At 42.2% G+C, this 129651-nt stretch overlaps 2 protein-coding genes and 2 long non-coding RNA genes across 5 annotated transcripts; 2 read left to right on the plus strand and 2 right to left on the minus strand.

Moving 5' to 3' along the window:
* The first annotated feature begins 17746 nt into the window (after window positions 1–17746).
* Window positions 17747–76451, plus strand: adamtsl5 (ADAMTS like 5). The gene is made up of 13 exons (XM_045689423.2): window positions 17747–19010; window positions 44842–44917; window positions 50818–50978; window positions 51859–51919; window positions 53399–53504; window positions 54468–54595; window positions 59050–59170; window positions 65207–65293; window positions 66901–67064; window positions 69033–69231; window positions 72763–72903; window positions 73578–73649; window positions 74012–76451. The coding sequence occupies exons 1-13, from the start codon at window positions 18991–18993 to the stop codon at window positions 74353–74355; spliced, it is 1680 nt and encodes a 559-aa protein (XP_045545379.1). The 5' UTR covers window positions 17747–18990; the 3' UTR covers window positions 74356–76451.
* On the minus strand, window positions 42763–46473 carry LOC145859124 (uncharacterized). The gene is made up of 3 exons (XR_014379376.1): window positions 46141–46473; window positions 44464–44583; window positions 42763–43519 (listed from the first exon to the last, which is right to left on the minus strand). It is a non-coding gene; the product is annotated as an uncharacterized LOC145859124 (long non-coding RNA).
* A 2224-nt stretch (window positions 76452–78675) lies between the features above and the next one.
* On the minus strand, window positions 78676–121361 carry LOC106562556 (serine incorporator 4). The gene is made up of 12 exons (XM_045689424.2): window positions 120762–121361; window positions 104783–104950; window positions 102606–102784; window positions 98375–98454; window positions 96566–96659; window positions 93057–93268; window positions 92336–92431; window positions 83363–83489; window positions 82835–82907; window positions 82448–82487; window positions 81762–81912; window positions 78676–80814 (listed from the first exon to the last, which is right to left on the minus strand). The coding sequence occupies exons 1-12, from the start codon at window positions 120825–120827 to the stop codon at window positions 80601–80603; spliced, it is 1500 nt and encodes a 499-aa protein (XP_045545380.1). The 5' UTR covers window positions 120828–121361; the 3' UTR covers window positions 78676–80600.
* LOC106562557 (uncharacterized) lies at window positions 83891–90114 on the plus strand. 2 transcript variants are annotated; one of them, XR_001319064.3, is made up of 4 exons: window positions 83891–85018; window positions 86276–86362; window positions 86519–86613; window positions 87719–90114. It is a non-coding gene; the product is annotated as an uncharacterized LOC106562557 (long non-coding RNA). The 2 variants fall into 2 exon arrangements; XR_001319062.3 differs by having other exon boundaries at window positions 84316–86362.
* Window positions 121362–129651: the final 8290 nt, after the last annotated feature.

Consider the following 129651-nt stretch of genomic DNA (forward strand, 5'->3'; position numbering starts at 1 on the left):
AGCTCTGAAGCAAGCTTCCAGAAAATTGGAACGGAAATGGCGCCACACCAAACTGGAAGTCTTCCGACTAGCTTGGAAAGACAGTACCGTGCAGTATCGAAGAGCCCTTACTGCTGCTCGATCATCCTATTTTTCCAACTTAATTGAGGAAAATAAGAACAATCCGAAATTTCTTTTTGATACTGTCGCAAAGCTAACTAAAAAGCAGCCTTCGCAAATGGAGGATGGCTTTCACTTCAGCAGTAATAAATTTATGAACTTCTTTGAGGAAAAGATCATGATCATTAGAAAGCAAATTACAGACTCCTCTTTAAATCTGGGTATTCCTCCAAAGCTCCATTGTCCTGAGTCTGCACAACTCTGCCAGGACCTAGGATCAAGGGAGATACTAAAGTGTTTTAGTACTATATCTCTTGACGCAATGATGAAAATAATCATGGCCTCCAAACCCTCAAGCTGCATACTGGACCCTATTCCAACTAAACTACTGAAAGAGCTGCTTCCTGTGCTTGGCCCTCCTATGTTGAACATAATAAACGGCTCTCTATCCACCGGATGTGTACCAAGCTCACTAAAAGTGGCAGTAATAAAGCCTCTCTTGAAAAAGCCGAATCTTGATCCAGAAATTATAAAAAACTATCGGCCTATATCGAATCTTCCATTCCTCTCCAAAATTTTAGAAAAAGCTGTTGCACAGCAACTCACTGCCTTCCTGAAGACAAACAATGTATACGAAACGCTTCAGTCTGGTTTTAGACCCCATCATAGCACTGAGACTGCACTTGTGAAGGTGGTAAATGACCTTTTAATGACGTCAGACCGAGGCTCTGCATCTGTCCTCGTGCTCCTAGATCTTAGTGCCGCTTTTGATACCATCGATCACCACATTCTTTTGGAGAGATTGGAAACCCAAATTGGTCTACATGGACAAGTTCTGGCCTGGTTTAGATCTTATCTGTCGGAAAGATATCAGTTTGTCTCTGTGAATGGTTTGTCCTCTGACAAATCAATTGTAAATTTCGGTGTTCCTCAAGGTTCCGTTTTAGGACCACTATTGTTTTCACTATATATTTTACCTCTTGGGGATGTCATTCGAAAACATAATGTTAAATTTCACTGCTATGCGGACGACACACAGCTGTACATTTCAATGAAACATGGTGAAGCCCCAAAATTGCCCTCGCTAGAAGCCTGTGTTTCAGACATAAAGAAGTGGATGGCTGCAAACTTTCTACTTTTAAACTCGGACAAAACAGAGATGCTTGTTCTAGGTCCCAAGAAACAAAGAGATCTTCTGTTGAATCTGACAATTAATCTGGATGGTTGTACAGTCGTCTCAAATAAAACTGTGAAGGACCTCGGCGTTACTCTGGACCCTGATCTCTCTTTTGAAGAACATATCAAGACTGTTTCAAGGACAGCTTTTTTCCATCTACGTAACATTGCAAAAATCTGAAATTTTCTGTCCAAAAACGACGCAGAAAAATTAATCCATGCTTTTGTTACTTCTAGGCTGGACTACTGCAATGCTCTACTTTCCGGCTACCCGGATAAAGCACTAAATAAACTTCAGTTAGTGCTAAATACGGCTGCTAGAATCCTGACTAGAACCAAAAAATTTGATCATATTACTCCAGTGCTAGCCTCCCTACACTGGCTTCCTGTTAAGGCAAGGGCTGATTTCAAGGTTTTACTGCTAACCTACAAAGCATTACATGGGCTTGCTCCTACCTATCTTTCCGATTTGGTCCTGCCGTACATACCTACACGTACGCTACGGTCACAAGACGCAGGCCTCCTAATTGTCCCTAGAATTTCTAAGCAAACGGCTGGAGGTAGGGCTTTCTCCTATAGAGCTCCATTTTTATGGAATGGTCTGCCTACCAATGTGAGAGACGCAGACTCAGTCTCAACCTTTAAGTCTTTACTGAAGACTTATCTCTTCAGTAGGTCCTATGATTAAGTATAGTCTGGCCCAGGAGTGTGAAGGTGAACGGAAAGGCTGGAGCAACGAACCGCCCTTGCTGTCTCTGCCTTGCCGGTTCCCCTCTTTCCACTGGGATTCTCTGCCTCTAACCCTTTTACAGAGGCTGAGTCACTGGCCTACTGGTGTTCTTCCATGCCGTCCATGGGAGGGGTGCGTCACTTGAGTGGGTTGAGTCACTGACGTGGTCTTCCTGTCTGGGTTGGCGCCCCTCCCCCCCCCCCCCCCGTTGGGTTGTGCCATGGCGGATATCGTTGTGGGCTATACTCGGCCTTGTCTTAGGACGGTAAGTTGGTGGTTGGAGACATCCCTCTAGTGGTGTGGGGGCTGTGCTTTGGCAAAGTGGGTGGGGTTATATCCTGCCTGTTTGGCCCTGTCCGGGGGTATCATCGGATGGGGCCACAGTGTCTTCTGATCCCTCCTGTCTCAGCCTCCAGTATTTATGCTGCAGTAGTTTATGTGTCGGGGGGCTAGGGTCAGTCTGTTACATCTGGAGTATTTCTCTTGTCTTATCCGGTGTCCTGTGTGTATTTAAATATGCTCTCTCTAATTCTCTCTTTCTCTCTTTCTGTCTTTCTCTCGGAGGACCTGAGCCCTAGGACCATGCCTCAGGACTACCTGGTATGATGACTCCTTGCTGTCCCCAGTCCACCTGGCCGTGCTGCTGCTCCAGTTTCAACTGTTCTGCCTGCGGCTATGGAACCCTGACCTGTTCACCGGACGTGCTTGTTGCACCCTCGACAACTACTATGATTATTATTATTTGACCATGCTGGTCATTTATGAACATTTTAACATTTTGACCATGTTCTGTTATAATATCCACCCTGCACAGCCAGAAGAGGACTGGCCACCCCTCATAGCCTGGTTCCTCTCTAGGTTTCTTCCTAGGTTTTTGGGGACCTTCAATGCTACATACATTGTTTGGTACCCTTCCCCAGATCTGTGCCTCGACACAATCCTGTCTCTGAGCTCTATGAAAAATGTATTCGACCTCATGGCTTGGATTTTGCTCTGACATGCGCTGTCAACTGTGGGACCTTATATAGACAGGTGTGTCCCTTTCACAAACCCTGTCCTGCCTCCCCTACACAGCTGATTCAACTAATCAAGCTTTGATTATTTTAATCAGCTGTGCAGCGCTAGGGCAAAAACAAAGCATACATGCCTGGGAGGCCACCGGACCGAATTTAGGAAACCCTGGTCTAGTAGATAATAGTGGGCAGACTGGCACGAAAAGAGAGCAACCTGTCTGTCCCACAGAGGTAGTAAGAGGGCTCTGGATGGGTAGAACCCGTTTTCGCATGGACATTGCCATTAAGGGCTTCCAGCTCTTTAAAGTAGTAAACTGTCTGGGACTTTCTATGGGTTAAGGAAGGATCACATAATTCCATCCCGGTCATCGGGGGAATTGTGTGACCCCTTTTTTATTCCATAGGAAGTCTCACCCAGTTGACTACTTCAAAATGGTGAAAGTCCTCAATGCCGCTGCCCCGGCTTTGTAGAACTAGAGCTGTGTAAGTCTATGGATCAGCCATTACAGTTCTAACTTCGGTCACTAGGTGGAGGCAGTGCTTTATAACTTTAGAAGTGATTGCTGCTGGTTAGCCTTTTCAAATATTCTCCCCAGGTCTGTTTATCACTTGAAGACATAAACAGAAAAAATAAGTGAAGGTTTTGTGGACTTCTGTGGTTCGTGCAGAAAAACTATACACATACACTAATGTGCTTTTCCATCAGTTATAGCCATCTGAAAGAGCTTCTGTCTGTTACTGAATAAGTGCGTGGTCTGTTGAGAGACTGGAGATCCATCCATTTGCAGTAGTGCACACCCATATAATTAAATGGAACAGTATTGTATCTATGTGCATACCTTGATTTCAGGTCAACCTGATGCAGAGGAACACATGACTAGGTTGGCCTGTTATTACCTGTTGGATGCAGTGTGGATAATGGATGTGAAAAACAGCTAGGCCAACCCTGTCATTATATGTGAAGATTAAAACGGTGGGACGTGATACAGTACAGAGAGCTGTACACACAAACACACTTCTCATAAACCACAAAGGGAGAAAATCGTGCAACAAGCTATGAATTTTGCTGTGTAATTTTTGTTCACTTTCAACACCTCATACTTACCTATACAGTTGTATCCTATAGTACCCTCTTATTTAGTGAGACTGTATTTGATGATAATGTGCACTTTCATGGTTTCACTGACCTTGGAACTGCTACTGGTATTAATGTAAGGTATTTTTGTGTATTTGAATGTTCCCAGTCTTCTGAACTGGATCAGTCTAAGTGATTCTTCCCGTATATTGTAAGTGTTCTTGTTTCTCTCCAAACCCCTCCAGTAGTTTTTCCCTCGTAAGGAAGAGGTGATGGCAACAATACACTGTCAGATGGCAGTGATCATTACTTCCTCCAACTTGGAGAGAAAGTGGATCGTGGGCTCAGGGCCCGTATTCATAAAGCATCTGTGGAGGAGTGCTGACCTAGGATCAGATCCCTGCTCATGTCCATGTAATCTTATTCATTATGATCAAAGGGGTAAACTGATCGTAGATCAGCACTCCTATGTATGAATATGGGCCCAGTACTGGATTGAGAACCCTTCGCAACCTGATCTTCAGTTCCAACTTCCCAGTCATCTGTCTTGTCGTGATTGAAAGGGGTGCTTGAGTACCTGCACTACTTTGGTTATCATGACCTATCCCTTCCTCTATCTTTCTCTGTTTTTGTTTCTCTCACTCTCTTTCCCTCCCCTCCCTCCCACATATGTCTCATACACTTCTTCCATCACACTCCTCCCCCTTATACTCTCTCTCCTTCTCCCCCCATATCTCCCTCCCCCTTCTTCCCTAACTCTCCCTTCTTTCTTCCCTCTCTCTTTTCTCCCTCCTTGTCATTCCATTAAAGATGAAAGCTGTTATTTGCAGCAGTGTTTGACATCTCTGTCCTTGTTTAAGCCCATGCAGAATGAATGTCCACTCAGGCCTTTCCCTGTAATCCTTGAAGTCTCCATGGGTCATTAAAATGTGGTAGGGCTCTGATCAGACCTTGGTTTAAATATGATTTGAAATAATTTCAAATACTTTTGCCCAGCTTGACTGAGCTTGCCTGGCAGGCTATAGCCAACGCTAAAAGTTCAAATAGTATTTTAACCCAGGTCTGGCTCTGATGGCTCTCTGATGGCTGCTATATGACTCTATGGGTAATTACCCATCCAACACACAGGCCAAACCATCCATGATGACACGGAGAGAGGGAAGGGAAGGAAGGGGTCAAGGAGAGATCTGGAGTGTGATATTGGATAGATAATTATGACGAAGGGGACATTTCCTGCACTGTAGGGGGCATGGACAGAGACTACACACACACACACACCACAGTGCTGAGAGGATGGGCAGTGTAATGACCAGCCAGAGAAAGAGAACAGGAGAGTACAGCCTGTAGTAGTCAAGACCAAGATCAGGGCCCAGGCACCCTCTGACGTGTGCGTGTGTGTGTACAGGCCAGCTGGTGGGAACTTGGAGCCGGAGGAGTAAATTACCTTTTTGTTATTTTTACAAGCTCATTTAAATGATTTTGAGTAAAGGGGGCTGACTGTGGTTAGACCACGTCTTGATCTGCAGCAGCACAACACTGACCCTGAACTGGGGTGAGATTTCAGCCTCTGTTTGTATTTCTTGGCCAGATTTTCACTTAGAAGTTGGAACGGATTATGTGTCTCAATGGGACTTCCTGGTTTGAAATAGGTGAAATATATTCATGTTTTGTTGTTTTGATGCATTACAAGACCTAAAGATCTAAAGGCCTCAATTCTCTCTCTACACATCTCTCTACGGCTCTCTCTCTCTCTCTCTCTCTCTCTCTCTCTCTCTCTCTCTCTCTCTCTCTCTCTCTCTCTCTCTCTCTCTCTCTCTCTCTCTCTCTCTCTCTACATCTCTCTACATCTCTCTCTCTACATCTCTCAATTCAATTCAAGGGGCTTTATCGGCATGGGAAATGTGTTTACATTGCCAAAGCAAGTGAAATAGATAATAAACAGAAGTGAAATAAACAATATAAAATGAACAGTAAACATTACAATCACAAAAGTTCCAAAGGAATAGAGACATCTAGGTGGGCTGTTAAAGGCTGTTCAAATCCAGGGTGGAGTGGTGGGCAAGGTAAACATTTGGTTTTGAGGCACAGTCATAGGAAATACTTGCATTTACCCGCTGTATGGTAGCATGGTGGAGATAACGACTTGTGCGTTGAGAAAAGTAGAAGAAGCGTTTTCTAACACTCCCTTTCCTGCTGGGTGAACCTAGTTGGTCCTCAGACAGAAGGTCTAGGGCGCGTCTTGTGTATGTCCTCAGTGGGTGTGTCAGGAGGGCTATCAGAGTGGCTGACAGAAGGGGTGGGATCGCCTGGGCTCGGGGTTCTTCATTTGTCTGTCCCGCTGTGAATTCGATGCTATGATCAGGGTCTGTGGTGGACTGTTCTGCTGTGGTGTCGAGACTTTTGTCAAGAGCTAAGGTGGGCTGCTCTACATCTCTCTCTTTCCACATCTCTCTCTCTCCACATCTCTCTCTCTCTCTCTCTCTCGCTCTCTCTCTCGCTCTCTCTCTACATCTCTCTGTCTCTCCACATCTCTCTCTCTCTCTCTACATCTCTCTCTCTCCACATCTCTCTCTCTCTCTCTCTCCACATTTCTCTCTCTCTCTCCACATTTCTCTCTCTCTCTCCACATCTCTCTCTCCACATCTCTCTCTCCACACCTCTCTCTCTTTCCACACCTCTCTCTCTTTCCACATCTCTCTCTCTCCACATCTCTCTCTCTCTCTACATCTCTCTCTCTCTACATCTCTCTCTCCACATCTCTCTCTCTCTCCACATCTCTCTCTCTCTCTCTCTCCACATCTCTCTCTCTCCACACCTCTCTCTATACATCTCATTCTGTCTAGATCTCTCTATATATCTGTCTCTCTCTTAATCTCTTCATTTCTCTCCTCTTCTTTCTCACTTATAATTTCTGCCCTACAGTCTTCTTATCTCTGTCCTCCACTCTTATCTATGTCCTCCACTTATCTCTGCCCTACACTCTTCTCATCTCTGCCCTACGCTCTTTTCATCTCTGCCTTTTCCCCCAGGCGTTTCTATCTTGTTAACTGACTGTGAACCTCTGGCCCATGGACAATGGGGGGCTTAGCTCTGTGCTAATTTGATGTCTGTGGAGAGCTTCCCAGCCCTATGGCTACGACTGCTGTTACCACTGTCCACCTCTACAAAATGAATATAAATTATCTTCTATTCTATCCAGTCTTCACTCTTCCATGGTACTTTTAGTGTCCTTCTACTACTTACCTATTCAGTCGTAAACAATTGCGTTCCCTGCCCCGTCCGTCCGTCTGTCTGTCTGTCTGTCGTTTTCCTGGTGTTTATGTGGCTCAGTGTTTCCTGTTGTCCCTGTGCTGTTTGTCAGACCCCTCTACAGGGAGACCACAGAGAACACACCACATTACACAGGCCAGATGGAATGCTTGGTCTTGTTCATTAGGCACCAAATGAAAAAAAAACTGATTGAAACAGGGAGGGATTCTCTTGACTTGTCAAGTAGGAAATGTTCTTTTGTTTTCTGTTGCAAAATGTTTTAGAACATTTTTGTTGTGTGCCCTATTGAACACGGCTTTGATATTTACTCTGGCTCTATGTGGTTCTAGTCTAACTGGTACTAAATTAAACTCTTCAGGGGTGGTTGAAATGTTCTGAGTATTGCGGACAAAAATGTAAGGTAGCTGAGCAGATGATTCTCCTATCAAGTGGAGTTTAGTGAACAGTGTCTTGTCTAAGTGGTATATTTCAACCAGTAATGTTCTTAACATTTCATCTGTCTGAACAGAGCCCAGGGTTCCACCCAAGGGGGGTACAGTTCCAGCTGTAATGGAATGAATGATAACAATCCCACTTACTGTCTGATACACCCAACATTCCTCTTTAAAGAGAAGTAGTACTGAACATTGAGCTGTGTGTGTGTGCAGCATCTCTACATCTTTCTCTTTCTACCTGACCTCTGCTTTGATCATATCTGTTTATCTGACCTGCTGTGTCAGCCATGTTATAAACACAGCAGAACTGCAGTAAGAAAGGTAGGTTGTGTTCATAAGGCACCAAACGGACGAAAACAGACCTAAACATGGAGTGACTAGCTGGATTTGTCTAGAAAGATACACTACTGAACACTACCCCGGACATTACTGTGATTCATTCTCCTCTCTACTTCAGGCTTTAAACCAAGTAACAGTATTTCTGGTTAGTGTTTGAAAAAGAAAGATATCCTCCACTAATTGACTATGGGGTGTGTGGTGGCCCAGCAGTTTTGTTTGAAGTTGACACTTTACTTCAACTGTCTTGTCTGTTAGTGTACATGACTTCCTGTAGGCTGATACACACACAGACATGCACGCATGCGTCAGAGAAGTGCTTCGGTGAACTATGCCCAACTGATGAGCAACCTTGCCTGAGACCTGAAGACTTGTGTTAGCTCCCAGAGCTTTAGTTAATTGAGACCTGAAGACTTGTGTTAGCTCCCAGAGCTTTAGTTAATTGAGACCTGAAGACTTGTGTTAGCTCCCAGAGCTTTAGTTAATTGGGACCTGAGACCTGAAGACTTGTGTTAGCTCCCAGAGCTTTAGTTAATTGGGACCTGAAGACTTGTGTTAGCTCCCAGAGCTTTAGTTAATTGGGACCTGAGACCTGAAGACTTGTGTTAGCTCCCAGAGCTTTAGTTAATTGAGACCTGAAGACTTGTGTTAGCTCCCAGAGCTTTAGTTAATTGGGATCTGAGACCTGAAGACTTGTGTTAGCTCCCAGAGCTTTAGTTAATTGGGACCTGAGACCTGAAGACTTGTGTTAGCTCCCAGAGCTTTAGTTAATTGAGACCTGAAGACTTGTGTTAGCTCCCAGAGCTTTAGTTAATTGGGACCTGAGACCTGAAGACTTGTGTTAGCTCCCAGAGCTTTAGTTAATTGAGACCTGAAGACTTGTGTTAGCTCCCAGAGCTTTAGTTAATTGAGACCTGAAGACTTGTGTTAGCTCCCAGAGCTTTAGTTAATTGGGATCTGAGACCTGAAGACTTGTGTTAGCTCCCAGAGCTTTAGTTAATTGGGACCTGAGACCTGAAGACTTGTGTTAGCTCCCAGAGCTTTAGTTAATTGGGACCTGAGACCTGAAGACTTGTGTTAGCTCCCAGAGCTTTAGTTAATTGAGACCTGAAGACTTGTGTTAGCTCCCAGAGCTTTAGTTAATTGGGACCTGAGACCTGAAGACTTGTGTTAGCTCCCAGAGCTTTAGTTAATTGGGATAACACAGCCTTCTGGCTCAGTTGGACACACACACACATCCCCTGGTCCGCCCCTCATGTATCGCTCCTTAGATCTCTACCCGTCATCTCCCTAGTCAGCTGCTCTCTCTCTGTAACCTCTCTGGCACATTCAAAGGAAAACCGGATTTAAGAAATTACATTTTGCTGCACATCTGACGCAAAGCCGTCCACAAAACAGACTCCTTGGTTACCATTCTGTATCTAGGCCTGTGACCCCTATTAATAGAACACAGAGGATCTGTCCCAAATGGTACCCTATTCCCTATTTAGTGCACTCATTTTGTCCAGGGCTCTTAGGGCCCGAAGGGCTCTGGTCAAAAAAAGGGTGCCATTTGGGACACAGATATAGACTTAGATCACACTAAAGTCCCAGCTATGTTGTTGACTGCTGTAGTGCGCCTGAGACAGAAATAGCCTTATATCCTAACCACCACACTAGGATAAGCAGTTAAAGGAGAAGTTCACTTGTAATGGCCAAATCAAACTCAAATCAACCCAAGTATTTGATTTTGCATTACTTAAAGGTCATTTGCATGCATCTACCATTCCCATAGATGTTTAGCTAGCAGTGGATTATGTTATCTGAAGTTTGCAGTGGTTGGGTAAAGGAAACCGAACAATGGTTTACAGTATTTCCTGGCCCATAGACTACAGTTAGGTAGAGGAATCATTTTACATTAAGTTGTAAAATAGTGAACTTCCCCTTTAACTACTCCATTGTATTCCCTGAAATGAAGAACTATCAAACCTCTCATGTTCTAAATCTGTTTTGATCCTTGATATTGTGTGAACCAGTGGTTGTGTTTCTCAAGACCAGTGTGGTGTTCTGGTATTCTGTTTCATGCTATTATTTGGTGCCAAGGGGCTGGGGAATTCTTACTCTGGTATTACAGCAGTCACATCTGCTGGTATGACCAGAACAGCTAGTGTCCTTGTTTATCAAAGCCATTTTCCATTGCTTTTGATTGAATCAACGTTGAGTTAAGTACGGGGTGGCAGGTAGCCTAGCGGTTAGAGCGTTGGGCCAGAAACCGAAAGTTTGCTGGTTAAAATACCCGAGTCAACAAGGTGAAAAATCTGTCGGTGCCCTTGAGCAAGGGGGCGCCGTACTACTATGGCTAACCCTGTAAAACAGCACGTCACTGCACCTATCCGGTCGATGTGACAATAAAACATATTTATATACTGTTTATAGACCTGCTTATAGACAGTCTCCTGTGAAGGCATGTCCACTGCTGTAATTTCATATACTGTACAAACGTGTGTGTATATACACTGTACATTGAGTGTACAGAACATTAAGGACACCTGCTCTTTCCATGACACAGACTGACCAAGTGAATCCATGTGAAAGCTATGATCCCTTATTGATGTCACTTGTTAAATCCACTTCAATCAGTGTAGATGAATGGGAGGAGACAGGTTAAATAAGGATTTTTAAAGCCTTGAGACAATTGAGACATGAATTGTTTATCTGTGCCATTCAGAGAGAGGGTGATTGGACAAGAGAGAATTTAAGTGCCTTTGAACAAGGTATGGTAGTAGGTGCCAGGTGCACCGGTTTGAGTCAAGAACTGCCCTGCTGCTGGGTTTTTCACGCTCAACAGTTTCCTGTGTGTATCAATGGTCCACCACCCAAAGAACATCCAGCCAACTTGACACAACTGTAGGAAGCATTGGAGTCAACATGGGTCAGCATCCCTGTGGAACATTTTGGCAACTTGTAGAGTCCATGCCCCAACGAATTGAGGTTGTGCTGACGGCAAGTGGGGGAGTGCAACTCAATATTCGAAAGGTGTTCTTAATGTTTTGTCCGCTGTGCACACACACTGTACAGTACATATATCAATGCAGCCACATACACATTTTGAACTCTCACTCAAACGCAAGACAAGCACGCATTCACACACACACACACACACACACACACTGTGGCCCATGGTAATCAGTGGCATGCTCTGACACTGACTCCCCCTGCAGCTGTGTTTACTGGCCTATGGTGTTTGTGTTGAGATGTCCAGAGGTGGCCTACTCTTCACAAACACACACATACACACTGTAACTCTGACTACTGTGCATTCATGTAAACACAACTCAGCAGCATCTGAGTTATATCATCCGAGCAGCACTCTGGTTTATTTTACTTCCAGTAATATCCCTAAATCTCAACGTCAGACAGCTGTCTGGGGCGATGGGAGATGGACGGGGGTTAAATGTGTTGTTTGTTTGACGTCCCGTGCAAAATAAACACAATAAAGCAATGTTCCGCACAGCTCACCTAGATCAGAGGCAGACATCGTGCCCTACACACAGACACACAGAGAGAAGTACACACACATATTAGAGGGACTCTTAGCCAGATGTTGTGCAAAGACACCCCAACAGTTATTATTGTTGTGTGTTCTGTCCCTTTCATTTACTGTATAACAAATAGATTTGGGGGTGATTTCCTGGACACATGGCCTACTCTTAGGCTAAAAAGCAGACTCAATGGTGTTGAGTCTATAAGCTTAACCAGTGTCCTGGATAACAGCCCCGGAGCTTCCTCACTACATAACACAATGTTTTGGTTTGTTTTTATGGTAATGGGAGCGGTTGTAAATTGAAACAGATATTTTATTGATGCATGCTTGCTTGGTATTTACTGTGACCCTACAGGAGCATTCACCTTCTGCTTTCTCCCTGTGTTAAAAACTGACTGTGAACTTAACATGGGGGTTACGTTTGATTAATAACCTCTATTGTGATGTTGATGTTGCCCGTCACGTTGCCAGGGCTTGCTCGTGTGTCGCTAGATTAGAGAAACCCATTAGATTTATCCCCACGCACGCTTAAGGGTGGGAAATCATTTCAGTTTTGTCCTTTCCCATACCTTAGCATTATGAGCTGTATAATTCTCCAATACCTTCCACCTCCCTGCCAGCATAAATCACTGTTGTTATTCCATTTTTCCAGCTACTTTATTTGACGGACTTGATGAACCCCATCTGTCAAGCGTCCGCACGCAGCAGCAGCCCATTACCTGAGAGATCCATCAATCACGTGTGTTGCCCAGGCGACAGCATGGCGGCCATCTTGAGGAAGAAGCAGGAAGTGCCTCAGGGGCCATAATTTGTCCCTAATTGGCCTTGTAGTGGAGGCGTGTGTGTCAGCCAGGTCATGTGTCCAAGCCTTTTCTCATACTCACTCACACTCTCACTGTGGCTCACCCCACTGGGCACAGACGTCAACTCAATGTCCAAATTCATTGAAATGACGTGGAAACAAGGTTGATTCAACCAGTGTGTGCCCAGTGGGATGCTTGGAACACAGCAAGTGTCATCCACATGTCTCTATGTGGTAATAAATCAGTTTAGTGCTGCCCTTAGAAGCTGTCCGCCGATCGGTGCTTCAGACACACACGTACACACACACACTCTTATGTAACGCTGTGCACCCAAACTAATGATTACTGACCACACATGGCTGTCAGTAGAATGATAATCAGACAGTGCTATCCATCTCTCTGGTCTCTGTTAATATCTCAGACTATCCTAAACAAGGACATGAATATGGGACTGCCATGGAAAATCTCCCTGCGAGACAGGACAAGTCCATAGATGCCAGGGAGACTACTCAGCTAATCATTATTATTCAGCAGAATCCCTCCATGCTGTTGGAGCTGCAAGACCAAAGTTGTGTTCATTAGGCACCGAACTTAAAGAAAATGTACTGAAACGGGGAGGGACTACCTGGCCTTGTCTAGTAAGAAATGCTGGGTGTTGCTGTGTTCTTTTATCGTTGTCGTAAATTGTTATTGTAATCATCTGTTTCATAACGGCTACCATGGGTATAAAGTCGACATTCTGTGCATGGAGAGGCTGCACAGCTAATCTCACCTTTGGTACAAATTTGTAGCGAATGTCATGTTTATACACTGCTCAAAAAAATAGAGGGAACACTTAAACAACACATCCTAGATCTGAATGAAAGAAATAATCTTATTAAATACTTTTTTCTTTACATAGTTGAATGTGCTGACAACAAATTCACACAAAAATAATCAATGGAAATCCAAGGTCTGGATTTGGAGTCACACTCAGAATTAAAGTGGAAAACCACACTACAGGCTGATCCAACTTTGATGTAATGTCCTTAAAACAAGTCAAAATGAGGCTCAGTAGTGTGTGTGGCCTCCACGTGCCTGTATGACCTCCCTACAACGCCTGGGCATGCTCCTGATGAGGTGGAGGATGGTCTCCTGAGGGATCTCCTCCCAGACCTGGACTAAAGCATCCGCCAACTCCTGGACAGTCTGTGGTGCAACGTGGCGTTGGTGGATGGAGCGAGACATGATGTCCCAGATGTGCTCAATTGGATTCAGGTCTGGGGAACGGGCGGGCCAGTCCATAGCATCAATGCCTTCCTCTTGCAGGAACTGCTGACACACTCCAGCCACATGAGGTCTAGCATTGTCTTGCATTAGGAGGAACCCAGGGCCAACCGCACCAGCATATGGTCTCACAAGGGGTCTGAGGATCTCATCTCGGTACCTAATGGCAGTCAGGCTACCTCTGGCGAGCACATGGAGGGCTGTGCGGCCCCCCAAAGAAATGCCACCCCACACCATGACTGACCCACCGCCAAACCGGTCATGCTGGAGGATGTTGCAGGCAGCAGAACGTTCTCCACGGCGTCTCCAGACTCTGTCACGTCTGTCACGTGCTCAGTGTGAACCTGCTTTCATCTGTGAAGAGCACAGGGCGTCAGTGGCGAATTTGCCAATCTTGGTGTTCTCTGGCAAATGCCAAACGTCCTGCACGGTGTTGGGCTGTAAGCACAACCCCCACCTGTGGACGTCGGGCCCTCATACCACCCTCATGGAGTCTGTTTCTGACCGTTTGAGCAGACACATGCACATTTGTGGCATGCCGGAGGTCATTTTGCAGGGCTCTGGCAGTGCTCCTCCTGCTCCTCCTTGCACAAAGGCGGAGGTAGCGGTCCTGCTGCTGGGTTGTTGCCCTCCTACGGCCTCCTCCACATCTCCTGATGTACTGGCCTGTCTCCTGGTAGCGCCTCCATGCTCTGGACACTACGCTGACAGACACAGCAAACCTTCTTGCGACAGCTCGCATTGATGTGCCATCCTGGATGAGCTGCACTACCTGAGCCACTTGTGTGGGTTGTAGACTCCGTCTCATGCTACCACTAGAGTGAAAGCACAGCCAGCATTCAAAAGTGACCAAAACATCAGCCAGGAAGCATAGGAATTGAGAAGTGGTCTGTGGTTACCACCTGCAGAACCACTCCTTTATTGGGGGTGTCTTGCTAATTGCCTATAATTTCCACCTGTTGTCTATTTCATTTGCACAACAGCATGTGAAATGTATTGTCAATCAGTGTTGCTTCCTAAGTGGACAGTTTGATTTCACAGAAGTGTGATTGACTTGGAGTTACATTGTGTTGTTTAAGTGTTCCCTTTATTTTTTTTGAGCAGTATAGATTTCCCCCTCTTTGTTGTGATTTCCCATAGCTATTCTCTACAGTGCATGATTTACCCTGTCCTAGTAGATACAGGTTCTGTCTAGCAAGGCCATGCTAAACAAGATAGCAGTGGGATAGTTGACATTTCTCACCAGGGGTGCTTGGTTTCACTTGACTATAAAAGGAAATGGAAAGCAAATGAGGCATGCAGGTGAATGGTGTAGGTTAGGGTAAGGTTAAGGTTAGGCATGCTAGTGAGTGTAACACACACTAAGAGGATGTTGGCTCCACAGTCACACTCCTGTAGACTACTACACGGTCTACTGATCCAAGTTGTCTGTGTGATTCAAGACTGAGTTAGCCTGCTGAGCTAAAGTCTAAGAAGCATTGGGAGCTGAATCTTCAGGTCTCTGCATGGTTACTCATTGCAGGAGCCTATTTCGGCTTCGAGAACCACCTCTGTCACACTTGTAATTGGATCTGCAGAATCTTACTGGATTCCATTGATGACATGACAGCAATTAACTATAGGTGCATTCATGAATTAACTCTGGCTGTCTACTCCGATGTCAGAGCACTCTCGTCTAAGTGTGCCAGAGCACAGAATAATAACTGAGGAATTTATGAACGAGCAACACCCGTTGAATATGACCGGTGTCAGTAAACATCGGCAAAACAACTGAATTATATTGTTGCCAGCAACACAGTTAGTCACCAACGCTCTAGATAAAATGAACACTGCCTAACCAGCTCTGCTAGGGCGAGTAAAATGGTCAGAGTGGGGTGTTCTCTCATTTGTGTCTGGAAGTAGCTAGCAAGCTAGCCAACTTTAGCCAGTTAGCTTGGGTGCTGACAAAGCACTGAATTTACGAACGCCCAGAGCGCACACTGGCACCCCAGAGTGAATTTACGAACACACCCTATGTAATTGCAAAATGTATTTAAAAAAAAAAATGCATTTACAGTCAAGATCACACAGATAGGTCTGAGATAAGACTGCATTCCATTGGGATCATCTTTTGGCTTGGTTAGACTGTTTTGCTTTGTTATGGCTGCATAGCTACTGATGGTAGCTCAAGGTCACTGTCTGAAGGTTGTGTTCATTAGACACCAAACGGAAGAAAACAGATTGCAAAATGTGTTAAAACCCTTCCCGTTGTGTGCCCTAATGAACACACCCTTCATTTTTCAGCATTAGTAATAGATTAGAGCGCTGTGTGGTTCGTGCAGATAGCTCTCTGTAGGTTTGGATCAGGGTGAGGCCGTGTTGTTTCTTGATAACTCTGTCATGGAGATTGTTCATACTTCAGTCCTGGAAAGGACATGCGGGGGTGAAAGTGCTGTAGGAAATTACAGATTATCGTCCCTGCTTTGTCCTGACTTGTCAAATGTCACTGTGACATTGTGCTACATTTTCAAATCCTATGAGTGATAGGCTGTTTTCACAAAATGTTTTACTTTCAAAAGTACACATAGTAGTCACAGCAGCAGGAGATGCCTTAGGCCAGAAATAGGAGAGAAGCCCAGATGATTTCCCAGAGAGAGAGAGAGACATGAAGTGAATGAGCTATAGGTGTCTTGACTTGCAGATTAAGATAACGTTCAAGTCCCGGAGGTGTCAGACAGGCAGCACTGAGCTGCTGAGAGGAGAAAAGGGTTGAAGAGGGGAGACACTGGGTGTGTGATGAGGCCTATGGGGAGGAGGTGTGTGACGAGGCCTTTGGGGAGGAGGTGTGTGATGAGGCCTATGGGGAGGAGGTGTGTGATGAGGCCTATGGGGAGGAGGTGTGTGATGAGACCTATGGAGAGGAGGTGTGTGATGAGGCCTATGGGGAGGAGGTGTGTGATGAGGCCTTTGGGGAGGAGGTGTGTGACGAGGCCTATGGGGAGGAGGTGTGTGACGAGGCCTTTGGGGAGGAGGTGTGTGACGAGGCCTTTGGGGAGGAGGTGTGTGATGCGGCCTGTGATGAGGCCTTTGGGGAGGAGGTGTGTGATGAGGCCTTTGGGGAGGAGGTGTGTGTGATGAGGCCTTTGGGGAGAGACAGGCAGTCTGGGACTCATTGTCAGAGAGACGGATCACACATTTTACATTTTAGTCATTTAGCAGACGCTCTTATCCAGAGCGACTTACAGTAGTGAATGCATACATACATTTCATAGCATTTTTTTGTACTGGCCCCCCGTGGGAATTGACCCCACAACCCTGGCGTTGCACACACCATGCTCTACCAACTGAGCCACAGGGAAGACACATCACTCCCCATGTTCTTTTCTCCCATCACTTTTTTACTGGACATTGGTACAACCGCATGGCAAAAATAGGATACTTTCACTAATAGCCAAAGAGATCTCAACCCAACTGAACACTTATGGGACATTCTGGATCAGTGTCTGAGACAGCGTTTTACACCACCATCAACAAAACAACAAAATGAAGGAATTTTGGAAGAACCCTTTGAAGAAACCTTTTGGGTTCCAGGTAGAACCCTTTCCACAGAAGGTTCTACATGGAAGCCAAAAGGGTTATCCTATGGCGACAGCCGAAGAACCCTTTTGGAACTCTTTTTTTCTAAGAGTGCAGCCATGATCGGCAAGAAAATGGGCAACTGTGCATTTTTATACATGACCCTAAGCATGATGGGACGTTAATTGCTTAATTAACTCAGGAACCACATCTGTGTGAAAGCACCTGCTTTCAATATACTTTGTATCCCTCATTTACTCAAGTGTTTCCTTTATTTTGACAGATATGTACATAACCCAGTCCCCTAGTCTCTAATCATTTCAGACACACAGACTAAAATAGCAGATCATTCGATTCCTTATTTTTTTTATTTTTTTTGTGGGGCTACTGAGCGATAGCACTCTCGATTGGACGCGCTGAGTGAAAAGGGGAGTGTTTACTACATTTTCAATGGAATGCAGCATAGGGGAGCGGGCCTCAGGTGTAGGCAGCATGCTGAAGCGATAACTGGATACACTCAGATATGAGAGAAGCTTTTTTTCTTCTTCTTTTAGGCGAGTTTATTTTTTGACAAGCTGATCCCTATTGGAGAACTATAACTGAAGGGTGGTTGTCGCTTGCGGGGTTGACATTATTTATTGACAGCGTTCTATTCTATCTGAAAAGGCTTGCGTGTGTAGGATATTCACAAAAGGACTGGGCCCTAAACAACTTGTTTCAATTCAGAGAGAGAGGGACAGGGCTACCTACCTGTCCTGTTGGTTGCTGGTAACGGCGTATCAAAAGGATATTATTTTCCCGGCTGCAAGTGGAACAGACGTTGACCCATGAAGAATACAGAAGAGTAGCCTAGTCTTCATGACATTTTATTTGCTTAGCATATCTATTTGTTCGTAATGCTCCACCAACTTGTAAGAGCTCGTTCCAAAAAAGTTGCTTAAATGGGAAAAACAATATTGATTTTGTGCGCATGTGAAAATTGACAGCATTAGGCTTAATCGCACATTCATGCCATTTTAAGAGCATATGCCTACTGTTCTTATATTAGCCTACCATTGCTAAATTGCCTGAAATGTAAACCAAATTTGTCAGATTGCAATCTTATTCTTGCCAGTAGCTTAGCCTATGCTTTCTGTACACTAATCTAGCAATCAGGAGTGTGCGATCACCTGCGCTATTGGGACCATTCCAATGATAAACCATTGTGTTTTCCAATGTTCTCCTCAGAAAAGTTATCGCTGAGAATAGGACATAATACAAATGTCATTTAATCCTGGCACGGCCAAACGCAGAGCGCAGTGTGTGTCCTGTGACATTGCACCTGAATGTCTACTTGGCGAGAGAGATGAGTTTTGCGTCCTCTTCCGAAAGAGATTCGTCGCGCCTTTCGCTGGAAGAACATGGAATAGAACTGCAAAGGATATATTTGGAACTCTTTGGATAGCCAAACGTTCTAAGCTTGAATGAAAGAGATCACAAGTGAATTCTCTGGTTACGGTATTTCAACAAAGTACAGGTAGACATCTCTCAAAGTATGGATTTCAACTCATTTTGAATTTCAATTCGGGAACGTTCTCTTGGACTCCACTGACTCCGGGATGCCCAACAAACCCATTGACTGTCCTGAAACTGCTTGGATCATGATGCAAGCGTAAAATTGCACCTGACATCGAATGCAACACAGCTGATCACATTTGACAAGGACCTACTATGTCAACATTACTAACCAGGTAAGATGCAGGGGTATGGTTATAAACGCAGGGGTATGGTTATAAACGCAGGGGTATGGTTATAAACGCAGTTTAAAATTTGATATAGCCTACAAGTTTATGACTGTACAAGTGTAGCCAATATGCTGAAGTAGCCTATGTTTATGCTGAAGTATATGTTTATGACGTTGTACATTAACAAAATATGACGTTGTACATACCTCTAAAGTTAATCCACACAGCCTAATTGTTATAGTGAATGAAAGGGGAGTATTTAGTGGCCCATATCAAGTGATTTTAAGTTGATTTAGTAACTTGTCAAGCTCTCACCTAGTCGATTATTACTGTAATCCGAGAGAGGGTGTGTGTGTGTGTGTGTGTGTGTGTGTGTGTGTGTGTGTGTGTGTGTGTGTGGTCTACACCAGTTGTTCCCAAACTTTTTATAGTCCCATACCCCTTCAAACATTCAACCTCCAGCTGCGTACCCCCTCTAGCACCAGGGTCTGCGTTCTCTCAAATGTTGTTTTTTACCATCATTGTAAGCCTGCCACACACCACACACACACACACTATACGATACATTTATTAAACATAAGAATGAGTGTGAATTTGTCACAACCCGGCTTGTGGGAAGTGACAAAGAGCTCTTATAGGATCAGGGCACAAATAATCAATAATTTTGCTCATTATTTAACCATCTTACATATAAAACCTTATTTGTTCATCTGTGAATAACTCACCACAGGTTAATGAGAAGGGTGTGCTTTAAAGGATGCACATAACTCTGCACTGTTGGGTTGTATTGGAGAGAGTCTGTCTTAAATCATTTTCCACACACAGTCTGTGCCTGTATTTAGTTTTCATGCTAGTGCGGGCCGAGAATCCACTCTCACATAGGTACGTGGTTGCAAAGGGCATCAGTGTCTTAACAACGCGATTTGCCAAGGCAGGATACTCTGAGCGCAGCCCAATCCAGAAATCTGGCAGTGGCTTCTGATTTAAATACCATTTTCACAGAACCGCTTGTTGCAGTTTTTATGAGGCTCTCTTGTTCAGATATCGGTAAGTGGACTGGAGGCAGGGCAGGAAAGGGATAACGAATCCAGTTGTTTGTGTCATTCGTGTCGGGAAAGTACCTGCGTAATTGCTCACCCAACTCACTCAGCTGCTTCACTATATCACATTTAACATTGTCCGTAAGCTTGAGTTCATTTGCACACAAAAAATCATACAACGATGGAATGACCTGTGTGTTGTCCTTGTTAATGCAGACAGAGAAGAGCTCCAACTTCTTAATCATAGCCTCAATTTTGTCCCGCACATTGAATATAGTGGAGAGTCCCTGTAATCCTAGATTCAGATCATTTAGGCGAGAAAAAACATCACCCAGATAGGCCAGTCGTGTGAGAAACTCGTCATCATGCAACCTGTCAGACAAGTGAAACTTATGGTCAGTAGAAACTTTAAGCTTGTCTCTCAATTCCCCCAAAATGTGTCAATACTTTGCCCCTTGATAACCAGCGCACTTCTGTATGTTGTAAAAGCATTACATGGTCACTGCCCATATCATTGCATAGTGCAGAAAATACAAGAGAGTTCAGGGGCCTTGCTTTAACAAAGTTAACCATTTTCACTGTAGTGTCCAAAACGTCTTTCAAGCTGTCAGGCATTCCCTTGGCAGCAAGAGCCTCTTGGTGGATGCTGCAGTGTACCCAAGTGGCATCGGGAGCAAATGCTTGCACGCGCATTACTACTCCACTATGTCTCCCTGTCATGGCTTTTGCGCCATCAGTACAGACACCAACATGAGCAGCAGCTACGTTTGGCTACATTGTGGAATTCCCACGAGAGCGTAACGGTTAATGTGATTGGATGTTAATTATTTGACTAGGCTACCTGTATTTGACATTGTTGTTATTTTGCTGAACACTAGATGGTTTCATTTTATTTTTGCAGTGAAACGAGGCTACTCGGGTGAGAAAAAAACCTCACCCAAACGTATAGCCCAGATGGAAAATATAAATGGACTGTTTGAAAATGTGAATAACATTTTTATTTGGCGAACACATGACGGCATTGCGCGTACCCCAGTTTGGGAATACCTGGTCTACACCAAGGGATGGTCGGTGATAAATTCCAGTGGCAGTTTGTCTCCTGTGTGACTGTGTAGCCTACTATATATATATATATATAATGGCGTTAGGGTATTAAAGCATCCATATCTGATTTATCCAATTTAACTATGAAGGTGCTGTGTGATTTGTATATGAGTATATTAAGATTATTTCGAGAACACATGATCTTTTCAACGATAAACAACTGTAGGATTACCTGTGATGTACAGCCCACTGTACATGCTGTCCTTGAATGGCAGTTGGCTAACACTTCAAAAATGCTATTATTAGGTCTAGTGACTGTACACATTGTTATGGTAAACATGGGAAAGTTTGGTCTTGAACACCCTGACAAACACATATTCTGTGTGTACGTACTTTTGTTTGCTGTGTGTGTGGGTGTGTGTAACAGTCCCTATCAGAATATGATGCAGATACAAATTGGCATACTTATCAAGAGTGGAGTGAAGTAGCCTTACTAGTCTGAGGTAACCCCCATCCATGAGAGACTGCAGCAGCGTGGCTTGTATAGAAGCCCCTGGCTGTGCATTCCTCTCATCCGTCTCCATTTCCTTTATCTCCAAATGTCAGAGGCTATAAATATCCAGCTTCATACGTATCCCATCATGGCTGTTCTACAGAACCGCCCCACTAGAATAAGGGCAGTCTTATTTACATTTACATTTAAGTCATTTAGCAGACGCTCTTATCCAGAGCGACTTACAAAATGGTGCATTCACCTTATGATATCCAGTGGAACAACCACTTTACAATAGTGCATCTAAATCTTTTAAGGGGGGGGGGAGGGGGGGTTAGAAGGATTACTTTATCCTATCCTAGGTATTCCTTAAAGAGGTGGGGTTTCAGGTGTCTCCGGAAGGTGGTGATTGACTCCGCTGTCCTGGCGTCGTGAGGGAGCTTGTTCCACCATTGAGGTGCCAGAGCAGCGAACAGTTTTGACTGGGCTGAGCGGGAACTGTGCTTCCTCAGAGGTAGGGGGGCCAGCAGGCCAGTGGTGGATGAACGCAGTGCCCTTGTTTGGGTGTAGGGCCTGATCAGAGCCTGAAGGTATGGAGGTGCCGTTCCCTTCACAGCTCCGTAGGCAATCACCATGGTCTTGTAGCGGATGCGAGCTTTAACTGGAAGCCAGTGGAGAGAGCGGAGGAGCGGGGTGACGTGAGAGAACTTGGGAAGGTTGAACACCAGACGGGCTGCGGCGTTCTGGATGAGTTGTAGGGGTTTAATGGCACAGGCAGGGAGCCCAGCCAACAGCGAGTTGCAGTAATCCAGACGGGAGATGACAAGTGCCTGGATTAGGACCTGCGCCGCTTCCTGTGTGAGGCAGGGTCGTACTCTGTGAATGTTGTAGAGCATGAACCTACAGGATCGGGTCACCGCCTTGATGTTAGTGGAGAACGACAGGGTGTTGTCCAGGATCACGCCAAGGTTCTTAGCACTCTGGGAGGAGGACACAAGGGAGTTGTCAACCGTGATGGCGAGATCATGGAACGGGCAGTCCTTCCCCGGGAGGAAGAGCAGCTCCGTCTTGCCGAGGTTCAGCTTGAGCTGGTGATCCGTCATCCACACTGATATGTCTGACAGACATGCAGAGATGCGATTCACAGCCTGGTTATCAGAAGGGGGAAAGGAGAAGATTAATTGTGTGTCGTCTGCATAGCAATGCTAGGAGAGACCATGTGAGGATATGACAGAGCCAAGTGACTTGGTGTATAGCGAGAATAGGAGAGGGCCTAGAACAGAGCCCTGGGGGACACCAGTGGTGAGAGCGCATGGTGCGGAGACAGATTCTCGCCACGCCACCTGGTAGGAGCGACCTGTCAGGTAGGACACAATCCAAGCGTGGGCCGCGCCGGAGATGCCCAACTCGGAGAGGGTGGAGAGGAGGATCTGATGGTTCACAGTATCAAAGGCAGCAGATAGGTCTAGAAGGATGAGAGCAGAGGAGAGAGAGTTAGCTTTAGCAGTGCGGAGAGCCTCCGTGACACAGAGAAGAGCAGTCTCAGTTGAATGCCCAGTCTTGAAACCTGACTGATTAGGATCAAGAAGGTCATTCTGAGAGAGATAGCAGGAGAGCTGGCCAAGGACGGCACGTTCAAGAGTTTTGGAGAGAAAAGAAAGAAGGGATACTGGTCTGTAGTTGTTGACATCGGAGGGATCGAGTGTAGGTTTTTTCAGAAGGGGTGCAACTCTCGCTCTCTTGAAGACGGAAGGGACGTAGCCAGCGGTCAAGGATGAGTTGATGAGCGAGGTGAGGAAGGGGAGAAGGTCTCCGGAAATGGTCTGGAGAAGAGAGGAGGGGATAGGGTCAAGTGGGCAGGTTGTTGGGCGGCCGGCCGTCACAAGACGCGAGATTTCATCTGGAGAGAGAGGGGAGAAAGAGGTCAAAGCACAGGGTAGGGCAGTGTGAGCAGGACCAGCGGTGTCGTTTGACTTAGCAAACGAGGATCGGATATCGTCAACCTTCTTTTCAAAATGGTTGACGAAGTCATCCGCAGAGAGGGAGGAGGGGGGGGGGAGGGGAAGGAGGATTCAGGAGGGAGGAGAAGGTAGCAAAGAGCTTCCTAGGGTTAGAGGCAGATGCTTGGAATTTAGAGTGGTAGAAAGTGGCTTTAGCAGCAGAGACAGAAGAGGAGAATGTAGAGAGGAGTGAGTGAAAGGATGCCAGGTCCGCAGGGAGGCGAGTTTTCCTCCATTTCCGCTCGGCTGCCCGGAGCCTTGTTCTGTGAGCTCGTAGTGAGTCGTCGAGCCACGGAGCAGGAGGGGAGGACCGAGCCGGCCTGGAGGATAGGGGACAGAGAAAATCAAAGGATGCAGAAAGGGAGGAGAGGAGGGTTGAGGAGGCAGAATCAGGAGATAGGTTGGAGAAGGTTTGAGCAGAGGGAAGAGATGATAGGATGGAAGAGGAGAGAGTAGCGGGAGAGAGAGAGCGAAGGTTGGGACGGCGCAATACCATCCGAGTAGGGGCAGAGTGAGAAGTGTTGGATGAGAGCAAGAGGGAAAAGGATACAAGGTAGTGGTCGGAGATTTGGAGGGGAGTTGCAATGAGATTAGTGGAAGAACAGCATCTAGTAAAGATGAGGTCAAGCGTATTGCCTGCCTTGTGAGTAGGGGGGGAAGGTGAGAGGGTGAGGTCAAAAGAGGAGAGGAGTGGAAAGAAGGAGGCAGAGAGGAATGAGTCAAAGGTAGACGTGGGGAGGTTAAAGTCACCCAGAACTGTGAGAGGTGAGCCATCCTCAGGAAAGGAACTTATCAAGGCGTCAAGCTCATTGATGAACTCTCCAAGGGAACCTGGAGGGCGATAAATGATAAGGATGTTAAGCTTGAAAGGGCTGGTAACTGTGACAGCATGGAATTCAAATGAGGAGATAGACAGATGGGTCAGGGGAGAAAGAGAGAATGTCCACTTGGGAGAGATGAGGATTCCAGTGCCACCACCTCGCTGGCTCGATGCTCTAGGGGTATGCGAGAAAACGTGGGCAGACGAAGAGAGAGCAGTAGGAGTAGCAGTGTTATCTGTGGTAATCCATGTTTCCGTCAGCGCCAGGAAGTCTAGGGACTGGAGGGTAGCATAGGCTGAGATGAACTCAGCCTTGTTGGCTGCAGACCGGCAGTTCCAGAGGCTGCTGGAGACCTGGAACTCCACGTGGGTCGTGCGCGCTGGGACCACCAGGTTAGAGTGGCAGCGGCCACGCGGTGTGAAGCGTTTGTATGGCCTGTGCAGAGAGGAGAGAACAGGGATAGACAGACACATAGTTGACAAGCTACAGAAATGTTGTTTCTTGTATTATTGTCTCCTGTGTCTTTAGAGAACTGTTTCACTTTGATATCCTTTTTCTTCTGTCCTGATTTTCACTTTCTTTTCTTCTGTTAACTAGATATTCTTTGTTGTTCTTCGTTAGCTAGCTAGCTTCTTCCAAAAGAGTCCCTAGCAACTGCTTAGCAACTGGTAAACAATTCAGCTTGCTAAGATAACTACAATTTTATGAAAAATAGTTATTTTTCAAAAGCCTATCTTCTTTGTTTGTTGCTTGTTTTTTCTCCTATTCCGTCTTGCAGTTTTCTTTTGCTTTTTTCCGATGTACTTCACTCTAAAAACCATGTAAATTTCAATATTTGTAGGAGCTCATTTTTCAGCTGCTGCTGCTCAAATTGGAGTTCCGGAACTTATATTATCTTAATTATCTTAACTTATATTATCTTATTATATTAACTTATCTTATCATGGCTGTTCTACAGAACCGCCCCACTAGAATAAGGGCAGTCTTATCATGGCTGTTCTACAGAACCGCCCCACTAGAATAAGGGCAGTCTTATCATGGCTGTTCTACAGAACCGCCCCACTAGAATAAGGGCAGTCTTATCATGGCTGTTCTACAGAACCGCCCAACTAGAATAAGGGAAGTCTTATCATGGCTGTTCTACAGAACCGCCCCACTAGAATAAGGGCAGTCTTATCATGGCTGTTCTACAGAACCGCCCCACTAGAATAAGGGCAGTCTTATCATGGCTGTTCTACAGAACCGCCCCACTAGAATAAGGGCAGTCTTATCATGGCTGTTCTACAGAACCGCCCAACTAGAATAAGGGAAGTCTTATCATGGCTGTTCTACAAAACCGCCCCACTAGAATAAGGGCAGTCTTATCATGGCTGTGTCTACAGAACCGCCCCACTAGAATAAGGGCCAGTCTTATCATGGCTGTTCTACAGAACCGCCCCACTAGAATAAGGGCAGTCTTATCATGGCTGTTCTACAGAACCGCCCCACTAGAATAAGGGCAGTCTTATCATGGCTGTTCTACAGAACCGCCCCACTAGAATAAGGGCAGTCTTATCATGGCTGTTCTACAGAACCGCCCCACTAGAATAAGGGCAGTCTTATCATGGCTGTTCTACAGAACCGCCCCACTAGAATAAGGGCAGTATTATCATGGCTGTTCTACAGAACCGCCCCACTAGAATAAGGGCAGTCTTATCATGGCTGTTCTACAGAACCGCCCCACTAGAATAAGGGCAGTCTTATCATGGCTGTTCTACAGAACCGCCCCACTAGAATAAGGGCAGTCTTATCATGGCTGTTCTACAGAACCGCCCCACTAGAATAAGGGCAGTCTTATCATGGCTGTTCTACAGAACCGCCCCACTAGAATAAGGGCAGTCTTATCATGGCTGTTCTACTGAACCGCCCCACTAGAATAAGGGCAGTCTTATCATGGCTGTTCTACAGAACCGCCCCACTAGAATAAGGGCAGTCTTATCATGGCTGTTCTACAGAACCACCCCACTAGAATAAGGGGAGTCTCATGGCTGTTGGAATAAGGGGACTGGATTGTGCCTCAATACTCAATCCCTAATAGGAGATGAGGTGTTTTATTTTCCTGAAGAGTTGAAGTATCATCTACAGTTCCTAGATATTGTATGTCATTCACAATATATTCCTGGGGGGAAATGAGAATCAGAACATCTGGGTGGGCTTTGGGATTTTAGACCTGCTAATGAAGCACTTTTTGACTAATCAAATGCAGTTTTTATATTAGAAGCACAAATAAAATAGCGAGTCTTCTCGACTTAATGGACGACATGAGCTTCCTCAGGATCAACCTGTGATGTTTCATGTACTGGTCTGTAGTCTGTCAAATTGGCTAATGTGAGATTAGGTTGAATGTTCGGGACATGAGAGGGATAACAGAGTCTTTCTCTCAGATCCGTCTCTTGAGGAATGTATGTATGGGAGCGAGACAGCTCAATGTACTATGGCACGCTGCTCACATCCCTCCGGAATGAGTTCCCTAATTAAAGCGACAGCTTAAGAATGTCGATGTCGTCACTCAAGAGATCTCTTCCCCCGGGGGTGGAATTTCGATCGCTTGGCAATGGGCATGTATGTTTATGCATGAGGCAGTGTGTAATCGATAGTTTAATGAAGGTCATGGATAAGCAGGTCTGATCCTTTATGGTGTAAAGAAGGTTCGGATCAACGTTCGCGTGTTTGAAACCTGAAGACGTGGGTCTGCTCTCCAAGCTCAGGGGCTCCGCGCAGGAGACCCGGATAAAGCCATCGGCACACTGGGATTTTGTGTCAGAATTTCAGATGAATCAAACGTTCTTTCAATGGGAGTCATCCCGTGCCGGATCAATGAAACTGGATGATTGTCTAACAAAAAAACGCACAAACTTTCTGTCTTTTGGCTGATTAAACTCCTCCGAAAATATTTGACTCGTGTTGCACTTTTGACAGTTTCATCGTTGTTCATGAGTCTGTGTGGCTGTAGCCTTAGATCTCTGGTCGGTCACACTGTGATATAGCCTCTTCTGTTTTGAACTGTTCACACTAAGCAGAGCCATGCCGAGCTGTACTGTGCTGGCCTGGTTATGTACCCACCATAGTTGCTGGAAGTGAAACCTCGCTGGAAATAACAACAATGTGAAAAGAACATACGGTATCTGAGCCAGCACAGTGGACTGTCAGTTTGGGTCAGCACAACTACCGTAATTTCCGGACTATAAACCGCAACTTTTTTCCCACGCTTTGATCCTCGCGGCTTAAACAATGACGCGGCTAATATATGGATTTTTCCCCTTTTCAATTTTTTTTTCTCAAAAAAAACACATTCTGTGACGTGCTCAGTTTTTTGGCGGCATGAAGCTTTCATTAGACCAATGAAATTGCCGAACGGGTTAAGGTCAAACAACTTTTTTGTTTACTGTTTAGATTAAATCGAGCGCTCTCAAACTTCCCATCATTTTGATTACGGTAGTCATTTTGTCACCCTCATCATGGCAAAGACACAGAGAAATGCATATGATGCAGCTTTCAAGTTGAAGGCGATTGATCTGGCTGTTGGAAAAGGAAATAGAGCTGCTGCACGGGAGCTTGGTCTTAATGAGTCATAAGACGTTGGAAACAGCAGCGTGAGGAATTGACTCAGTGCAAAAAGACAACTAAAGCTTACTGCTAATTTTGTATTTTTTGTTACAAGCTGTGTTTCGTTAAAGCCTGTGTAAAGTTCATTTGTTTCAATGTACCGGTCTTATTTATGTTCAAAATAATATATATATTTTTTTAATTCAGTGGGTGCGGCTTATATTCAGGTGCGCTCAATAGTCCGGAAATTACGGTATACCTTGCGTGCGGTTGGGATATAGTAATGATTAAAATAATGTGGCTGGATCCTCATTGAGTGACATTGGAGTGTCGCAAAGTACACTGTCAGATAAGACTTTACAGGTCAATAGTCACGTCAAGAATGCTATGACTATGATAGTTCAGTTGTGTTTGTCTAATATTAATATCACCTTGCACTTTCTCCCCCCAATCGCATGTTTATGTGTTGGCTGGTATTCCACTGTACTCTGGTCCCAGATCTGTTTGTGCTGTCTCTCAACTTCTATCATCGTATGATTTGGCATGAATGACCACACAGATGTAGGATCTTCATTTTACCAATCTGTCGCAGGAGAACTTTCCTGCAAGGAAATGTAAAACTTGTGTATTTGAGGCTTAAAAAGACTACTGATGTTTCATCATTTCCTCTATGAAATGTCAGACTTGATTTTACATGATGAAAAATGTATCAGCCCCTACAAAAATGGCCATTAATTATAATTCACATTTCCTGTTGCTGCAGGATTATTTTCCTGCTGTAGCAGACTGGTTAAAATTAAGATCCTACAACATTAGGAGTTAGCTATACAGCACAAACAGACCTGGGACTCTCCAATGTCTCTAGCCACTTTAATAGTAAAACATTGGATGTAATAATTGTATCACTAGTCACTTTAAACAATGCCATTTATATAATGTTTACCCTACATTACTCATCTCATATGTATATACTGTACTCTACTATCTACTGCATCTTGCTGATGCTGCACGGCCATCACTCATCCATATATTATTATGTACATATTCGTATTCATTCCTTTACACTTGTGTGTACAAGGTAGTTGTTGTGGAATTGGTAGATTACTTGTTAGATATTACTGCATGGTCGGAACTAGAAGCACAAGCATTTCGCTACACTCGCATTAACATCTGATAACCATGTGTATGTGACAAATAAAATTTGATTTGACCAGACTAATTCCACAGTGAAAACCAAGTGTATAAAAATGTGTGTATTTTCAATTCTCAGTGGAGGAAGTATTGGTGGAAAAATGGAGGTGTTCTAATGTGTTTGGCAGTGACCTAAAAGGAGATCAGGTCAGGAGATCAGGTCATGTTCATTAGGCACCAAACGGAACAAAACAGACCGAAACAGGCAGGGGCTACCTGGACTTCACAAAGAAATGCACATTTTCATTTGGCATTGCAAAACATTTTATAAAATGTTCAGTTGCTTGCCCTACTGAACACGACCCAGGTGTTATTCACCATGTCAGTAGTTCCTAATGTTGGAGCTGGCTGAGGAAGAGCATGACCGTAGATGGCCAGCCAGACCGGATCAGACGGATGGTCTGTCTCAGTAAAAAAGATAAGCTCATAATCCAAGAGGTATGACAATGTCAAGAGATTTCGTCTGTTCGTCCTGAGAAGCAGAACGCTGGTGCAGCCAGTCAGGCAGTAGAGGAACAGAGGAGAATCTTTGAGTTCTAGGAGCAATGGTCAGAGACCCCAAGACACAACCAAGGTGTGGGATTAATTTAAACAGCAACCTCTGTCCTTAGAATAGCATCACATTAAACATAATGCATGTGGTCAATTTTCAGCACTGCTTTTCAAAGTGACGGTCTTAAACTCCTTATGTTGCTTAAAGGGGCATTACACAAAGTCAAAGTTTGTCAAAAGCCATGTCCCACGCCATCAGTTGTGTTGATCCAGTTTCCTGCCTCAACTGAAACAAATTCATTATATGGTGCTCATTTTTGTCATTCATTTTGGATTGATGTATACCCATGGATCGACCATTTCAGTGTTTCATACTCGTGCAATGATGAATTGTTGCCTCATTGATTGGAGTAATCCCTGACCAGGATCCTTGCCTGACCGTGAGTGTCTCATTGTTCCCGCCCATTAATAGTCTGTTCAGATTTGGGGTTCAAAGGTCATGTTTTTTAGTCTTTTCAACTCTATTTACTGAAGTACCTAATCTATATGCGTCCTCCAGGCCTTAAAGGCAAGCTCTGGAACACTGGCCACTAGTAAGTCTTTTTTTTAAACCTCCCGGTCTGCGCTGGATGTGTCTGTGTAGTTCATACATGCATAATATATTAGCAGAATTACTGTCTTAACTCAATTAGCTGCGAAACCCCTAGTTTGAAAGTGACTGTTTGCTGAAAGCTGTGGCACTATTTACCCTACATTTTCCCCCATGTGGGCCAGCCTCCTAGCAATTCAAGTTCCAGCCAATGAGCTTTAGCCCATTTGCCATTTGAGTGACAGCTAGCAAGATGTACACATAGCAAAGCATAAGAGAGCGCAATGATGTGGTGCACATATCTGTACATATGTGACTTAGTACGCAATTTTCGGGAACCACTTTTGGCTCGTGAGTGCTACTTTCAGAACTACTAGCTGAAAACTGCAAAAAGTACCAGAATCTCTTTTTAAACCAGTGTTCACCAAATAGTGGGTCACAGCTAAGTCCCTGTGGTCATGGGGGACTGGCTAGAAACACTGTCTTTTGTTCACTTGGTGGATCATTCAAAAGCTGCAGATGACTCTGACGTATTCAGTTAATTTCATGGTGCTCTTTTGTAAAAAAAACAACTTAAAAAGCTGATGCAAAATTAACTGAATATATCATTGTTGCAGTCATAGGGTGTAGCTGTAATTTTTGTTTTCTTTACCCAGTTTTATTGTTATGTTTACCCAGAAAAGCACCCCGTTCCAATAGAAACCTTTTGGTAGCTCCGGCACAGCTGCATACATTCAAGAGTATAGTTGGGTCATAGCACAAAATAGTTTAGGCCAGTATTCAATTTAATTGCGCTTGTAGGCAACGCGGCAATGTTAACGTGTTGGCGGAGATCAAATTAATGGTAAACACAGCAGATATCAGCTCAATTGGAAATTCCCTTTAAATGTCAAGTGTCATATAGGGAGGTTTCAGATTTAATCCCGGCCTTAGGAACCACCAGGCCTGACCAGTGTTTTACAGAAACCCGTTAGTTTAGGAACCCATGCCCTGCGCATTTTAGTTCTAGACCAGCAATAACACATCTGATTCAACTAGGGAATCTAATCACTAGGCCCTTGCCTTGATTAGTTGAATCAGGTGTGTTCGTTCTGGGCTGGAACAAAAATGTCCAGTCCTGGGGTCCCTGAAGATGTGTTGTTCAACTACACTGAACAGAAATATAAACGCAACATGTAAAGTGTTGGTCCCATGTTTCATGCACTGAAAAAAACATTCCCAGAAATGTTCCATACGCACAAAAAGCTTTTTTTCTCTTAAAATGTTTGCTGATTGAACAGAATGATCATTACACAGGTGCACGCTGTGCTGGGGAGGCCACTTTAACCTCCCTGGGCGAGGTGGGACGCTTGTGTTCCACCTAGTCAACAGCCAGTGGAATCGCGTGGCGCGAAATACAAATACCTCAAAAATGCTATAACTTCAATTTCTCAAACATATGACTATTTTACACCATTTTAAAGACAAGACTCTCGTTAATCTAACCACATTGTCCGATTTCAAAAAGGCTTTACAGCGAAAGCAAAACATTAGATTATGTCAGGAGAGTACCCTGCCAAAAATAATCACACAGCCATTTTCAAAGCAAGCATATATGTCACAAAAACCAAAACCACAGCTAAATGCAGCACTAACCTTTGATCTTCATCAGATGACACTCCTAGGACATTATGTTATACAATACATGCATGTTTTGTTCAATCAAGTTCATATTTATATCAAAAACCAGCTGTTCTTCGTCAGAATGCACTCCCAGGACTTCTACTTCAACAACAAATGTTGCTTTGGTTCCAAATAATCCATAGTTATATCCAAATACCTCCGTTTTGTTCGTGCGTTCAGGTCACTATCCGAAGGGTGACGCGCGAGCGCATTTCGTGACAAAAAAATTCTAAATATTCCATTACTGTACTTCGAAGCATGTCAAACGCTGTTTAAAATACATTTTTATGCTATTTTTCTCAAAAAATAGCGATAATATTCCAACCGGGCGACTTGTATTCATTCAAAGGCTGAAAGAAAAAAGAATTCTTGAGAATTCTCATGAACGCGCATCTCCAGTGTCACTGTCCCCAGGCTGACCACTCACAAATTCTCCTGCTGTTCTTCGCCCAGAGACAGCAGACACCCCATTACACTTTCTGGCGCCTTCTGAGAGCCAATGGAAGCCTTAGAAAATGTCACATTACAGCAGAGATGCTGTATTTTTGATAGAGATGCAACTGAAGGACAACAAATTGTCAGATAGGGCACTTCCTGTATGGAATCTTCTCAGGTTTTGGCCTGCCATATGAGTTCTGTTATACTCACAGACACCATTCAAACAGTTTTAGCAACTTTAGAGTGTTTTCTATCCAAATCTACTAATTATATGCATATTCTCGTTTCTGGGCAAGAGTAGTAACCAGTTTAAATTGGGTACGTTTTTTTTATCCGGCCGTGCAAATACTGCCCCCTAGCCCCAACAGGTCACTTTAAAATGTTCAGTTTTGTCTCGCAACACAATGCCACAGATGTTTTGAGGGAGTGTGCAATTGGCACGCTGACTGCAGGAATGTCCACCAGAGCTGTTGCCAGAGAATTGAATGTTAATTTCTCTACCATAAGCTGCCTCCAACATATATTTTTTGATAATTTGGCAGTACGTCCAACCGGCTTCACAATTGCAGACCACGTGTAACCACGGTGCTGAGGAGTATTTCTGTCTGTAAAAATTCTCTTGTGGGGAAAAAACTCATTCTGATTGGCTGGGTCTGGCTCCCCATTGGGCGGGCCTATCCCCTGCGAAGTTGTATGAAATCCATAGATTAGGGCCTAATGAATTTATTTAAATTGACTGATTTCCTTATATGAACTATAACTCAGTAAAATCTTTGAAATTGTTGCATGTTAGGTTTTATATTTTTGTTAAGTATTGATTCCGCTGCCGGACAATTTATTTTCTTCAGCAGATGGTCGGGGGGCCAGAACATACAGTAATTGCAAATAATTTGCCAAACAGATATAATATTTTGACGAAAACATAATTTCAAACCTTGCTTACATTTGTATACGATCACGTGTCTTTATATTATGCGTGGGAATACTTTCTAAATTAAATTCACTTGGAGTTGATATCCTGGTGTTTTTAGTCTTTCAAATCAAACTTTATTTGTCACATGCGCCAAATACAACAAGTGTAGACCTTACTGTGAAATGCTTACTTACAAGCCCTTAACCAACAGTGCAGTTCAAGAAGAGTTAAGAAAATATTACCAAATAAACTAAAGTAAAAAAGAATACAAAGTAACACAATAACGAGGCTATGTACTGGTACCAAGTCAGTGTGCAGGGGTACAGGTAAGTAAATTGTACATGTAGGTAGGGGTGAAGGGACTATGCATAGATAACAAACAGCGAGTAGCAGCAGTGTACAAAACAAATGGGGGGGGGGGGGTCAATGTAAATAGTCCAGTGGCCATTTGATTAATTGTTCAGTAGTCTTATAGCTTGGGGGTAGAAGCTGTTAATAAGGAGCCTTTTGGTCCTAGACTTGCCGCTCTGTTTCCGCTTGCCGTGCGGTAGCAGAGAAAACAGTCTGACTTTGGTGACTGGAGTCTCTCACAATTTCATGTCCAACAATGTAAATAAAAATATATTTTTAGTGTGAATCCATCTTACACAAAGTTGGGACCACTGGGAGCCAGAGGCAGGTGGCCCCCATAGCAGCCATGTCGTCTCTGTCCCTGTGACATGGTGCACACTGCGTTAGAGGGCCAAAGGGCACATTCTAACCTGCAATACACTCTAGTAATCAGTGCACAGTTATGGCAGTAATCTCACTTCAAGATAACAGCATAAAAATGACCAGAGAGCGAGAGCTGTGTTTTCTGGAGTGAATTAAAACAAGGCTGTGTGAGGTCAACCATATTACAGCTGAACCAAAATATGGGGAGAAATGTAGGGTGGTGGGTGGGGATGCCGGGTTTTTGGTCCTTTTTTAATGAGGGTTCTGAACTCTCTTCTCTCTTTGTACTCGTGCCAGACAGGTGGGTGGAACAGTTTCAGCCTATGTGTGAGATTAGCAAATGTAATTAAATAATGGCAATGGTGGCCTGGCTGGACTAGTGGCACTGCCACAGCCTCGGCATACAGATCTACGGTGTCAGGATGGGTTGGATTCCGGCCTACTGACCTTTCACACAACCTTTTTTCTATCTTTCCCTACTGTCATCCTCCCTCTCTCTCTTCAGTAAAATACCTTTAAAAATATATACATATATAAGAAAGAACAGTAATGTTGTGACGACGGGTTACATCCATTATATGTAGATGCTTGGTGAAAAGGTCTGCTTAAATAAACCCAAATGCCTGCACACTAACACTACAGATGCAGTGATGCACTGCTTCCACATCACCTCCAGTATTCATGGGTCGCTAACATCATAAAGTACTACGGTCCTATAGCAAATAAATAACCTTGGTTAAAAACAACATTTATAGGCCATTTAGTGTATTAAACTGAATAATGCAATATATATATTTCATGAAAAGAGACACATAGAAGATGCCGCCTGAATAGTTGGATACTTGACTATGGTTTCATATGAGTCACAGGTTTAATGGAGATAGTGTGGAATACCCATCACCATGAAGGCACCACCAACTGCTTTCTCACACTATCTTTGGCACTGACTTGTGTGTGTGTGTGTGTGTGTGTACACCCATGTGGATGGGTAATGGGTATGTTTTCCCAATGCCATAGAAAGGCTAATTCAGTCAAAATAAACAACTTGTCTCGTAATGATTAAAGCCATTTCCCCCTGCCTGCCCCTGAGCCCTGCTCTAATGTGCTACCATTGGCTTAATGAGACGCAGGAGGAGCTGTTGTTGACCTCCAGCAGGGCCTCTGTGATTAGGGGGCCAACAGTGGCCAGACAGGCTCCCTGCGACCTGGGGAAAATGGAGTAGGCATAAAAGGTCCAGCATGTAGTTTTGGGTACGGCTCAGTATATTCTGAATGATTTGCGGTACATTCGATCTTGTATCCGGCCTACTGCTACACTTCCCCTCCGTAAGTTTGGTTTTTGCTTCTTTTTCCTCTATCCCCAGCCCAGCTACCCCCAGTCTCTCCTAGACCCAGTCTCTCCTAACCCAGCTACCCCCAGTCTCTCCTAACCCAGCTATCCCCAGCCCAGCTACCCCCAGTCTCTCCTAGACCCAGTCTCTCCTAACCCAGCTACCCCCAGCCCAGCTACCCCCAGTCTCTCCTAGACCCAGTCTCTCCTAGACCCAGTCTCTCCTAGAACCAGTCTCTCCTAGCCCCAGCCCAGCTAACCCCAGTCTCTCCTAGCCCCAGCCCAGCTAACCCCAGTCTCTCCTTCCCCTAGTCCCAACTACCCCCAGTGTCCCCTAACCCAGCTATCCCCAGCCTCACCTAGCCCTAACCTAGTTTTCCCTTAGCCCTGGTCTAGTTTTCCCCCAACCTTCACCAGCCCTGACTCCCCAAGTCTTCCCCCGGTCTATCCTAGCCACAGCCCAGCATCCTGCAACCTCCCTAAGTCTCAACCCAGATTCCCCCACCTTTCCCCAGCCTTCCATTGCACCAACTCAGTGTCTCCCAGCCCAGATTCCCCCAAATTCCATCCCATGTTCCCTCAGCCTTCCTTAGCTCCAGGCCAGCACCAGCTTCCCCAGGCTGCACTAGCTCTAGGCCAGCACCAGCAACACCAGGCTGCACTAGCTCCAGCCCAGTGCCAGACTTCCCCAGGCTTCCTAGCTCCAGCCCAGTGCCAGATTCCCCCAGACTTCTCTAGCTCCAGCCAAGTGCCAGACTTCCCCCAGACTTCTCTAGCTCCAGCCAAGTGCCAGACTTCCCCTGGACGTCCCTAGCTCCAGCCAAGTGCCAGACTTCCCCTGGACGTCCCTAGCTCCAGCCAAGTGCCAGACTTCCCCTGGACGTCCCTAGCTCCAGCCAAGTGCCAGACTTCCCCTGGACGTCCCTAGCTCCAGCCAAGTGCCAGACTTCCCCTGGACGTCCCTAGCTCCAGCCCAGCACCAGACTCCCAAAGATTCTCCAGAATTCCCTAGCTCCAGCCCAGCACCAGACTCCCAAAGATTCTCCAGAATTCCCTAGCTCCAGCCCAGCACCAGACTCCCAAAGATTCTCCAGAATTCCCTAGCTCCAACCCAGCGCCAGCTTTCCCCAGATTACCCTAGCTCCAGCCCAGTGCGAGATTTCCCAGATTCCCCAGACTTCCCTAGCTTTAGCTCAGTGCCAGATTTCCCAGGCTTCCATAGCTCCAGCCCAGCGCCAGCTTCCCCCAGACTTCCCTAGTAGAAGGGCTGCTCAGTGGAATGTGAGGGAGATGTGTATCGTTTAATTGGACAGGGCGACTACTGACCGGGAACTCTGCCAAACAGAGCTTTTGGCCTAGATGTGTGTTTACAAACTTGTTACAGATAAGAAAGAGGGAGCGGGAGAAGACGGGGAGAATAAACGGAAAGGGAAAGGTGTGTGTGTGTGTGTGTGTGTGTGTGTGTGAGTGAGTGAGAGCGTGTGTGTGTGTGTGTGTGTGTGTGTGGTGTGTGTGTGTGTGTGTGTGTGTGTGTGTGTGTGTGTGTGTGTGTGTGTGTGTGTGTGTGTGTGTGTGTGTGTGTGTGTGTGTGTGTGTGTGTGTGTGTGTGTGTGTGTGTGTGGCTCAGTTGGTAGAGCATGGCACTTGCAATGCCAGGATTGTGGGTTTGATTCCCGCTGTGTTTTTTCCACCCATACAAAATGTATCAATGCAGTACGTTTAGTTGCTTTTGATAAAAGTGTGTGCTAAATGGCATATCATTACATGGGAAGAACCAAATACACTGAAGGGAGACCTAGGAAAAAACATGGTTCCTAGTCCGGTGCATTGGCATTGCCAGAAATTCATTGGTGGGTGGGCTGCAGAAATGTAGGTGGATTATGAGCTGTCTTGTTTGCCAAATAAACAAATTAGGCACTGGTATGATGCATATACTGTAGCCATAAAAGCACAGTGACATACAGTGCATACGGAAAGTATTCAGACTCCTTTACTTTTTCCACATTTTGTTACCTTACAGCCTTATTCTAAAATGGAGAAAATTATTATTTTTCCTCATCAATCTACACACAACACCCCATAAACAGGTTTTTAGATATGTTCTCAAATGTATATCAAAAAAGCCTTATTTACCTAAGTATCCAGACCCTTTGCTATGAGACTCGAAATTGAGCTCAGGTGCATCCTGTTTCCATTGATCATCTTTGAGTTGTTTCTTCAACTTGATTGGAGTCCACCTGTGGTAAATTGGACATGATTTGGAAAGATTCACACCTGTCTATATAAGATCCCACATTTGACAGTGCATGTCAGAGCAAAAACCAAGCCATAAGGTTGAAGGAATTGTCCCTAGAGCTCCTAGACAGGATTGTGTCGAGGCACAGATCTGGGGAAGGGTACCAAAAAATGTCTGCTGCATTGAAGGTCCCCAACAACACAATGGCCTTCATCATTCTTAAATGGAAGAAGTTTGGAACCACCAAGACTCTTCCTAGAGCTGACCGCCCGGCCAAACTGAACAATCATGGTAGAAGGGCCTTGGTCAGGGAGGTGACTAAGAACCCGATGGTCACTCTGACAGAGCTCCAGAGTTCCTCTGTGGAGATGGGAGAACTTTCCAGAAGAACAACCATCTCTGCAGCACTGAACCAAATCAGACCTTTTATGGTAGAGTGGCCAGACGGAAGCCACTCCTCAGTAAAAGGCACATGACAGTCTGCTTGGAGTTTGGCAAAAGTCACCTAAAAACTCTCAGACCATGAGAAACAAAATTCTCCGTTCTGATGAAACCAAGATTGAACTCTTTGGCCTGATTGCCAAGCGTCACGTCTGGCGGAAACCTGGCACCATCCCTACGGTGAAACATGGTGGTGGCAGCATCATGTTGTGGCGAGGTTTTTCAGCGGCAGGGACTGGGAGATTTGTCAGGATCAAGGGAAAGATGAATGGAACAAAGTACAGAGAGATCCTTGATGAAAACCTTCTCCAGAGCGCTCAGGACCTCAGACTGGGGCGAAGATTCAGCTTCCAACAGGACATTGACCCTAAGCACACAGCCAAGACAACGCAGGAATGACTTCAGGACAAGTCTCTGAATGCTCTTGAGTGGTCCAGCCAGTGCCCGGACTTGAACCCGATCGAACATTTCTGGAGAGACCTAAAAATTGCTGTGCAACGACGCTCTCCATTCAACCTGACAGAGCTTGAGAGGATCTGCAGAGAAGAATGGGAATGTCATATCCAAGAAGACTCGAGTCTGTAATAACTGCCAAAGGTGCTTCAAGAAAGTACTGAGTAAAGGGTCTGAATATTTATGTAAATGTGATATTTCAGTTTAAATGTATTTATTTTTATTAGCAAAACTTGAAGAAAAAAAAAATGTAACAAAATGTGGAAAAAGTTAAAGGGTCTGAATACTTTCCGAATGCGCTGTATGCCTCAATGCAGTCATATTCGTGGTTTATTGGGGGTGTGGCTTTCAGTTAGTTATTTTTGTCAACTGTTCCTGTGAGAGTGAATGTCATCCCAAGTCATGAGTTCTGTTATACTTCATGAAATCTGAGTAACCCAGTGCACTGCTTGCTGTCAATTCTATCTGATGGTGTTTGTATGTTTAGATAAAAAGACAGACAAATAATGTCCTGTTTGGAACACTGGAAATTAAAGGGCATAATTTTGTTTTTTAAATGAATAAATACAAATATTTATTTTTTGCTCAATCTGAGTGTGTGGGCCTGGCTTTATTGGCCTGGCTCCCCGGTAGTTGGGTGGGCCCCGTGCCTATACCCCTGGACCGGTTTATATGAGGCTTGAGTGGAGATTGACAGAAAAGGGAAGAAGGGGTGGGTAGAAGTGGAGGAGAGAAAGTGAGATGTGGAGGAGAGTGAGAAGTGGAGAAGAGGGGAGAGAGTGTGAGAAAAGGAGCGAAAGAAGGAGAGAAGGAGTGAGTGAACTGGAGGAGCTTGATTTGCTGATGGAGATCTAACATCAACATACCCTAGTGGTCTCTAATCCTGAGACTTGGACAAATGGTATGAGTGTCGCCTCAAATGGAACCCTATTCTATTTATAGGGCCCATAGTGCACCATTTCTTACCAGAGCCATATGCAGGGAATAAAGTACCATTAGAGATGTACTCATGTGCTGTTTCTCAAATGACAAATCAGACCCACTTGACTTGTGCAACTCTCCTTACAGATGGACTAACAGTAGTTAGTTAGCACTAAACAAATCACTACCAGGAAGCCTTTATAGAGGGGGGTTTCCAAGGATTTCTGAGACATTTCTGAGAAAACACACTGAAGCCTTTGATGAGTCAGAGTGACTGTGTGTGTCAGCCAGGGAGAGGATGAAGTACAGATATCCTGTGTGTGTCAGCCAGGGAGAGGATGAAGTACAGATATCCTGTGTGTGTCAGCCAGGGAGAGGATGAGTACAGATATCCTGTGTGTGTCAGCCAGGGAGAGGATGAAGTACAGATATCCTGTTTGTGTGCGCATGACCGGTGTGCATGTGGGTGTAACTAGTGTAACTAGTCAAATTAAGTGTGTGTGTGGTCTCGGGTTATCGTCGGAGCATCCTTGAGAGTATCTCCACACATATCCAGATGAAGCACGGCAGTCATTCAAATAAATAAACATCACTAAAGAACGAAGGGAACTGTACAGCAGAGGAGGCTGGTGGGAGGAGCTTTAGGAGGACGGGCTCATTGTAATGGCTGGAATAGAGTGGTACCAAACACATGTTTACAATGTGTTTGTCTCCATTCTATTGATTATAGGAGGAACGTTTTGACAGACGTGGTCCATGTTTACAATGTGTTTGGCTTCATTCAAACGTTTTGACAGACATGGTCCATGTTTACAATGTGTTTGTCTCCATTCTATTGATTATAGGAGGAACGTTTTGACAGACATGGTCCATGTTTACAATGTGTTTGGCTTCATTTGAACGTTTTGACAGACATGGTCCATGTTTACAATGTGTTTGTCTCCATTCTATTGATTATAGGAGGAACGTTTTGACAGACATGGTCCATGTTTACAATGTGTTTGGCTTCATTCTATTGATTATAGGAGGAACGTTTTGACAGACGTGGTCCTTTATCAGCAGTATCATGTGTTTAATAAGTAGTCATAGGCTGAATAGTATACCGACCATAAAACATAGGCAATGTCTTGCCCTGTACTGCTTCCATCTCTGCCACTGCGGACAGGTCTTCATTGTAAATACGAATTTGTTCTTAATTGACCTACATGTATAAATTAAGGCTAAATAAGGTAGGTAGCTGGCACACACACACACACACAAGTTGTTTATTTTGACTGAATTAGCGTTTCTAGGGCATTGGGAAAACACACCCATTACACATCCGCATGGGTACACACGCACAAATACACTCAGGTCTTACATTTGAGAATAGTTGTGTTTTACAGTCAGGGGTGGTGGGAGGTAGCTGAACCCTGGTGGTGCTGTGGGAGAGAGAGTTAATAATGATGATGATGGTGGGAGGTGGCTGAACCCTGGTGGTGCTGTGGGAGAGAGAGTTAATGATGATGATGGTGGGAGGTGGCTGAACCCTGGTGGTGCTGTCGGAGAGAGAGTTAATGATGATGATGGTGGGAGGTGGCTGAACCCTGGTGGTGCTGTGGGAGAGAGAGTTAATGATGATGATGGTGGGAGGTGGCTGAACCCTGGTGGTGCTGTGGGAGAGAGAGTTAATAATGATGATGATGGTGGGAGGTGGCTGAACCCTGGTGGTGCTGTGGGAGAGAGAGTTAATGATGATGATGGTGGGAGGTGGCTGAACCCTGGTGGTGCTGTGGGAGAGAGAGTTAATGATGATGATGGTGGGAGGTGGCTGAACCCTGGTGGTGCTGTGGGAGAGAGAGTTAATGATGATGATGGTGGGAGGTGGCTGAACCCTGGTGGTGCTGTGGGAGAGAGAGTTAATGATGATGATGGTGGGAGGTGGCTGAACCCTGGTGGTGCTGTGGGAGAGAGTTAATGATGATGATGTGTGGGTGTATTCTTGACGTTGGCTCCTGCCCTGCCCCTAGGGGCCCCAGTGGCATGGCAGCTTGTTTGTTGTTATTATCAGTGACCCCTAGAGCCGGGGCTCCTGTGTTAAGTGAGGCCTGAATTGTTCATCTCTCTGTAGGAGATGGCTTTGTTATGGAAGGTTTGGGAATCACTTCCTTTTAGGTGGTTGTAGAATTTAATGGCTCTTTTCTGGATTTTTATAATTAGCGGGTATCGGCCTAATTCTGCTCTGCATGCATTATTTGGTGTTTTACGTTGTACACGGAGGATATTTTTGCATAATTCTGCATGCAGAGTCTCAATTTGGTGTTTGTCCCATTTTGTGAATTATTGGTTGGTGAGCGGACCCCAGACCTCACAACCATAAAGGGCAATGGGTTCTATAACTGATATTTTAAGTATTTTTAGCCAGATCCTAATTGGTATGTCAAATTGTATGTTCCTTTTGATGGCCATGTCTCTCAGATCGTTCAGAGCTTTGTGGAAGTTACCTGTGGTGCTGATGTTTAGGCCAAGGTATGTATAGTTTGTGTTCTAGGGCAACAGTGTCTAGATGGAATTTGTATTTGTGGTCCTGGCGACTGGACCTTTTTAGGAACACCATTATTTTGGTCTTACAGAGATTTACTGTCAGGGCCCTGGTCTGTCAGAATCTGTGCAGAAGATCTAGGTGCTGCTGTAGGCCCTTCTTGGTTTGTGACAGAAGCACCAGATCATCAGCAAACAGACATTTGACTTCAGATTCTAGTAGGGTGAGGCCGGGTGCTGCTGACTTTTATTCTAGTGCCCTCGCCAATTCGTTGATATATATGTTGAAGAGGGTGGGGCTTAAGCTGCATCCCTGTCTCACCCCACAGCCCTGTGGGAAGAAATGTGTGTTTTTTGCCTATTTTAACCGTACACTTGTTGTTTGTGTACATGGATTTTATAATGTTGTCTGTTTTCCCCCAACACCACTTTCCATCAATTTGTATAGCAGACCCTCATGCCAAATTGAGTCGAAGGCTTTTTTGAAATCAACAAAGCATGAGAAGACTTTGCCTTTGTTTTGGTTTGTTTGTTTGTCAATTAGGGTGTGCAGCGTGAATACGTTGTCTGACGTTTGATAATTTGGTAAAAAGCCAATTTGACATTTGCTCAGTACATTGTTTTCACTGAGGAAATGTATGAGTCTGCTGTTAATGATAATGCAGAGGCTTTTCCCAAGGTTGCTGTTGACGCATGTCCCACGGTAGTTATTGGGGTCAAATTTGTCTCCACTTTTGTGGATTGGGGTTATCAGTCCTTGGTTCCGAATATTGGGGAAGATTCCAGAGCTAAAGATGATGTTAACAATTTAAGTATAGCCAATTTAAATTTGTTGTCTGTATATTTTATCATTGTCAAGGTGTGCGCTACTGGAGAAGTCGGGTGCAGGAGAGCAGAGAGTTGTGAACAGGCGCACACTTTATTTCGGTAGAGGCAATAAACAGACAGACGCCACTGCGTCAACCTCCAGCCAAAGGTACAAGTCACAAAAATGATCAAATGTTATACAATAAACATCCTTCGTGGAAAAACATCGGAACAACGGGGAAAAACCCAGCCTGGCGCGTACACACGAAACACGTAACAAAAAACAATTTCACACATAAATACATGCAGTGTGATTGGGAATGTAAACCAGGTGTGCAGGGAACAAACAAAATCAAATCAAATCAAATTTATTTATATAGCCCTTCGTACATCAGCTGATATCTCAAAGTGCTGTACAGAAACCCAGCCTAAAACCGCAAACAGCAAGCAATGCATGTGAAAGAAGCACGGTGGCTAGGAAAAACTCCCTAGGAAAAACTCCCATGAAAAGCCAAAAACCTAGGAAGAAACCTAAAGAGGAACCAGGCTATGAGGGGTGGCCAGTCCTCTTCTGGCTGTGCAGGGTGGATATTATAACAGAACATGGTCAAGATGTTAAAATGTTCATAAATGACCAGCATGGTCAAATAATAATAATCATAGTAGTTGTCGAGGGTGCAACAAGCACGTCCGGTGAACAGGTCAGGGTTCCATAGCCGCAGGCAGAACAGTTGAGACTGGAGCAGCAGCACGGCCAGGTGGACTGGGGACAGCAAGGAGTCATCATACCAGGTAGTCCTGAGGCATGGTCCTAGGGCTCAGGTCCTCCGAGAGAAAGACAGAAAGAGAGAATTAGAGAGAGCATATTTAAATTCACACAGGACACCGGATAAGACAAGAGAAATACTCCAGATGTAACAGACTGACCCTAGCCCCCCGACACATAAACTACTGCAGCATAAATACTGGAGGCTGAGACAGGAGGGATCAGAAGACACTGTGGCCCCATCCGATGGAACAATGAAAAATGGAGCGGCGATGGCTAGAAAGCCGGTGACGTTGACTGCCGAACGCTGTCCGAACAAGGAGAGGAGCCGACTTCGGCGGAAGTCGTGACAATCATTTCATTAAGGATACCATCAACACCACATGCCTTTTTGGGTTGGAGGGTTTTTATTTTGTCCTGTAGCTCATTCAAGGTAATTGGAGAATCCAGTGGGTTCTGGTAGTCTTTACTGTTGATTCTAAGATTTGTATTTGATCATGTATATGTTTTTGCTCTTTGTTATAGAGCCAAAAAGAATGGAGAAGTGGTTTACCCATTCATCTCCATTTGGATAGATAATTCTTCGTGTTGTTGTTTAGTGTTTTCTAATTTTCCCAGAAGTGGTTAGAGTCTATGGATTCTTCAATTACATTGAGCTGATTTCTGACGTGCTGTTCCTTCTTTTTCCGTAGTGTATTTCTGTATTGTTTTAGTGATTCACCATAGTGAAGGCGTAGACTCAGGTTTTCCGGGTCTCTATGTTTTTGGTTGGACAGGTCTCTCTCTGTCCCACTTTCTATCTGTTTGTGTCTGTCTTTTTCTCTCTCTTTTGCTTGCTATTTCCTTCTGGCCTGTCATGTCTGCCAACAAGATGGATATCTCCACTACAAATGTACCACTCTACATCTCCAAGGGTGCACTTGGGCTAGTGCCATTCACATATGCACAGCATCAGGAATCTTGCTTAGATATTACAACATATAGCTTGAATTTAATAATTTACCTGATTTCTTTGTCCTTCTGTCTCTGTATCTCTGCCTTTCTCTCTCCGTCTCTGTCTTGAACTCGGTGAGGATGTCTCTTTCTGTCTCTGTCTTTGTCTCTTGTCTCTGTTTTTTAACTTCTGTAAGTGAGAATTTGTCAAAGACCATCAAAAATCTCTCTTCTCTCTCCCTCCTCCCCACTCTCTCTTTCTTTCACTTTCCCTCTCTCTCACCTCCCTCTCTCTCACCTCCCTCTCTCTCGCTGTCCCCCCTCATTTTTCTCTCTCTCTCTCTCTCTGATTTAATCGGGGTTGTTTATCGATGTGATGGTGTGATTGGTATGGAGAAAAGCTGGGTGCATAACTGACAGAGGTTGTTTATTGTCTGTCTGTCTCCAGGAGGTTGTCTCTCTGCCAGGCTCTGACCTTCATCTGCCTGCTGGTCTCTGCCATCTGCCTGTCCTCCCAGCCCAGCGTAAGTTAGTTCTGTCTTCTTCACTCCCTTCTCCAGCACACCTCATTAACACTGATAGACATGTCCACAGCGCCTACTGAGGGCTGGGTTTCACATCGCTAAAGAAGTTTCTTATTTCTCTCCACAGCCCTGCTGCACAGCCGCGAGAGAGTAACAATTATCCAGTATATGTGTGAACGAACAGAATTTGTCAAATTAAGCACTTAACTGTTCTGCGAGCGTGTGATTTCATGTTGTCAAGATAACACTACTAAATAATGAATATTAACACTTTCGCTAGGAAAGCTTTTGGAAACATTAAACAAGAATGTTTTGATTCACCTCAACACCTACTGACTGGATGCCCACGGTTTTGAGTCAGTTCATGAAAGTCCCCACAATGCTACATTAATGGGACATTTCCAATCATCCCCCTGAAATGGCTGACGTGAAATTAAATTGAACCCATCCTGGCTGGACGCTTTATAAACTCATAGGCCCCATTCAGTAGCCTGCTCCCAGATCTGTTTGTGCGGTCTTGCCAACTCCTATTGGCTTGACAATGACCATAGGAGTTGGCAAGACAGCAGAAACAGGTCTGAGAACAGGGCCTGTTAGGAGAACAGTCCTAAATGACTAAAATGTAAAATTAGTCAGATGCTCTAATCTGTGCGAAGAAAGTTTGCGTACCAAATGGCACCCTATTCCCTATATAGTGCACTACTAACCCTAATCCTCTGGGCCCTGGTCAAAAGTAGTGGCCTATATAAGGAATAGGGTGCCTGTTCTCCAGTGTTTCCCTGAGGAAAATCCAGGTCATTTAGATAATATAGAAATCAAAGTGCTCCAACTAGTATCAGATGTGATGAGGGGTCCTGCTGGCACGGCTACTGAGGTTCTGAGGTTCTGGAAGAAAGGAGCTGATTGGAATGTTTGTGTAGCGTTTAGCCTGCTAATGAAGGCGGGGACGGCGGCATGTTCCTATAGGGCTGGTAGTTGCTCTCCATCTCTCTCCCATCTGGGCACGCTCTAATTGCTGCGTTGCCCCTCGCTTCTCCTTCAAGCGGAGCGGCCATCTTTCATCACTGTTTGTCTGGTTGCCAGGGAGAGCCTGAGGGTAAGGAGGCTTTCCTGACACACGTACACACACACCCCTCACACTCCCCCACACACCTCCTCCTGACATCCCAAATAGTCCTCTGTCCACCCCCCCCCTTAAACAAAGCTGTGTTTTATTAACATGCCTTTCTCTTGGAATTCCATCCAGTCCTTCCGTTCTGTCCCTCCGTCAGAGACGTTAAAGCCAAGTGCCTTCCTCTCTAGTTTCCCTCAGAATGTTGACACACAGACAGGCCGGTTTAAAACGCTGGTCCCACTAAATGTGGCAGCAAAACTGAACTTGAGGTTGAATTTACAGCCTTGTTAACACTATCTGTTGGTCCTGGACTCTTTCTTTCCTTCTTTCACTCTTACTCTCTCTCTCTCTCTCTCACACACACACACACACTACCCTCAGGTGGCAGAGGCAGTCAACCATTGCCCAGCCATGTCCGATAACCCTCAGCCAATCACCAGTGTCATTCCTCTGACTGACTGGGCTATAGTGAAAAGGGGAGTGATTAAATGGAGCACTTTACAGGTTTTTGTCCGACTAAGGTAGGCATGTGCCAAACTCTTCAAGTCAACTAAGGTGAAATCATGTCATGGGCGGGATCTGAACCCGGGTCACCCACGGTAGAGACCAAAGTCTCAAATCAAAGTTTATTGGTCGCATATTTTATAGAGGTTGCAGTGAAATGCTTAAGTTACTAGCTCCTAACAATGCAGTATCATGTCAAACAAGTACACAAATAATAAACAAGATATAACAAATAAATAAAAAACACAGCAGGAAATCAAGACTATAGAGTATTTTGGTCAGATCATTTAATAAAAAATGATTACTAAATACATTTTAATCCCACTTTGTAACACAACAAAATTTGGAAAAATCAAGGGGTATGAATACTTTCTGAAGGCACTGTAGATGTATGTGAATGATGTGTGTAGACAATATGGACAGTATCTGAATAGAAAGGTGTGTGTGTGTGTATAGCAGTGGTTATATAGGATGAGCCATGACTAGAATACACTATATACATGTTAATTGGCTAAAACAGTATGTAAACATTATTAAAGTGACCAGTGTTCAATGACTCTATGTACATAGGGCAGTGATCTCTAAGGTGTGGGGTAGAGTACCCGGTGGTAGTTGGCTAGTGACCGTGTCTGAGGTTCAGGGCAGGGTACTGGGCCGGTTAGTAGTGACTCTCGGTCCCAGATTTGATGGTCCTAGTCTCTTGATGCACCTGTACTGTCTCCTCCTTCTAGATGGTAGCGGGGTGAACAGGCCGTGTCTCGGAGGGCTGAGGTTCTTGATCTTCTTGGCCTTCCTGTGACAACGGGTGCTGTAGATGTCCTGGAGGGTAGGCAATGTGCCCCTGATGAAGCATTGGGCTGACTACACCACCCTCTGGAGAGCCCTGCAGTTTCGGGCGATGCGATTGCCGTACCAGGCGGTGATACAGCCCGACAGGATACTCTCAATGGTGCAAGTTTGTGAGGGTCTTGGGGGCCAAGCCAAATTTTTTCAGCCTCCTGATGTTGAAGAGGCGCTGTTGCGCCTTCTTCACCACACTGTCTGTCTGTGTGAAGAGACCATTTCAGGACACCAGTGATGTGCACACCGAGGAACATGAAACCTTTTACCCTCTCCGTCGATGTGGATGGGGGTGTGCTCTCTCTGCTGTCTCCTGTAGTCTACGATCAGCTCCTTTGTTTTGTTGACGTTGAGGGAGAGGTTATTTTCCTGGCACCACTCCACCAGCGCTCTCACCTCCTCCCTGTTGGTGGTCTCGTCATTGTTGGTAATCAGGCCTACCACTGTTGTGTTGTCAGCAAACCTGATGGTTGAGTTGGAGACGTGCCTGGCCACACACTCATGGGTGAACAGGGAGTACACCGTTATAGACTTGACATTGATTTTGAAGTCGCAGGCAGGGCCACCTCATCACCAGACCATGAACCTGTGGCGTGTTGCTACACACAGGTGCTGGGCAAAAATGCACTATGTATAAAGAAAGGCCAGCACACTGTATAATGCTGCTCCCCTGTGCTTTATCCATCCACCATGTTACACAAACAACAATTCAACTTTGTGGAAGTCTTTATTCTCTTATCTTAACTCTTACCAGAGTCTTACCTGAGTCATTCAGATGCATCAAAATTATACACTTGAAAAACAACAATCTACCTTGATAAAGGTGTGAATAGAAATGGTGTGAATTACGTTTTGTATCTGCTTCCTTTTCTGTATGAGTAGAACTGTTGATCCACGATGTCCTGTCCATGTACGAATGTTCCATCTACAAGACAAAACTGATCCTATATCAGCACAGTTCTCCTGAATCTTCTCTGGGATTAGTTTATGCGCATGTTCCTACAGCCACAAATCCACAATCTAGTCTAACCGCTAAGTAAACCTAGTGTTAATTTAGGATCCGTCTTCCCTTTTTGAATCCCAATGAATAAGATTACATAGACGGGGGACCTGATCCTAGATCAGCACTCCTACCCTGAGACGTCCATCCATTCTGGTATCCAGGTCAACCTGATTACCTATAAGCCACTCTGAGAGCATTCAATTCAGAGGTCTTGTGGTTAGACTATCCGCCTTTTTAAATTGATTTTATATTTAACCTTTATTTAACTAGTCAAATTCTTATTTACAATGACAGCGTACCCCAGCCAAACCCAGACAACGCTGGGCCAATTGTGCGCCGCCCTATGGGACTCCCAATCACAGACAGATGTGACAGCCTGGATTCGAACCAGGGACTTTTGCACTGAGATGCAGGACCTTAGACCACTGCACCACTCGGGAGTCCAAGTAGTGATTGAGATTGGAAGGTTGTGGGTTTGTTTCCTGGTCGAGTCATACCAAAGACTCTAAAAACCGGGGCTCTCTGCTTGGCACTCAGCAGTAGGGAGATAGTTTGGCGGTAAGGCCCTGCGACAGACTAGCATAGCATCCTGTCCAAGGGGTGTACATCAAGCTCCCTCACACTACGGAAATAGGAGATGGGCTCCTGTCCTATGGGCTGTTTTGGCTCGGACAAAGATGACTTATTTACTCTGTAGAAGTGAAGGGGATTCCTGATTCGCTGTACCTTACCTTAAATCACCTCTCCCAGAATAAATTGAGGGATAAGGGGATAATAAAGGGGATTGGGGGGTGTTTGGAAAGGTCAGAGGTTGTTTTCATTCATCTAGAATGCCGGGCCTTCCTATCTCCAACTTTATCGATGCTAATTTAACTGGCGGTGGTGGTAACTCCAGGTCATCCTGCCATGGACCATATGATGGAGTGTGTAATGTAGTCCTCTAGACTATTCACTCCTGAACCTTAACAGAGGGAAACCTGACTGACTTTGGGGCCGATTTCCAATCCACTCACTTGGCCCTTAGTGACTCCCCTCCCCATTGACCTGAAAATACCTGATTAGTATAGAAATAATATGGCCTAAACTCCACCCAGGGCTAGGGCTCTCAGAGAGATAGGTGGCGATATAATCATTTTGCTTACAGCTATGCACAACAAGGGAACTGATTGATCTGAAACCGGGCCAATAGTAGCCAACCAGGAAGTCAGACAGGGTGAACACACACCTTTGGCACGGGTGTCAACCACGTACGTGCACAGCAATGCTTTCAGTAGAAGTGGATATGTTTGTCAGTTAGTGATACATATTAATGTGTACTATAAGTGAAAGGTTTTGAAGCCCATGCTCTGCTTCCTGATGAAAGATAAGATGGATCACTGCCAGTTTAAATCCACCTCCAGGGAAACCCTGGAATGCTTTTGAAAATTAACCTTTTAGTTCTCTCATCATTTTGTTGTTTGGCTGTGTTTACAGTTGTCACATAGGGGTGAAGGTACACACACACACACACACACACACACACACACACACACACACACACACACACACACACACACACACACACACACACACACACACACACACACACACACACTCTTGAAATAGATTTATGTGATGGAGATGAAGTTTTTATAGACAGCACTAAACAACTGGCTTCCCAAAGGTGATCTTGTTGACAGGTAGCAGGGTGTGTACACACACACACACACACACACACTACACCCCTTTCACACATTCATGGCATTTACCTCACCTATACCTCGCTTTCACCCCCTCCCTCTCTCTCTCACACACACACACACACACACACACACACACACACACACACACTACACCCCTTTCACACATTCATGGCATTTACCTCACCTATACCTCGCTTTCACCCCCTCCCTCACACACACACACACACACACACACACACACACACACAGTGTGATATGTTAAATACTTATCCAGGCATTGTAAGATCTGGTATGCATCTGCAATGTAGTCGGGCATGAACTCAACCTTTATGAATATGGGCCCAGAGCTCCACAATGGGGAGAGAGTTGTTTGATTTATTCTGGCAATACATGTTCATGCTCAATCATTTGGAATGAATGTACTGCTTTAATCATAATATGTGAGTGGTAATAACGGAAACTGATTTGACTGTTGTCTAAGTGTATTGTTGAATGACCAAATCAATCAGCCAATCGTTCAATCCAAAGTGACGTATCTTCTAAGGAATCATAATTGGGGCCCTAGAGAATCCATTCTCCAACCAATAAGCTAATGACCTTGGCCCTTTGGGATCAGTTCTGTAGGAATCAATGAATAATCAGTTGATGCAGAGTGCTGTTTGTAATGTATGTGAACCATTAGAAATATATCAATAGATAGAGTCTAGTTTACTTTACGTCAATAAACGATGTTGACCTCTGACCTTCTGTGTCTCAGTCTTCCTGGGTGTCTGCGTGGGGTCCTTCAGAGGGTCGTTCAGCGCGTGCCCGACGACAGCTGCACTACAGGAACGAATGGGCCTCGTGGAATGGCTGGTCCGTGTGCTCGCGCTCATGTGGGGGAGGGGCCTCTGTGCGTATACGCACCTGCATCACCAGGTAAGAACCAGGGATGGTCCAATCACAACAGAGACCTGTTTCAAACAGGTTAATCCTCAAAAAATGTAAGTAAATGTCTTTGCATGCTGCTTTCTCTGTATTTGCTGTGGTCTATCTAGTAATAAAACATGAGAACACAATGACTACCACAAACTTTCCCATTCAAGTCAGATTTCTGTAATGGGATGACCAGTGGCCTTATTTAATGTACCCATAAGTGTACAGTCTTAAACTAAAAGTGCATTATCATAATTTTCACAATTTCACAGTATTATTCCAACCTTATTTTGAGGAAATATAAAACATAGAAAAAAGTAGTTTTTAACTGGACAGGGCCTAACATTTTGACCACAATGGCCCCAGTCAGATTTACTACTTCTCAAATGAAAACATTTGGCTGGAGGCTCATCCCTGTGTTCAGTAGGCTTACAGTAATCTCTGTTAAAGCAGAAGTAAAATCTCACGGAATTTGGTCAACTGCATGTTTAACTTCGGTGTTCATATATATTAGATATTGTAATTTCCAGCAAAAACCATGTCTCCCCCTGTTGCAAAAGGGAACTCTCTGGCAAAGCCCCCCCCCCCCCCCCCCTTCCGATCCACGAGGGCACAGGTGCGAAGCACTCGAGGCGAATCAGTTTAAGCATCGCCTTTTCCCAATCCTGATTCATCCAAATAACCAGTGACAAAAAAAAATAACTAATGCTGCTCGGATCTCACACATCCCATTCAGTCCTGGCAGATTCTCTCGGTCTACACACAGAATCTGCCCACGGGACATCAGGCTAACCGTAATAGCATTTATTTGATTGTTACACCATAGAACCCTCCTTATTTCTAAGTCATTGTCATTTTCATAAATGACTGAACTCTGTCCCAGGAACCCAGTTGGCGGACCATGTTCAGGAGACCCCAGACAATACAAGATCTGCAACACCAAGGTATGTGTCAACACGATGACATCACCACACAGGGAAACCAGTATGCTGTGTTTGCACGGCTATCATGCCAAGACCTACTGGCCCAATACAACATCCAGAATATCATGCAGCCAAGTGAGTGTCAAGCTTGTGTACAGCTCGCAATGGAAAACGGTTTAAAACATTTAGGAAAGGAACATTTAAAGGAGCATTTTGTTTTGGATGAGTCCAGGAAGTCCCTTTAGTCTAATTAGCACGTCCCTGGTCTCATCTGTTGAAGTGAGAACTCCTCTGACTCCTGCCATAGGCCTACATGACACGCTGGCAAGACAATGGATAAACACAACAGAACGAGGAGTTGGCTAAGTCACAAACAGATCTGTAACCCTGCGTCAGCCTTGTGTGTATGACAGGAATTTGTAACCTATCAATTTGTCACTTGTTGCTTTTTTTGGAGTTTGAGATTCCACTATGTGTTACAATCTCGTTGTAACTGTAACTTGTTGTCATGTGCTGTCTACTGCATACCCCCATTCACGCTTTGCCACAAGACACAAGGGTTCGATTCCTGGTCCGCCCTAAAGTTACTTTCAACCCTGCATCATCCCTTTCTGATTTCTCCCTTTCTTCACTGTCTAAGAATAACCAAACCGAAGGAAAAATACATCTGTTCTCCTTAAAAAAAAATGTGTAATCAGGATCACAACTTTTGAATGATGGATTTCTATACTGAAAGGTCGATGCAGACTTTTGTATTGTTGTCAAACATTTTGAAACGATAAGCTAAGTGTGCTTCAGGGCTGATAACAAATTTGGTTCAGTGAATGTGAACTGTGCTGTTACTATATTTAACTAAGCAGGTATGCTGTCTGGGCGTGATCAGTTTCACTGAAACATGAACCTGTCACTCTTGTACTGTACACAAGTTGAGCTCCTGATACTTTAGATGTGCCAAGTGAACCTGCAACCACAACACTTCAATAACACTTACATTTACATTTTACATATTTAGCAGACGCTCTTATCCAGAGCGACTTACAGTAGTGAATGCATACATTTCATACAATTTCATACATTTTTTTTTTTCTGTGCTGGCCCCCCGTGGGAATCGAACCCACAACCCTGGCGTTGCAAACACCATGCTCTACCAACTGAGCTACAGGGAAGGCATACTATATGAACAGTACATATGCTTCTATCTGAGTCCCATAAATAGATAGATACAACAGAGTTTTCATCTACACCCTCAGTGAATAGTATATTTTCATGGTATATATTCTTGAAGATATACCGTCCAAGACGTTGGTTACCTTGGAAGGTATACGGCGAGGATCCTCTGTCAGACGTATGGGTGTGTACATGTGTGTTTAGACAGTGAGTCAGTATTGGGTACAGTATATTAAACATATTAACATAAGGTGGTGAGGTGTGTTGAGGCATGCATGTGTGAGTGCATAGCACTGGGTAACCAGGTCTCTACTGTATATCTGTCTGCTGTAGGGGTGTGCTGGGGGCTCAGAGGACTTCAGGGAGATGCAGTGTTCTGCCTACAACGACAGACCGCTGGTGACTGGAAACAGTTACAGATGGACCACCTTCCATGGAGGTCGGTGAGGCATGATGTGTGTGCGTGTGTGTGCGCACACTAAATGTGGCATGTGTCTATTGGGAAATCTGCTTGTCATTTGGCCACATCTGTATTATGAGTTCAGTCCATACTCTCCACTGACCTGTTTCACCCTTTCCCCTCTGCACCCTACTCCCCCCCCCCTTCCTACCTCCTTCCCCGTTCTCCTACCTCCTTCCCCGTTCTCCTACCTCCTTCCCCGTTCTCCTACCTCCTTCCCCGTTCTCCTACCTCCTTCCCCGTTCTCCTACCTCCTTCCCCGTTCTCCTACCTCCTTCCCCGTTCTCCTACCTCCTTCCCCGTTCTCCTACCACCTTCCCCGTTCTCCTACCTCCTTCCCCGTTCTCCTACCTCCTTCCCCGTTCTCTTACCTCCTTCCCCGTTCTCCTACCTCCTTCCCCGTTCTCCTACCTCCTTCCCCGTTCTCCTACCTCCTTCCCCGTTCTCCTTCCCCGTTCTCCTTCCCCGTTCTCCTATCTCCTTCCCCGTTCTCCTACCTCCTTCCCCGTTCTCCTACCTCCTTCCCCGTTCTCCTACCTCCTTCCCCGTTCTCCTACCTCCTTCCCCGTTCTCCTACCTCCTTCCCCGTTCTCCTACCTCCTTCCCCGTTCTCCTACCTCCTTCCCCGTTCTCCTACCTCCTTCCCCGTTCTCCTACCTCCTTCCCCGTTCTCCTATCTCCTTCCCCGTTCTCCTACCTCCTTCCATTCCCATCTGTCCTCCACCTGCTACTAGTTACCTCCTTCCATCAATTCAAATGTACAGTTCTTTTAAACCCTGTACTGCAGTACTACAGCTAGGAGAAATAGACTAGAATAGCCAGTAACGTGACTTTCTAGTAACTGTACTGGTTAGTTGTATGTGAGAGGTAATGTCTGTCAGTGAGGAGGTTGTACATATGTGTATGTTTACATTGTCTTGTAATACCACCTCCTAACCTAAGGTTCTAACCCGTGTGAGCTGAGCTGTCTGGCCCAGGGTCACAACTTCTACTACAACTTTGGTCGCGTCCTGGACGGCACTGCCTGCAGTAAAGAGGCTGGAGATGTGTGTGTTAATGGAAAATGCTTGGTGAGTGACAATTTTGTGTGTGTGTGTGTGTGTGTGTGTGTGTGTCCACTATGCAGAGAGGTGGTCTCACTGTGTGTGTGTGTGTCAGGCAGTACCGGAATCAAAAGCACACACTCTCACATCCCTTTTCTCTCTGGCTGGACAGTATTGGGACTGTCTCTGTCTGGACAGTATTGGGACTGTCTCTGTCTGGACAGTATTAGGACTGTCTGTCTGGACAGTATTAGGACTGTCTGTCTGGACAGTATTGGGACTGTCTCTGTCTGGACAGTATTGGGACTGTCTCTGTCTGGACAGTATTGGGACTGTGTTGACCATTTCCGCTGGTTCCCTTAGGAGTAGTTTACTCATCCTGTGCGTTGTCAGAGCACCCACACACACACACACACACACACCCACATACACACACACACACACACACACACACACACACACACACACACACCTCAGTAATAGGGTTCTCCCATCCCACACACACACCTCAGTAATAGGGTTCTCCCATCCCACACACACACCTCAGTAATAGGGTTCTCCCATCCCACACACACACCTCAGTAATAGGGTTCTCCCATCCCACACACACACCTCAGTAATAGGGTTCTCCCATCCCACACACACACCTCAGTAATAGGGTTCTCCCATCCCACACACACACCTCAGTAATAGGGTTCTCCCATCCCACACACACACCTCAGTAATAGGGTTCTCCCATCCCCCACACACACACACCTCAGTAATAGGGTTCTCCCATCCCCCCCACACACACACACCTCAGTAATAGGGTTCTCCCATCCCCCCCACACACCTCAGTAATAGGGTTCTCCCATCCCCCCCACACACCTCAGTAATAGGGTTCTCCCATCCCCCCCACACACCTCAGTAATAGGGTTCTCCCATCCCCCCCCCACACACACACACCTCAGTAATAGGGTTCTCCCATCCTACACACACTCCAGCAGATGGAGATGATTGGAAATTCAATTCTCTCCCCTGAGGTTGAGGCTTTGGTCATTAGTACATTATGGTCCTCTATCAAAACCTGTGTGTGTGTGTGTGTGTGTGTGTGGGGAGAAGGGTAGGAGTGTGAACATTAGCATGTTGGTCTTTATGTCTGTGTGTGTGATTGTATGTCTGTGTGTGTGTTGATGTGTATGAGGGGATTTATGGGGCGTGAGGTCAGCGGTGGTCCTAAACTGTCTGAGGTCCCAGGGGACGTGGTCTAGGACAGGAAGCAGATGCAGAGTCCAGCTGGTCTGGAAGGCAGCGTCACACAGATTGAGTTCAGGCCCACACTACACATAGCTGCCTGGACTAAATATGGTGTGTGTGTATTGATGTATACAATAAAGAGTGCCTCATGCACTCAGGTAGCTTGTTGTGTTGATTCATATACTGTTGCGTACACAGATTCACTGTGTGTGTGTGAGGGGTAGATAATTATATGTTTCCCACTTGATTGGTTTTCTCTGCACTGCAGGAGGAACATACAGATTGTAATCTGACTGGGGTGTAGCAAGCAAATGACCCCTTTACACACGCAAACATGCACACACGCACACACAGGCGGAGTCACACACACACACTCAAACATACACAAAGGCCCACTTGAATCTGGGGCGGCAGGTAGCCTAGTGGTTAGAGCGTTGGGCCAGTAACCGTTGCTGGATCGAATCCCAGAACTGACAAGGTAAAAATCAGTCGTTCTGCCCCTGAACAAGTCAGTTAACCCACTGTTCCCCGGTAGGCCGTCATTGTAAATAAGAATTTGTTCTTAACTGACTAGCCTGGTTAAATAAAGGTACATTTAAAATGTAAAAGAATCTTCTCTCTCTGAGTGTTTAATATTATTATAATAATAATGATTTCTATTTATATGATGCTTTTCACCAGGCTTCAAAGTGCTTTGTATGGTTGGTATTTCTCCTCTCCTCGTCTCTCTTTTTTCTTCTCTCCTCTCCACGTCTCTCCTCGTCTCTCCTCTCCTCGTCTCTCTTTTTCTTCTCTCCTCTCCACGTCTCTCCTATTCTCTCCTCGTCTCTCCTCTCCTCGTCTCTCATTTTCTTCTCTCCTCTCCACGTCTCTCCTATTCTCTCCTCTCATCGTCTCTCTTTTTTCTTCTCTCCTCTCCACGTCTCTCCTTGTCTCTCCTCGTCTCTCCTCTCCACGTCTCTCCTCATCTCTCCTCGTCTCTCCTCTCCACGTCTCTCCTCGTCTCTCCTCTCCTCGTCTCTCTTTTTTCTTCTCTCCTCATCTCTCCTTGTCTCTCCTCTCCATGTCTCTCCTCTTCATGTCTCTCCTATTTTCTCCTCTCCTTGTCTCGTCTCTCCACATCTCGTCTCTCCTCCATCACTCACCAGCTTCCCTTGTCACCAGTCCCTCTTTGTGCCTCTGTGGTATATCCAAGTAAATACTTTCAAATACTATACAAAATAGGGCAGGTTTGTGTGTACATGCACTTTTCCGTGTGTGTGCATGCATGCGTGAGTGCATATCTGTGTGTGAACTCTCTGTCACAGAAGGTACATTGGGGCCACTGGTGTCTTTCCAAGCATCCGGACAGCACTGGCCTCTCTATAGAATGGTTAGAGTTAGCTGGTCGTAGTGTAAGACTACTGTTGCCTAACCACATATAACCCTTAGAGCACAGCAGAAGAACATGCTTCAACTGAGACAGTGTGGAGGGAGAGTGGAACATGCTTCAACAGAGACAGTGTGGAGGGAGAGTGGAACATGCTTCAACAGAGACAGTGTGGAGGGAGAGTGGAACATGCTTCAACAGAGACAGTGTGGAGGGAGAGTGGAACATGCTTCAACAGAGACAGTGTGGAGGGAGAGTGGAACATGCTTCAACAGAGACAGTGTGGAGGGAGAGTGGAACATGCTTCAACAGAGACAGTGTGGAGGGAGAGTGGAACATGCTTCAACAGAGACAGTGTGGAGGGAGAGTGGAACATGCTTCAACAGAGACAGTGTGGAGGGAGAGTGGAACATGCTTCAACAGAGACAGTGTGGAGGGAGAGTGGAACATGCTTCAACAGAGACAGTGTGGAGGGAGAGTGGAACATGCTTCAACAGAGACAGTGTGGAGGGAGAGTGGAACATGCTTCAACAGAGACAGTGTGGAGGGAGAGTGGAACATGCTTCAACAGAGACAGTGTGGAGGGAGAGTGGAACATGCTTCAACAGAGACAGTGTGGAGGGAGAGTGGAACATGCTTCAACAGAGACAGTGTGGAGGGAGAGTGGAACATGCTTCAACAGAGACAGTGTGGAGGGAGAGTGGAACATGCTTCAACAGAGACAGTGTGGAGGGAGAGTGGAACATGCTTCAACAGAGACAGTGTGGAGGGAGAGTGGAACATGCTTCAACAGAGACAGTGGGGATGTTCACCATAGAGCAACATCTGACTACATGGACATAGTTAATTAGTGCTGTGGCCCTTGTCCTTTTATGTAGTGGAAAAAACATCCACATCTTCAACTTACCTCCATCGCTAGGTCACCATCTTCTAAGAAATGTTGGTGTGGTATTATCTACATGCACTACTTCCTGTTCAGAATTATTCTGAAGCCTTCTGAGTTTTGTGGTGTTGTAGAAAACCTGCACCCCTCAACTAGAATTGCTTTAGATTACTGTAATTCTGCCGTAGGGGGAAGGGCTGTCTGTTTACATGACACACCCCTGACTTCTTATGGGACCTTTGACCCGCCAATCATCACCCCTGAACTTTAGGCCTGGACTGATATATTGGGGGGTCAGCCTGCCCAAGCCGGGGTCAGAGGTCAGTCCCACTTTTACAGAGAAAGGAGAAAACAACTAGACTTTTCCATAGGCTCTTTTCTGCCAAAGGATTACTGACTCTGAACTCCCTGACGTGGTGTGAATGTGTCACGATGAAAACCCAGTCATAAAGCTGTGTGTCTGAGGCATAGTAAAAGAGCCTGTCCAGTCTAATCAGGTACCCGGAGTGATCGTCCCTTAAAGGTAGACTCAGCGATATGACATAAATGCAGAAAGTAAACAGCAGAGTGGGTCAATTTCCGCAACAACTAAGAGCGTTGAAGAGCGAGGCACAAATTCTCAGCCATTTTGGTCCCGTGGCTCCCACGTTGTAATAGCGTAAAGCGAACCCGTGTACATACGCAGCTGCTGTGTGTGACTGTGAGAGGGAAGTCTTGCATCTCGCTCATCTCAATATCTGCGGTGCTGCTTGTGGCATTTCACTGAGTCTATGTTTTACAAGTCCATCAGCAGTTGGTGGTGCTCTGTTTTTCAGGTGGTATCTTGGGGTGCTGTATTTGGTTTTCAACCTTGATTTGTTTTTTGTTTTGTCTGTTATGTGTGTCTGGTTTTATGTTCATTGTCTCTGTGTTGTCTGAACGTTGCCTGTGTGTTGCCTGTGTGCTGTCTGTGCGTTGTCTGAACGTTGCCTGTGTGTTGTCTGTGTTGTGCAGACACCGGGCTGTGACCTGATCCTGGGCTCGGACCAGCAGGAGGATGCCTGTATGGTGTGTGGAGGACAGAACTCCACCTGTCTACACCACAGGAGTGTGTACCAGAATGCACAGGGAGCAGGTACACATTCGCGCGTGCACACTCACACACAACCTCGAAGCATAGACAGAGCAAACAAAATGTCAAAGGCTGACACACAATATTTGGTTGCACCCCCCTTTGCCCTCAGAACAGTCTCAATTTGTCGGGGCATGGACTCTACAAGGTGTTGAAAGCGTTCCACAGGGATGCTGGCCCATGTTGACTCCAATGTTTCCCATGGTTGTGTCAAGTTGGCTGGTTGTCCTTTGGATGGTGGACCATTTGATTCACACAGGAAACTGTTGAGCGTGAAAAACCCAGTAGCGGTGCAGTTCTTGACTCAAACCGTTACGCCTGGCACCTACTACCATACCCCATTCAAAGACACTTCAATCTTTTGTTTTGACCATTCACCCTCTGAATGGCACACACACACCCTCCATGTCTGAATTGTCTCAAGGCTTAAAACCCCTTCTTTGATCTGTCTCCTCTCCTTCATCTACACTGATTGAAGTGGATTTAACAGGTGACATCAATAAGGGATCATAGAATTGACTTGGTCAGTGTATGTCATGGAAAGAGCAGGTGTTCCTAATGTTTTGTACACTCAGTGCATATGTTAAGTCAAAGCTGGATTCATGAAGTTTGGATAAGGGAACACTAATGGTACGTGCTGCACTCTAACAAACAGAATGTTACTCTAGGCCCATAAATGCAGTGTGTGTGTGTGTGTGTGTGTGTGTGTGTGTGTGTTCTGAGGGCCTAAGTGACCTAAGTGACTCCTGCAGGACAGTGACCGAGTGTTCAAGCAGCAGAGAAAGGCACACACACACACGGACACACACGTGCACTCTGTCTCTATCAAAGGCAGACACAGGCACCCAAACAAGAATACACAAGAATAAATCCCCCCTCCCCTCCACACAGACAGACACGCATACACACGCACACACACGCACGCACATACAGACACACGCACATACAGACACACGCACATACAGACACACGCACATACAGACACACGCACATACAGACACACGCACATACAGACACACACACATACAGACACACACACAGAGCGGCCAACACCTCTGCCGTGTGATTTGGCACTGCGCTCCATTCTGAAACAGAATCCTCTCTTGAGCTGGCGCCGCGTGTGGGCACAGTGACTGAAGAGAGACTGTACTGCTTCATGATGGTTCAGCTTGAGTGAGGAGACAACATGGAGATAAAGGAGGCTTTGTTTGAGTGCCTGGGCAGCCTAGGAGGGCTTGCTGGGTTTTCTCTCCTCCTGCAGCTGTGTGTCCCAATGAGGCATAACAGATTTGATGCCGCTGGGTGTAATCATTGCTTCCCACAGGGTCAAAAGCCAAGGGCCCAGAGAACTCATCACGGTCAAGCTATACATACATTTATATTCTAGTCATTTAGCAGACGCTCTTATCCAGAGTGACTTACAGTAGTGACTTCATACATTTATATTCTAGTCATTTAGCAGACGCTCTTATCCAGAGTGACTTACAGTAGTGACTTCATACATTTATATTCTAGTCATTTAGCAGACGCTCTTATCCAGAGTGACTTACAGTAGTGACTTCATACATTTATATTCTAGTCATTTAGCAGACGCCCTTATCCAGAGTGACTTACAGTAGTGACTTCATACATTTATATTCTAGTCATTTAGCAGACGCTCTTATCCAGAGTGACTTACAGTAGTGACTTCATACATTTATATTCTAGTCATTTAGCAGACGCTCTTATCCAGAGTGACTTACAGTAGTGACTTCATACATTTATATTCTAGTCATTTAGCAGACGCTCTTATCCAGAGTGACTTCATACATTTATCTTACCTTTTCTAACTCTATAAGATCTTCTTAAGGGCAGGCACGTCTGGTGTGCAGGTGTTTGTTCCAGCCCAGTACTAACTCACCAGATTCAAATAATCATCACGGTCAGGCTATAACTCTCTAATGTTAACCGGAGGCGGAACAGAACCCTGACTCAAGGTTGATAACTCAAACCCTACAGCTGAACTCTACAGGATAGGCACCTTGGTGGCCAAATTGTGTGAAGATCTTTGTTCCAGCCTAGCACTAACACAAAAAAACATCTAGATCAGTTTCATAACTCTACAGCCCTGAGCTGATCTATCAAATACATCTAGATCAGTTTCATAACTCTACAGCCCTGTACAGATCTATCACATACATCTAGATCAGTTTCATAACTCTACAGATCTATCACATACATCTAGATCAGTTTCATAACTCTACAGCCCTGTGCAGATCTATCACATACATCTAGATCAGTTTCATAACTCTACAGCCCTGTGCAGATCTATCACATACATCTAGATCAGTTTCATAACTCTACAGACCTGTGCAGATCTATCACATACATCTAGATCAGTTTCATAACTCTACAGCCCTGTACAGATCTATCACATACATCTAGATCAGTTTCATAACTCTACAGCCCTGTACAGATCTATCACATACATCTAGATCAGTTTCATAACTCTACAGCCCTGTGCAGATCTATCACATACATCTAGATCAGTTTCATAACTCTACAGCCCTGTGCAGATCTATCACATACATCTAGATCAGTTTCATAACTCTACAGCCCTGTGCAGATCTATCACATACATCTAGATCAGTTTCATAACTCTACAGCCATGTGGTGTAGAGCTGACGTAAGGAGAGACGAGACAAAACTAGACAGTTGAAGAATTTTGTGTTGTAGAACAGCTGACTTACTCCAGCTCTTCACACAACATGGCAAAATCTTTGCGATCTGACGGAATTCATTCAGTTTCAATGGAGAAAGTCTGAACCATAGATGGATGGATATAACCAGTCCGCACCATTGCATCTGCTGCAGTAGGCGGTGGTGTTTTGATGAAAGTTTGCATGAGTTGGATTTGTCCTACTTTTGCTTTGATTTTGGCCATGCTACAACCACCAGAATTTGAATTAAAAGCTATTTCATGGCATTTTTAATAGTACAGTACCTACTAACTGGAAACAAGTACAGCCACACAGTGATGTTAGCTTGCATAGAAAACGTTTTTGGTTTTTAGATGTTGCTAGATGTTTGTTTGAACGAGGAAGTTCTGAACACAGCTGAACTTATTAAGGGTAGGCCCCTCCGGGGTCTGCAGGCCTTTGTTCTAGCCCAGCACTAATACACGAGATTCATAAAAAAAACTCTAACTCAGGTTCATAACTAAGTCTATTGCTGAACCATAGAGATAGATAGAGGACTCTAGATGGATATAACCCGTTTTAGCATGGACGTTGCAATTGAGGGCTTCCACCGTTTTAAACTAGCCGATGATTAGAGCATTGTCTTCAAATTGGCTTGCCTATGGTTATGAAATGGCTTTAAAGCGGCAATCTACAGTAGAAACAATAACAAAGCGTTCTTCCTGCCCCTGGTTCAGTAAACAGCTGAGGGATGGGGCTGCAGAAATGAACCACTCTCAAATTCATAGACAAAGCTATGGATGCAAGGACTGACCATCATGATATCAACATTATAGTTTTAACCATATTTTGAGGCCATATAGTGTTTAACATTTTCTTTGTTTACAAACGTTGGAGTAAAACAAGCTTATATTTTGTGTTCTGATGGGGTAGGACAGATGAAGTAAGTTCATGTGACATTTATGAGTTCAGTGGGTACATTTCATTTATAAGTCCATAAAAAATGTATGTAGCAACTGCTGATTGCCGCTTTAAGCTATATCACCGCAATCTAGTGACCAAAATAAATGAATTTCACACAATATTCAGTTCAGGACTCAGTGTTACAGGTGCCGGTAAATCACCATATTAGCTTTACGCTTTCTTCAAACACAAAATAATAAGAAAATGGACCAGTTTAAAATAGCACTATAACTCTTAATTCACACACAGCTTTAATCTCAGAGACCTAAAATTGTCAAAACAACAGCAACGGAATCTCAGTCCCATAGAAAAAAACACGATGAATAGGGTAGTCTTGCTGCTCGCTTTTCACACACCAGCAGCAGGGGGACCACAGAGATGTTGACTGCTTTTGACCAACTAGTGAAAAATCACTCTCTAAATGAATGGTCCATGCTTTTGGCTCGATGGTGAAATATCCCTCTTTGGTTTGAAATGTTAACCATTAATAAACTGTCTGTAAATCATCATATAATCCTAATTTAGTTATCATTAATGAGTAAATTAATATGTATGTATTAACTATTTGCTATGAGAATATATAACTCAGAAAAAAGCTGTGTATGTATGTATATATATATATATATATGTATATGTGTGTATATATATATATATAGATATATATAGATAGATATATATATATATATTATATATGTGTATATAAACTCCACAAAAAAATAAATGTCCCTTTTCAGGACCCTGTCTTTCAAAGATAATTTGTAAAAATCCAAATAACTTCACAGATCTTCATTGTAATGGGTTTAGACGCTGTTTCCGAAGCTTGTTCAATGAACCATAAACAATTAATGAACATGCATGCACCTGTGCAACTGTCATTAAGACACTAACAGCTTACAGATGGTAGGCAATTATGGTCACAGTTATGAAAACTTAGGACACTAAAGAGGCCTTTCTACTGACTCTGAAAAACAAGAAAGATGCCCAGGGTCCCTGCTCATTTGCGTGAACGTGCCTTAGGCATGCTGCAAGGAGGCATGAGGACTGCAGATGTGGCCAGGGCAATAAATTGCAATGTCCGTACTGTGAGACGCCTAAGACAGCACTACAGGGAGACAGGACGAACAACTGATCGTCCTCGCAGTGGCAGACCACATGTAACAACACCTGCACAGGATCGGTACATCTGAACATCACACCTGCGGGACAGGTACAGGATGGCAATAACAACTGCCCGAATTACACCAGGAACGCACAATCCCTCCATCAGTGCTCAGACTGTCCGCAATAGGCTGAGAGAGGCTGGACTTAGGGCTTGTAGGCCTGTTGTAAGGCAGGTCCTCACCAGACATCACCGGCAACAACGTCGCCTATGGGCACAAACCCACCGTTGCTGGACCAGACAGAACTGGCAAAAAGTGCTTTTCACTGACGGGTCACGGTTTTGTCTCACCAGGGGTGATGGTCGGATTCGTGTTTATCGTCGAAGGAATGAGCGTTACACCAAGGCCTGTACTCTGGAGCGGGATCGATTTGGAGGTGGAGGGTCCGTCATGGTCTGGGGCGGTGTGTCACAGCATCATTGGACTGAGCTTGTTGTCATTGCAGGCAATCTCAACGCTGTGCGTTACAGGGAAGACCTCCTACCTCATGTGGTACCCTTCCTGCAGGCTCATCCAGACATGACCCTCCAGCATGACAATGCCACCAGCCATACTGCTTGTTCTGTGCGGGATTTCCTGCAAGACAGGAATGTCAGTGTTCTGCCATGGCAAGCGAAGAGCCCAGATCTCACGTGCAGATCATGAGGAGGAATCTGTTGCAGACCATGAGGAGGAGATGCACTGCAGTACTTAATCCAGCTGGTGGCCACACCAGATACTGACTGTTACTTTTGACCCCCCCTTTGTTCAGGGACACATTATTCCATTTCTGTTAGCACATGTCTGTGGAACTTGTTCAGTTTATGTCTCAGTTGTTGAATCTTGTTATGTTCATACAAATATTTACACATGTTAAGTTTGCTGAAAATAAACGCAGTTGACAGTGAGAGGACCTTTTTTCTGAGTTTATGTATTTACTTTAATAAAGTTTTACAAGTGTTACCCATAAGCATATACAGTATATATTCACATATATAATATATATATATATATATATATATATATATATATATATATATATATATATATATATATATATATATATATATATATATATGCATATGTGGTGCATATATATATATATATTGCATATGTGGTGCATATACCACATACTGCACCACATATTGTGTTTATCTACATCATTAATGTTACCCAGTCTCTAAATGAATGGTTTCTACTTGTCTCCCACTGGTGTAATATCTGTCTTAATGAATGTCTCTGTACTCTGTTGGCTATAGCGGGTCCGTTTGGGTACAATGAAGTGACCATGATCCCAGCTGGAGCTACTCACATCCGTGTCACCGATAACAGCAGGAACTATCTGGGTAAGAGATGGCTCAGCTTGACAGACGCACGCGCACACACATGCACACACACACACTGGGAATGAGCTGTCACACAAGGACAGCATCAATGTTCTGTATATCATTAACTATATACAGTACATACACAGACAGCCTCTCAGAAGTGCTGGTTTGACAGAGAATTTGCTTTGAGACCTTTTTATCATCTGTATGTCTGCTATGAGTTTCTACCCACCCAGCCATGGCTATAGAACTCTACCACTTCCCTGACACTTTAAGTAGCCATAATTCTGCTCTCCTCTCATTCCTGTTAGCTTACTGTTACTTCCTGGCACCAGAGACAGATACAGTTCTCTGGTTGATACCCAGCTGCACTCTGGCTGGGCTCTCCAGTCAACACAACACCCAAGGCTATCCATCTATTCTCACCCACATTTACAAGACTCCTGAAATGGAAAAAATGCAGGGATCCTGAAATGGAACACTCGTAAAGGTTTAATTTGGCCATGGGGCAGGGTGGGGGAACTGGGTGTGGGAAAAGGGTTGGGGGAAACTGGGGATCTGGCCTTCTGGCAGGCAAGTGGATGTACTTGGTTAGTTCTGATTTGGTTGGAAAATTCCTCCCCCCCCCAAAAAAAATGTACTTCCAAGAGATGGTTTCCCTGTTTGTCTGTTCCTGCAACTTGTCACGGTTAGGCCAAACAAGGCAATGATGTAGTAATGCTACTCTGTTTGGCAAGGCAACTTTGTTACTTGAATTAAGAAATGTTAAATTGTACGGTTGAGGTTAATTCCATTTCAGTTTAGTAAAGTGGTCCCATGGTCCCATGTAGCTCACTTGGTAGAGCATGGCTCTTGCAACGCTAGGGTTGTGGGTTTGATTCCCATGCAGGACCAGTACAAAAAAATGTATGCACTCACTACTCTAAGTCACTTTGGATGAAACAGTCTGCTAAATGACTTAAATGTAAGTAGAAATTCCAACTCAGGGCCTCCTGAGTGGCGCAGCGGTTGAAGGAACTGCATCGCAGTACTTGAGACGTCACTTCAGACCCGGGTTCAATCCCAGGCTGTGTCACAACTGGCCGTGACCAGGAGTCCCATAGGGCGGCACACAATTGGCCCAGCGTTGCCTGGGTTAAGGGAGGGTTTGGCCGGGCGGGGGGCTTTACTTGGCTCATCTAGCGACTCATTGTTGTGGCTGGCCGGGCACCTGCAGGCTGACTTCGGTCGTCAGTTGAACGGTGTTTCCTCCGACACATTGGTGCTGCTGGCTTCCGGGTTAAGTGGGCGGGTGTTAAGAAGCGCTGTTTGGCGGGTCATGTTTCAGAGGATGCATGACTCGACTTTCACTTCTACCGAGCCTGTTGGAGAGTTGCAGCGATGAGACAAGATCATAATTGGATATGACGAAATTGTGGAGAAAATATCCACCTCAAATTTCCCTCATCCCTCAATTGCGATTTCTGAATTGATTGAAAATGAATTGACCCCAACCATAGCATAATTCAATCAAACACTCTATACATATTATCATCACACAGCCAATTTCAGTCACACTTCACCAATCAGCATTGAAGAGCAGACACATTCCCTACCTTCATTCAATCCTTCTCTTCTCCCTCCAGCGCTCCAGAACGGGCGTTCCCAGTTTGTCATTAATGGGAACTGGAAGATCAGTGTTCCTGGGGAGTACAGCGTAGCGGGAACCAAGCTCCTGTACAAGCGCTCTGTGGACACCTGGGAAAGCTTTGAGGTCCCTGGACCCACTATGGAGGACCTGCACGTCATGGTCAGTCTGGTCAAAGTTATGAGGGACAGCAGCCGCAATGCAATAACTATACTGAACAAAAATATCATCGCAACATGCAACAATTTCATAGATTTTTACTGAGTAACAGTTCATATGAGGAAATCAGTCAATTGAAATAGACTGATTAGGCCCTAATCTATGGATTTCACATGACGGGGAGTACAGAAACAAATGGGCCTCACAATAGGCCTCAGGATCTCGTTACGGTATTTTTATGCATTCAAATTGCCATTGATAAAATGCTATTGTGTTCAATGTAACTTATGCCCGTCCATACCTTAACCCCACCGCCACCATGGGGCAGTCTGTTCACATCGGTCAACCGCTCACCCACACAACAACATATACGTGATCTGTGGTTGGGAGGCCGGTTGGACGTACTACCAAATTCTCTAAAATGACGTTGGAGGCGGCTTATGGCAGAGAAATTAACATTCAATTCTCTGGCAACAGCTCTGGTGGGCATTCGTGCAGTCAACATGCCAATTGCACGAGCCTTCAAAACTTGAGACATTTGTAGCATTGTGTTGTGTGACAGAACTGCACATTTTAGAGTGGCCTTTTATTGTCCCCAGCACAAGGTGCACTTGTGTAATGATCATGTGATTTAATCAGCTTCTTGATATGCCACACCTGTCAGGTGGATGGATTATCTTGACAAAGGAAAAATTCTCACTAACAGGGATGTAAACAAATTTGTGCACAACATTTTTGAGAAATAAGCTTTTTGTGTGTATGGAACATTTCTGAGATTTTTTATTTCAGCTCATGTAACATGGGACCAACACTTTACATGTTATGTTTACTGTATATTTTTCTTCAGTGTATATAGAGACTGAAAACTAACCTCACTAATTAAGGTACACAATGATAGCTTTGTTAGTATACTTGTTCAACCCCCTAGTTTTGTCGCACCTAGACTACTGTTCAGTAGTGTGGTCAGGTGCCACAAAGAGGGACTTATGAAAAGTACAATTGGCTCATAACAAGGCAGCACGTCTGGCCATTAACAGTACACTGGGAGCTGACGGTAATGATATGCATGTCAATCTCTCATGGCTCAAAGTGGAAGAGAGATTGACTTCATCACTACTTGTTTTTGTAAGAAGTGTTTACAAGCTGAATGTACCGAGCTGTTTGTTTAAACTCCAAGCACACAGCTCGGACACCCATACATACCCTACAAGACATACCACCAGAGGTCTCTTCACAGTCCAAGTCCAGAACAGACTATGGGAGGTGCAACTCTATTCCACATCAGGTAACTGATGCAAGCAGTAGAATCAGATTTTAAAAACCAGCTAAAAATACACCTTATGGAACAATGGAAACTGTGAAGAGACACCCACACAGGTACAGACACATGCATACGCACACACGCTAGCACACTCTCTCTACACACACGTACATTGTAATATTGTTGTATTGTGGTATTCTACATTTTGTATTGTAGATATGTAGTGGTGTAATAATGTTATATGATAAACTGTTTATGTGTAATATAAGTGCCTTAATGTGTTTGGACCCCAGGAAGAGTAGCTGCTACCTTGGCAGCAGCTAATGGGGATCCCTAATAATTACAAATACAAAACGCCAATTTAGCAGAACCATTCAGTCTCCTCTCCTATATGTAACTGACGTATATTTTCTTAACGTGTTGTCTTCCATTTGTTATATACTTTTTCAGTATATTGTTGGTATTGACAGTTCTAAACTGGGTGGTTCGAGCCCTGAATACTGATTGGCTGACAGCCGTGGTATACCACGTGTATGACAAAACATTTCTTTTTTACTGTTCCAATTACATTGGTAACCAGTTTATAATAGCAATAAGGCACCTCTGGGGTTTGTGTTATATGGCCAATATTGCTTAAAATATACCAGGTATTATAAAACAATATATATTAAAATATAAATCCGTTGTACACTGTGTGGTTGTGTCTGCAGGTGTTGGTGACAGACAGGAACCCGGGGATAGAATACGAGTATTGGCTCCCTCCAGACCGCTACGCTCTGTTCCATGGCAGGAGGAGTCAGCTACGCCAGCCTCACCACACTGCCAGCTACATCCCCTGGGATCACCCCACCACCACTACTACCACTACTACTACTAGGCCTCCCCCTGTCACCACAAGACCCTACTGGGGTAAGACCGCTGACCATTCTTAAAGGGGTAGTTCAACCAAATTAAAAGAACATTTTGTTTCCTTACCTTGTAAGAAGTCTAAGGACAAAATGCAACCCGGGTTTTGGGTTTGTTTACCTAGGCACTGTCACCAACCGCTAACTTAGCTAGCTAGCATTTTCTAAGCAACAGCCAATGGACGTCAATGTACCCATTATTAACGTGTTACATTTCTTAGTCCAAAATGTACATTTAATGTGATGTATGCATTTACATGGGAAAACCTGCCCCTGGTTTCATTCATCCTCTGTTTGTGTGACTAAAGTGTAATACATGATGGATGGATGGATGGATGGATGGATGGATGGATGGATGGATGGATGGATGGATGGATGGATGGATGGATGGATGGATACGGAAGATGGATGGATGGATGGATAGATACGGAAGATGGATGGATAGATACAGAAGATAGATGGATAGATACGGAAGATGGATGGATACGGAGGATGGATGGATGATGGATGGATACGGAAGATGGATGGGTGGATACGGAAGATGGATGGATACGGAAGATGGATGGGTGGATACGGAAGATGGATGGGTGGATACGGAAAATGAATGGGTGGATACGGAAGATGGGTGGGTGGATACGGAAGCTGGGTGGGTGGATACGGAAGCTGGATGGGTGGATACGGAAGCTGGATGGGTGGATACGGAAGCTGGATGGGTGGATACGGAAGATGGATGGGTGGATACGGAAGATGGATGGGTGGATACGGAAGATGGATGGGTGGATACGGAAGATGGATGGATACGGAAGATGGATGGATGGATACGGAAGATGGATAGATAGATGGATCTAAACATTATTGCAAGGGGTAAAAAAAAATCTCCACATTACGACAAGCTCTACAATGTAAAATTAATAAATAAAAAACATTTATTTGTATGTTTTTAATATTTTCAGATCTCACTGCCTCCGGTACAGCAGAGGTACTGCCAGATCTCAAAATATTCAGATAGTTTTTTTTACATTTCATTTTGTTTTAATGAATATTACTAACAACAACAAAGGTAACACATTTTGGCCAAGGGATCTGTGGTATAAGTTTAGAAGGTGTAATACAACACAATGTAATATTATTAATCTACAATGTATGTTCATAACCCTGGGCAACATGGGCCTGGGAGGCTGACAGGGACCCCAGTTTGAAAACCCCTAACCTACAAAATGCCCCACAGACTGTGCCTTAATAATGTGCAGCAAATGTCTTCTGGAATGTTTTATTACATCCGTTTATATAAGAGGGGAATTATTAACTGCAAACTCAATCATAGGCTTATAATCAGTGTTGTATTTCTATTAAATTGGCCCTGGTTAGAATGTAACCAACATTAAATAGTAATCATTATATTTGTCCTATATAACTGCAAAAGTGGACTTTGATCCAAAACTGAATACACTGTGCTGACCTGCTATACTTTGATCTGTACCTGGCTGACAATAACAGATATAACCAAGGCATGAAGTTTCTGGAGTGGAATGTCCCCCTCTTGGAAGTGTTTAGTGATAACGCTCCTAATCCCAAAACCCACTGCATATTCCATGCTGAGATAGTGGTGCTTGGTACAGTAGCATAGTTTTGACTGATTTCTGTGTACTGCTCAATAAAGCAATGATCTAAGACTTTAGCATCCTTTAGAATTTAGTAAACAGGTTTGATCATTTAGTAATTAATCAAGTAATTTGGTGCAGGACATAATGGAAGTAGCCTAGCCCCTAGCATAGTGTTTTCTAACTGGTGTGTTGAGAAGTAGTCTAGTCCCTAGCATAGTGTTTTCTAACTGGTGGGTTGAGAAGTAGTCTAGCCCCTAGCATAGTGTTTTCTAACTGGTGGGTTGAGAAGTAGTCTAGCCCCTAGCATAGTGTTTTCTAACTGGTGGGTTGAGAAGTAGTCTAGCCCCTAGCATAGTGTTTTCTAACTGGTGGGTTGAGAAGTAGTCTAGCCCCTAGCATAGTGTTTTCTAACTGGTGGGTTGAGAAGTAGTCTAGCCCCTAGCATAGTGTTTTCTAACTGGTGGGTTGAGAAGTAGTCTAGCCCCTAGCATAGTGTTTTCTAACTGGTGGGTTGAGAAGTAGTCTAGCCCCTAGCATAGTGTTTTCTAACTGGTGGGTTGAGAAGTAGCCTAGCCCCTAGCATAGTGTTTTCTAACTGGTGGGTTGAGAAGTAGCCTAGCCCCTAGCATAGTGTTTTCTAACTGGTGGGTTGAGAAGTAGTCTAGCCCCTAGCATAGTGTTTTCTAACTGGTGGGTTGAGAAGTAGTCTAGCCCCTAGCATAGTGTTTTCTAACTGGTGGGTTGAGAAGTAGTCTAGCCCCTAGCATAGTGTTTTCTAACTGGTGGGTTGAGAAGTAGTCTAGCCCCCAGCATAGTGTTTCCCAACTGGTGGGTTTAGATCCACTAAAGGGTCACGCAGTTAGTTCCTTTTGGGTCGTGGCTAAAGACTGGGTTAGGTCCAGAAACATGGTCTTATTTACCTTATGGGTCACAGGGAGCATTGAAAGCCTTTGGGGGAGTCAAGACGAACAAAAGCGATTGCTTTTTAGCATTTTGGAGTAGAAATCAATGATCTAAGACAATGTTTGCTCATGTCGTATCATAATGATTTGATGCTGGACAGAAAGTCACTCTTTAGTGATTCTGTCACACCTCCTCCCGCTCCCCCTCTCTGGCGCTCAATGGCGCCAGGCTGCCCCTCATTACGCACACCTGTCAGCATCATTACGCGCATCAGCGCTTTATTGGACTCACCTGGACTCCTTCACTTTGTTGATTGCCCCCTGTCTCTCTGTTCCTCAGTTGGATCTCCGTGTCAGCGTTAATGTTGTTTTGTTTCCCCTGTCCAGACGCTGTTCGTGTTTTGTTTCCTGTCTATTTCATTAAATGTTCACTCCCTGTACTTGCTTCTCGTCTCCCAGCATCTGTCCTTACAGATTCTAAAGAATGCCTTGGAAAGATCCCTTGCCCGAATCCTGATTCAAGATACACATGTGCTTCTCCATCGTTTACACAAATCTCACATTAATGGATGATTAATGCAAAATTTAAAGGAATAGTTCAGAAATTGTACATATTTAGATATTTTTTCCCTCATTTCTTAAATGGATTGTGGTCCTCAATTAATTCTTTTTTTAATGATTTAAAAATTATTTGGGCATGAAATTTGAAACATGCTTACCTGGGAGATTTACTTACACGGTGCTTTGGTAAAAAAAATGCTAATGTTAACATTTTGTTGGTAGTGGCTAGTTTAACAAAACCAAAGTGTGGATTGCAGTCACTCCTTTTCCATAGACTGCTTTTAAGGTAAGAAAACAAATATCTAATAAATATGTAAACTCGCTGAACTATCCCTTAAAGTTACGTTTGAGTTTATGTCTTGGACCCAGGTAATTTTCTTGGTCAGGTCATGAAAACTCCTGTCCCTAACTCCAAAGGCATGTTGATAGTCAATAATGTAACTCACCTTTTCCCGCACTGTCCCTCAGCTCCTCCAGGTGGCTGGCCCATCAAGTCCCCTCGCCACCCAGCTCGACAACCCCCTCACCAGCCCCACCACATACCTGTCCTTCCCCGCCTGGAGAGGGACGAGACCAGGAGGAACCAACTACCCCAACCACCCCGAGGAGGTTTGCTCCACCTCACCTCAATCTCTCCCTCACCTAAATCTTTAACCCTTATCTCACCCCCACTCCCCTAAACCTCAACTCTCACCTTGCTCAAATGCTACAATCCTCTCTCCTCTGCCTCCCCCCTCTACTCTACTCTTCCTTTTAATCTGTTTTACACTCTACTCTTTCCTTTAATCTGTCCTACTCTATTGATTCTACTCTTCCTTTAATCTGTCCTAATCTATACTCTTTCCTTTAATCTATCCCACTCTCTACTCTTCCTTCAATCTGTCCTAATCTATACTCTTTCCTTTAATCTATAACACTCTCTACTCTTCCTTTAATCTGTCCTAATCTATACTCTTTCCTTTAATCTATCCCACTCTCTACTCTTCCTTATATATGTCCTAATCTCTACTCTTTCTTTTAATCTATCCCACTCTCTACTCTTCCTTTTAACCTGTCCTACGCTCTACTCTTGCCTTTAATCTATCCTACTCTCTACTCTTCCTTTAATCTGTCCTAATCTATACTCTTTCCTTTAATCTGTCCTACTCTCTACTCTACTATCCTTAAGTCCCCTAATCACTCTCAGAAACTCATCTGTGCCATCCTAAACATTGTGCAATACCCTGATATAAAAAACAATCTGTGCTCAAATCAACTCACTGCTTCTCTTTCTACTCCCGTAGGGCATTGTGGGAAATGTAGGCGGGCCCGCGGTCGAGGGGAGCGCCAGAGGCAGTACTGCCAGAAAGACTTTGGTAAGTCTGAACTTCTTGAATACCTAAAATTAGAGGTTCAAACACCCTTGTGTGCTTTCAATTCACATGACCCAGTTTACAGCTGGGTTTGGGTTTACAACATCAGGTGATAGTGGTGCAAGTTGACAAATCTCACTTGAATAGTTTTTTAAAGTAAGGAACGAATGTAATTTGGTGAAACTTAAACAGCTTTTTAAGTTAGTTGAAAAATCGCAGCATGGGGAAAAAAGCATGGCACAACAAACCTTATTATAAGACATTGTAAAGGCGCATACATGCTTGTAAGTTATAACAAGTATTAATGCATAATACCTGTTGGCTTTTTGTGAAGTGTTAGCATTATGTCTTTCATTGGTTGTCAGTGTTCCGTGCCAAAGTCATGAGCAAGCTGTACCGGGGCGAGGAGACGCGCTACGATGTCCAGATCATCCATACCTACCACAATCGCTTCCGCCTGGAGCACCGTGAGTTCCTGTGGGTGCCCAACGTGTGTGACTGCCCCCCTCTGGAGGAAGGGCGCCAGTATGTACTGATGGTGCGTCGCCACATTAACAACGAGCAGACGTTGAACCGGATACTGATGGAGGAGGACAGCTACGCGATACCCTATAAACCTAGAGAGGACGCTCTGTTGCGCCCCCTGGAGGATCTGTGTAGTAACAGAGGGCCCAGGCCACCTGCGGAACTGAGACGCGGCTATGCCTAGACATAGAGATGTACAGTATACACGTGCACACCAGACACCACTGATGCACACATACTTTGACTGTCACGACTCCTTAACACTCCTCAAGAGCACTTCTGATGGCGAATCAGACAAACAATGGGGCTGCATGTGTGCGTCTGTGTGTGACATTAAAATCCCATACACCCATACGCAACAACTGCCTGCCTCTTGCCCTTCAAAAGACACACAGAGAGCAACAGAACCACTAGAATTCCAAAATGGGGGAACTGAAAATGGCAGAGGCAAACACTATTTGAACCCTGGGAAGAGACTATACTCAGGGTGACCCAGTAGATCTGTCAGTCAGCGTGATAAGAAGGCAAAGCCCTCTCAAAGAGCAATGCAAAAGCTGACCAGCTCACAAAGTATAGCACTTTAGGTGGCCGTTATCACCCACCTTTAAACTTACCAAAGAGAAGAATATATCCACTTCAATGGCCAAGCGTTTGTGTTGTTTTGTTCCCTTTGCTAACTAGAAAACTGACTATAACTATCTGTCTGGGTTACTAACAGGCAGTGTTGGGGAAGCTACTCTGAAAATATAGTTTATAGCTTGTATCAATTACTTCACACTGGAAGAGGTTAAGCTACACTTCGGCCCAGATTCAATCAGATCAAGCGTTAACCGGCGATAGCTGACACCTACATAGCTGATGTTTTGACGGTGCCGGAGATGTAACTGTGTTGGAGCTGTCAAACTGGTGAAGAGCTACTCTTCATCATTGTCACTCGAGTTAGATATTCAGAATGACAAAGTGTAGGCTATATAGAAATAATGACGCTCAAATTGAAAATCATTAACCTAAAGAAAATAATGAGGATTTCTATCAGCCGAATCGAGGTGTAGATCACATCTCACATTCCAGTGTTTTGAACTTGTAAACAAGGCTTGCGTGAGATTTGTCTTAATGCGACTCCATGCAGCCAATGGCAATGTCTGCTTCAGGTGTAATGCCAGGAGCTGTTCTAACGCAGTTCCACCTCCGACACTGCCTGAACAACTGCTATGAGGATGTCGGCTAAAGCGGATGTGATTGAATAGAGCCCTTACGCTACCCTAAAGAAAAATATAGTTGACTTTAATAGTTACTTTGAAAAAGTAGTTCACTACATCCAAACTACTTCGTAAAAAACTATCATATCTAAATCTGAAATGTCATCGACTACACAGTTAAGAAAAATGACTGCAAGAACACATCACTCCGGATGTTAACAGTGTAGTGAGAACTGTGTGACAGCCAGAGTGAGTGCTTTGGCTTAGCCCAGTGGCCAGGGAGAGAGAGAATAAATAGGGAATAGTTGTTGAATAAATGTAGTGGGCAGTTCCAGTAGATGGCTACATGGCTAAAACAAGTAATTAACTACCAAAGACATTACAAAGATTTTAGTGTAGTTACTACAAAATATAGGTAAATTACTAACTGAATTAAATGTAGTGGAACTACTCCCCAGGACTGCTAACAGTCCAGTCACTCTATGTCAAAATAAATGTGACTTTTTACTTTCTTCTCATACCTAAGATGTATAAAACAACATATTGTTCCATATTGTATTTATTTGGCAAAAGAATATCTAGATCATAACATTTATATTTGTGTTTTGCTTCTAAAATATAGTATTTAAAAAAAAATAATCTATCAATGCATTTCTCTCTATTGATGTATGTGTTTTGGGTAACAATTTACATCAATTTGCTCTTATACCTGTGTAGTAACAATGTAATTAATTACACTAGTAACATTGTAGTTACATGTTATAGCACAGTACTTCTTGAATTTCATTGTAATTGCGTAGTGATGGGGTTGAGTTTATTCCACTTGTGTAGTAACAGAAACCGCTCAACTCTACTACTATTACTATGCAATTAAAACTACACGGACATAAGAGCAAGTTAATGTAAAGTGTTACCGTGTTTTGAATATTAAATCAATCAGGTTCCCTTAGTCTGTTTTGTTACGTCTCCTGTTGTCTTATTCACATGAAGTTTTACTTTTGTGAGAAACAAAAATATGGATTATTCAGTATTTTATATTGGTGTGACACTGAGTAGCTACAAATATAAGAAACATATTTAATTTGAATGACTGGTGAATTATTTTCAATCTATTCCTATACATTAACTATGCTGTAACAAGTTATTTTTTATTATAAGGTTTTAAAAATGTGCCAACACATTGCTTTCTTTAACACCACCGACACCACATTTTACAAGGCGGGATGGGTCTGTGCTCATATGCATTTTTGTATAGGTAGATTACCCTAGAAACGTCATTCAAACTTTAAAACGTGCTGAGTGCTTGCATACAACTTTGTGATGTCTTTTATACTTTTTAAACTATGAAACTATTTTATTTCCCATCTTCATTCAATTTCATGGGATTTCTAAAGATCCCATTGTGACAATATCAATTTCCAGACTTCTAACATTCCATTCACTGCAACTTTTGACACAAATCAGCTGACCAGTTTCTCAACAAGTTAGACACGTTGGGCATATGATATCTTCCTCTACTTCTCTGCTATTCAAATCTGTAATCAGAACAGAAGTATCTACCAATCAAAAGTTACAGCTGTTTGAGTTGAGTGGAGAAAATTAGCTGGCTAACTTCAGCTAACAGCTTTCTCATGTCTCTTCATTAAGCCGTTGCTATGGATACTCACACTCGCAGGGAAAATAAAGCAGAGGGTGAAAAGGGTGTTAAGAACAGTAGTGTTAGGATGATGAAGAATTGTGAACAACAAGAAAGCAGCTGCTACTCCAGAGGTGGCAGTCAAGGCAACAGCGTGTCGTCCTCCTCAGCACCGTGCTGTACATACCTCAACTGGCTAGTTGCCTGTCTGTAAAGAGAAGGGAGGGCTGTATGTTGATCCTGCTGCTCTGATTGGATAGAGTGAAGCTGTCTCCGTTCACTTGCTTCATATTTCACTTGATCACTTCTTATCGCATGTTTCGATCTGATCATTTAGACTGCTGCTGCCTCCTGTTAGCCTGCTGCTATGATACAGTAAATAAACAGGAGAGGTTGGCTAGCAAACTATCAATGTGCTTAATATCTAACAAGCGAAGCAAGAGTAGGGAAAGAAGAAACGCTGATGCACATTGACTTTTTATTTTTTGCACGTGAAAACTTTTCACACGCAACAACTGTAGTTTAGATATTTTAATTTGAATGAGCGTTGTGGCCTATTCGGTTAAGTCAGTCAGAATGGGATTCGTATTATCCAGCAACTTTCTGAAATGGAAAAGGAGTGTGTGTAGCCGTTAGTAATGATGGTAATGATAACCTTCTGGTAGAGATAGAAAGGCTTTCCCCAAAACCCTTCTCAATCAAATGTAAACTACAAAGTTGCCTATACCTACCTGGCAGAATATGATTATTTGCATCAATCCAGTGGCCATTTGTTTAGCAAATTCTGCAATCATATGAGCGCCACAGAAACATCACTAACCAAACAACAGTCTCTTGCTGGTGCACAGTTGCATTAAAGTGTAACTACACCCTAAATTGTTTTCTATTTTTCACAGACCTCAAAAGTGGTGCCCTGATGTGGTTCAAGCATTGTTGTGGACTTGGAACATCCATTTTTGTTGTTATCTGTAAAAAAAAAAGTGTGATTTCTGAGAGCGAAAACCTGAAAAATACAGAAGGGAGAAAATGGAATTTGGGAAACAACTAATCAGAATCAGGACAAAAAATCGAATGTTTTTATAGGGCCCTGTGTATGCTATGCTTAGTTAACTAGTGTCCCCCCTGGGGGAAGAGGTCCTCCCAGGGAAAGGGTTCCGCCTTTCCGGCCAATGGGTACCTCTTCCCACTGATACCCCTCCAGCCCAGAGAGGACTTCAACAATGCCTCATTGTCTTCTGTCTTTTATTACAGTTTGCATATACTGTGATTTTCTAGTAGGAGAGTGTCTAAAAGTGTAGTAGTCAGAGTGTAGTTATTTCTGATGAAATGTGTGATTTTAACTACCCTACAATCCAAAGTAATACGTTTGCTCTAGTAGTCTATCAAAGTAATCCGATCAATTATTTTACTACATTTAACTTTGACTATATTTAAATGCTTAGCTTAAGTAAAACGTTTTAAACTTCTTCCACTACCACAAAAAATAGTCTTAAAGAGTTCAAGCAAGTGCCACAATTTTTCTTCATTGAAAATTACCATCTAGTTAGGGGCACATTTTGAATTGTGTGAACTGTTAGTTAAACTGGGTTATAGTTTTTTCCCAGCCATGTCATGTGATTAGAGAACCACTCGCCATAATGCTTACCAAAATCCAATGTCATTTTAGGGGTTGTTCGCTTACAAAAATATCACACTTTAATCAACAGAAGCTGTGTTGCATTACAAAATGTATTTACAAAAATAACTTCACACATCTGCTATCATAGTAACATGAAATTAGCTAAAAAAGGACCTAAATGTAGAATCGTACACAAAGGTTTTACAGAGTCAAATTATTGGTCATTAACTGTGGAGAAGTCTTCACAGAAACGTGGCTCTCGATCCTCAATGGTTCTTTTAAAACACGGGTGCATTCATTAGTGCACTCCGTAGCGAAGCATTTTGAAATGTGAATTCAAAAACAAGCGTTTCATATTGGAAAATTCCAGGTAGATCTCTTCCCGTTTCGGCACATTTGTTTCCATTCCGTTCCTAGCAAATACACCCCAGATCACAGAGAGCCCCTTCAAACCAAACATGTCAGGGGCTTGTAGCTGGGGTTTCTTGTAAAACTTAACTGCCAAAACAATTTTACCACATTTTCCTTTCAAAAACCAATTTAGAAATGGATACACTACTCCCACGATGTTAAAAAGGCATTGCGAAATAAATAATTGGTATAAGAGTATTTGGTAACACTTTACTTAAAGCCGACAGATATAATGTGTTGAAAGACTTGTCATAAGCATATATGAACCCCTTATAATGTGTTGTAATCAACTCAATGATCCTGACTATATAAGCCATTAGGTCCGTTTGGAAATTTGCTCGGCCAACATAAAACTGTATAGGCCTTATTGTAAGGCATTATAAAGGCTCATACATGCTTATAACAAGTAATATAGCATTATACCTGTTGGTGAAAGTGTTAAGTAATATTTTATTTTATAATTCACATTAGCTCCACACCAGAGCGAGCATAATCAAACAGTATGAACACACTAATGTGCAAAATGTTCATGTAAACCTTCGAAATGGTGTGAAACGTTCAGGGAAACTTTCACCGAAACATTCAGGTAAACCTTCAGTTGTTCAGACCACTGAGAAAAACAATGATCCTACTGACAAAACATTCAGGTAAACCTTCAGTTGTTCAGACCACTGAGAAAAAGAATGATCCTACTGACAAATCATTCAGGTAAACCTTCAGTTGTTCAGACCACTGAGAAAAATAATGATCCTACTGACAAATCATACAGGTAAACCTTCAGTTGTTCAGACCACTGAGAAAAAGAATGATCCTACTGACAAAACATTCAGGTAAACCTTCAGTTGTTGAGACCACTGAGAAAAAGAATGATCCTACTGACAAAACATTCAGGTAAACCTTCAGTTGTTCAGACCACTGAGAAAAAGAATGATCCTACTGACAAATCTACCCCTGGTTGTAATTTAAAAAATGCAACACAGTCCTTACTATAAGAAATAAAATATTCAAAAAGAGTAAAAAGTCAGCCAACATTTCCCTACAGCTCCTGTCGTATGCGAGTCAAGAGCTCATCGTTTTTGTTCCCTTTTGGCAGTCTCAGCATAGTAGTCCATAGTGGTTCTAGCCTGGTTAAATCAGACTGAATACTTCACTCACCGAGTGAAACAATAGTGAAATGTTGCGAAATCAGTTTGGATGGCAGGATGTAGTGATTCTGTATAGGGTCTTTGTTCCTGTTTCAGAGCACAGTCTGGTTAGTCCCTTGGCCTATGTTTGGAGGTTCAGGTGGTCTGTGTGAGGAACATCAGATTCAATCATTAATCCTCTGGTTAGTCTGTTAGTCTGTCCTTCTAGCTGGAGTGAGTCTCTGACCCTTGACCTCTCATCTCTGACCCCTGACATCCGACCTCAATATGGGAGACAGGTGGAGGGTGCAAGGGGACATCATCAAAACCACCCTCCACCTTCAGGGTACCACAGCGGGGGCAATTGTCCATCTTCCCCTGCCAGCTGTCCTATCCTCTCCTCCACCCCCAGAAGCCAGGCTCTGGCCCAAAGGTCACAGGTCAGACGCTGACACTGACGTGACTGGAGGAGTTGGCTGAGCGGCGTTTAATGCGGGAGCGTCGCGGGCGGTGCGAGTCGGAGCCACAGTGGCAGAGTGGGCTCAGCAGCAGCCAGAGGTAGAGCACCACGCATGCCCAACACGACGACATCTTCACCCAGAACGTGGACCAGCTGCCGTGGGTGAACGTGGTCTCCAGCACCGCTGACTCATAGCTAGAGGTGGAGGAAGGAAAGGTGGGAGAGGAATTTTGATTAGCACGGCAATGGAGGTACAATGGCACAATATAGCTGCTGTGTACACCCAGGTAACGGATAAGGTGTGTCAACAATAATCTTACCCACAATTAAGGGAGCTAAAATGTTTGTTTTTTTACGCTGTACTGCAGTACATGTTTTTGTGGCAAACTATCGCTACATGATCCTATACGGTAGTGTTGCAACTTTTAAGTGCCCACAACTGTAGTTTGTTTAATGACTGTATGAAGTTTGGTTCTGCGTCGACATGGAAATTTCCCCCAAAAGAAGAGAGACGCTCAGCTTTGAACGGCGGAGCTGTTGATGCGCTCCACTGAGTCAGTGCACTTTTTTGTTGCTAGGTGACCCCAACCAAATGTTCTGGTTCCCTTTCTAGCTGGAGGCTAGCTAGCTATATCACAAATCTCAGTTGAAACCCCCAAAGATTTAATCAACATTCACCAGCAATGACTCAACATCAGCAGCATGTGAACTAGTTAGATGCAGTCCTCTAGCTACCTAGTTAGCAACGATAGCTAACGTTAGCATACATCGCTAACTAGCTATGCCGAAAATGTTTAACTCATCTTAGCTACTAGTACTAAATGAATAGCTAGTTAGTTGTAGACATTTACTGACAAACAGATGTTGATTTACCCTCAGGCGTTTGGGATGCGGTGTGAAACGCTTCGCTTTGGAAAAGCAGTGTGCCAAATGTATATAGAGGAAAAATGCGCTAGCGCGTTGAAAGCTATTATCATGACTGTTTATGACATCTGTTATATTATGACAGGGTTATGTAGCCCTTATGATTGAGCCATCAAGTAAAGTGTCTTAATTTTCATGTAACGCCAACATTGAGACAACGTTGTGTTGTGGTTGTGTGTTTGCTGGGGTGTCCAATGCCCAGTGAGTGAGATATTGACCTGAACCAGTTGGTTAGGGTCATCATGACGTAGAGCGAGGCCAGGAAGAAGACGAAGTGGAAGAAGAAGTAGCTGTAAGCCACTCTCTGGCTCTCGTTGTGAATCACCTTCTGGCAGCCCTTGATATCTTCGTCAATCACAAACTCCACCTCTGGAAACACCACAGACCGAAAATATAAAGTCAATCACCTGAGGGTGATAAAGAATCGTGCTGCTCTCGACAATACCATAGCAGCATATAGAAAACATGCAATTCATCTTTCACAATAATTTAATTTTCCCAGAAGGTGTAAGAATAGTGGTAAATAATACTGATTTATTTGAATGTCACAACACCAGTCTCAGTATAGGCTAGCCGCTAGTCTGTACATAAATTATTTAGACATATTTTCTATTCTGCAGCCTTAATACTGGCATCTTCATAATATGGAGAAGAATCCGTATTAAGATAACTACTAACTATATATTTTATGGGTACCTACATAAGGACTTCATTACACTGTTAAACATTCATAAGCACTACATTAACATTCATGCTTATGTCAACAACCGCAACTTTAAAGGATGTTTTTCATCAACATAAATGTACTGCTTATTTTTGTTTTATGAATGTGTTACAAAGTCCTTATTCAGGTACCCTTCAAATAAAGTGTTGCTGAGAATTTATTGACATGTAGGCTACCAACCTTCCTCTTTGTCAGGGCAGCAGAAGCAGCATGTGGCTTTCTAGGAAAACAGAGAGAGAGAGTTCAGGATGCCCATACATTCTCCACACTTGTATGGAACGTGGAAACACGCCGCTAACACATCACAAATTAATACCAAGATCAGTGGAGGCTGCTGAGGGGGGACGGCTCATAATAATGTCCGGAACGGAGCTAATGGAATGGCATCCAATACATGGAAACCTATTCCACTCCAACTATTACTACGAGCCCATCCTCCCCAATTAAAGTGCCACGAACCCACTGGGAACAAGATGTATGCAGAGCCACAGGAACACAGAGTTGATCCTCCATGTTGGCAGTGAATGATCCTCGACAGTAAAATGTTTATATGAATTCGTACTTTACCTGGAACTCATAGCGGTAAACTTTGATCATCCAGAAAGGGCCAAAAACCTCTGCTAGGTAGGATGCTTCGTTACTGAAAACATAGCATTGTTTGAATAAGCAACTGAAGTAAACTAATATTAAGACAAGCAATGTCTTTTTTTCAAACAGAAAAAAAATAACCTCAAAATTGCACTCCATTTGTTACATAGAAAGTTAGTAAGTAATTAGCCTAAATAAGTCAATAAGTAAAGTACTTAGGTCTCTATTCAGTCTGTATCGATGAAGTGTTACAGATTGCGCAATATAAAGGTAAAGGTATTTTCCGATTGAGCCAACACATGCAGTGTTTACCGTGAATGCAGTCTCCACTAACGCAGGACAATTGTCTTAAAAATTTCAATCACGCTGTAACGCTGATCTTCAGCGATTCGGATTGAATAGAGCCCTTATTGTTCGATCACTGTGTAGAGACTAGACTGTACATATGATTCAATGGGAAAGCGTTTTGACATTCATCGCACACTCCTCCAGTGACGTGCCACTCACCATGCGAAGAGCACACAGCAGTACATGATGGCAGCTCCTATAATGGCCACCGCGTTGGTTTCCTTCTGGATGCCATCCTGACCTACACTGGGGTAACATACCGTCATATTCACCCCCTGGTACACCACTGGGAAAACAGAGAGAGGGAGCAGAGCAAAGAAAGTTTCATCCTCTGTTTCCAGCTTGTCTTTAGTAACAGTGAACTGTGTGGTTTTACTGAAGGAATAAAGAAGTATGTTTCTCCCCGTCTGTATGACCCAATAGTAGTGTGTGGTTCTCTGTCTGTTTGACCCTATAGTAGTGTGTTGTTCTCCCTGTCTGTATGACCCAATAGTAGTGTGTGGTTCTCCCTGTCTGTATGACCCTATAGTAATGTGTGGTTCTCCCTGTCTGTATGACCCTATAGTAGTGTGTGGTTCTCTGTCTGTTTGACCCTATAGTAGTGTGTTGTTCTCCCTGTCTGTATGACCCAATAGTAGTGTGTGGTTCTCTGTCTGTTTGACCCTATAGTAGTGTGTTGTTCTCCCTGTCTGTATGACCCAATAGTAGTGTGTGGTTCTCTGTCTGTTTGACCCTATAGTAGTGTGTTGTTCTCCCTGTCTGTATGACCCAATAGTAGTGTGTGGTTCTCCCTGTCTGTATGACCCTATAGTAATGTGTGGTTCTCCCTGTCTGTATGACCCAATAGTAGTGTGTGGTTCTCTGTTTGTTTGACCCTATAGTAGTGTGTTGTTCTCCCTGTCTGTATGACCCAATAGTAATGTGTGGTTCTCCCTGTCTGTTTGACCCTATAGTAGTGTGTGGTTCTCTCTGTCTGTTTGACCCTATAGTAGTGTGTGGTTCTCCCTGTCTGTATGACCCTATAGTAATGTGTGGTTCTCCCTGTCTGTATGACCCTATAGTAGTGTGTGGTTCTCCCTGTCTGTTTTACCCCTATAGTAGTGTGTGGTTCTCTATAAGTAGAGGCTCCTCAGAGAAGGAAGGGGAGGACCATCCTTCTCAGTGAAATTTCATTAAAATAAAAATAGTGAAACACTAAAAAAGATAGCTTTTGTCCTCTGTGTATATTGACTTCAACACAAAACCTAGGAGGCACGTAGGCCTCACCCCCTTCCATAGACCTGCATGGTAATTTTGACCACTTCCAGAAGACGACCTCCAACCAATCAGCATTGATACGTATGAACTGACATGTTGTCATCCAATCATAGGATTAGGATCAGATGAAACGAGTGTTGTATTGGGGTTGTGCCGCAAAGCATTAGGGTGGGAATCTATGTGTTGAGGAGCTTGGTGACATTATTGGATAGAGATTGAAAAGTCATAGTTGAGCAATTTTACGATATTTTTCAATTCAAATTAGTTTCTTCAAATTACAGGAGACGGAGGAGGTAGATTATAAGTAGTTTTCTTGGTTTTAGAACATAATTCGTGTGTCCAGTTAGTGCAATTTATTTCAATTTGCCTTGCTAACTTCAGTAGCAAATAGTAGTAGCTAGCTACCAGCTCCAGTTTTCGCCAAAAACGCCACCGCAAATTTTGTTAACTTTTTGATGAAGAATCCCTTTTAATTCACTGTGGTACGCGGAAAATGTGCTAATTAAAACCGAGGGTCGACCTCTGCCTGAGATTAGTTTCACGAAGAAGGGTGAAAAGGTGAGGGTGTTCAATACCGACTGGTATCAAAAGTAGAGCTGGATAACAGGGCCTTTCATTAAGCCACCTGTATTTCTGGCCTTGCCTGCTTTTTGTAAAGTCTGAGCCTTGGCCGAAAGGTGGGTACAGTGACCTGAAGAACATCGATCGTTAAGATAAACGGCAAAATAAAAAGCAGGGAGCATATAAATGTCCACATCAGATTCAAGCTTCTGTGAAAAAGCCGCATCGATCATGGTGGAAGTCTTGATATTCAAACTGCGCAACAACGAGAAAGTAAGAAGAAACAGGGATGTTCTCAAGGGGCTTATCAACACCACTGCGTTTTCGCCATGCAATAATGGGCTTTTAGAGGACACGACGAGAGGGAAAGTTCCGCTAACAAGTGCAACACAAGGAACTTGCAGCGGTAATTGCACGTTACGATGCTTGACTTGCAGAACATATGGAACTTTATACTTTTTTTCTTGGATGTTCTGAATGATTTGATAGCTTCCATCGCGTCATTCATTAAAAGTTGGATGAAAGAGAGTTTGACGCGGAACATGTTTTATTTCGCGCGCGCTTAAGTAGGGTTTCCACTTTGCTCCGGTATTTATTTAGCAAAGATAACATAATCACTCCAGACAAACACAAGCAAAAACTCATGACATAAATGTTGCAGCAGCCTAGGCTATACCTAAACATTAGAGATCTGACATGCTGTATGGGATGAAAACGAGACAATCTTTCAGTCTGATTAACTGTAGGTTACTAATAATAGGTGCTGCATACAGCCTAAGCACCCAGTTCATCTGGTCAAGGTAAATAATTGGTCATGTTATGTATTTATAGTCCATTTGTGTGTCAGGAGAAAATGTGAATGTGATCAAATTTGGTTTATATTCAACATTGGGCTGGCTAGGCTGCCTAAACGTTTCCAACCCAAAATGATTAACTGGAATGAATCTATCAACATAATAGTGATGACAGATGTCAGTCATTTGTTATAAGGCCTACAGCTGCATAGGCCTGCATAACGCAAACATGCATGAAGCAAGCTCAGCCCTGTGAGTTCTGTCTATCAGTTGTCTGGGTCTGGGTAGAGGAAATCCCCCTCCTAATCTAGTCTAAATATAATTCATATGAACAAGTATAAGGTTGCTACAGTTTGACAGTTTTTAAAATAACCATGTGACCTGATTAGGAAAAACTGGTCACATCATAGCCCTTATAAAACCTTTTTACGACTGAATAATCACTGTCATACCTTTATAGGGTCCAGAGTTTTCCTGGTTAGGTTAACAGATAAGGAAAAACTATTGAGTCCCAGAGGGTAAATTGAATGTTTCCTCTCCAAGCACTGTGAGTACCCCTATCAATTTTCTCTCATTACTGTATGTAGAGTCAATCACACACAATCACATTATTACACATCTATGATTTTATTCCTTGCTTGGACTAACTCATTCTTAGCTTTTGTCTAACTGTGCATTGTGTTATTGTTTTTTGTCTTTCTAGTCAAATCCTGTCCTGCAATGAAGTCAAGCCTCTGAACACCTCAACTCATGCCTCGAACCCTCATTCAATCACTGCTGTGATCCCTTTCCAACACTGTAAGTAGCCCTCTCATTTCCATTCCCCGTAATATTGTACTATAAATGTCTTTATTAAATGCTTTAGGTTAACATAATCACTCTGACGATTTTTGAAACACACTTTGGCGTCTCTGTGCGTTCCTCCCCTATACCGTGGGTCTCCCATCCTCTTCCATTTTTCAAGTCACCAGCCTCCGCTGTTCTCTATAATCGCCTGGGGCTGTATTCAGCTCAGAGTATGAGTGCTGATCTAGGATCAGGGCCACCCTGTCCATATTATCTTTTTCATTATGATCTAAAATACAAAACTGATCGTAGATCAGCACTCCTTCTCTAAGATGATAAATGAATACGGGCTCTGATTCAGAATGTCAGATTACGGAGGCCCAGTGTTGTATAGTTGTTTTGATATTTCTGAGGATCCCCATTAGCTGAGGCAGCAGCTATTCTTTCTGGGGTCCAAACAGGATTAAAACAATTACATCACAACAAAACCTAACAGCACAATACATCATACAATATATTATTACTGTAATATTACAGATTTACAACATAACACGTACAATACAATAGTAGCCAAGGCAGGACAAGAAAACATCCCTGGAGGTAAATAAGTGCAATGATAACAATATATTTGACCGGACATTGTTTTCTTCGCCTCATGTCTATCCCTGGGACAATTGGAACAATAAAGGTAGAGGGGCCACTGAGTCTCTGTCTGTGCGTAAGACTAAACAGACTGTCAAACATGGATTATTTTGTGTGAGATGCAAACTAACGGGGGACCAGTACGGAGAAAAACTGTATGAAATGTATGCATTCACTACTGTAAGTCGCTCTGGATAAGAGCGTCTGCTAAATGACTAAAATGTCAAATGTAAATGTAAACTAACACCATCACTGCTATTTCTGTGTGTGTGTGTGTGTGTGTGTGTGTGTGTGTCTCTGTGTGTGTGTGTGTGTGTGTGTCTCTCTTTCTGTGTGTGTGTGCCCCTGTGTGTGTGTGTCTCTCTTTCTGTGTGTGTGTGTGTGTGTCTCTCTTTCTGTGTGTGTGTGTCTGTGTGCCTCTCTCTCTCTCTCTCTCGTGTCTCTCTCGCTCTCTCTCTGTGTCTCCCTCCCCCAGATTGCCATAACTGGGCCGGCTGTGGATTCCTGTGTGTTGTGACCAAGAGAACAGATGCCTTGGGTTCAGTGAAAACAATTACAAGGTTGCTTACTGTACACACACACACACCAGGCTGAGCCCACTGCAGAGGGGACAAGGCCTGCTCCCAGTGTTGTGTGTTTTCAGTTCCACTCCAGACTAATTCCTCCACATAGAAACAGGGATGTGTGTTTTCAGTCCCACTCCAGACTAATTCCTCCACATAGAAACAGGGATGTGTGTTTTCAGTCCCACTCCAGACTAATTCCTCCACATAGAAACAGGGATGTGTTTTCAGTCCCACTCCAGACTAATTCCTCCACATAGAAACAGTGTTGTGTGTTTTCAGTTCCACTCCAGACTAATTCCTCCACATAGAAACAGGGATGTGTGTTTTCAGTCCCACTCCAGACTAATTCCTCCACATAGAAACAGGGATGTGTGTTTTCAGTTCCACTCCAGACTAATTCCTCCACATAGAAACACAGGGATGTGTTTTCAGTCCCACTCCAGACTAATTCCTCCACATAGAAACAGGGATGTGTTTTCAGTCCCACTCCAGACTAATTCCTCCACATAGAAACGGATGTGTGTTTTCAGTCCCACTCCAGACTAATTCCTCCACATAGAAACAGGGATGTGTGTTTTCAGTCCCACTCCAGACTAATTCCTCCACATGGAAACAGGGATGTGTGCCTGTGTGTCTCTGTGCTTGATGAGGTCACCCAGCAGACAGAGCCAGAGGGAAACTGAACAGGCAAACATGACTGAACAGGACAGGAGGGAGGACCACTCTTTTCCGTCCCAAATGGCACCCTATTCCCTTTATAGTTCGCTAATTTTGAACAATGCCCACACATACACATGCATGCATACACACACACACACACGCACACACACTCTCCAGTGAAAATTACTATTTTTAAAACACTATCCACTACTGGGGATGTAGGGTGTGAGTGTATGTGTTGAACAGATGTTTTTATACACTGTGCTGATTTCCTCAACAAGTTGCAGCATTGCCCTGTACTGCCCCGGGACAGCAAGCACCCCTGCCTCCACGCAAAACAACTAGCAGGTACAAAGAATGTACAAATCAGAATGGGTGGAACACACGTTCCTTTTCAAAACAATGGTATGTACATGTCACCTCAAAGCAATATCACGTTGCAATGTCACAACAAATCACCGTTATATGATAGAAGCATGGCTTGTGAGAAGGAGAGGGAGAAAGATGCATAGATAAATAGAGAGAAAAGAAAGGAAGAGAGAATGTTTAAAAGGAGAAAGATGAGAGGGAGAGGAAATAGCTGGATGTCTGAAGGGACTCATAAATCCAGAAACAGGAATGAGGAAGATGACTATGTTGGACTCCCTGGGGGTTTGTGTTTGGAGTCTCAGTCGGGGGCTGGAGGAGGTTGTGAAAGACCAGGCGGAATTAGCGGAGGCAGGTGGAAGAATAGGAGTCAGAAACAATATTTGCTAAATGTACTGTACGGCATGATAAAGCAATCTGAATTGGAATGAAAGTTTGAGGGGCCAGGCTGTTTAAGAGTTGTAGTAGGTGGCTGGGGGGAGGATGGGGAGGGTTGCAAGAGATGAGGGGCAATTGGGGGAGGCAGTTTGGAATGGCAGTGAGCTGGTGGAGAGGTCAGATAGAGGTCAGGTAGGTAGAGTACAGTTACAGTACTGTGCTGCTCAATCACTCATCTGACATAACACACTGACATCCAGTCAGTGCGGCGCCACAGGTCAGTTCTATCTGAATCTCATACCTTATGAATCACAGCTTGAGACTAGATTGGATACAGATTCAGAAACACTGGTTTGGTGTATTGGATGCATCATGAGAAAATGTACAAGGCTTCGGAGGGGTCAGCACTGTGGGGAACCTCTGGCCTGGTGAAGCTGACAGGAGCTCAAAGACTAAGAAAATAGACCCCCTACTTTATCATCCCAGTAACTCTTCTTTCTCTTATCTGAGCAGACCGGAAACCTTTCAATATACAGTATACATTCAAACAATACTTTAGAACCATTTAAATATAATAAATTGGAAGGTTGTGCAGGACCATGGTAGATGAAGGAACCAAACTTTTCAGACTGTTAGAGTATTTATCTGCTCAGTAAGGCAGGGCATTATGTCTGCTGTTTGTAACAGTGTGTTATATGTCAAAATGTGATTGTATTATACATTGTGGACGAAAAGAGATCCTAATCAAATCTCTCACACTGTCTCCTGGTATTTTGTGTTGAAACTCCTTTACTTTATCACCACAGTTATTGCAGGTTGATAAAGTATGTGTCATGGTGAACTTTACCCAGCTACAGTATGCACAATTAACAAACCATTAAAACACAAAAATGATATTTGATTGATAGGTTGGTTGATTATTTCATCCCATTTGACATTTTGAAATGTTACCTGATTATGTCAGAGTAACTGTTCAGCAAAACCTTTAAAATGCTTTCAGAATAACATTGGACTATTTCATACTGTAGTTTCGATTGAAAAAATGACTGACTGAGACAGACAGACAGACAGACAGACAGATAAAGACAGGCGGACAGGGACTACTTGTTCACCAAGACAAGGTGTGTAAGAGTGTGTAATGATACTGTCAGGCAGCATTACTGTGTTATTATGTTGTCATTAGATCCATCAGGAATGTCAAATAGCCTCTTCACCTCCCTACAGCATACTGTCTCCACTAAGAACAACATGTAGCAGCAGATAGTGTGTGATGTACAGAGCCTTTGTCTTGGAGTGAATGTGTGCTTGGGTATTGCTGTGGTGCAGTAGAGGTGACTGAAGTGAACAGGATGTCAGAAGTGACTCAGGTGAGTGTGTGGTGAGGGGTCGGACAGGATATGATGTGTGCGTGCCTGCTCACATACGTGCATCCATGCAAGTACAGTTGAAGTGGGAAGTTTACATACACTTAGGTTGGAGTCATTAAAACTTGTTTTTCAACCACTACACACATTTCTTGTTAAACTATAGTTTTGGCAAGTTGGTTAGGACATCTACTTTCTGCATGACACAAGTCATTTTTCCAACAATTGTTTACAGACAGATTATTTTACTTATAATTCACTGTATCACAATTCCAGTGGGTCAGAAGTTTACATACACAAAGTTGACTGTGCCTTTAAACAGCTTGGGAAATTCCAGAAAATTATGTCATGGCTTTAGAAGCTTCTGATAGGCTAATTGACAATTTGAGTCAATTGGTGGTGTACCTGTGGATGTATTTCAAGGCCTACCTTCAAACTCAGTGCCTCTGATGATTTCTTTTGATTTTCCCATGATGTCAAGCAAAGACATTCCACATTTTTTTTAGACCTTCACAAGTCTGGTTCATCCTTAGGAGCAATTTCCAAACGCCTGAAGGTACCACGTTCATCTGTACAAACAATAGTACGCAAGTATAAACACCATGGGACCACGCAGCCGTCATACCGCTCAGGAAGGAGGCGCGTTCTGTCTCCTAGAGATGAACATACTTTGGTGCGAAAAGTGCAATATGTCCCACAACAACAGCAAAGGACCTTGTGAAGATGCTGGAGGAAAAAGGTACAAAAGTATCTATATCCACAGTAAAACGAGTCCTATATCGACATAACCTGAAAGGCCGCTTAGCAAGGAAGAAGCCACTGCTCCAAAACCACCATTTAAAAGCCAGACCACGGTTTGCAACTGCACATGGGGACAAAGATCGTACTTTTTGGAGAAATGTCCTCTGGTCTGATGAAACAAAAATAGAACTGTTTGGCCATAATGACCATCGTTATATTTGGAGGAATACGGAGGAGGCTTGCAAGCCGAAGAACCACATCCCAACCGTAAAGCACGGGGGTGGCAGCATCATGTTGTGGGGGTCCATTGCTGCAGGAGGAACTAGTGCACTTCACAAAATAGTTGGCATCACGAGGAGGAGAATTAGGTGGATATATTGAAGCAACATCTCAAGACATCAGTCAGGAAGTTAAAGCTTGGTCGCAAATGGGTCTTCCAAATGGACAATGACCCCAAGCATACTTCCAAAGTTGTGGCAAAATGGCTTAAGGACCACAATGTCAAGGTATTGGAGTGGCCATCACAAAGCCCTGACCTTAATCCCACAGACAATTTGTGGGCAGAACTGAAAAAGTGTGTGCAAGCAAGGAGGCCTAGAACCTGACTCAGTTACACCAGCTCTGTCAGGAGGAATGGGCCAAAATTCACCCAACTTATTGTGGGAAGCTTGTGGAAGGCTACCCGAAACATTTGACCCAAGTTAAACAATTTAAAGGCAATGCTACCAAATACTAATTGAGTGTATGTAAACTTCTGACCCACTGGGAATGAGATGAAAGAAATAAAAGCTGAAATAAATCTGCTATTGTTTTGACATTCTTAAAATAACGTGGTGATCCTAACAGACCTAAGACAGGGAATTCTTACTGGGATTAAATGTCAGGAGTTGTGAAATACTGAGTTTAAATGTATTTGGTTAAGGTGTATGTAAACTTCCGACTTCAACTGTATGTATGTGTGTTCCAAAGTGTTTCCAATGCCCCATTTCCCATAGGGAAACGGCTAGTGTGCCATACTTTTCTCTGGGGGCCGGCTGGACAGGGCAGACAAGGTGAGGTACATGACGTAGCAGCTGATGATGGAAGCCTGCAGGAGCCCTGAACGAGGCTGTTCTGTAGACAGAGAGCGAGAGGAGAGCTTGAGAACTAAGAACACACAATTATGAACTCTCACAAACGCACACACACAAATGGACAAACACACACATACACAAAGTGGGAGGTCAGGTCGAGAAATCGGCATGACATTTAATACATGGTAAAAACATCCTGGTAAAACCCTGGCATGTATAGAGAGAGGTCCAGAGGTTCTGTCTGAACAATGATAGACAGCAGTAGGAGAGATGACATCAGGTTAGATTATATGGCATCATCCACACATGGATGTTGGCTCAGCCTGAGATGGAGTAAGTGTTCCCTGCTAAGTACTGGAGGACAGACACACTGTCTGTTTCACATTGGTGGGGGTCTTCCAGGCTGCTGTCAGCTTTAAGAGCTTATTGGATGACACCATGGGTTTGTGTCTGTACTAACTCTTTACTGGGCTAAAAGACATCCTGATGAAATAATACCGTGCGTGTGTGTTCACGTGCGTGTGTGCATCCATTCGAGAGAAAGGGAGTGTGTGTGTGTATGCCATGTGCATTATTAGTGTCCACATCTTTGTGTGCGTGTGTGTGTGCAAGCATATATGTGTGTGAGAGAGAGCCAGAATGTGTGCGTGCGTGCGACTGCTCACTCTGCTGTACACAGGGCGTGACGGCGATGAAGGACATGATGCCACACAGGGTCAGGTTGGTCCAGAGCAGGACCTTGTTGGACTGGCAGGCGGTGGGGTGGGTGTAGTACTTATACATGAAGGTGAAGGCCATGGTGGCGATGCTGTAGAAGAACAGGGTGGCACACATCACCGCCAGGTACCAGCGCTTGTCCTCTACCGCCCCTGTTAACCTGAGAGGACAATCCAGAAATACACACATTACCATCAACCTGAGAGAACAATGAAGAAATACACACATCACCATCAACCTGAGAGGAGAATCCAGAAATACACACATCACCATCAACCTGAGAGGAGAATCCAGAAATACACACATCACCTTCAACCTGAGAGGAGAATCCAGAAATACACACATCACCATCAACCTGAGAGAACAATGAAGAAATACACACATCACCATCAACCTGAGAGGAGAATCCAGAAATACACACATCACCATCAACCTGAGAGGAGAATCCAGAAATACACACATCACCTTCAACCTGAGAGGAGAATCCAGAAATACACACATCGCCATCAACCTGAGAGAACAATCCAGAAATACACACATTACCATCAACCTGAGAGAACAATCCAGAAATACACACATTACCATCAACCTGAGAGAACAATGAAGAAATACACACATCACCATCAACCTGAGAGGAGAATCCAGAAATACACACATCACCATCAACCTGAGAGAACAATCCAGAAATACACACATCACCTTCAACCTGAGAGGAGAATCCAGAAATACACACATCACCATCAACCTGAGAGAACAATCCAGAAATACACACATTACCATCAACCTGAGAGAACAATCCAGAAATACACACATCACCATCAACCTGAGAGGAGAATCCAGAAATACACACATCACCTTCAACCTGAGAGGAGAATCCAGAAATACACACATTGATATGTAACTGAGTGACCTAGGGTGGTCTAGCGGTCTAAGCCGATGCCTCTGGAACACAAATACCGCCCCAGATGGCAACGCACTAGCCAAAGCAGTGTTCTAGCCAATTGCTCAATCAAAACCATGGTCTTGGTTAAGCAAGGGTCATAGTTACGCAGGGTGACTTGAGTGCATAATGCTTGCTCTGGTGTTGCTCTGGGCAGCTGGTTTAGTTCAGTGACAGGGCAGCTGGTTTAGGTCATTGACAGGGCAGCTGGTTTAGGTCATTGACAGAGCAGCTGGTTTAGGTCATTGACAGGGCAGCTGGTTTAGGTCAGTGACAGGGCAGCTGGTTTAGGTCAGTGACAGGGCAGCTGGTTTATGTCAGTGACAGGGCAGCTGGTTTAGGTCAGTGAAAGAAGGAAGAGAGAGGGCTCTATTCAGTTTGTATCAGTGAGGCGTTACAGATTGCGCAATAGAAATGTAAAGATATTTTCCGATTGAGCAGACATATGCAGCACTTACCGTGAATGCAGTCTAGGTAATATTTCCCTTACATTTCAATAACGCTGTAAAGCTGAACTTCCGCGATACAGATTGAAGAGAGAGAGAGAGAGAGAATACAGAAAGACAGACAGATAAAGGTTTCTGGGAAGAGGTATACTAATCTTGTAACCCAGAACCAAATATTGCATGCATGCTGACCATGCAGAAACTAGATTTCTGTTATGTTATATTGATGTTAAGTCTGTCATGAGAGACTAGGGGAGAGGGAACATGACCGTGTGGGACTGGGACACCATGACAGGGCTTACACAAGCTTCCTGGTAACTGTGTTTGGCTAGGAGAGGTTCCAGACAGAGCAAAGCCTCTTAAGTTGTGTTAGCTACAACTCTGACATGGGGGGCGAGGGGGTCAGCATTTAACTGACATGCCACGCACACACATACTGTATATATACACACAAACACGCACAAACACACATACGCGCCTGCACGAGAGCATCTCACACATAAACACCCATTCCTCACATACAGCAGCGAGAACAACAGCTGGAGTGGATGTTTTACTGTAAAAATAAGAAACATCTGGAAACAAGATGCCTGTCAGAGGATGAGAGAGTGAGAAAAAGAATATTGAATGGGGCAAGAGAGAAGGAAAGAGATTGAGAGATGGGAATAAGTGAGTGAGAAACAAAGGGACAGAGAGAGAGAGAGAGAGGAGAGAGAGCGAGAGAGAGACAGAAGAGAGAGAGAAACAGAAAGGGAGAGAGGAGAGAGAAAGAGAGAGGGAGAGAGAAGGAAAGACGGAGGAGAGAGAGCGAGAGAACAAATAAGAGATGTTGGACAGGGAGATGGGATTGAGGGGGAGATGAAAAAGCTACAGAGAGAGAGAGGGTAAGCAGTAGTAGTGTTGTTTGAGGCCCTCCCCTTGAGGACAGTTTTTATTAAAACAAGTCTGTCTGATTTATACAGCGATGTTGGAGAGGGGAGGAGAGGTGGAGCAGAAGAGACAGATAGCAGGCCAGTGAGGGACTGAGCAGGGCAGTCAGAGTGATATGCTACATACTCTATGCTACATATGTAGCACAGGAGAATGGTGAGGGGAGGATGGCTTATAAAAATGGCTGGAATAGAGTGAATGGAGTGGTGTCAAACACATGGAAACCATGTGTTTGATATATTGAATTCTTTCCGTTCCAGCCGTTACTATAAGCCCGTCCTTCCCAATTAAGTTGCCAGTAGCCACCTGTGATGTATAGGAAGTAAAGGATATGTAATTGTGCTGCACTCTTGTGCCCAGACCATGCCTTCTGAACTGCCCCTTAAAGTTGTATTGCATTGAGTTGAACGGAGTTGCAATCATGAGTTACAGACGACCCCGAACGGGAGAAATGGAAACCCTAGCACACTGCAACAGCTGCAGAGGAGAGGAGCAGCTCCTAGCTGAAACAGATCAGTACAAGGTAACATCCAGTCAAACTGCAGCTCCTAGCTAAAACAGATCAGTACAAGGTAACATCCAGTCAAACTGCAGCTCCTAGCTGAAACAGATCAGTACAAGGTAATGTCCAGTACAGTCAAACTGCAGCTCCTAGCTGAAACAGATCAGTACAAGGTAACATCCAGTCAAACTGCAGCTCCTAGCTGAAACAGATTAGTACAAGGTAACGTCCAGTCAAACTGCAGCTCCTAGCTGAAACAGATCAGTACAAGGTAACGTCCAGTCAAACTGCAGCTCCTAGCTGAAACAGATCAGTACAAGGTAACATCCAGTCAAACTGCAGCTCATAGCTGAAACAGATCAGTACAAGGTAACATCCAGTCAAACTGCAGCTCCTAGCTGAAACAGATCAGTACAAGGACTAGTCAAACTGCACTTGCGCTTCTATGGTTGGAGGACATGGCCTGTCCTTCTCCAACACAAGGACCCCAGCATCTACTCTCACACCCTCTGCTTCAACTGACAACTGCCCAAACTCCATATCACCTCTCATCCCCAACACACCACACTAAACCCCCCCAAGACCTCCCTCTAACCCCCCCCACCCCCCACACACACACACTTCTCCCTCTCCTCTCACCAGTTCTTGTTCCAGGTGTGGGCGAATGCTGTGATGAGACTGAGTTGGATGAGGATGAAGGCAAATCCTCCCACCACGCCTACATAGTGCCAGGCTGGGAGAGAGAAAGAAATGGAAAGAGAGAGAGAGACACAGAGAGAAACAAAAAGACAGACAAAGAAAGAAACAGGTTTGCTGTCTAACTCACTTGATGCAGGCCCATTCTGAATGAATGTGTAGTCCAAATGTATGTATACTTTTAAAATTATATATACAGTACCAGTCAAAGGTTTGACACACCAACTCATTCAAGGGTTTTTGTTTATTTTTACTATTTTCTACATTGTAGAATATAGTGAAGACATCAACATTATGAAATAACACATATGGAATCATGTAGTAACACAAAAAGTGTTAAAAAATCTAAATATATTCTCTATTTGAGATTCTTCAAAGTAGCCCCCCTTTGCCTTGATGGCAGCTTTGCACACTCTTGGCATTCTCTCAACCAGCCTGGAGTGCATTTCAATTAACAGGTGTGCCTTGTTAAAAGTTAATTAGTGGAATGTATTACCTTCTTAATGCATTTGAGCCAATCAGTTGTGTTGTGGCAAGGTAGGGTTGGTATACAGAAGATAGCCCTATTTGGTAAAAGACCACGTCCATATTATGGCAAGAACAGCTCAAATAAGCAAAGAGAAATGACGGTCCATCCTTACTTTAAGACAAGAAGGTCAATCAATCCGGAAAAGTTTCTTCAAGTGCAGTCGCAAAAACCATCAAGCGCTATGATGAAACTGGCTCTCATGATGACCGCCATAGGAAATGAAGACCCAGAGTTACCTCTGCTGCAGAGGATAAGTACATTTGAGTTACCAGGCTCAGAAATTGCAGCCCAAATAAATGCTTCACAGAGTTCAAGTAACAGACACATCTCAACATCAACTGTTCAGTGATTTCTTAAGAATTCAAGGCACACTTAACCAGCATGGCTACCACAGCATTCTGCAGCGATACCCTATCCCACCTGGTTTTCACTTAGTGGAACTATCATTTGTTTTTCAACAGGACAATCACCCGACCGCAACCCAATTGAGATGGTTTGGGATGAGTTGAACCACAAAGTGAAGGAAAAGCAGCCAACAAGTGCTCAGCATATGTGGGAACTCCTTCAAGATTGTTGTAAAACCATTCCTCATGAAGCTGGTTGAGAGAATGCCAAGAGTGTGCAAAGCTGTCATCAAGGCAAAGGGTGGCTACTTTGAAGAATCTAAAATGTAAAATATATTTTGATTTGTTTAACACTGTTTTGGTTACTACATGATTCCATATGTGTTATTTCATAGTTTTGATGTCTTCACTATTATTCTACAATGTAGAAAATAGTCAAAAGAAAGTTAAACCCTTGAATGAGTAGGTGTGTCCAAACTTTTGACTGGTACTGTATATGAGAGTATTTTCTTATGTGTATGTTGCAAAACACATTTCCTCATCAAGAATAACATACTGTAGTCATCTATTAAATAATTAAGTTATAGCACAGAAGATTCAGAGGCAGAGGAACAGCCATAAGACATGTAGGATCTGAGACCAGTTACTGTGTCACGATGAGATTTACTGCTGCTAGAACAACACTATCCAACCACAGAGAAATTTATGGTGGCTTGACTGCAGGGTGAATCTCGTGAGATGATGAGTAGGTCTACAGTGCCCCCTATCGGTATTAAAATAGAACTGCACCTATTGCTTTCAGCTAGGGCAATCCTATGTGTTGAAAGTTTAGCAATGTATTCTAAGAGGGAATCTTGATTGTGTGTCCAGGTTGCTCACCATGCAGGAAGGACTCGGTAGGGATGAAGAAGGCAGCAGTACACATCCCAAGCAGGGTGATGAACTTCAGAAACCAGAACCTGCATTAGGACCAGACAGGACCAGTTATATGGTTGTATACCTAACATTTGCATAATAACATGTTTTTTATATGTTTGTTTGAAACCATCTAGGGACAACTACCCACCTACAATATATACTGCCCTATATACAGAGGACGTGCAGATGAAGAGCATCTTAGTTAAGAAGCTGCATGACACAAGGGAAGTGAATGGAAGAATAGTTGAGTAGGCAGGTCTAAGGAAAGTGAAGCTGTGATCACCTTGTATAGCCTTGATCGATTATAATATTTCAAACCTGTACAGGTCTAAACCTGACACATAATTTAAGTCGAAGGTCTGAGGTACAAAATGTGCTTGAATGTTGAGGGTGGGTGGAATAGGAGGTGGGGTACCTTCGGAAAAACAAATTATGTCATGACAATTATTGTTGCATATGGGATATAACGTTTAAAAATGCTTAACGTAAGAAAAAAATAGTTACTCACACTGATGTCAAGTTAGGATTCTGCCCCCTGTGCGCACTGAGAAGTGCCCAGGAGTTCCAGGGCCCTGTGGCCGACTGTCTGACTTCTCATTAACAAGAGCCTTATGGTAGATATGCCACAGAGGGCCAGCTAGAGGCCATGTGTCTCTCAAAGCCTAACCCTCCTATCCCCAACTCACTGCTCTATTCAACCCCCCCTAGAGCTCGTCACTGCTCTTATCACCCCCCCTAGAGCTCGTCACTGCTCTAATCAACCCCCCTAGAGCGCGTCACTGCTCTAATCAACCCCCCTAGAGCTCCTCACTGCTCTAATCAACCCCCCTAGAGCGCGTTACTGCTCTAATCGACCCCCCTAGAGCGTGTCACTGCTCTATTCAACCCCCCCAGAGCTTGCACTGCTCTAATCAACCCCCCTAGAGTGCGCCACTGCAATAATCAACCCCCCTAGAGCGCGTCACTGCTCTATTCAACCCCCCTAGAGCTCGTCACTGCTCTAATCAACCCCCCTAGAGCGCGTCACTGCAATAATCAACCCCCCTAGAGCGCGTCACTGCTCTATTCAACCCCCCTAGAGCACGTCACTGCTCTAATCAACCCCCCAAGAGCGCGTCACTGCTCTAATCAACCCCCCTAGAGCACGTCACTGCTCTATTCAACCCCCCTAGAGCACGTCACTGCTCTATTCAACCCCCCCTAGAGCTCGGCACTGCTCTTATCACCCCCCCTAGAGCTCGTCACTGCTCTAATCAACCCCCCTAGAGCACGCCACTGCAATAATCACCCCCCTAGAGCGCGTCACTGCTCTATTCAACCCCCCTAGAGCTCGTCACTGCTCTAATCAACCCCCCAAGAGCGCGTCACTGCTCTAATCAACCCCCCTAGAGCGCGTCACTGCTCTATTCAACCCCCCTAGAGCGCGTCACTGCTCTATTCAACCCCCCCTAGAGCTCGTCACTGCTCTAATCAATCCCCCTAGAGCGCGTCACTGCTCTAATCACCCCCCTAGAGCTCGTCACTGCTCTTATCACCCCCCCTAGAGCTCGTCACTGCTCTAATCAACCCCCCTAGAGCGCGTCACTGCTCTATTCAACCCCCCTAGAGCTCGTCACTGCTCTAATCAACCCCCCTAGAGCGCGTCACTGCAATAATCAACCCCCCTAGAGCGCGTCACTGCAATAATCAACCCCCCTAGAGCGCGTCACTGCTCTAATCAACCCCCCTAGAGCGCGTCACTGCTCTATTCAACCCCCCTAGAGCACGTCACTGCTCTTATCACCCCCCCTAGAGCTCGGCACTGCTCTTAGCACCCCCCCTAGAGCTCGTCACTGCTCTAATCAACCCCCCCTAGAGCGCGTCACTGCTCTAATCAACCCCCCTAGAGCGCGTCACTGCTCTATTCAACCCCCCTAGAGCACGTCACTGCTCTATTCAACCCCCCCTAGAGCTCGGCACTGCTTATCACCCCCCCTAGAGCGCGTCACTGCTCTAATCAACCCCCCTAGAGCTCGTCACTGCTCTAATCACCCCCCCTAGAGCGCGTCACTGCTCTATTCAACCCCCCTAGAGCTCGTCACTGCTCTAATCAACCCCCCAAGAGCGCGTCACTGCTCTAATCAACCCCCCTAGAGCGCGTCACTGCTCTATTCAACCCCCCTAGAGCGCGTCACTGCTCTATTCAATCCCCCCTAGAGCTCGTCACTGCTCTAATCAATCCCCCTAGAGCGCGTCACTGCTCTAATCACCCCCCTAGAGCTCGTCACTGCTCTTATCACCCCCCCTAGAGCTCGTCACTGCTCTAATCAACCCCCCTAGAGCGCGTCACTGCTCTATTCAACCCCCCTAGAGCTCGTCACTGCTCTAATCAACCCCCCTAGAGCGCGTCACTGCAATAATCAACCCCCCTAGAGCGCGTCACTGCAATAATCAACCCCCCTAGAGCGCGTCACTGCTCTAATCAACCCCCCTAGAGCGCGTCACTGCTCTATTCAACCCCCCTAGAGCACGTCACTGCTCTTATCACCCCCCCTAGAGCTCGGCACTGCTCTTAGCACCCCCCCTAGAGCTCGTCACTGCTCTAATCAACCCCCCCTAGAGCGCGTCACTGCTCTAATCAACCCCCCTAGAGCGCGTCACTGCTCTATTCAACCCCCCTAGAGCACGTCACTGCTCTATTCAACCCCCCCTAGAGCTCGGCACTGCTTATCACCCCCCCTAGAGCTCGTCACTGCTCTAATCAACCCCCCTAGAGCTCGTCACTGCTCTAATCACCCCCCCTAGAGCGCGTCACTGCTCTAATCAACCCCCCTAGAGCTCGTCACTGCTCTAATCAACCCCCCTAGAGCTCGTCACTGCTCTAATCAACCCCCCTAGAGCGCGTCACTGCTCTAATCAACCCCCCTAGAGCGCGTCACTGCTCTATTCAACCCCCCTAGAGCACGTCACTGCTCTATTCAACCCCCCCTAGAGCTCGGCACTGCTTATCACCCCCCCTAGAGCTCGTCACTGCTCTAATCAACCCCCCTAGAGCTCGTCACTGCTCTAATCACCCCCCCTAGAGCGCGTCACTGCTCTAATCAACCCCCCTAGAGCTCGTCACTGCTCTAATCAACCCCCCTAGAGCTCGTCACTGCTCTAATCAACCCCCCTAGAGCGCGTCACTGCTCTAATCAACCCCCCTAGAGCGCGTCACTGCTCTATTCAACCCCCCCTAGAGCTCGTCACTGCTCTAATCAACCCCCCTAGAGCGCGCCACTGCAATAATCAACCCCCCTAGAGCGCGTCACTGCTCTATTCAACCCCCCTAGAGCTCGTCACTGCTCTAATCAACCCCCCTAGAGCGCGTCACTGCAGTAATCAACCCCCCCTAGAGCGCGTCACTGCTCTAATCAACCCCCCTAGAGCGCGTCACTGCTCTAATCAACCCCCCTAGAGTGTGTCACTGCTCTATTCAACCCCCCTAGAGCGTGTCACTGCTCTAATCAACCCCCCTAGAGCTCGTCACTGCTCTAATCAACCCCCCTAGAGCGCGTCACTGCTCTAATCAACCCCCCTAGAGTGTGTCACTGCTCTATTCAACCCCTCTAGAGTGCATCACTGCTCTATTCAACCCCCCTAGAGCGCGTCACTGCTCTAATCAACCCCCTAGAGTGTGTCACTGCTCTATTCAACCCCCCTAGAGCGCGTCACTGCTCTATTCAACCCCCCTAGAGCGCGTCACTGCTCTAATCAACCCCCCTAGAGCGCGTCACTGCTCTAATCAACCCCCCTAGAGCGCGTCACTGCTCTATTCAACCCCCCTAGAGCTCGTCACTGCTCTAATCAACCCCCCTAGAGCGCGTCACTGTAATAATCAACCCCCCTAGAGCGCGTCACTGCTCTAATCAACCCCCCTAGAGCGCGTCACTGCTCTAATCAACAGCACAGCAGTGGACAGTATCACAAGCTGGTTAAAAAAGGACACTGGTGCATTGGTCAGGCAGGTGAGGAAAAGGCCCACGTAGCCTCAAATAGACGTGTTGATAATGACGTTAGTACTGTACTAGTGGGAGGGGGGTTACATGATGTATTAGCACAAAACACCTTAAAGGGGTAGTACATGTAGAACGCAAAGTTTCATTCACATATATGCCATGGTAGTTCTCCTGCGTCTCCCCAATATAAATGAACCTTCAGGGCTACTGCTGACCCATTGTGGATGAGCGCTCTGAAGTCCTGGCTGGACTTGACATCGATGAGGAACAGCGCCATCATCAGGTAGAAGCAGGCGGTGCCGAAGCAGACCCTATAGACCGCTGAGTAGCCAACCAGCATCTCACAGTGCCCTCCGCCATGGGCCTGGTCACACACCATGTTGAAGAAAGGCACCTGAAACACACACACACACTCTGTTATGGTGTGTGTGCGTGTGTGTGTGTGTGTGTGCGTGTGTGTGTACATGCATGTACAGTATATGTGTGTGTAACCTAGAGGTTAGCTAGTGGAAGCTTCCAGGCCTTTCTCTGTCTGTCTTTGGGAGGAAAATAGTGTACTGAGATTATCCTGTAGCATACTGCATGTATCCTTTGCATAGCGATTAACCAGACAGTTTTTCAATGTGACGCGACACAACAAACAGAACCAGTATTCTCATTGGCACACATTATGAGTGGATTTTCCCTGTCACTCTTTGTAGTGTGAGAGTAGGTATGCATCCCAAATGGCACTCTATTCCCTACATAGTGCACTACCATGGGCCCTGGTCAAAAGCACTAGTAATCTATGGCAATCTATCATAATTTTGCTAATTTTTACTTGAATAACTTTTACAAAATGTATTCATATATATATATATTTTTATACATCTGTGTCCATATTGTTCATGAGTTTCTAGTGGATAGAACATATGGTTCAAGAGAAAATAGCCTAAATTAATGGAAAAGCATCTAACCAACAATGGCATTATTTGCAATTAACTTTTTTCACAACTGCCTCCAGTTTGATGCCAAAACACTGACAACAAATAAATACATACTGACATAGTAAAATAAATAGAAGTGTGTAGAAACAAATATAAAGGATATTTCATGCTGAAACCCTCATGTTAAACACTAATGGTATTCACTAAGTTGATGGTTTGTATTTAGGATAATGTTTTACAGCTTTGTTCTATTTTTTATTTGAAAATCATCTTATTTAATTAATTCATAACTGTTAAGTGATAAGTCGCTCTGGATAAGAGCGTCTGCTAAATGACTTAAATGTAAATGTAAATAAGGCCACAGAGGGCCAGGGATAATTACAGACACCTGAAGTAACCAAAATGCCCACTAGATGTCTTGTGATACATTACATCAAATCCTTGAAAGACACCAAAATTTTGGTAGTTTACTAATAAACTTTGAAACATACATACTTAGCCTACTACATACTACATGTGCCTGATATCCAAATGGGAATCCATGTTCTGTTTCTCTCCTAAATGTTTCACTACTACACATTCAAGAAATCAGTCTGGCCCTTGGATGGCACACATAAGACGTGGGATGGTACACATAAGACGTGGGATGGCACACATAAGACGTGGGATGGCACACATAAGACGTGGGATGGCACACATAAGACGTGGGATGACACGCGTGAGACGTTTGGATGGGACGCGTGAGAGTTTGGATGGGACGCGTGAGAGTTTGGATGGGACGCGTGAGAGTTTGGATGGGACGCCTGAGACGTGGGATGGCACACATGAGGCCATTGGAGAGGGACTTGCTATATTGAAGCGTGGGGATATGTTTTCCCAAATGCAATAGATAGAAAGGGAAGGGTCCTTACACTATGTCATCCTATTGGTTGTGTAGTGATTAGCATGTTTGCCTATGGGCTGGAAAGACCAGGGTTCGAGACCTTCAAGGTGCTGCTGTTTTAATGCACTAATTCAGAGCTCTCCAATCCTGTTCCTGGAGAGATACCCTCCTGTAGCTTTTTCCTCCAACCCCAGTTGTAACTAACCTGATTCAGTTTATCAACCAGCTAATTAAATAGAATCAGGTGCACTAGATTAGGATTGGTAGAAAAAACCTACAGGACGGTAGCTCTCCAGGAACAGGGTTGGAGAGCCCTGCACTAATTTACACAACAAGACATTTAATTTAGTTACTCTCAAGGTGCACGTTTGCCGGCCTTCACTACAGTAGTAATGTACTAATCTTGGTTAACCCAGAACTCAAATCTTGCATATTAAGTAGTCTGACCACAATAGATTACTAATGTACTAATGTAATTGAATCAGGACAGGAACACTTTATAGCACCTCAGAGCAAACAAAGTGCTCAGAAATTGATGGAACTTTGTTGATCCCCAAAGGAGGACATGACATCAGACACTCACATTGTCCCGGACAGCCTCGGAGACAGTGCGTGAGAGCATGAGACAGGAGACGGCGCAGGCCATGATGTGGAAGAGTGTGTACATGATCCTGGTGCTGGACGATGACTTCACCGGGGGGCAGAAGGAGCAGCACAGTGAGCACGGGGCCGGGCCACAGCAGCAACATATCTGGGGAGAGGAGAGAGATATGTTCACATATATATATCTGAGAGGAGAGGAGAGGAGAGAGATATGTTCACATATATATATCTGAGAGGAGAGGAGAGGAGAGGAGAGGAGAGGAGAGGAGAGGAGAGGAGAGAGATATGTTCACATATATATATCTGAGAGGAGAGGAGAGGAGAGGAGAGGAGAGGAGAGGAGAGGAGATATGTTCACATATATATATCTGAGAGGAGCGGGGAGGAGAGGATAGGAGAGGAGAGGAGAGGAGAGAGGGGAGGGGAGGGGGGAGAGGAGGGTACCTATATGGAGAGAGGAAGAAACCTATCTGGGGAGCAGAACAGGTGAGGAGTCAGCTCAACAATATAGTGACAATGCTCAATATATCCTAGGAGATGAGGAGAGAGATGCTCAATATATCTGAGGGAGGAGGAGAGAGGGATTTTCAATATAAATGATATATGAGAGCTGTAACTGGGAGGAGATAAAGAGATAGATGCTCAATATATCTATAAGAGGAGAACAGAGATGTTCAATATCTGTGAGGAGATGTGTAAATTCAACAATAAAGGGATTATAATGCACGTAACCAATTGGATCAAAACCTTGGTCATCATCAACAACTCCAACGTCAACATATTTGATTGATGGAAAGGAGAGGGGAGGATTTTAGCATATTTTAGGATGGAGTGGAGTCAACATGTGCATCAGAAGTCAACTGAACATAGCCTTAGTGCTAGACAGAAAGCTACATAACTGAAGGAAGACAGAGGTGAGTGAGTGAGTGAGTGAGTGAGTGAGTGAGTGAGTGAGTGAGTGAGTGAGTGAGTGAGTGAGTGAGTGAGTGAGTGAGTGAGTGAATAAATGCATTAATGAATGACAGTGATCATCCCTCAAGAGGAAATTCTTTCCACAACTCACCAAAAGTGCACATAACTGCCTACAAATTTACCAACATCTAATTCACTGTAGTACCACAGAGAAAACATGACTCTCTCAATAACCAAGTAATATTTGTTTATATGAAGAGACACCTTTTACACAGTGAATGAACTCAGTGAATTATTCTCAGAGGAGCTTCACCTTGATCTGAGGATTTTGGGCAGGTGGTTGTTGCGTGTTACAGGTGGTTGAATGTAGTCCAAACACACAGAATATCTGATCCTCCTGGAGTCAAGCCAATTTATAGACTAAGAGCATTGTATTGTAGTACACTGTGTAGAACTGCTTGTCCCGTTTTAAATTGTTGTTATCTGGGATTTTACTGGGGGTGGGGGGTTACTGGATGAGGGAGGAGAGTCTAAACACAAGCATAGACTGTTTCTTTGATAAACATCCAGAACTGTAGATGAAAGCTATCCTATCTATCGATCGATCGATCTATCTGTATCTCTCTAATCTCTCTAATCTCTCTAATCTACAACAGAAAGCTGGTTCACCTGGTCAGTGTAATTTGTAGAGTGGCTAGGTCATGTTGGATTTGTGGGACAATGACTCACGTCTTTCCAATATGAGATTAACCTGCATTGTTGTATCAAACGTATATCTTGCCAATAACATTTCAGAGTCCAATAGACCTAATATTAATACAGGACACAGCCTCAGGTCTCAAGTAGAGGGGGTGGGGAATGGGGCAAAATGCAATGAGACAAAGAATAGACTACTGAACAATGGGTGTATTGATCTCTATCCAACATAGAGCACCTGATGCATTGTAACAACATAGAGCACCTGATGCATTGTAACAACATAGAGCACCTGATGCATTGTAACAACATAGAGCACCTGATGCATTGTAACAACATAGAGCACCTGATGCATTGTAACAACATAGAGCACCTGATGCATTGTTACAACATAGAGCATCTGATGCTAGTTCTGGATCTGATACACATTAACAACAGGCCAGGCCAGTTAGGTACAAAACAATAGCCATGAGAAAGTGAAGATGTAGCTCAGTTGGTAGAGCATGGTGTTTGCAACGCCAGTGTTGTGGGTTCGATTCCCACGGGGGGGCCAGCACAGAAAAAAAAAAATTTAAATGAAATGTATGCATTCACTACTGTAAGTTGCTCTGGATAAGAGCGTCTGCTAAATGACTAAAATGTAAATGTTTTAACTTTAACACATAATAGTTGATGTGTTATGTTTAAACACAACAACTAATATTACTATGTTTAAACACAACTAATATAGCTATGTTTTAACACAACAACTAATATAACTATGTTTTAACACAACAACTAATATAGCTATGTTTTAACACAACAACTAATATAACTATGTTTTAACACAACAACTAATATAACTATGTTTAAACACAACAACTAATATAACTATGTTTTAACACAACAACTAATATAACTATGTTTAAACACAACAACTAATATAACTATGTTTTAACACAACAACTAATATAGCTATGTTTTAACACAACAACTAATATAACTATGTTTTAACACAACAACTAATATAGCTATGTTTTAACACAACAACTAATATAACTATGTTTAAACACAACAACTAATATAGCTATGTTTTAACACAACAACTAATATAACTATGTTTTAACACAACAACTAATATAACTATGTTTTAACACAACAACTAATATAACTATGTTTTAACACAACAACTAATATAACTATGTTTTAACACAACAACTAATATAACTATGTTTTAACACAACAACTAATATAGCTATGTTTTAACACAACAACTAATATAACTATGTTTTAACACAACAACTAATATAACTATGTTTAAACACAACAACTAATATAACTATGTTTAAACACAACAACTAATATAACTATGTTTTAACACAACAACTAATATAGCTATGTTTTAACACAACAACTAATATAGCTATGTTTTAACACAACAACTAATATAACTATGTTTTAACACAACAACTAATATAACTATGTTTTAACACAACAACTAATATAGCTATGTTTTAACACAACAACTAATATAACTATGTTTTAACACAACAACTAATATAACTATGTTTAAACACAACAACTAATATAACTATGTTTTAACACAACAACTAATATAGCTATGTTTTAACACAACAACTAATATAACTATGTTTTAACACAACAACTAATATAGCTATGTTTTAACACAACAACTAATATAGCTATGTTTAAACACAACAACTAATATAGCTATGTTTTAACACAACAACTAATATAGCTATGTTTTAACACAACAACTAATATAGCTATGTTTTAACACAACAACTAATATAACTATGTTTTAACACAACAACTAATATAACTATGTTTTAACACAACAACTAATATAACTATGTTTTAACACAACAACTAATATAGCTATGTTTTAACACAACTAATATAGCTATGTTTTAAACACAACTAATATTACTATGTTTAAACACAACAACTAATATAGCTATGTTTTAACACAACAACTAATATAGCTATGTTTAAACACAACAACTAATATAGCTATGTTTTAACACAACAACTAATATAACTATGTTTTAACACAACAACTAATATAGCTATGTTTTAACACAACAACTAATATAACTATGTTTTAACACAACAACTAATATAACTATGTTTTAACACAACAACTAATATAACTATGTTTTAACACAACAACTAATATAACTATGTTTTAACACAACAACTAATATAACTATGTTTAAACACAACAACTAATATAGCTATGTTTTAACACAACAACTAATATAGCTATGTTTAAACACAACAACTAATATAGCTATGTTTAAACACAACAACTAATATAACTATGTTTTAACACAACAACTAATATAGCTATGTTTTAACACAACTAATATAGCTATGTTTTAAACACAACTAATATAGCTATGTTTAAACACAACAACTAATATAGCTATGTTTTAACACAACAACTAATATAACTATGTTTTAACACAACAACTAATATAGCTATGTTTTAACACAACAACTAATATAGCTATGTTTTAACACAACAACTAATATAGCTATGTTTTAACACAACAACTAATATAACTATGTTTTAACACAACAACTAATATAACTATGTTTTAACACAACAACTAATATAGCTATGTTTTAAACACAACTAATATTACTATGTTTTAACACAACAACTAATATAACTATGTTTAAACACAACAACTAATATAACTATGTTTTAACACAACAACTAATATAACTATGTTTTAACACAACAACTAATATAACTATGTTTTAACACAACAACTAATATAGCTATGTTTTAACACAACAACTAATATAGCTATGTTTTAACACAACTAATATAGCTATGTTTTAACACAACAACTAATATAACTATGTTTAAACACAACAACTAATATAACTATGTTTTAACACAACAACTAATATAGCTATGTTTTAACACAACAACTAATATAACTATGTTTTAACACAACAACTAATATAGCTATGTTTTAAACACAACTAATATAACTATGTTTTAACACAACAACTAATATTACTATGTTTAAACACAACAACTAATATAGCTATGTTTTAACACAACAACTAATATAACTATGTTTTAACACAACAACTAATATAACTATGTTTTAACACAACAACTAATATAACTATGTTTAAACACAACAACTAATATAACTATGTTTTAACACAACAACTAATATAGCTATGTTTTAACACAACAACTAATATAGCTATGTTTAAACACAACAACTAATATAGCTATGTTTTAACACAACAACTAATATAGCTATGTTTTAACACAACAACTAATATAGCTATGTTTTAACACAACAACTAATATAGCTATGTTTTAACACAACAACTAATATAGCTATGTTTTAACACAACAACTAATATAGCTATGTTTTAACACAACAACTAATATTACTATGTTTTAACACAACAACTAATATAACTATGTTTAAACACAACAACTAATATAACTATGTTTTAACACAACAACTAATATAGCTATGTTTTAACACAACAACTAATATAACTATGTTTTAACACAACAACTAATATAACTATGTTTAAACACAACAACTAATATAGCTATGTTTTAACACAACAACTAATATAGCTATGTTTTAACACAACAACTAATATAACTATGTTTAAACACAACAACTAATATAACTATGTTTTAACACAACAACTAATATAGCTATGTTTTAACACAACAACTAATATAGCTATGTTTTAACACAACAACTAATATAACTATGTTTTAACACAACAACTAATATAGCTATGTTTTAACACAACTAATATAGCTATGTTTTAACACAACAACTAATATAGCTATGTTTTAACACAACAACTAATATAACTATGTTTTAACACAACAACTAATATAGCTATGTTTTAACACAACAACTAATATAGCTATGTTTTAACACAACAACTAATATAGCTATGTTTTAACACAACAACTAATATAGCTATGTTTTAACACAACAACTAATATAGCTATGTTTTAACACAACAACTAATATAGCTATGTTTTAACACAACAACTAATATTACTATGTTTTAACACAACAACTAATATAGCTATGTTTTAACACAACAACTAATATAACTATGTTTTAACACAACAACTAATATAACTATGTTTTAACACAACAACTAATATAACTATGTTTAAACACAACAACTAATATAGCTATGTTTTAACACAACTAATATAGCTATGTTTTAACACAACAACTAATATAGCTATGTTTTAACACAACAACTAATATAACTATGTTTAAACACAACAACTAATATAACTATGTTTTAACACAACAACTAATATAACTATGTTTTAACACAACAACTAATATAGCTATGTTTTAACACAACAACTAATATAGCTATGTTTTAACACAACAACTAATATAACTATGTTTTAACACAACAACTAATATAGCTATGTTTTAACACAACAACTAATATAACTATGTTTTAACACAACAACTAATATAACTATGTTTTAACACAACAACTAATATAGCTATGTTTTAACACAACAACTAATATAACTATGTTTAAACACAACAACTAATATAGCTATGTTTTAACACAACAACTAATATAACTATGTTTAAACACAACAACTAATATAACTATGTTTTAACACAACAACTAATATAGCTATGTTTTAACACAACAACTAATATAACTATGTTTTAACACAACAACTAATATAACTATGTTTAAACACAACAACTAATATAACTATGTTTTAACACAACAACTAATATAGCTATGTTTTAACACAACAACTAATATAACTATGTTTTAACACAACAACTAATATAACTATGTTTTAACACAACAACTAATATAACTATGTTTTAACACAACAACTAATATAGCTATGTTTTAACACAACAACTAATATAGCTATGTTTTAACACAACAACTAATATAGCTATGTTTTAACACAACAACTAATATAGCTATGTTTTAACACAACAACTAATATAGCTATGTTTTAACACAACAACTAATATAGCTATGTTTTAACACAACAACTAATATAGCTATGTTTTAACACAACAACTAATATAGCTATGTTTTAAACACAACTAATATAGCTATGTTTTAACACAACAACTAATATAGCTATGTTTTAACACAACAACTAATATAGCTATGTTTTAACACAACAACTAATATAGCTATGTTTTAACACAACAACTAATATAGCTATGTTTTAACACAACAACTAATATAACTATGTTTTAACACAACAACTAATATAGCTATGTTTTAACACAACAACTAATATAACTATGTTTTAACACAACAACTAATATAACTATGTTTTAACACAACAACTAATATAACTATGTTTTAACACAACAACTAATATAGCTATGTTTTAACACAACAACTAATATAACTATGTTTTAACACAACAACTAATATAGCTATGTTTTAACACAACAACTAATATAGCTATGTTTTAACACAACAACTAATATAGCTATGTTTTAACACAACAACTAATATAGCTATGTTTTAACACAACAACTAATATAGCTATGTTTTAACACAACAACTAATATAACTATGTTTTAACACAACAACTAATATAGCTATGTTTTAACACAACAACTAATATAACTATGTTTTAACACAACAACTAATATAACTATGTTTTAACACAACAACTAATATAGCTATGTTTTAACACAACAACTAATATAGCTATGTTTTAACACAACAACTAATATAGCTATGTTTTAACACAACAACTAATATAACTATGTTTTAACACAACAACTAATATAACTATGTTTAAACACAACAACTAATATAGCTATGTTTTAAACACAACTAATATAACTATGTTTTAACACAACAACTAATATAACTATGTTTTAACACAACAACTAATATAACTATGTTTAAACACAACAACTAATATAACTATGTTTTAACACAACAACTAATATAACTATGTTTAAACACAACAACTAATATAGCTATGTTTTAACACAACAACTAATATAGCTATGTTTTAACACAACAACTAATATAGCTATGTTTTAACACAACAACTAATATAACTATGTTTTAACACAACAACTAATATAACTATGTTTAAACACAACAACTAATATAGCTATGTTTTAACACAACAACTAATATAGCTATGTTTAAACACAACAACTAATATAGCTATGTTTTAACACAACAACTAATATAACTATGTTTTAACACAACAACTAATATAACTATGTTTTAACACAACAACTAATATAACTATGTTTTAACACAACAACTAATATAACTATGTTTTAACACAACAACTAATATAACTATGTTTAAACACAACAACTAATATAACTATGTTTTAACACAACAACTAATATAGCTATGTTTTAACACAACAACTAATATAACTATGTTTTAACACAACTAATATAGCTATGTTTTAAACACAACTAATATAGCTATGTTTAAACACAACAACTAATATAGCTATGTTTTAACACAACAACTAATATAGCTATGTTTTAACACAACAACTAATATAACTATGTTTAAACACAACAACTAATATAACTATGTTTTAACACAACAACTAATATAACTATGTTTTAACACAACAACTAATATAGCTATGTTTTAACACAACAACTAATATAACTATGTTTTAACACAACAACTAATATAGCTATGTTTTAACACAACAACTAATATAGCTATGTTTTAACACAACAACTAATATAACTATGTTTTAACACAACAACTAATATAGCTATGTTTTAACACAACAACTAATATAGCTATGTTTTAACACAACAACTAATATAGCTATGTTTAAACACAACAACTAATATAACTATGTTTTAACACAACAACTAATATAACTATGTTTTAACACAACAACTAATATAGCTATGTTTTAACACAACTAATATAGCTATGTTTTAACACAACAACTAATATAGCTATGTTTTAACACAACAACTAATATAGCTATGTTTTAACACAACAACTAATATAGCTATGTTTTAACACAACAACTAATATAGCTATGTTTTAACACAACAACTAATATAACTATGTTTTAACACAACAACTAATATAACTATGTTTTAACACAACAACTAATATAGCTATGTTTTAACACAACAACTAATATAACTATGTTTTAACACAACAACTAATATAACTATGTTTTAACACAACAACTAATATAACTATGTTTTAACACAACAACTAATATAGCTATGTTTTAACACAACAACTAATATAGCTATGTTTTAACACAACAACTAATATAGCTATGTTTTAACACAACAACTAATATAGCTATGTTTTAACACAACAACTAATATAGCTATGTTTTAACACAACAACTAATATAGCTATGTTTTAACACAACAACTAATATAGCTATGTTTTAAACACAACTAATATAACTATGTTTAAACACAACAACTAATATAACTATGTTTTAACACAACAACTAATATAGCTATGTTTTAACACAACAACTAATATAGCTATGTTTTAACACAACAACTAATATAACTATGTTTTAACACAACAACTAATATAACTATGTTTTAACACAACAACTAATATAACTATGTTTAAACACAACAACTAATATAGCTATGTTTTAACACAACTAATATAACTATGTTTTAACACAACAACTAATATAACTATGTTTTAACACAACAACTAATATTACTATGTTTAAACACAACAACTAATATAACTATGTTTTAACACAACAACTAATATAACTATGTTTAAACACAACAACTAATATAGCTATGTTTTAACACAACATAATATAACTATGTTTTAACACAACAACTAATATAACTATGTTTAAACACAACAACTAATATAACTATGTTTTAACACAACAACTAATATAACTATGTTTTAACACAACAACTAATATAGCTATGTTTTAACACAACAACTAATATAACTATGTTTTAACACAACAACTAATATAGCTATGTTTTAACACAACAACTAATATAACTATGTTTAAACACAACAACTAATATAACTATGTTTTAACACAACAACTAATATTACTATGTTTAAACACAACAACTAATATAACTATGTTTTAACACAACAACTAATATAACTATGTTTAAACACAACAACTAATATATCTATGTTTTAACACAACAACTAATATAACTATGTTTAAACACAACAACTAATATAACTATGTTTTAACACAACAACTAATATAGCTATGTTTAAACACAACAACTAATATAACTATGTTTTAACACAACTAATATAGCTATGTTTTAAACACAACTAATATAGCTATGTTTTAACACAACAACTAATATAGCTATGTTTTAACACAACAACTAATATAGCTATGTTTTAACACAACAACTAATATAACTATGTTTAAACACAACAACTAATATATCTATGTTTTAACACAACAACTAATATTACTATGTTTAAACACAACAACTAATATAGCTATGTTTTAACACAACAACTAATATAACTATGTTTAACACAACAACTAATATAGCTATGTTTTAACACAACAACTAATATAGCTATGTTTTAACACAACAACTAATATAACTATGTTTTAACACAACTAATATAGCTATGTTTTAACACAACAACTAATATAGCTATGTTTAAACACAACAACTAATATAGCTATGTTTTAACACAACAACTAATATAACTATGTTTTAACACAACAACTAATATAGCTATGTTTTAACACAACTAATATAGCTATGTTTTAAACACAACTAATATAGCTATGTTTTAAACACAACTAATATAACTATGTTTAAACACAACAACTAATATTGCTATGTTTAAGCACAACTAATATAGCTATGTTTTAACACAACTAATATAACTATGTTTTAACACAACAACTAATATTACTATGTTTAAACACAACAACTAATATTACTATGTTTAAGCACAACTAATATAACTATGTTTATACAAAACTAATATAGCTATGTTTAAACACAACTGATATAACTATGTTTAAACACAACAACTAATATAGCTATGTTTAAACACAACAACTAATATAACTATGTTTAAACACAACAACTAATATAACTATGTTTTAACACAACAACTAATATAGCTATGTTTTAACACAACAACTAATATTACTATGTTTTAACACAACTAATATAACTATGTTTTAACACAACAACTAATATAGCTATGTTTTAACACAACAACTAATATAACCATGTTTAAACACAACAACTAATATAGCTATGTTTTAACACAACAACTAATATAACTATGTTTTAACACAACAACTAATATTACTATGTTTTAACACAACAACTAATATAACTATGTTTTAACACAACAACTAATATAACTATGTTTTAACACAACAACTAATATAGATATGTTTTAACACAACAACTAATATAACTATGTTTTAACACAACAACTAATATAGCTATGTTTTAACACAACAACTAATATAGCTATGTTTAAGCACAACTAATATAATTATGTTTTAACACAACAACTAATATAACTATGTTTAAACACAACAACTAATATAACTATGTTTAAACACAACAACTAATATAGCTATGTTTAAACACAACTAATATAATTATGTTTTAACACAACAACTAATATAGCTATGTTTTAAACACAACTAATATAACTATGTTTAAACACAACAACTAATATAGCTATGTTTAAACACAACAACTAATATAGCTATGTTTTAACACAACAACTAATATAGCTATGTTTTAACACAACAACTAATATAGCTATGTTTAAACACAACAACTAATATAGCTATGTTTTAACACAACTAATATAGCTATGTTTTAACACAACTAATATAACTATGTTTAAACACAACAACTAATATAGCTATGTTTTAACACAACAACTAATATAGCTATGTTTTAACACAACAACTAATATAACTATGTTTAACCACAACAACTAATATAACTATGTTTTAACACAACAACTAATATAACTATGTTTTAACACAACAACTAATATAGCTATGTTTTAACACAACTAATATAGCTATGTTTTAAACACAACTAATATTACTATGTTTAAACACAACAACTAATATAGCTATGTTTTAACACAACAACTAATATAGCTATGTTTAAACACAACAACTAATATAGCTATGTTTTAACACAACAACTAATATAACTATGTTTTAACACAACAACTAATATAGCTATGTTTTAACACAACAACTAATATAACTATGTTTTAACACAACAACTAATATTACTATGTTTTAACACAACAACTAATATAACTATGTTTTAACACAACAACTAATATAACTATGTTTAAACACAACAACTAATATATCTATGTTTTAACACAACTAATATAGCTATGTTTAAACACAACAACTAATATAGCTATGTTTAAACACAACAACTAATATAACTATGTTTTAACACAACAACTAATATAGCTATGTTTTAACACAACTAATATAGCTATGTTTTAAACACAACTAATATAGCTATGTTTAAACACAACAACTAATATAGCTATGTTTTAACACAACAACTAATATAGCTATGTTTTAACACAACAACTAATATAGCTATGTTTTAAACACAACTAATATTACTATGTTTTAACACAACAACTAATATAACTATGTTTAAACACAACAACTAATATAACTATGTTTTAACACAACAACTAATATTACTATGTTTTAACACAACAACTAATATAACTATGTTTTAACACAACAACTAATATAACTATGTTTAAACACAACAACTAATATAACTATGTTTTAACACAACAACTAATATAACTATGTTTAAACACAACAACTAATATGTCTATGTTTTAACACAACTAATATAGCTATGTTTAAACACAACAACTAATATCGTTATGTTTTAAACACAACTAATATTACTATGTTTTAACACAACAACTAATATAGCTATGTTTAAACACAACAACTAATATAGCTATGTTTAAACACAACAACTAATATATCTATGTTTTAACACAACTAATATAGCTATGTTTTAAACACAACTAATATTACTATGTTTAAACACAACAACTAATATAACTATGTTTTAACACAACAACTAATATAGCTATGTTTTAACACAACAACTAATATAGCTATGTTTTAACACAACAACTAATATAACTATGTTTTAACACAACAACTAATATAGCTATGTTTTAACACAACAACTAATATAGCTATGTTTTAACACAACAACTAATATAGCTATGTTTTAAACACAACTAATATAACTATGTTTTAACACAACAACTAATATAACTATGTTTTAACACAACAACTAATATAGCTATGTTTTAACACAACAACTAATATAGCTATGTTTTAACACAACAACTAATATAGCTATGTTTTAACACAACAACTAATATAGCTATGTTTTAACACAACAACTAATATAGCTATGTTTTAACACAACAACTAATATAGCTATGTTTTAACACAACAACTAATATAGCTATGTTTTAACACAACAACTAATATAACTATGTTTTAACACAACAACTAATATAGCTATGTTTTAACACAACAACTAATATAGCTATGTTTTAACACAACAACTAATATAACTATGTTTTAACACAACAACTAATATAGCTATGTTTTAACACAACTAATATAGCTATGTTTTAACACAACAACTAATATAGCTATGTTTTAACACAACAACTAATATAGCTATGTTTTAACACAACAACTAATATAACTATGTTTTAACACAACAACTAATATAACTATGTTTAAACACAACAACTAATATAACTATGTTTTAACACAACAACTAATATAACTATGTTTTAACACAACAACTAATATAACTATGTTTTAACACAACAACTAATATAACTATGTTTTAACACAACAACTAATATAGCTATGTTTTAACACAACAACTAATATAGCTATGTTTTAACACAACAACTAATATAACTATGTTTTAACACAACAACTAATATAGCTATGTTTTAACACAACAACTAATATAGCTATGTTTAAACACAACAACTAATATAGCTATGTTTTAACACAACAACTAATATAACTATGTTTTAACACAACAACTAATATAGCTATGTTTTAACACAACTAATATAGCTATGTTTTAAACACAACTAATATAGCTATGTTTTAAACACAACTAATATAACTATGTTTAAACACAACAACTAATATTGCTATGTTTAAGCACAACTAATATAGCTATGTTTTAACACAACTAATATAACTATGTTTTAACACAACAACTAATATTACTATGTTTAAACACAACAACTAATATTACTATGTTTAAGCACAACTAATATAACTATGTTTATACAAAACTAATATAGCTATGTTTAAACACAACTGATATAACTATGTTTAAACACAACAACTAATATAGCTATGTTTAAACACAACAACTAATATAACTATGTTTAAACACAACAACTAATATAACTATGTTTTAACACAACAACTAATATAGCTATGTTTTAACACAACAACTAATATTACTATGTTTTAACACAACTAATATAACTATGTTTTAACACAACAACTAATATAGCTATGTTTTAACACAACAACTAATATAACTATGTTTTAACACAACAACTAATATAGCTATGTTTTAACACAACAACTAATATAACTATGTTTTAACACAACAACTAATATAACTATGTTTTAACACAACAACTAATATAACTATGTTTTAACACAACAACTAATATAACTATGTTTTAACACAACAACTAATATAGCTATGTTTTAACACAACAACTAATATAACTATGTTTTAACACAACAACTAATATAACTATGTTTTAACACAACAACTAATATAACTATGTTTAAACACAACAACTAATATAACTATGTTTTAACACAACAACTAATATAACTATGTTTTAACACAACAACTAATATAACTATGTTTTAACACAACAACTAATATAACTATGTTTTAACACAACAACTAATATAACTATGTTTTAACACAACAACTAATATATCTATGTTTTAACACAACTAATATAGCTATGTTTAAACACAACAACTAATATAGCTATGTTTTAACACAACAACTAATATAGCTATGTTTTAACACAACAACTAATATAGCTATGTTTTAACACAACAACTAATATAGCTATGTTTTAACACAACAACTAATATAGCTATGTTTTAACACAACTAATATAGCTATGTTTTAACACAACTAATATAACTATGTTTTAACACAACAACTAATATAACTATGTTTAAACACAACAACTAATATAGCTATGTTTTAACACAACAACTAATATAGCTATGTTTTAACACAACAACTAATATAGCTATGTTTTAACACAACAACTAATATAACTATGTTTTAACACAACAACTAATATAGCTATGTTTTAACACAACAACTAATATAGCTATGTTTTAAACACAACTAATATAACTATGTTTTAACACAACAACTAATATAACTATGTTTTAACACAACAACTAATATAACTATGTTTTAACACAACAACTAATATAACTATGTTTTAACACAACAACTAATATAACTATGTTTTAACACAACAACTAATATAGCTATGTTTTAAACACAACTAATATAGCTATGTTTTAACACAACAACTAATATAGCTATGTTTAAACACAACAACTAATATAACTATGTTTTAACACAACAACTAATATAGCTATGTTTTAACACAACAACTAATATAGCTATGTTTTAACACAACAACTAATATAGCTATGTTTTAAACACAACTAATATAGCTATGTTTTAAACACAACTAATATAACTATGTTTAAACACAACAACTAATATAGCTATGTTTTAACACAACAACTAATATAGCTATGTTTTAACACAACAACTAATATAACTATGTTTTAACACAACAACTAATATAACTATGTTTTAACACAACAACTAATATAGCTATGTTTTAACACAACAACTAATATAGCTATGTTTTAACACAACAACTAATATAGCTATGTTTAAACACAACTAATATTACTATGTTTAAACACAACAACTAATATAGCTATGTTTAAACACAACAACTAATATAGCTATGTTTAAACACAACAGCTTCTAGCAAACTTATCATGAAAATATGGGACTCAATGTCTTACTAAACAGACAGCAATGCAAACACATTCTCTTTCATGTTTAACGTCTCCATAATTCCTCTTATATGTTCTCTCTTTCCCTCCCGCCAACTCTCTGTCATTCAGGACTCTGTCTCACCTGGTAGGCAAACATGTTGAGGAAGTAGCTGTAGATGCCACTCTGGTGCGTCTCCTGGGCTGTCATCCGTTCAGAACCCTCCAAAACTGACAGCTTTGGGTGTTAGATCACAGACCCTGTGAGGACGACATCCTAAAAGTCCACACAAAAAGATCCTCTAACATCTAAAACAGTACAAATTGTTTTCCCAAAATAAGTACCGGCGTTACAAAAGAAAATCGCTACTTGTGGTTGTGCAATCCAACTTCCAACGGGTCAACAGGGTAGTTCTTCCTGAGTTCTTCTCTGCTATATCCTGGATCACATGTAACACAAAGACACATCCAACCAACCTTGCTAAATCTCGGCATCAACCTCAATACAACTTCGGGGGGATAGAAAGTGTCCGGGTATTTATTTTGCTCATATCCTGTGTGCTCACTTTTTGCTTCTGTGTCGGGCGCTGTCAGAAGAGTTGGAGAGAGAGGTGGTGACGATGAATGCCCTCAACCCCTCCTCCCCCTGCTCCGCTTTACCCTGGCAGATTAGGCAGAGCCAGGGAGAGAGGGGGGCGGGGCATGTGTTAGTCCCATCTGTTCCTCCCTTCCCCCAGGGCCCTTGCTCCACTGCTCCAGAGACAGCCTCCAGGCCACACACACACACACACACACACACACACACACACACACACACACACACACACACACACACACACACACACACACACACACACACACACACACACACACACACACACACACGACAGAGCAGCCCGATGGTCACAATAGGCTTGGGCCACACTGTTCATTGGGTTACATACCCATCAGAATGGAATTACCCGCAAATTACTGTCATTTTGTTTTACATTTAAGGATGTTATGAGATACCTTCTGCTTTCCTACACAGCGCCGTCCACCGCCGCATGGCACCTCCTTGCTAAACTCTGATACTCCCTGCTTGTCCATAATGGAAAGAGGCCACATCCATAATCCTATCATCATTACGCTGACCGGCCCAGAAACACACAAAACAAGAGGAATGGGCACAGGCCAGGTCTCTCTCCAGGCAAAAACCTGACGGAACGCAAAATCCATATGTCCATATTTGGTAGATTTTTAGTTGAGTTCTCAACAAACGTGAATTCTATTGTAGTTGAAATTAGCCAACCCTTGAAATCCTGTTGTTGATTTGTGGTTGAAGCCTGGTTTAAATGTGTGTACTTTGACAACTTTTTGTATTTTCAACACAAAATTCCATTGATGTTCAAGGTCAGTATGTTGACAGATTACATCGATATACTGTTGACGTTTTCCTGGTGCGCTGTGTCTGTGAGTCAAGAGAAAGAAGACACGTAGGGTTGTGTCTGTGAGTCAAGAGAAAGAGGACACACGTAGGGCTGTGTCTGAGTCAGGAGAAAGAAGACATGTAGGGTTGTGTCTGAGTCAGGAGAAAGAAGACATGTAGGGTTGTGTCTGAGTCAGGAGAAAGAAGACATGTAGGGTTGTGTCTGAGTCAGGAGAAAGAAGACACGTAGGGTTGTGTCTGAGTCAGGAGAAAGAAGACATGTAGGGTTGTGTCTGAGTCAGGAGAAAGAAGACACGTAGGGTTGTGTCTGAGTCAGGAGAAAGAAGACACGTAGGGTTGTGTCTGAGTCAGGAGAAAGAAGACACGTAGGGTTGTGTCTGAGTCAGGAGAAAGAAGACATGTAGGGTTGTGTCTGAGTCAGGAGAAAGAAGACATGTAGGGTTGTGTCTGAGTCAGGAGAAAGAGGACACATGTAGGGTTGTGTCTGAGTCAGGAGAAAGAAGACACGTAGGGTTGTGTCTGAGTCAGGAGAAAGAGGACACATGTAAGGCTGTGTCTGAGTCAGGAGAAAGAGGACACACGTAGGGTTGTGTCTGAGTCAGGAGAAAGAGGACACACGTAGGGCTGTGTCTGAGTCAGGAGAAAGAGGACACATGTAGGGCTGTGTCTGAGTCAGGAGAAAGAGGACACATGTAGGGCTGTGTCTGAGTCAGGACAAAGAGGACACATGTAGGGCTGTGTCTGAGTCAGAAGAAAGAGGACACATGTAGGGTTGTGTCTGAGTCAGGAGAAAGAGGACACATGTAGGGTTGTGTCTGAGTCAGGAGAAAGAGGACACATGTAGGATTGTGTCTGAGTCACGTGAAGGAGGATGAAGGCCTCTGCTCAACCCAGTTGGCCAAATATGTAACGTGAAATCTTGAAGTCATTTTCTAGTTAAAAGTTGTTTTATTTTCAAACACAAAATAAGCAAATTGACTACTTTAAAATAGAGATAGCCTCAATGGCGCTGACAATTCTGTCATAGACACCATATTGACAGATACAAAGTCAAGATCTCTATTTATCTCTATGCTATCCACTGATATACAGTAATCTCTGTTCAACCCTTCTCCACAAGACAGACTCTCACTTAACCCCCTCACTTCTGTTTTAAACTGGCATTGACTGGGGCTGAGTGCCAGGGTGTGAGCCCTACCATGGCAGAAGAGTACAGTAGACTATAAAAAATGCTGGTGATCTGTATGTTTGTAATCCATGTTTACAAAGGTGGACTTGCTCGATGTTTCGGCCTAGTGGCCTTTCTCAAGACAAGAGAAGGACTGCGCCCACAATCTCATCTGGAGTACAGTAGCCCACACAGGTTGTTTACACAGGGAGGGAGTACACAGAGAGAGAGAGTGAGTCAGAATAGATTTGGGTCAGTGTGCAGGGCGCTGTGCCAGGATAATCCAGGGAAGTTGTACAGTCCTCTCAGTCTCAGTTAGAGTGACCTTTATCAGTCCCTCTCTCTCTCCCCGACCCTGCTGCAGACTAACTTCATAACCCAGACTGGGTTATCATCGTTCGGGTGCAGAACAGTTCTTACTGGGGCTACTACTCTACGACAGCATAGGCCTAACTCATCAGTGGTTCCCAAACCTTTCGGGGTTGTGTGACCCAACCAGGGCCTGTCAAATGTTCTTGTTACAGACCAAGTAAACATAACAAATTCTAACAGAACACAGTTTTTAGCCACCTGTAGCCTATAAAGAATTGTCAGCAACTCAAAACATTCGGAAAGTATTCAGACCCCATGACTTTTTCCACATTTTGTTGTTACAGACTTGCTCTAAAATTGATTAAATAATTTTTCCCCCTCATCAATCTACACACAACACCCAATAATGATAAAGCAAAAACAGGTTTTTAGACATTTTAGCCAAAAATATTAAAAAAATACTGAAATGTAACATTTAGATAAGTATTCAGACCCTTTACTCAGTACTTTGTTGAAGCACATTTGGCAGCGATTATGGCATCGAGTCTTCTTGGGAACGACGCTACAAGCTTGACACACCTGTACTTGGGGAGTTTCTCCCATTTTTCTCTGCAGATCCTCTCAAGCTCTGTCAGGTTGGATGGGGAGTGTCGCTGCACAGCTATTTTCAGGTCTCTGCAGAGATGTTTGATTGGGTTCAAATCCGGGCTCTGGCTGGGCCACTCAAAGACATTGAGAGAGTTGTCCCAAAGCCACTCCTGCATTGTGTTGGCTGTGTGCTTAGGGTCATTGTCCTGTTGGAAGGTGAACCTTCACCCCAGGCTGAGGTCCTGAGCACTCTTGAGCAGGTTTTCATCAAAGGTCTCTCTCTGTATTTTGCTCCGTTCATCGTTCCCTCAATCCTGACTAGTCTCCCAGTCCCTGCCACTGAAAAACATCCCCACAGCATGATGCTGCCACAACAAGCAGACACGAGCCTACCAGACGAGCTAAATCACTTCTATGATCGCTTCGAGGCAAGCAACACTGAGGCACGCATGAGAGCATCAGCTGTTCCGGATGACTGTGTGATCATGCTCTCCGTAGCCGACATGAGTAACACCTTTAAACAGGTCAACATTCACAAGGCCGCTGGGCCAGACGGATTACCAGGACGTGTGCTCCGGGCATGTGCTGACCAACTGGCAGGTGTCTTCACTGACATTTTCAACATGTCCCTGATTGAGTCTGTAATACCAACATGTTTCAAGCAGACCACCATAGTTCCTGTGCCCAAGAACACGTAGGCAACCTGCTTAAATGACTACAGACCCGTAGAACTCACGTCCATAGCCATGAAGTGCTTTGAAAGGCTGGTCATAGCTCACATCAACACCATTATCCCAGAAACCCTAGACCCACTCCAATTTGCATACCGCCCAAACAGATCCACAGATGATGCAATCTCTATTGCACTCCACACTGCCCATTCCCACCAGGACAAAAGGAACACCTACGTGAGAATGCTATTCATTGACTACAGCTCAGCGTTCAACACCATAGTACCCTCAAAGCTCATCACTAAGCTAAGGATCCTGGGACTAAACATCTCCCTCTGCAACTGGATCCTGGACTTCTTGACGGGCCGCCCCCAGGTGGTGAGAGTAGGTAGCAACACATCTGCCACGCTGATCCTCAACACTGGAGCCCCTCAGGGGTGCGTGCTCAGTCCCCTCCTGTACTTCCTGTTCACCCACGACTGCATGGCCAGGCACAACTCCAACACCATCATTAAGTTTGCAGACAGCACAACAGTGGTAGGCCTGATCACCGACAATGACGAGACAGCCTATAGGGAGGAGGTCAGAGACCTGGCCGAGTGGTGCCAGAATAACAACCTATCCCTCAACGTAACCAAGACTAAGGATATGACTGTGGACTACAGGAAAAGGAGGACCGAGCACGCCCCCATTCTCATTGACGCGGCTGTAGTGGAGTAGGTTGAGAGCTTCAAGTTCCTTGGTGTCCACATCACCAACAAACTAGAATGGTCCAAACACACCAAGACAGTCGTGAACAGGGCACGACAAAGCCTATTCCCGCTCAGGAAACTAAAAAGATTTGGCATGGGTCCTCAGATCCTCAAAAGGTTCTACAGCTGCAACATCGAGAGCATCCTGACTGGTTGCATCACTGCCTGGTACGGCAATTGCTCGGCCTCCGACTGCAAGGCACTATAGAGGGTAGTGCGTACGGCCCAGTACATCACTGGGGCTAAGCTGCCTGCCATCCAGGACCTCTACACCAGGCGGTGTCAGAGGAAGGCCCTAAAAATTGTCAAAGACCCCAGCCACCCCAGTCATAGACTCTTCTCTCTACTACCGCATGGCAAGCGTTACCGGAGTGCCAAGTCTAGGACAAAAAGGCTTCTCAACAGTTTTTACCCCCAAGCCATAAGACTCCTGAACAGGTAATCAAATGGCTACCCGGACTATTTGCATTGTGTGCCCCCCCCCCCCCCCCCAAACCCTCTTTTATGCTGCTGCTACTCTCTGTTTATCATATATGCATAGTGACTTTAACTATACATTCATGTACATACTACCTCAATTGGCCCGACCAACCAGTGCCCCCGCACATTGGCTAATCGGGCTATCCGCATTGTGTCCCGCCACCCGCCAACCCCTCTTTTACGCTACTGCTACTCTCTGTTTATCATATATGCATAGTCAATTTAACCATATCTACATGTACATACTACCTCAATCAGCCCGACTAACCGGTGCCTGTATATAGCCTCGCTACTGTTATACCCTTGCTACTGTATATAGCCTCGCTACTGTTATTTTTAACTGTCTTTTTTACTGTTGTTTTTATTTCTTTACTTACCTATTGTTCACCTAATACCTTTTTGCACTGTTGGTTAGGGCCTGTAAGTAAGCATTTTACTGTAAGGTAAAAGGAAACCTGTTGTATTCGGCGCACGTGACAAATAAACTTTGATTTGATTTGACCATGCTTCACCTTAGGGATGGTGCCAGGTTTCCTCCAGACGTGACGCTTGGCATTCAGGCCAAAGAGTTCGATCTTGGGTTCATCAGACCAGATAATCTTGTTTCTCATGGTCTGAGAGTCTTTAGGTGCCTTTTGGCAAACTCCAAGCGGGCTGTCATGTGCCTTTTACTGAGGAGTGGCTTCCGTCTGGTCACTCAGAGATAGTTGTCCTTTTGGAAGGTTCTCCCACCTACACAGAGGAACTCTAGAGCTTTGTCAGAGTGACCATCGGGTTCTTGGTCACCTCCCTGACCAAGGCCTTTCCCCCCCGATTGCTCAGTTTGGCCGGGCGGCCAGCTCTAAGAAGAGTCTTGGTGGTTCCAAACTTCCACCATTTACGAATGATGGAGGCCACTGTGTTCTTGGGAACCTTTAGTGCTGCAGAAATGCTTTGGTACCCTTCCCCAGATCTGTGCCTCAACACCATCCTGTCTCGGAGCGCTACAGACTATTACTTCGACCTCATGTCTTGGTTTTCTTTATATAGACAGGTGTGTGCCTTTCCAAATCAAGTCCAATCAATTGGATTTACCACAGGAAGACTCCAATCAAGTTGTTGAAACATCTCAAGGATGATCAATGGAAACAGGATGCAACTGAGCTCAATTTCGAGTCTCATGGCAAAGGGTCTGAATACTTATGTAAATAAGGTATTTCATTTTTTTATATATATAAATTTGCAAACATTTCTAAAAACCTGTTTTCACTTTGTCATTATGGGGTATTGCGTATAGATTTCTTCGAAAAAAAAACATTTAATTAATTTTAGAATAAGGATATAACGTAACAAAATATAGAATAAGTCAAGGGGTCTGAATACTTTGATGGGGTATATACACTTAATTTTGCAACCCTAGTCTAGGGTCTAGGGATTGATTTAAGAATGGCCTATGTTATCTAACTGTACACTCCCTGATACACTCGTTCTCCCTGCATGTACTGTAAAGCTGTGTTGATGATCAATGATAAAACTCTTTTCAGACATAGTAAATATTGACACAATGTGAACTTTTCACTATCTGCTCTCAGAATAGCAACTTCTCTGTCTTCCACAACTCTGATTCTTGGTACAAGTGAATGATCTGAGCACAGGTAGAGGCCTTCCTAGAGAGCTGTCTGACATGACCCTGTCTGACTGGGATAAGAGGCTTGTGGGGGGATACAAACTGGCTGAATGAATACTCGGTAAAACTTTGCTTGACACCTAGTGTCATAACACTATATGACATGGTCATAACCATGTAATAATATGTCAACAGCTGACAACTTGTCATAACCTGTCATAATATGGTCATACCACTGTTATGACATATTTAGACCTGTTGTGACATATATTGTGTTATTTTATGGCTGGTTAAGAGTGTCAAAACCCACAAAACCTACCACACAAGGCAAAACATTCCATCACACCATAGCCTACTTGTCAACAGTATGTTTGTTACATAACATTTTGTTGAATGTACCATATTAAATTATTGTAATTATGCACACATTGATGTCAGACATGCACCTACCCCAATGCTCTGTTGCGGATGACTGGGATGAACGCAGGAGCAGATTTCAGGAGCAGGACAAGACACACTCTTTTTGACTGATAACTGACATAAGGGCATGTATGTGATAGGCCTGTCTGGCTTGTATGATTATGATGGTCATAATGCTTCTTGACAGTGTCATAAAGTGTATTTTCTTAGTCCAAGTAAAGTGACACAGGATAGTCCTAATGCTTTTTGACAGTTTCATAAAGTGTAAAAACATTACTTTAAAGAATTCATTACAACAACAACAACAAAAGATTTAACAAACAAACTTTCAAGCGAAATACTCTCACATTGATTGTCTGTTGGGGACGTACAAGCCTGACAAAGCCTCTAGCATAGCAACAGCTATAGGATTGTAGCCAAAAATAGCTAGAAATAGCCAATGCCTGTCCTTTTTCTGGGGACCTGTCTCACTAATGACAGAGAGGATAGATGACAAGGTGGATGAAAGATCTCACTGCTGTCTCTCAGTAGATAATTGATGTAATTCAGATTGAGTTATAGGTCTATACTGTACAGGCTTGTGTTGGAGATGTTCATGTATTTTCCTCCCATTAAGCTACAAATGGAAATATGTTAATCAATATGCTAAATGTGTTAGGGGTGTGTACGGGAGGCGAAGTCAGGTGCAGGAGATCAGAGTGTAGTTAACAGGCGCACTTTAATTCAGGGCCAAAAACGACAGCATATAACAACATAAACATGCCAAAAACACGGAACATAACAAAAGTATGGCGCATGACAATATCCACATAACAATAAACAATTACATGGAGGGGAACAGAGGACTAAATACATGCAGTGTGATTATGGAATGAAAACCAGGTGTGTATGGAACAAGACAAAACAAATGGACATATAAGAAATGGAGCGGTGATGGCTAGAAAGCTGGTGACGTCGATCGCCGAACGAGGAGAGGAGCCGACTTCGGTGGAAGTCGTGACAAAATGTGACACGGTGAGGACTGTTTTTCTTCTTCAAATGTGACAGTGGTACTATTTGTTTTCCTTCATCCCAGTTGGTTGTCATGCAATCATAGCTCCTGTCTGAGATCACAAAACCATCAACACAACTCGCAATCATTGCCCTAAAAAACACATTAGTGACTACCAATTAATTCCTTACAGTGACAATGAACAAATACTATTCTCCAAGAATCAACATTAACTGATGTAATCACAGCAGAGTAGAATCACTAAGATCTTTAATCTGCTGTTGGCTAAATCACTCCACCGTGAACTTCCATGAACCAATTAGTCCCTTCAGATTAACAGGCTTGTATTCATTAGCGCACACTGTAGCAAACCGTTTTCAAAAAATATACAATGGAAAAACTGTTGTCCCTCCCCGTTTCAATTTGGGTTTTTTTCCGTTTGGTGCATAATGAATACGACCCGGGTTTTACTCTCGAGGGTCGGTCAGGGCAGCCCACCACCGTCGCCCTCGGTACTACCCAGCATTCCTGGGGGCCCTTTCACTGATAGATAATTGCGGTTGCCTCGTGGGAGAGGAGACACTGCCAAAGCGAGCAGACAAAAGCAAATTAGAGGAG

Source organism: Salmo salar, chromosome 11 (genome assembly GCF_965601325.2).
Source record: "Salmo salar chromosome 11, fSalSal1, whole genome shotgun sequence".
Taxonomy (NCBI): domain Eukaryota; kingdom Metazoa; phylum Chordata; class Actinopteri; order Salmoniformes; family Salmonidae; genus Salmo; species Salmo salar.

What these genes read in the sequence shown, in the direction of transcription:
- adamtsl5 (XM_045689423.2), top strand. Translation starts at nt 18,991, where the DNA reads ATGTCAACATTACTAACCAG. An exon ending in CCAGAATGCACAGGGAGCAG is followed by an intron (nt 59,171 to 65,206) that starts GTACACATTCGC and finishes TGTTGGCTATAG; the next exon opens with CGGGTCCGTTTGGGTACAAT. An exon ending in TAACAGCAGGAACTATCTGG is followed by an intron (nt 65,294 to 66,900) that starts GTAAGAGATGGC and finishes TTCTCCCTCCAG; the next exon opens with CGCTCCAGAACGGGCGTTCC.
- LOC106562556 (XM_045689424.2), bottom strand. Translation starts at nt 120,827, where the DNA reads ATGACAGCCCAGGAGACGCACCAGAGTGGCATCTACAGCTACTTCCTC. An exon ending in TGCTGTGTGCTCTTCGCATG is followed by an intron (nt 82,908 to 83,362) that starts GTGAGTGGCACG and finishes CTATGTTTTCAG; the next exon opens with TAACGAAGCATCCTACCTAG. An exon ending in TTTACCGCTATGAGTTCCAG is followed by an intron (nt 82,488 to 82,834) that starts GTAAAGTACGAA and finishes CTGTTTTCCTAG; the next exon opens with AAAGCCACATGCTGCTTCTG.